This window comes from Hoplias malabaricus, chromosome 4, assembly GCF_029633855.1.
Source record: "Hoplias malabaricus isolate fHopMal1 chromosome 4, fHopMal1.hap1, whole genome shotgun sequence".
NCBI classification, from domain to species: Eukaryota; Metazoa; Chordata; class Actinopteri; order Characiformes; family Erythrinidae; genus Hoplias; species Hoplias malabaricus.
Window position 1 is genome coordinate 45,005,259 of NC_089803.1, and position 144,179 is coordinate 45,149,437.

General features: G+C 40.9%; 4 protein-coding genes across 8 annotated transcripts; 2 read left to right on the forward strand and 2 right to left on the reverse strand.

Moving 5' to 3' along the window:
- Nucleotides 1-24,087: 24,087 nt before the first annotated feature.
- On the forward strand, nucleotides 24,088-25,218 carry LOC136695034 (uncharacterized). Its single transcript, XM_066668852.1, has one exon. The coding sequence runs from the start codon at nucleotides 24,088-24,090 to the stop codon at nucleotides 25,216-25,218; it is 1,131 nt and encodes a 376-aa protein (XP_066524949.1).
- A 19,816-nt stretch (nucleotides 25,219-45,034) lies between these two features.
- Nucleotides 45,035-103,302, forward strand: tulp3 (TUB like protein 3). Of its 3 annotated transcripts, none has more exons than XM_066668464.1 (12): nucleotides 45,035-45,172; nucleotides 66,197-66,238; nucleotides 73,961-74,012; nucleotides 88,568-88,763; nucleotides 93,152-93,337; nucleotides 95,040-95,161; nucleotides 95,470-95,661; nucleotides 95,757-95,869; nucleotides 97,157-97,274; nucleotides 97,391-97,489; nucleotides 98,775-98,946; nucleotides 99,642-103,302. In XM_066668464.1, the coding sequence occupies exons 1-12, from the start codon at nucleotides 45,156-45,158 to the stop codon at nucleotides 99,773-99,775; spliced, it is 1,443 nt and encodes a 480-aa protein (XP_066524561.1). In that variant the 5' UTR covers nucleotides 45,035-45,155; the 3' UTR covers nucleotides 99,776-103,302. The 3 variants fall into 3 exon arrangements, with proteins under 3 accessions (XP_066524561.1, XP_066524562.1, XP_066524563.1); XM_066668465.1 differs by having other exon boundaries at nucleotides 88,568-88,730; nucleotides 93,149-93,337; XM_066668466.1 differs by having other exon boundaries at nucleotides 88,568-88,730.
- Nucleotides 57,040-63,563, reverse strand: LOC136695238 (sterile alpha motif domain-containing protein 3-like). 3 transcript variants are annotated; one of them, XM_066669176.1, is made up of 7 exons: nucleotides 63,393-63,563; nucleotides 61,239-61,315; nucleotides 59,858-60,026; nucleotides 58,652-59,635; nucleotides 58,254-58,406; nucleotides 58,056-58,148; nucleotides 57,040-57,645 (listed from the first exon to the last, which is right to left on the reverse strand). In XM_066669176.1, the coding sequence occupies exons 3-7, from the start codon at nucleotides 59,969-59,971 to the stop codon at nucleotides 57,328-57,330; spliced, it is 1,662 nt and encodes a 553-aa protein (XP_066525273.1). In that variant the 5' UTR covers nucleotides 59,972-60,026; nucleotides 61,239-61,315; nucleotides 63,393-63,563; the 3' UTR covers nucleotides 57,040-57,327. The 3 variants fall into 3 exon arrangements, with proteins under 3 accessions (XP_066525273.1, XP_066525274.1, XP_066525272.1); XM_066669177.1 differs by lacking the exon at nucleotides 59,858-60,026; XM_066669175.1 differs by having other exon boundaries at nucleotides 59,858-61,315.
- A 2,103-nt stretch (nucleotides 103,303-105,405) lies between the features above and the next one.
- LOC136694838 (nuclear factor 7, brain-like) lies at nucleotides 105,406-115,435 on the reverse strand. Its single transcript, XM_066668686.1, has 6 exons — nucleotides 114,411-115,435; nucleotides 109,208-109,303; nucleotides 108,875-109,105; nucleotides 108,659-108,681; nucleotides 107,703-107,818; nucleotides 105,406-107,085 (listed from the first exon to the last, which is right to left on the reverse strand). The coding sequence occupies exons 1-6, from the start codon at nucleotides 114,798-114,800 to the stop codon at nucleotides 106,577-106,579; spliced, it is 1,365 nt and encodes a 454-aa protein (XP_066524783.1). The 5' UTR covers nucleotides 114,801-115,435; the 3' UTR covers nucleotides 105,406-106,576.
- Nucleotides 115,436-144,179: the final 28,744 nt, after the last annotated feature.

Sequence of the window (144,179 nt, forward strand, 5' to 3'; positions counted from 1 at the left end):
GGGCCGTTCACCCTTTCACCTCCGCTCCCCACAATCAACAACGGCCGCAACAGATCCCCGGTCCGACGCGCACACACACCAGGCCCCGACCTCCTCCTCTCTCCTGTCTCAACCTGGAAACCTAACCCTCTCAAAACGCACTCGCGACCCGGAAGTCCCATCTCAGAGGTTGCTCCCCCCCTTAAATGTGTCTAACCCCACCCCTATTCTTCATCATTCTTACACTACCCCCCCTTTTCAATGGGACGTGCCCTCACGTCCTTCACAATTTCACAACATAGTCCCTATGCCACACTGGGGCTCTTGAGATTCTAGTGCGTCCAGGTAAAGGTAACTGAGAAATATCCACTCCTCCATCGCTGGATCCTTGTTGTCCATCTGGAATCCGTACATGATCTTCCGCATCGGGCAATAGTTCAATTGGGTCCAAGCCCCTTGTTGGTAGCTGGGGCTCATCCACTGTCCCTGCTAACCTCTCTGCCCGAGAGGCTAAATTGGACACTCCGTCGTCCCCGCTGTACCCCTGGAAGAGAAGGAACCGTGCAAAGCTTAAGGCGATTATAATGAGCAACAAAGTCTAATCCTTCCTGGGAAGACAATTTAAAGAGCTCCTCAGACAACTTTTTCTTAATTGTGTATGGCCCTGTATAATGTCTCTGAAACTTGGGGCATCTCCCCCTTCTTCTTGACTTATCTCGGAGCCATACTCTATCCCCCACCACATATTGGGGACCACGTACCCTTAAATCATAAAAATGTTTTTGTCCCTGTGAAGCTTTTTGTTGATGTCTACCTATAGCCTCCCAAACAGACTGTAATCTCCCCTCTAACTCTTTAACATAAACTCCCACTGAAACATAAGGTTTTATTACATCAACATTAAACAATAAATCAGAAGGCATAACCATTTCTCGACCAAAAAGAGCACAGTAAGGGGAGAACTTTGTACTGGCCTGCACGCTACTCCTATATGCCATCATTACATATGGGAGAAGCTCATCCCAATTTCTCTGATTAGAATGTACAAACATTGAGAGCATGGTTGTGACAGTGCGGTTTAACCGCTCCACCAACCCATCTGACTGAGGGTGGTAAGGGGTAATTCTAGTTTTTTGAATCTCCAACAAGTCACATATTTCTCTAAACAAAGCCGATTCAAAGTTCTTCCCTTGATCTGTATGAATACTCTTAGGTGTACCCCATCTAAGGATAAACTGTTCAACCATAGCCCTAGCTACGGTATCAGCCTCTTGATTCTTCAAGGGAAATGCTTCACACCATTTACTAAAGTAATCTGCAATCACCAAAATGTACCTATTCTCCCGAGAAGTAGTAGGCAAAGGACCCACAATATCCATGCCTACCTTCTCGAAAGGATAGGTAGCTTGAATAAAATGAAGAGGGGCACGTGGCTCAGGCCCACTGGACTTATAAACAGCACAGAGTTCACATTCCTTACACCACTCTGTGATATCATGACTCCACCCTGGCCAAAAGAACCTAGTTCTTACTTTGTCCCTTAATTTATTAGGGCCCAAATGACCCCCCGTTTTCGTGTTGTGCAGATATCTCAACAAATCCGGAACTAACACTCTTGGGACCACTACTCGTTCACATGGACCAACACCATGGAGACCCCGTTGGGAGCTCTTCAAAATGCCCCCCTTCACAATAAGGGTACTCCACATATTCCAATACCCTCGCAACTGAGGATCTTGCTTCATCTCCAAAGGCAGCTTATTTTGCTCGATCAATACTTTCACTCTTTGCAGGGTCTCGTCTTTGTCCTGTTCCACTTTCCAGTCCCAATTTGTAACCTCACATTCATCACTCTGGTGGACATAGTCCACTTCAATGGCTTGGTCCCTCTCTGCGACTAGCTCACTTCTCAGAACCCTGGAGAGAGCATCCGCATTACAGTGGGAAGTTCCAGGACAGTGGACAATATCATAATCGAAAGACGCCAGCTGCTCCAACCACCTTGCAATTTGACCCTCGGGACATTCAAAACTGTGGAGCCACCACAGGAAACTGTGATCCGTTCTCAAAATTAAGTTTTTCCCCATCAAATAGTGCCTGAACTGTTTCATAAAAGTTACAACAGCAAGGAGCTCCTTCTTTGTAGTAGCATAATTCCTTTCCGTCCGGCTCAAAGAACGGCTTGCATATGCTATGACACATTCCTTCCCCTCTACTTTCTGCGACAAGACTCCTCCGATGCCTACATCACTCGCATCTGTATCCAGTATGAAAGTTTTCTCAGGATCTGGAAAAGCCAAAATAGGTGCCGTTGTCAGCCGTCTCTTAAGTTCATCAAAAGCCTCTTGACATTCATCTGTCCACCTCATCTTGGCTCCTTTTTCAGTAAGTCTGTGTAAGGGCCTCGCCACTTTAGCAAAGTCCTTAACAAAGCGCCTATAATAAGAAGCCAAATCCAAAAAGCTCCTAACCTCAGTCTGGCTCTGTGGAACTGCCCACTCTTGAACAGCAACCACTTTCTCTGGATTAGTCTGAACACCATCCTTAGAGATCAGATGTCCCAGGTACTTAACCTGCCTGTCAAACAACTGACACTTACTGGGTTTGACCTTAAGATTGGCTTGGTTCAACTTCCCCAAGACAACCTGTAGACGATGGTGTTCCTCAAAAGACCTGCCAAAAACTATGATATCGTCCAGATAAATAAGACAGGAAGTCCACTGTAAGTCAGCTAAAACAAGCTCCATGAGCCGCTGGAAAGTACTGGGTGCATTTGTCAAACCAAAGGGAAGAACATAAAATTGGTATAGTCCTGTTCTCGTCACAAATGCAGTCTTTTCTTTATCCTTCTCCTCCACTTCCATCTGCCAATAGCCACTGGCCAGATCTAAAGTGGAAAACCACTGAGCAGAAGTAAGTGAGTCTAGAGCACCATCTATCCGTGGTAAAGGATAAGCATCTTTAACAGTAACTTCATTCAACTTCCTGTAATCCACACAGAAGCGCAGGGACCCATCCTTCTTTTTCACCAGAACAACCGGTGCTGCCCAGGGACTATAAGAGGGACTAATAACACCACTTGCGAGCATATTTTGAACTTCTCTGCTCATCTCTTCTTGAAAGTGGATTGGCACTCTCCTGCTTGGCATTTTAATTGGTGGGGCCTCCCCAGTGTTGATCCGATGCAGACAAAGACGGGTTCTCCCAAGATCATGGGGACCCATACTAAAAACAGACAGGTTTGCCCTTACAAGTGCTTTAACTGCCTCTAATTCCTCCCTGTTTAATCCTTTATTTAACAACCCCAACTGACCACATATGTCATCTAGTTGGTTATCTGGAAACGCAACAGAATCATCAACTAACTGACAAAGCTCAACATCAGAGGTAAAAACCCCCAAGGACATAGCGGCTCTCAACTCAATTGGTTCTATAGATACATTCATTACTCTAACTGGGACTTCCCCTTGAATAACCTGCCCCACAGAACGAGCAATGAGAAGATCATGTCTCTCTACAAGCACCTCACTGGGTTCCACCAGTCCACAAACCTCACCCCTCGGAATCCCTGGGACCAAACCCGACACCACCACCTCAGAACGGGGGGGAAGGACTACATTTTCTTTCACTACCACCTTCCTAACACCTCCTTTTTCAAATACCCCGGTCATAGGTAAACACTTGCCTAAAAGTGAACAAGTATGATTTTTCAAATCAATAACAGCCCCAAATTTAGACAAGAGATCAGTGCCCAACAAAACAGCCTGACTAATGTTTCTACAAACCAAAAAAAACATGTTTAACCCGCAAATCATCAAACTCACAGGAACCTTCCCAAGTCTCAAGAATGTCCAACAATGCCTCGTTTGCAACCCGCACATTTCCCCGATAAACTTGCAATTCCACGGCGGCATCAACCCGTAAGTGGAACAAAAAAGCACTACTTATAAGAGATACTTGTGCTCCTGTGTCTATAAGGCATCTAGCCGGCTGTTCTAATATCCTCCCATGGATATAAAATCCCATACCAGCACTTTCTAAACATAACAGGGGCTGACTGGATAAGCCCCGGCGGGTGGATGAGCAGCCCACAACACCCACCCGTTCTAGTTTTCCGACACCCTTGCTGTAACACAATCTCTGCTTATATGACCAAGCTCACCACAACGCCAACACCGCCGACGAGAAGGATCCAGGTCACCCCTAGACCTAAATCCCCCACTCTCTCCTTGAAAGCCCGATGAGTGTGCCCTATCTTCCTTTAACTTTTGAACTTCCTGAGTCAAGTGATCAATAGCTTGCAAAACCTTGTTAAGAATGGCTGCATCTTCCTTCTCAGAAGCGGCTTGTATGCCTCGTACCTTAAGATCTCTAGATGCGGAATCCTCCCTTTCCAAATCCCGTAACACTTCCAACTCGGTGGCCAAACTGATAGCTTCTTCTAAGCTCTTCGGTTTGGCTACTCTCAGCTGCACCCTTATATCACCCTGGGCCACCTGATTAATAAAGTGGTCCTTAGCCAACATATCTACAACCTTTACTTCTACTCCAGGGTAAGCCTTCTGCGCTAGCCTCCTTATTTTATTTCCAAATTCGCAAGCCTACTCCTGACTCCCACGCCTACAACTCTGAAAATTTAGCCTCTCAACCTCCTCATTAGCAGGGGGAGTCAAATATTTCTCTAAATGCACCTTCAACTGCAGTCTCAAAAGATAGATCCCACCGCTGCCGCCAAAATGTAGGGACTCTCTTTGTTAGGAGTAGCCGCTGCCACCACCTTTGATAAGCCAGGAAGGTCTGGACACAAAATTTGATTATAACCCCAACAATAACGCACAAACAGACGAGGTCCGATTAATATGAAACAATCTTTTATTTTTGCACAACACCATAAAATATCTCCCTATATTTGACCTAATCCTCCTCTACAGCTACTCCTGGAAGTCATCAAAAGTGGACCAAAACTACACTCCGTCTAGTGATCACCACAACTGTAATCCACCCCAAAAGTGATATCAATCCACACACATCGTTGTAAACCCTTCCTTTCTATAAAAGAAAACTACACACAGCAAGGATAAATAGTTTAGACCGGCCACTTCACTTGACTCCCTCCCCTTCAACAGCTTTAAAGAGTTAAGTCAAAATACTACCACTAGTTATATAAGGAAGTAACGAGTATCAGGTTATAAAAAGGGAAATCCCACGCCAAACATTAAAGAACACTATAAAACTACACTCTTATGTAATAATTAAAAGTACGTAAGAAGTTGTGAAAATCTGAGAGTCAGTATGAATAATTAGTCCCCTAAACACACCACAAAACGGGCAACACACAGTTTATCATCATCAGCATGGACTCAATAAAAATAGTCTGACCAGGAACGGACTGACCCGGCTCAATTTGGAAGGTCCCCAGACAAAGCCTGCGTAGGTTCCACTCCGAGCAGCGCCCGATGAACTCCTCCACGGCCGACGCTCCGTGCCCGATGAACTCCTTCACGCCCGACGCTCCGCGCCCGATGAACTCCTTCACGCCCGACGCTCCGCGCCCGATGAACTCCTTCACGCCCGACGCTGCAGTGCCCACCGAAAGATAAGACAGTCCAGGGCCGTTCACCCTTTCACCTCCGCTCCCCACAATCAACAACGGCCGCAACAGATCCCCGGTCCGACGCACTGGAGTCAAGCTATCCGCACTTTGGAAACTGACGGTCAAGCCATCCGCGCTTCAAATCCGAATGCACGTATAGGCGCGTCATTACGGTTTTTCATTGCGGAGAACACCACGTCCGCTTTGGGACAGATAGAGAGTCTGAAACCCGCGTTTGAGCAGCGATGTCTCTGTTACTAAATAAATGCACGCAATGCTAAAATGGACTAAATGGGCTAAAATTAACAAGCCATTTGGAATATATTTCGTTTTAAATCACTTTAAAGAGGCAAAACACGCTTTGATTTTATTATTTCATACATTTACGTATTTTTTTTTACTTTTCTATAAACACTTAACTGGCTTTGAATAGTAATCCTGGTGGACATGTAGAAATATAGATTACATTTTACTGTCATTAAACAGAGGTAGCTCACTGTATAATATTCTCATGGATTTATACTGAATACCTACCAATATGAATTTCTCAAAAACTACCCATAATGCCTAAACCATTCCACTGTCATTAAACAGAGGGGCCTCGAGACTATTACCTGTATGATTTTGGTAGAATTTCACTGTGTACTTTTCTCATAAACTCATACTGAATATTACCAATATGGATTTCTCAAAAAACTTTTGCCACATTTCAGGATTCAAACAAATATATGAAATTTTAATTTTTCTGTGAAGAATCAACAACAAGTGGGACACAATCGGGAATAAAATAAAATATGCAATATTATTAAGAGGGCCGAATAATATTGCATGCCCCACTTTTCAGTTTTTTATTTGATATTTTATTTTATTCAAAACAGCTGTGCAGTCTGCCTTCCAAGCATCACAGAAAAACAACTGTAACTCAAATGCTTTTGCCATATGATATGAAAATGCACAAGGTCCTTTCCCATGGGCTTCAGAAAATATCTTTCTTATCTATGCGAAGCATATACAGTGAAATTCTGTAAAAATCATACAGCTGATAGCCAAGAGGTCACTCTGTTTAATAAGAGTAGAATGGTTTAGGCATTATGGGTAATTCTTGAGAAATCCATATCGGTATATATTGAGAATGACTTTATGAGAAAAGTATACAGTGAAATCTTAACAAAATCATACAGTTGGTAGACAAGATGCCCCTCTGTTTAATGACAGTAGAATGGTTTAGGCATTATGGGTAATTTTTGAGAAATCCATATCAGTAAGTATGTAATATGACTTTATGAGAAAAGTACGCAGTGAAATTCTACCAAAATCATACAGCTGATAGCCAAGAGGCCCCTCTGTTTAATGACAGTAGAATGGTTTAGGCATTATGGGTAATTTTTGAGAAATCCATATTGGAATGTATTCAATATGATTTTATGAGAAAAGTACACAGTGAAATTTTACCAAAATCATACAGCTAATAACCAAGAGGTCCCTCTGTTTAATGACAGTACAGTGGTTTAGGCATTATGGGTAATTTTTGAGAAATCCATATTGGTAATATTCAGTATGAGTTTATGAGAAAAGTACACAGTGAAATTCTACCAAAATCATACAGGTAATAGCCTCGAGGTCCCTCTGTTTAATGACAGTACAATGGTTTAGGCATTATGGGTAATCTTTGAGAAATCCATGTTGGTAATATTCAGTATGAGTTTATGAGAAAAGTACACAGTGAAATTCTACCAAAATCATACAGGTAATAGCCTCGAGGTCCCTCTGTTTAATGACAGTACAATGGTTTAGGCATTATGGGTAATGTTTGAGAAATCCATATTGGTAATATTCAGTATGAGTTTATGAGAAAAGTACACAGTGAAATTCTACCAAAATCATACAGGTAATAGCCTCGAGGTCCCTCTGTTTAATGACAGTACAATGGTTTAGGCATTATGGGTAATCTTTGAGAAATCCATGTTGGTAATATTCAGTATGAGTTTATGAGAAAAGTACACAGTGAAATTCTACCAAAATCATACAGGTAATAGCCTCGAGGTCCCTCTGTTTAATGACAGTACAATGGTTTAGGCATTATGGGTAATGTTTGAGAAATCCATATTGGTAATATTCAGTATGTGTTTATGAGAAAAGTACACAGTGAAATTCTACCAAAATCATACAGCTGATAGCCAAGAGGCCCCTCTGTTTAATGACAGTACAGTGGTTTAGGCATTATGGGTAATTTTTGAGAAATCCATATTGGTAATATTCAGTATGAGTTTATGAGAAAAGTACACAGTGAAATTCTACCAAAATCATACAGGTAATAGCCTCGAGGTCCCTCTGTTTAATGACAGTACAATGGTTTAGGCATTATGGGTAATCTTTGAGAAATCCATGTTGGTAATATTCAGTATGAGTTTATGAGAAAAGTACACAGTGAAATTCTACCAAAATCATACAGGTAATAGCCTCGAGGTCCCTCTGTTTAATGACAGTACAATGGTTTAGGCATTATGGGTAATGTTTGAGAAATCCATATTGGTAATATTCAGTATGTGTTTATGAGAAAAGTACACAGTGAAATTCTACCAAAATCATACAGCTGATAGCCAAGAGGCCCCTCTGTTTAATGACAGTGGAATGGTTTAGGCATTATGGGTAATTTTTGAGAAATCTATATTGGAATGTATTCAGTATGAGTTTATGAGAAAAGTATACAGTGAAATTTTGCCAAAATCATACAGCTGATAGCCAAGAGGCCCCTCTGTTTAATGACAGTACAATGGTTTAGGCATTATGGGTAATTTTTGAGAAATCCATGTTGGTAATATTCAGTATGAGTTTATGAGAAAAGTACACAGTGAAATTCTACCAAAATCATACAGCTAATAACCAAGAGGTACCCCTGTTTAATGACAGTACAATGGTTTAGGCATTATGGGTAACTTTTGAGAAATCCATATTGGTAATATTCAGTATGATTTTATGAGAAAAGTACACAGTGAAATTCTACCAAAATCATACAGGTAATAGCCTCGAGGTCCCTCTGTTTAATGACAGTACAATGGTTTAGGCATTATGGGTAATGTTTGAGAAATCCATATTGGTAATATTCAGTATGTGTTTATGAGAAAAGTACACAGTGAAATTCTACCAAAATCATACAGCTGATAGCCAAGAGGCCCCTCTGTTTAATGACAGTGGAATGGTTTAGGCATTATGGGTAATTTTTGAGAAATCCATATTGGAATGTATTCAGTATGAGTTTATGAGAAAAGGACACAGTGAAATTTTGCCAAAATCATACAGGTAATAGCCAAGAGGTCCCTCTGTTTAATGGCAGTGGAATGGTTTAGGCATTATGGGTAATTTTTGAGAAATCCATATTGGTAATATTCAGTATGAGTTTATGAGAAAAGTACACAGTGAAATTCTACCAAAATCATACAGGTAATAGTCTCGAGGCCCCTCTGTTTAATGACAGTGGAATGGTTTAGGCATTATGGGTAGTTTTTGAGAAATTCATATTGGTAGGTATTCAGTATAAATCCATGAGAATATTATACAGTGAGCTACCTCTGTTTAATGACAGTAAAATGTAATCTATATTTCTACATGTCCACCAGGATTACTATTCAAAGCCAGTTAAGTGTTTATAGAAAAGTAAAAAAAAATACGTAAATGTATGAAATAATAAAATCAAAGCGTGTTTTGCCTCTTTAAAGTGATTTAAAACGAAATATATTCCAAATGGCTTGTTAATTTTAGCCCATTTAGTCCATTTTAGCATTGCGTGCATTTATTTAGTAACAGAGACATCGCTGCTCAAACGCGGGTTTCAGACTCTCTATCTGTCCCAAAGCGGACGTGGTGTTCTCCGCAATGAAAAACCGTAATGACGCGCCTATACGTGCATTCGGATTTGAAGCGCGGATGGCTTGACCGTCAGTTTCCAAAGTGCGGATAGCTTGACTCCAGTTCCGACGCGCACACACACCAGGCCCGGACCTCCTCCTCTCTCCTGTCTCAACCTGGAAACCTCTCAAAAAGCACTCGCGACCCGGAAGTCCCATCTCAGAGGTCGCTCCCCCCCTTAAATGTGTCTAACCCCACCCCTTTTCTTCATCATTCTTACATGGGTTACATAACTTAAAGACAGAATATTACAAGTAAAATCTTTTCTTGACTTACCTGGTTTTTCCACTTGTCGAAACAAATCCCCACTCAATCGTCCTTTGTCCATATTCCAATGTTTTTTCCCCTCTGGTGACATTGCACAGTTCTCTTAAAGTAAGAATCTGATGGACAGATATGAAATAATCCACGTAATAAACATTTAGACCAAGCAAATAACAGCGCAGCGATAGAAACAATAAACAGTGGGACTTTACAAACCTAACGGCTGAGAGGTGGGCTCAGTTCCCATTGAATTAAAAAATAAAAAGAATATGTATTTTTGCAAGATGTTATATTTCGTGGCTTTATCAAATGCTGCATCTTAAAAGCAATTTCATACATCAATAAGGCCTCATATGGTATTAAGGTATTTGGTACCATATTACATATGTAAGAATGATGAAGAAAAGGGGTGGGGTTAGACACATTTAAGGGGGGGAGCGACCTCTGAGGGGGGACTTCCGGGTCGCGATCGCGTTTTGAGAGGCTTCCAGGTTGAGACAGGAGAGAGGAGGAGGTCGGGGCCTGGTGTGTGTGCGCGTCGGACGGTGGACCTGTTGCGGCCGTTGTTGATTGTGGGGAGCGGCGGTGAAAGGGTGAACGGCCCTGGACTGTGATATCTTCCGGTGGGCAGAGGAGCGTCGGGTGTGGAGGAGTTAATCGGGCGCGGAGCGTCGGACTTGGAGGAGTTAATCGGGCGCGGAGCGTTGGGCGTGGAGGAGTTCATCGGGCGCTGCTCGGAGTGGAACCTACGCAGGCTTTGTCTGGGGACCTTCCAAATTGAGCCGGGTCAGTCCGTTCCTGGTCAGACTATTTTTATTGAGTCCATGCTGATGATGACAAACTCTGTGTTGCCCGTTTTGTGGTGTGTTTAGGGGATTAATTATTCATACTGACTCTCATATTTTCACAACTTCTTACGTACTTTTAATTAATACATAAGAGTGTAGTTTTATAGTGTTCTTTAATGTTTGGCGTGGGATTTCCCTTTTTATAATCTGAATACTCGCTACTTCCTTATATAACTATCTTGACTTAACTCTTTAAAGCTGTTGAAGGGGAGGGAGTCAAGTGAAGTGGGCAGTCTAAACTATTTATCTTTGCTGTGTGTAGTATTCTTTTCTTTTATAGAAACGTAGGGTTTACAAGGATGTGTGTGGATTGATATCACTTTTGGGGTGGATTATAGTTGTGATGATCACTAGACAAGAGTGTAGTTTTGGTCCACTTTTGATGACTTCCTGGAGTAGCTGTAGAGGAGGATTAGGTCAAATATAGGGAGGTATTTTATGGTGTTGTGCAAAATAAAAGATTGCTTCATATTAATCGGACCTCGTCTGGTTGTGCGTCATTGTTGGGGTTATAATTAAATTGTGTCCAGACCTTCCTGGCTTATCAAAGGTGGTGGCAGCGGCTACTCCTAACAAAGAGAGTCCCTACATTTTGGCGGCAGCGGTGGGATCTATCTTTTGAGACTTTTTAGAAGTTTACCCTCCCCCGTAGACAAGATGGAGCCTTCTAGGAATTCTAGTATGGCGGTTTCTAGGCCTGCGTTTATGCCAGATGCTTTTGATGGTGTCTCCTGTGCATGGCTTGATTGGCTGGGACAGTTTGAATTGGCTTCTGAATTAAATGCTTGGGATGATAATTTAAGGGTGAAATTTATGACTTTGTTATTGAAAGGAAAGGCTCGGGAAGTTTTTTTGGGCTTGCCAGCTGAGGCTAGAACTGGGTATACGCAGTTGAAGGTGCATTTAGAGAAATATTTGACTCCCCCTGCTAATGAGGAGGTTGAGAGGCTAAATTTTCAGAGTTGTAGGCGTGGGAGTCAGGAGTCAGCTTGCGAATTTGGAAATAAAATAAGGAGGCTAGCGCAGAAGGCTTACCCTGGAGTAGAAGTAAAGGTTGTAGATATGTTGGCTAAGGACCACTTTATTAATCAGGTGGCCCAGGGTGATATAAGGGTGCAGCTGAGAGCAGCCAAACCGAAGAGCTTAGAAGAAGCTATCACTTTGGCCACCGAGTTGGAAGTGTTACGGGATTTGGAAAGGGAGGATTCCGTATCTAGAGATCTTAAGGTACGAGGCATACAAGCCGCTTGTGAGAAGGAAGATGCAGCTGTTCTTAACAAGGTTTTGCAAGCTATTGATCACTTGACTCAGGAAGTTCAAAAGTTAAAGGAAGATAGGGCACACTCATCGGGCTTTCGAGGAGAGAGTGGGGGATTTAGGTCTAGGGGTGACCCGGATCCTTCTCGTCGGCGGTGTTGGCGTTGTGGTGAGCTTGGTCATATAAGCAGAGATTGTGTTACAGCAAGGGTGTCGGAAAACTAGAACGGGTGGGTGTTGTGGGCTGCTCATCCACCCGCCTGGGCTTATCCAGTCAGCCCCTGTTATGTTTAGAAAGTGCTGGTATGGGATTTTATATCCATGGGAGGATATTAGAACAGCCGGCTAGATGCCTTATAGACACAGGAGCACAAGTATCTCTTATAAGTAGTGCTTTTTTGTTCAACTTACGGGTTGATGCCGCCGTGGAATTGCAAGTTTATCGGGGAAATGTGCGGGCTGCAAACGGGGCATTGCTGGACATTCTTGGGACTTGGGAAGCTTCCTGTGGGTTTGATGATTTGCGGGTTAAACATGTTTTTTTGGTTTGTAGAGACATTAGTCAGGCTGTTTTGTTGGGCACTGATTTCTTGTCTAAATTTGGGGCTGTTATTGATTTGAAAAATCATACTTGTTCACTTTTAGGCAAGTGTTTACCTATGACCGGGGTATTTGAAAAAGGAGGTGTTAGGAAGGTGGTAGTGAAAGAAAATGTAGTCCTTCCCCCCCGTTCTGAGGTGGTGGTGTCGGGTTTGGTCCCAGGGATTCCGAGGGGTGAGGTTTGTGGACTGGTGGAACCCAGTGAGGTGCTTGTAGAGAGACATGATCTTCTCATTGCTCGTTCTGTGGGGCAGGTTATTCAAGGGGAAGTCCCAGTTAGAGTAATGAATGTATCTATAGAACCGATTGAGTTGAGAGCCGCTATGTCCTTGGGGGTTTTTACCTCTGATGTTGAGCTTTGTCAGTTAGTTGATGATTCTGTTGCGCTTCCAGATAACCAACTAGATGACATATGTGGTCAGTTGGGGTTGTTAAATAAAGGATTAAATAGGGAGGAATTAGAGGCAGTTAAAGCACTTGTAAGGGCAAATCTGTCTGTTTTTAGTATGGGTCCCCATGATCTTGGGAGAACCCATCTTTGTCCACATCGGATCAACACCGGGGAGGCCCCACCAATTAAAATGCCACCCAGGAGAGTGCCAATCCACTTCCAAGAAGAGATGAGCAGAGAAGTTCAAAATATGCTCGCAAGTGGTGTCATTAGTCCCTCTTATAGTCCCTGGGCAGCACCGGTTGTTCTGGTGAAAAAGAAGGATGGGTCTCTGCGCTTCTGTGTGGATTACAGGAAGTTGAATGAAGTTACTGTTAAAGATGCTTATCCTTTACCACGGATAGACGATGCTCTAGACTCCCTTACTTCTGCTCAGTGGTTTTCCACTTTAGATCTGGCCAGTGGCTATTGGCAGATGGAAGTGGAGGAGAAGGATAAAGAAAAGACTGCATTTGTGACGAGAACAGGACTATACCAATTTAATGTTCTTCCTTTTGGTTTGACAAATGCACCCAGTACTTTCCAGCGGCTCATGGAGCTTGTTTTAGCTGACTTACAGTGGACTTCCTGTCTTATTTATCTGGACGATATCATAGTTTTTGGCAGGTCTTTTGAGGAACACCTTCATCGTCTACAGGTTGTCTTGGGGAAGTTGAACCAAGCCAATCTTAAGGTCAAACCCAGTAAGTGTCAGTTGTTTGACAGGCAGGTTAAGTACCTGGGACATCTGATCTCTAAGGATGGTGTTCAGACCGATCCAGAGAAAGTGGTTGCGGTTCAAGAGTGGGCAGTTCCACAGAGCCAGACTGAGGTTAGGAGCTTTTTGGGTTTGGCTTCTTATTACAGGCGCTTTGTTAAGGACTTTGCTAAAGTGGCGAGGCCCTTACATAGACTTACTGAAAAAGGAGCCAAGATGAGGTGGACGGATGAATGTCAAGAGGCTTTTGATGAGCTTAAGAGACGGCTGACAACGGCACCTATTTTGGCTTTTCCAGATCCTGAGAAAACTTTCATACTGGATACCGATGCGAGTAATGTAGGCATCGGAGGAGTCTTGTCGCAGAAAGTAGAGGGGAAGGAATGTGTCATAGCATATGCAAGCCGTTCTTTGAGCCGGACGGAAAGGAATTATGCTACTACAAAGAAGGAGCTCCTTGCTGTTGTAACTTTTATGAAACAGTTCAGGCACTATTTGATGGGGAAAAACTTTAATTTTGAGAACAGATCACAGTTCCCTGCGGTGGCTCCACAGTTTTGAATGTCCCGAGGGTCAAATTGCAAGGTGGTTAGAGCAGCTGGCGTCTTTCGATTATGATATTGTCCACCGTCCTGGAACTTCCCACTGTAATGCGGATGCTCTCTCCAGGGTTCCGAGAAGTGAGCTAGTCGCAGAGGGGGACCAAGCCATTGAAGTGGACTATGTCCACCAGAGTGATGAATGTGAGGTTATAAATTGGGACTGGAAAGTGGAACAGGACAAAGACGAGACCCTGCAAAGAGTGAAAGTATTGATCGAGCAAAATAAGCCGCCTTTGGAGATGAAGCAAGATCCTCAGTTGCGAGGGTATTGGAATATGTGGAGTACCCTTATTGTGAAGGGGGGCATTTTGAAGAGCTCCCAACGGGGTCTCCATGGTGTTGGTCCATGTGAACGAGTAGTGGTCCCAAGAGTGTTAGTTCCGGATTTGTTGAGATATCTGCATAACACGAAAACGGGGGGTCATTTGGGCCCTAATAAATTAAGGGAGAAAGTAAGAACTAGGTTCTTTTGGCCAGGGTGGAGTCATGATATCACAGAGTGGTGTAAGGAATGTGAACTCTGTGCTGTTTATAAGTCCAGTGGGCCTGAGCCACGTGCCCCTCTTCATTTTATTCAAGCTACCTATCCTTTTGAGAAGGTAGGCATGGATATTGTGGGTCCTTTGCCTACTACTTCTCGGGAGAATAGGTACATTTTGGTGATTGCAGATTACTTTAGTAAATGGTGTGAAGCATTTCCCTTGAAGAATCAAGAGGCTGATACCATAGCTAGGGCTATGGTTGAACAGTTTATCCTTAGATGGGGTACACCTAAGAGTATTCATACAGATCAAGGGAAGAACTTTGAATCGGCTTTGTTCAGAGAAATATGTGACTTGTTGGAGATTCAAAAAACTAGAACTACCCCTTACCACCCTCAGTCAGATGGGTTGGTGGAGCGGTTAAACCGCACCGTCACAACTATGCTCTCAATGTTTGTACATTCTAATCAGAGAAATTGGGATGAGCTTCTCCCATATGTAATGATGGCATATAGGAGTAGCGTGCAAGCCAGTACAAAGTTCTCCCCTTATTGTGCTCTTTTTGGTCGGGAAATGGTTATGCCTTCAGATTTATTGTTTAATGTTGATGTAATAAAGCCTTACGTTTCAGTGGGAGGTTATGTTAAAGAGTTAGAGGGGAGATTACAGTCTGTTTGGGAGGCTATAGGTAGACATCAACAAAAAGCTTCACAGGGACAAAAACATTTTTATGATTTAAGGGTGCGTGGTCCCCAATATGTGGTGGGGGATAGAGTATGGCTCCGAGATAAGTCAAGAAGAAGGGGGAGATGCCCCAAGTTTCAGAGACATTATACAGGGCCATACACAATTAAGAAAAAGTTGTCTGAGGAGCTCTTTAAATTGTCTTCCCAGGAAGGATTAGACTTTGTTGCTCATTATAATCGCCTTAAGCTTTGCACGGTTCCTTCTCTTCCAGGGGTACAGCGACGCGTTCCCAGAGAACTGCCTGTTGGAATATCTGGGGAGAGACCAGATCCGGGCCGGAGAATGCAGGTTTTAAAAGGAAATCCTGGCGCTTCTGCATGGGGAACCTGGTACAGCCGCAGAGAAAATATAGCCCTCCAGGGGGACACTGGGGACGACAGGGTGTCCAATTTAGCCTCTCCGGGAGAGAGGTTAGCAGGGACAGTGGATGAGCCCGTTCTGCCAGCTACCAACAAGGGGCTTGGACCCAATTGAACCATTGCCCGATGCGGAAGATCGTGTACGGATTCCAGATGGACAACAAGGATCCAGCGATGGAGGAGTGAATATTTCTCAGTTACCTTTACCTGGACGCACTAGAATCTCAAGGGCCCCAGTGTGGCATAGGGACTATGTTGTGAAATTGTGAAGGACGTGAGGGCACGTCCCAGTGAAAAGGGGGGGTAGTGTAAGAATGATGAAGAAAAGGGGTGGGGTTAGACACATTTAAGGGGGGGAGCGACCTCTGAGGGGGGACTTCCGGGTCGCGATCGCGTTTTGAGAGGCTTCCAGGTTGAGACAGGAGAGAGGAGGAGGTCGGGGCCTGGTGTGTGTGCGCGTCGGACGGTGGACCTGTTGCGGCCGTTGTTGATTGTGGGGAGCGGCGGTGAAAGGGTGAACGGCCCTGGACTGTGATATCTTCCGGTGGGCAGAGGAGCGTCGGGTGTGGAGGAGTTAATCGGGCGCGGAGCGTCGGACTTGGAGGAGTTAATCGGGCGCGGAGCGTTGGGCGTGGAGGAGTTCATCGGGCGCTGCTCGGAGTGGAACCTACGCAGGCTTTGTCTGGGGACCTTCCAAATTGAGCCGGGTCAGTCCGTTCCTGGTCAGACTATTTTTATTGAGTCCATGCTGATGATGACAAACTCTGTGTTGCCCGTTTTGTGGTGTGTTTAGGGGATTAATTATTCATACTGACTCTCATATTTTCACAACTTCTTACGTACTTTTAATTAATACATAAGAGTGTAGTTTTATAGTGTTCTTTAATGTTTGGCGTGGGATTTCCCTTTTTATAATCTGAATACTCGCTACTTCCTTATATAACTATCTTGACTTAACTCTTTAAAGCTGTTGAAGGGGAGGGAGTCAAGTGAAGTGGGCAGTCTAAACTATTTATCTTTGCTGTGTGTAGTATTCTTTTCTTTTATAGAAACGTAGGGTTTACAAGGATGTGTGTGGATTGATATCACTTTTGGGGTGGATTATAGTTGTGATGATCACTAGACAAGAGTGTAGTTTTGGTCCACTTTTGATGACTTCCTGGAGTAGCTGTAGAGGAGGATTAGGTCAAATATAGGGAGGTATTTTATGGTGTTGTGCAAAATAAAAGATTGCTTCATATTAATCGGACCTCGTCTGGTTGTGCGTCATTGTTGGGGTTATAATTAAATTGTGTCCAGACCTTCCTGGCTTATCAAAGGTGGTGGCAGCGGCTACTCCTAACAAAGAGAGTCCCTACACATATGATAACACACGACCTCGAGTGTTCTATTGCTTTTATACAACAGTTCGGGTAACAAATCTTGAAATATATAAACGAAAGTGGTGTCAGAATGTTTATGAAATTAGTAAATCCTTCCGCCAAATTATACTATAGCTTCTTGAGCATTACAGTAACGAACTCTACTGCAGCGTTTCTCATAGTGTGGGGCGTGTAGGTAGTGCAGGTTGGGCGCAACGAATCTGGAGAAATGCGCATTTATTTAATAATAAGCCTGTCCCCAGCTAGCAAAATTGTATCGGCCCACACTCGGGCCGAATCACGCACGCCGGAACAAAAACACTCGGGCATTGTCTCGGCCGTGATGTACGGCCGTAGAGTGGACCTATAGTTCTGGCCCGAGTCTGGGAAACTCTCGGCCCAGACTCGGCCGAGTGTTGTGGCTGAGGCGCGGCTCAAATGACTCGGTCCTAGTCCGGCAAGCCATAACTAAATCGCGATAACCGGACCATGGCCGAGTTTGAGCCAGAAGCACGACATTAGTGACAGACTCGGCCCAGATCTGGCTCATTATTGGTTTTAATAGTTTTTCTCTATACGCCTTACGCACGCACGCACACACACACCCCTCCCTTCCCTTCCCTCAGAAAAGGGTACAATGAGGTTTATGGTGAAATTATTGCTTTATTAAATTACTTACACTCTCAGAAAAAAGAAAAAGTACATTATTGGTCACTGAAAGGTACAAGTGTTTAAAAGTCCAGTTTTGTTACTTAAAGGTACATTGCATTCTCTTCTCCGGTGGAAGACACGTTTGTAGAATTTCATTATGGAAATCTCATATAACAAAAAAACATAATAAAATAATAATAAAAGATGAAACAGGGTGTATGAAATCAACACATTTTAAAATCTACAATTATAATATAATCCATCCATCCATTATCTGTAACCGCTTATCCAATTTAGGGTCGCGGGGGGTCCAAACCTACCTGGAATCATCGGGCGCAAGGCAGGAATACACCCTGGAGGGGACGCCAGTCCTTCACAGGGCAACACAGACACACACATTCACACCTACGGACACTTTCGAATCGCCAATCCACCTGCAACGTGTGTTTTTTTTTTTGTACTGTGGGAGGAAACTGAAACCCACGCGGACAACACACCAACTTCTCACAGACAGTCACCCGGAGCGGGAATCGAACCCACAACCTTCAGGTCCCTGGAGCTGTGTGACTGCGACACTACCTGCTGCGCCACCGTGCCACCCTATAATATAATCATGTTCCCTAATTTAATGTACATATATGTACAATTGAGGGTACCACCACAATGACAACATATGAAAACCTTTAAACAATGGAAACATACAGCAATTGCAATGTATACAAATAGTACATAAAATCAATACATAGAAAATATATTTGTAACTGGCATTGAAATTTGAAATCGGCAGTGTCATGATTTCCTAAATTCAATTAAAAATCAAATACCGTTTAAAAAAAAACAAACAAAAAAAACCAATTGGTTTTACACCCTAAGAACTGCCATTTAAATTCAGACCTTTCTTTAAAAATATACTATCCTAAGGCCATATAACAATAGTACAGATTTGACACTTATTCCTGGCACACATCAGTTTGATCAACAGTTTGCAAGCCTCTGCTGTGTTGTCACGCTTTGTCAATACCTCACTGACCTCAACAATGATGGAAATATCAGCCATATCCTCATCTCTGGCAGCCTGGAGAACAGGGATCTTCAGGACGTGCAGTGTAGTGAAAGAACACTCAAGTGTAGTCACCTCAGTTGTACTCCTTGTTGAATTCCAGCTCTATAATTAAACAGATAGAGATTGTTCTGTTCTCTTCAATATATTTTCTATAAAAATATTGAATGAAAAACTAAACTGTTTATGCATGCAAATTCATTAACTACAGAACTTCAAATGTAAAAGATTATCAGGTTATAGTACAAATGGTTTTACAAACGATTCTGCTACAACTGATGCTAAAGATCTCATCTAAATAAATTAATTTAACCTCCTATCTGCTTTTTTCCCTGCCCACCTGCATTATTCACTGCCCCAGTAGTTTTCTTACTGCAGTCCATCTTTACGTAATTACATAAAGAAAATGAATTAGTTCATGTTCATAGTTAATTTTGAAAAATTTAACTAACTTCACAGCTCCAAAAATAAACTACTTCACATGCTTTTGTTTATTTTTTTTCTCTCAGTAAATAGGCTTCTACCGTTTTCAATATAACCGATGTCTAAAAGGGGAAAAAAATGGCAATCATTTAAAAAAAAAAGTGGCTTAGAAATACTGTACAATAATTTTGAATGCAATAAATTTGAAGGCAAAATTGAATAATTCTACAACACTATACAGCCTTCACACTATGACCTGTAGTCTATTCAGCCTCCAATCCCTATGCCACAATCATATTGAAATGCAGTAGCAACAAATGTGCTTAAAATAAGCAACAAACCTTTTCATCTAGATTATCAAGAATGGCCTGGACATCTCCTCCAAAGGCTGCCCTTCTATTCCTGTACAGTTTAAGGAGTTTTGGCACGTGTCCAATGCACCATGCAACTGACTCTTCAGGTTGATGGCAGTTATTCTACGAAACTCACTGCATATCTAGAGAGAGAGAGAGAGAGAGAGAGAAGAGTAAACAATAGAGAATACAGATTATCAGTCATTATGTACAGAGCCTGTACATTTCTAGCCAAACACTGGTTCAGTTGATAATAGTTAAGCAGGGATCCAGACTAAAACCATCCCGTCATCCCAAGGCCAAAAATATAGCCCTCTTTTGGGACGCTTTCATGACAAGTGTTGTGTGCGATAAAACTTGTTGCCTTTAAATAACATTACTGTGGTTGGACAATGCTGTACGCTTCTTGGTTAATAAGTAAATAAGTAAAAAAAAAAAAAAAGTAAATAAATAAATAATCCAAACAGCTGATGACTTCGCATTATAAGAATTTTAGAACTGTTTGGGGAAAAAAAGTATCATTTTAGACAAGTAAACTAGATTGGTTCACACTAGGTTTTGCAGTGTGAAACAATCCTACAAAAACTATAAAAAGAAAAATATGCTGTAAAATATGAGTCACAAGTACAGCAAACAAACACACTACTCACCTGACTCTCCAAGAACAGTGCTGGCCATCATTCTCGAACCAGACCAACCAAAGGTTCCTGCTTAACAACCTCCTTCCGCCGTAAAAAAAAGGTTCACTCCAACTCATGTTTGGACCCTTTTTATCCATCTCAGCCCTCATTGCCTTTCTCTCTTCATCCAAGGAATCCTCACTCAGCCCTGCAGGGTTATATCGCAAACATCTTTGTAATCACAAAGCTCACATTTGAAGGTAGAACTTTGGTTCAGGATGTTAACACACAAAGTGCTATGTCAGTCGATTCGTCAGCACGATTGGTTTGTGACAATCGATCTGTCAGATGCTTATTTTCACATAGATATTTACGCCGCACACAGAAAATATCTCAGGTTTGCATTCGAAGGCAAGGCCTACGAATATCAAACGGTCCCGTTCGGGCTGTGTTTGGCGCCACGGGTATTCAGCAAATGTGTGGAAGCAGCACTTGCCCCGTTAAGAAACAAAGGGATTAGGATTTTTTCTTATATAGACGATTACCTCGTTTGCTCCTGAACGAGGGATCAAGCGCTCAGAGATTCCAATACAGTGTTGAGTCACTTAGAGAATCTGGGGTTCAAAATAAACCTGACCAGTCGTCTAGACCCCTCACAGTGCACAGATTACTTAGGCCTGACTATAAACTCCCTCTCCTATCGAGTTCGGCTGTCGGAGAGGAGAGTAACGTCATTCGAACAATGTCTTTCCCGTTTTCGATTGGGGAAGGTGGCCTCGTTACGGCTTTGTCTACGCATGCTGGGACTCATGGCTTCAGTTGTTTCAGTGGTGCAGTGGGGACTTCTCATGATGAGAGATTTTCAACGGTGGGTAGCGTCACTGCGGTTATGCACCCGCAGTCATCTCTACCGTCCTGTCAAAGTGACAGCAGCTTGTGTGACGGCTCTCCGTCAATGGAGAAACTCCGTTGTCTTAACAACGGGGATTCCCCTTGGGGGCGTGTCCATGAGGATAACCCTAATGACGGATGTGTCTTTGCTAGGCTGGGGAGCAACTCTAATGGGCAGAGCTGTGAATGGGTTGTGGCCCCCCTAGCTCAGTCTGGCTCACATAAATTATCTGGAGCTTCTCGCAGTGGTCTTGGCACTGAGACACTTCGAGAATTTTCTCCAAGGTCAGCATGTTTTGTTGAAAACGGACAACTCTACTGTGGTAGCTTATATAAACCGCCAGGGTGGGACACGCTCACTACAGCTACACAAGCTGGCTCGGAGGCTTCTCCTGTGGAGCACCACCCGGTTTTTGTCCATTCGCGCGACACATGTACCGGGGATACTTAACAGAGGGGCGGATCTTCTGTCAAGGGGAAATCCTCTGTATGGAGATTGGAGACCCGCAAGTGGTGACTCAGTTGTGGCAGAGATACAGACAGGCAACCGTAGATCTCTTCGCCTCGCAGGAAAACGCACAATGTCTTCTGTATTTTTCCCTGTGGGACGAAAATGCACCTCTGGGTGTGGATGCTCTAGCCCACCCATGGCCAAACGTCCTTCTTTACGCGTTTCCTCCCTTAAGCTTCATTTCTCCCACACTGACGCGGGTGAGGGAACAGGGCCTGTCTCTTATTCTAATAGCTCCACACTGGCCGTCGAAGCATTGGGTGGCGGAGATCGTTCAAATGCTTGCGGGCCAGCCTTGGCCACTCCCATTGAGGAGGGACCTATTGTCACAGGTGTAGTGGAGTATAGACCAAATACCAGATCGAAATGAAGAAATGAAAAGTTTTGAATTAAACTTTTCCAGTCTGAATAGGACCTTTCGTCTGTGACAACATCCAACATTCCACAGGATTGTTTGTGCCCGCGGGGTTGCAAAGCCCCACACACACGCACACACATAAGCTAAAACATCAAAGAACCCTTTAAAGTAACACATGGCCCCAACACCCCCCTTCTCTCTTTTAACTAACAGGAACTGTCGAGATAACCAATTTTTATAATGCTTTTAAGAGACAGGGACCTCAAACAAAAGGAAGGGTTATAATCCCGCTTGGGACAAAGTGGCACCTCAATGTCTCGTTATCTTCCACGGGAATCAACAGATGTTCAGAAGGGGTGACCTCGAATTGAACCCCATTGACTCATCTAAGCGACAACCTACACATGGATCAACAGCGACCCCAAATGGACACTGGCGAAACTACGCCTCGCTCGGAGTCGCCGAAACCATAGCGGAAAATAGTCGAACTCTGAATTATTCGTGTATAAATAAATGTATTAATGTCACTTTCTGTACCCTCAGATGAATGCCTATCTCCTAATGAAATGTTGTATATTGTGGATTGTTTCTATCATGAAGAGAAATCCTACCTCTGAATAGGAGAAAACGAATTAATATTCTTTCCCAGCTTAGCATCATAAATGGGACGTAAAGATGGAACCTTATGTAAGCGTTTGATATTAATAGTCCAGTGTACCCATTGTTATATGTTGATAACAGGTATAAGAATTTCGATACGCAAAATTCATATTCTTTCTCTGTGAACCAATGACTCAAACCCCCTTCTACTCTCTCCCCCTCGCGAGAGTCACGTGAGACTGAATTTGTGTCCAATCACAAAGAGGACACCTCCCGGTAAGGCGTGACCGCGCCAGCCTTGAAAAAGCAGAGGTTCAGACAGAGTATCCAGAAGTTCAGTTCAGTTCTGCAGCCAAGAAGAGAAGAGTTCAGCCGACGAGAAGAAACAGTTCACGGAGAAGAAAAGACAACAATAACGGCGAGAACATCTGAGAAACTTTGAAACTACAAAGAAACGCTTTTCTACAACGACAACGAAACAAAGGAAAACCTCAGAGACTTCATTGAAAGCTTACGAGAGACGTCTCGAAATTAGCTAAGAGTATGAAGTTTTACTAATACGTCGAGTAATTTGAATATCTTCTTTTCTTTTAATCTTGTTTATGTTTTATTACCCATCGAAGTGTGATCTCACGAGTGATCAAAGCGGGTGAAACTTATTTGTGGCCAGAATAAGATATCAACCTTTTGATTAGTCGATAGCAGATATATTAACGTTATAAGCTGATTCCTGAAGACATTACTCCTGGAAAACTGAACAACGAGACTAGCTAATACTCTGAAAAAGCCGCTCCATTCCGGTGGAAACCAGCCACGCCTGTGAAAATCCAAAGAAGGGAAATCTCGATCGACACAGCTCAGCTTGGGATCGAAAGTTTTCAACTCAACCGGAAAGAGATCCTCCATAAGCGGGCCTGTCTCTCACCACGTGGGAACGACGAGAACACCCCAGGACACGGAGATTAAACAGCAGGACGCGACGGCTCGGTGAAACGGCGAATGAGTAAGCTAGCGTATTTAACACCTTTTCCAGGAGCTAATGTCTAAATAAACCCTCTTTATAATTTACCATTTATTAACCTTAGTTAGCAACAATTTAACCACAAGACAGTAGTGCCTAGTCCACCTTAAGGTCAAAATCGGTTTGCCCTGCTGTGATACCGTGAGATTATAAGGCTACGCTATGTTAATTAAATAATAAAAAAAAAATCTTCTCTTTATTAATAAAACTCTCATTATTTGAAATCACAGTGTTTGCGATTTGTTCATTATTTTCCTGAAAATCCTGAAGTACTCATTTAGCATGATTATTATTCATCCTTAACTAATTATTAATGTTTTAATTGCTTAAGCCAATTATAAATTTTAATTAATTTCATTAAGTCAAATATCAGAGATTGGAGGAGTTTGAATAAGGTCAAGGCTATAAAACAAATTATAAAATATATATATATTCCCAGAGGTATCACGGTGTATGACCAACATACACTACACAGGCGAACGGGGAAATATATCATCCCCACCCAGACAAGATTGCTCTTTGGGCCTGGCCTGTGAGAGGTGGAATCTGAATGCGATAGGTCTGCCACCTGTTTTCATTGATACAATTCAAAGCGCCTGGGCTATTTCTACGCGCACATTATATGAGCATAAATGGCGAGTTTTTGAAAACTGGTGTGTACTAAGAAATGTCACTCCTTTTCAGTGCTCGGTATCAGAGCTTCTCTGTTTTTTACAAGAGTTGTTGGATAAAGGGAAAGCTTTTTCAACAATTAAGGTATATTTAGCAGCCATTTCAGCTTGTCATGTGGGTTTTGGGGATAAGCCTGCAGGACAGCACGCTCTGGTCTCTCAGTTTATGAAAGGGGCACGTCGTAAATGGCCTGTCTGCAGACCTTTGGTTCCGCCGTGGGACTTGTCCTTGGTACTTGATGGACTCTGTTGTCACCCTTTTGAACCTTTAGAGGGAGTGGGGCTGAAGTTTCTTTCCATTAAAACAGCTTTGCTCTGGGCACTGACCACAGCAAAGCGAGTTGGTGAATTACAGGCATTAGCCATCCGCCCTTCATGTTTGCAGTTTGACCCAGGCTACACTAAGGTGCACCTGCATACTAATCCTGTATTCGTGCCAAAAGTGATAGGCTCGGCTTACAGATGCCCGACAGTAGAACTGGCGGCTTTTCACCCCCCACCTTTTAACACTGTGGAGGATCAGAAACTTAACTGCTTGTGCCCTGTAAGGGCCTTGCGTCAGTATATAGATAGAACAGCTGGTTTTAGGAGACATGATCAGCTATTTGTATCATGGGCCACTCCTCATAAAGGAAAACCCTTGTCTCGTCAACGGTTGTCACATTGGATTGTAGAGGCTATAGCAGTGGTATATAGATGTAAGGGCTCACAACCACCAGAGGGTCTACGAGCCCATTCCACTAGAGGTATGGCAACATCCTGGGCATTGTTTAAGGGTGTGTCAGTACTGGACTTATGCACAGCTGTGAGCTGGGCCTCAGGGAACACGTTTGCACGGTTCTACCGGCTAGATGTTTCAGGTCCATCTTTAGCACATGCAGTACTGGAGGCTGGTATGTCTGATTCATTCTGATGGGACATTTATCCAGAACCTTCTTTCTATTGTCTGGAGAGTGCAGTCCGGGAGGTGACTATATCTACTATAGTGAAACACCGAGCAAAGTTAGAAATAGAACGTTGGGTTACTTGACGTAATCCCTGGTTCTTTGATAACAGAGTGAGGTGTTTCACCAACTTTTCCCTCCCTGCACTGGGACGGGAGGAAATCTCTCTAGAATAACCCTTTCAGGGAGGCCGACTGTGGCTAAGGGGCAGAGGCGGAGCCTCATTACAAGTCGACCTGTCTCTCATGGACAGACGTGATGCAATTGGAGCTTCTGTAGTTGGTCACGCCCAAGGCGATTCCCATAGTGAAACACCTCACTCTGTTATCAAAGAACCACGGATTATGTCAAGTAACCCAACGATAGGCGACCAGAAAAATGTAGCTTGCCTGGAATACTGTTATTCGCAAACTTTTATTTTGAAAATGCTCCACAGAGATTAACGTGTTATGGCAGATAGTCTGAGAAGGGTCTGGTTTTAAACTGCGGTCACGCCATCTGCACTTCGCGAAAATGCAGTCATTAAAAATCAATTAAAAATCTAATTGTTACCAGAAAATCTCACTGTTGTATTGAAAAACATGTCCTCAGGTACACAGGGTATATTATTTATGTGTATTTACTGTAAGAATTAGGCTTGAAAAAAAACTTCAAAAAAACTCTGTGGATATTAAATTCTATAAAATGGTCAAATCAAACTGCTACCAGATCACTCCACTGCAGTCTTGAAGAGCATGTTCTCAGGTACCCAGAGAATAATTTTTATACATTTTTACTGTAGTAATTTGGAGTAATAGCATTTCAAAATTCAGTAAAAATTGTTTAATTTTCCAATATTGCAAAATTCTGGGAGCTATTAAAGGGTTAAATAAAACTGTTACCAAACCATTCCACTGCAGCCTTGAAGGACATGTTCTCAGGTACCCAGATTATAATGTTCATACATCTTTACTGTAAGAATGTGAAGCAACAGCATTGCAAACTTCATAAGAATAACGACACAATTTAATAAATTGAAGAATTCTGAAGGCCATAAAATGGTTAAATCAAACTCTTACCAGACCACTTCACTGTAGCTTTGAGGGACATGTTCTGAGGTACCCAGGGAATAATTTTCATACATTTTTACTGTAGGAATTTGGAGTAATATTATTTCAAATCTCATAAAAAAATTATGTTGAATTTACATATATGGCAAATTTTGAGTGCTATTAAAGGGTTAAATCAAACTGTTACCAAACCATTCCACTGCAGCCTTGAAGAACTTGTTTCAAGGTACCCAGAGAATAATTGTCGTACATTTTTACTGTAGGAATTTTGAGTAATATTATTTCAAATCTCATAAAAAATTTGTTTAATTTGCATATATGGCAAAATTTTGAGTCCTATTAAAGGGTTAAATCAAACTGTTACCAGACCACTCCACTGCAGCCTTAAAGAATATGTTCTCAGGTACTCAGAGAATAATTTTTAATACATTTTTACTGTATGAATTTGGAGTAAGAGCATTTCAAATTTCAGTAAAAAATTTTTAATTTGCCAATATTGCAAATTTGTGAGAGCTATCAAAGGGTTAAATCAAACTGTTACCAAACCATTCCACTGCAGCTTTGAAGAACATGTTTGAAGGTACCCAGAGAATAATTGTCGTACATTTTTACTGTAGGAATTTGGAGTAAGAGCATTTTAAAGTCAGTTTTATGGCCTTCAGCATTCTGCAATTTCTGGAAGTGTGTTGTTATTCTTATGAAGTTTGTAATGCTATTACTCCAAATTACTACAGTAAAAATGTATAAAAAATTATTCTCTGAGTATAATAATGAGTATAAGCCTGACACTGTGCTGGACTGTGAAAATTATATATTAATCTAATTTATAAAGAATAACAACAACCTAATGAACGAACAATTTGTAAATTGGACTGTGAATGGAAAAATGTGAAAATGTGGCATTTTGTCTAAAATTCTGTTTAATCACACCAGTGGACCTCCAACTTTGCCTTCAGTGGGCCAACCATTGTCCACAGTCTCCTTGCTATCAGGGAAGTCAATGGTAATTTCAGCAAGACAATGCCAGGCTTCAGTATACATGTTTTTAGAAAACACAATGTGTATGTGCTTGACTGGCTTTCCTGTAATCTAAATCTGTGTCCTGTGGTGCATCGTGAACAGGAGAATCAGACAATGGTGACCACAATCTGTTGTGCAACTGAAGTCTAGTGTCAAGCCAGAATGGGCAAAAACAAATTCCACTAGGTGGCTGCCCACCAGGTGGTTGTTGGCAATGGAAACCACTTTTAGGGCAGCCCAGGATGTTACAACACTCCTAAAAGAGTGAGCTGAAACCAATGCAGGCATGGTACTGTTAGTATCCTCGTAAGCCATCCTGATGACCTCCACATTGGGTGAGCCACTGCTTAGAAAGCGACAAGCCTAGCTTAGCCTCAGAGAAACACACGAACAGCTGTTCTTGTCTTGCGTATCTCTGCCGTAGCACTAATGTAGTTGTCTCAGTGCTCGAACGGGACACAGACTATGTCTTCTGGGATCAGACTGCTCAGTAATTGCTACCAAATTAAAAGACTAATTGATAAATTCTGGAGACAACACCTTGGGCAGCAAGGCTGGGTTAGTCTACAGTGTCACAGAGGAGTCATCCAAACCCCATTGGAGACAAATGGGGCTGACAGAAAGTGTGTGAAGTTCACAGACACGCCTCACTGTAGACAAAGCAAGGAGGAGTCTTTAAGGACAACCATCTCAGATGGCTTCTTCTGCTGGTTCAAGGGAGGACCACAAAGAATCTCTAACACCAACAGAAGATCCCATGGTGGTGATCTCAGTGCTCGAGGCAGATGCTGCCTCTTTGCCCCTTTTAAGAAGGCCACAATTAGCTTATGAGAACCCAGGGAGGAGCCACCATCTAAGGACAAGTAGCTAGCTAAGGCAGCCACATAAATATGTAGCCATTGAAAGAGACTTCCCTGCTTCCAGTAGTGATTGAAGAAAGGAAAGAACTGATTCTATGGTGCACAAAATAAGAGCAGTCTGCTGATTTATATATCAGTCCTCAAATAACTTCCATCCACCAGCATACAAAGCCCAAGTGGATGAAGCTCACGCATTCAAAATTGTGGACCTAACCGGAGTACACTGATTTAACTCAGAAACGGCTTTAAGGGCCACACCCACAGCTGGAGAAATTCTGCCCGAGGGTGCCAAACTTGTTCCTTTAACTGGGAGAGAATGTTTCTCCCATAGGGAAGCTCCCATGGAGGGCCTTGTAACAGGGATATAAAAAGAGGAAACCAAGGCCGATATGGCCACCGCGGGGCCACCAACAAGACTCTGCATCTCTCCTTCCAGACATCATGTTGTACACACCAGGTAGGTAAGCAGCTCTCAGAGAAAGAAACCTGGGGTAAGCCCACTCTCAGAGATCCTGCGACAGCGGCAAAAGCGCCCAGCACAGTGATTCACTTGGTACACAGTGGACAAATTGTCTGACCGCACAAGAACATTCCAATTTGCAGGACAGGCAGGAAATGCATCAGTGCTAATTGTACTGCTTTCAACTTGAGGAGGTTGATATGCTCTAGGGCTATACGTGTTGGCCATACACCTTGTACCCATCTGTGGCACCAAACTACCCCCCCAACCCCATTGTGGAAGCATCCTTGGTCACCACCTCTATGTGTGAGGGAATTCGGCCCATGGCCACCCTGGAGCCAAGGACCATCCTGGATCTCCATGGTCGAAGGGCTGAAAGAAACTCCTAGCTCCTAATCTTTGAATTAGCCCCAGGGTGGCTTGTGCCCGATCCGAGGGCAGGGAGGCCATTATTGACTCAGAGTCTAAAATGCCTATAAACTGTATTGTCTGGGAAGGAGACAGCTGACTCTTTTCCTGTTGGATTGTTAGGCCCAGCATCTGGGGCGTGGTGTAGTAATGTGCACGTATTACTGGTGGCCTGCTCCACTGAGGAAGCAAAATCCAGCCAGCCGTCTAGGTATGGCAAGATTTTCAAGAGAGAGAGCTGCCTGCATGTAGCGTATAAATGTTCTTGGGGCCAGAGGAAGGCATTCTTCAACATGATATGGCTGTCCACAAATAATGTCTGCCTCACTCACGGCCTACAATACAGCACACAGGAACAGCTTGAGGAAACAGCTCCCTTAAGGGGGTTTTATTTATTATTATTTATTTATGTTATTTATTTCAGTTTAAAAAAACAAACAAACAAGAAAATCTTGTATTTATTTAAAACTTCAGAATAACTTCAGTTTATACTTTTGTGATGTTTTATTTATTTATTTTAATGTAACCAGCAGTTGTAGCACTGAAATAATTCTCATTCAACAATGTATGAACTTGTATTTTAATTATAGATCCATCCATCCATTATCTGTAACCGCTTATCCAATTTAGGGTCGCGGGGGGTCCAGAGCCTACCTGGAATCATCGGGCGCAAGGCGGGAATACACCCTGGAGGGGACGCCAGTCCTTCACAGGGCAACACAGACACATTCACTCACACCTACGGACACTTTCGAGTCGCCAATCCACCTGCAACGTGTGTTTTTGGACTGTGGGAGGAAACCGGAGCACCCGGAGGAAACCCACGCGGACACGGGGAGAACACACCAACCAATCGAACCCACAACCTCCAGGCCCCTGGAGCTGTGTGACTGTGACACTACCTGCTGCGCCACCGTGCCGCCCTTAATTATAGATGTAATTAGTTAATTTGATTACAAAATACAGACATCACTTTACAGGGGAGAAGTTTAAGTATTTCATTTAGCCTTCATATTGGGTGCTCACATATGTGAGACCTAATGATAACTTTAGTCATTTTCTTTTCTTGGTAAAAGCTCTGGGCTTACTTTGAATAAGGCCTACAGTTTATCACTGTCAAAGATAATTGCCTTCAGCGTCTTTAACTCAAATGAACTTAAAATGCAATTTCAACCAGTTTTTGAAGTCTGTCCATTTTTACAAAGTATAAAATTATTTTTTTCTTAATTAACTTTGATGGTAAACACTGATCAACAGTTGCATTAAAGGAGCAATCTGTAATACTGATACCAATTGTTTAAAATCGGAACTATTATACAATTTTAAAAGAGTGGAGAGAGCTGTCTGCCTCCTCCCCTTCCTCCCCAGACATGAAGTTTGACCAGGTTGCAAGTTGAGGAAAACTGAACAAACAAGAGACAAGTTTAAGAACTTGGGCCATAGCTAAACTAAAATATTTACCTACGCAGAAAAGTGAACATGCGGCCGCCAGTTCCCTGAATTTACAAGCCTTGACTGTCCAAATCCACCTTAAATATTTAAAGGGTGGTGTTACTTATCAATTTTCCCTTCAACCATAAATATCATTTTAGGAGACAGATACTTGCTTCTTAGTTGCAATTTTCGTATTCAAGCATTTAATTCCACCTTAAATCGGTCCGTTTAAGAGTCTTATTTGCGTTATTCTCCAACTACTTATTGAATACTCTTTTCCACTTTAACAACTATGCAAAGCTAAAGCTAGGGCTGGGTTTTATAAACAAAACTCATTTTGAAACACTTATTTCCCATTTTATCCATTTAAAACACACAACCAAGTGTACATCATGTCACTAAAGCATCTACCTACTAGTGAAATGCTTATATTTATATTGGTGTACTACCAAGCTTGATATCTTTGTTCCAAATACGCCACAGAAAAACATTCATTCATTCATTCATTATCTGTAACCGCTTGTCCAATTCAGGGTCGCGGTGGGTCCAGAGCCGACCTGGAATCATTGGGCGCAAGGCGGGACTACACCCTGGAGGGGGCGCCAGTCCTTCACAGGGCAACACACACACACACACACGGACACTCTTTGAGTCGCCAATCCACTGGCAACGTGTGTTTTTGGACTGTGGGAGGAAACCGGAGCACCCAGAGGAAACCCACGCAGACACGGGGAGAACACACCAACTCCTCACAGGCAGTCACCCGGGAATTGAAACCCACAACCTCCAGGCCCCTGGAGCTGTGTGACTGTGACACTACCTGCTGCGCCACCGTGCCGCCCCACAGAAAAACTATTTATTTAAAACAAACAAACAGTGTTATTTACACTTTTCAATCATGTTGTTATTCACCTTCTTCATATAAAACACTCAAAACACAGTCCTAACACCTTTCAAACATCGCTATGCATCACATTCTTTATATAAAACACAAAAACTATGCCATTTACTTCTTTTAGTATATACATAGGCATCTGTACTTCTGTATGTTTTTCAGAAATTATTTGCTGTTGCTGTTTGCTCATATTAGAGACTGTGCAAGACTCTAAGCTATTTTTCAAAGAAACTTGTATGTCACTTAAAGTCAAGTTTGCTAATGAAATGAGTCCATTATAATAATGTTAATAGCAATGCTAGGCTTTGGCGCACAACATACAGCAGGCTAAAATCGTCTGTAGCTATGAATAACATGGTTTGGAAATTAACTACACAACAAACTGCCAAATTCTTTGTCTGTCATTAGTTTAATATTAATTTAACATATAATTCTTTAATTTAATTATACATTTTTATTCTGAATAATTTAAAAGCATATAGAATTGCATATGTGGTATATCAGTCATTTACAAAAAAACAACAAAATAACAAAAAACAAAAAACAAACAAACAAAAAAAACAAACAAACAAAAAAAAAACTGGCAATTGTGAATTGTGGGTGGGGGTAGATTTCTAGATCCCCACCAATGACAAGATAAATCTATGCCCTTGGACTTGAGTAACCTAATTAAAGTGGATTTCCATTTTGCCAGTGGAGTATCAGCCAAAAAGTTTGCAGATAAAATTGAAAGTAAGGATTGGAAGGGGAACTACAAGGGGTCAGGGGTGTTTTGCTCGGATGTTCACATACCACAGAAGTGTAGAATGAGGAGCGCTTCTCCATAACAAAAGCCTCATTAACAACAGCCTCTTCAACCATCTGTGTAATTGGAAGTCACACACATAGGCATGTGAACTTCATTAAGGGTTGCACATGCTCCAAAAGCTAAAAAATATTAAATAGTCACTCTGCAGAGGTACCCATGCACCAGTAGGGATGTAAAGTCTTTAAAAACTTTTTTAATGATCAGTTATAATTTCTTCACTAGCAGCCTTAGAATTTGCACCCTGTTTTCAATACAGTCATTAAACACTAAACCTCTATTGATGCATTTAGTATTGATAAAATGTTTGCAGTGCTACAAATAAATTACTTTCTATGTGTCACGCCCTCGTCCTGTCATGTCTGTTTTCCCGGCCATGTGCTCGCTCTCAACACATGGTTCTGTTTGTTGTTGCCCTAGTCCCGCCTTTGTTCCGCCTCCTCGTCTGTGTCTCATTTGTTACCCTGCCCCTCGTTATCTATCTCAGGTGCGTCTCGTCTGTGTTTTGTATTTAAGTCCCCTTCCCTCTCTTCCTCTGGTCGGACGTTTCACCTTGGTTGTGTCTCATACCCTGTTGTTTAATTTCGTTGTTTAAAGTCGTATCGCTCCCGTCAGTTTGTCTGTTCCTCGTTTTGTCTCGTCCGTGCCTCGCTTCATTTCCTGTCATTGTTTTGTTACCCTGTTGTCACTTAGTTTCGAGTCTGTCTGTTTCCGCTTTCCCATGTTTTGGTTTTTGCCCTAGTTTCTGTCTCTGTTTTGTTATTCCTTTTTGTAAATAAAGTATATCTGTGTTTTAGCGTATGCGTCCGCCTCCGTCAGTCCGCCCTCCGTGACTCCCTGACACTATGGTTTTAAATGTTGCAATGTAACAACAAAAAAAAAGAGCAACAAAAAAATCCAAGAAAATACTGCAGACATTAGATATCTTTAAGAACCATTTTCCAATGTTCTGAAATATTTAATCTCTACAAAAAGAAAGCTTTCTAGCTGATATGTTCTTAAGAAGCTTAAAATAACAACTTGAAATTTACCCTCTTAGGAAATAAACCTGCTGAAATTCTGTCTTAGCAGAAAATCTGCTTCTTGCCAATCAGGAAGGTGAGGAAGACGTTAATGAGTGCAATATTATTAAAATATGAAAACCTTTTTATAAAATTCCAAGGATGTTTCCTCAGCATTTGCTAGGCTCCAGTTTGTTTGAACTTTGGAAAAGATCCTGTGTTTGTACACATCCCTGGCTCTGTAATTGGGGGAAAACTCAGCCCAAATTGGCTCAGGTGTTCACTCTCTGTATCAATGGCTGTGCTACAAGAAATGGCATCTGGAGGCAATTGGATGGTGGAGAGAAGTCCAGCAATGAAAAGCATGAAAAGTGTTAAGGATTTTGCTGTGTTTATGCTCCATAGATGAGAAAATGACTTATTTTTGCTGTTACAGATTGCTTATGGTGAAACTGAATCTAAATTTGGGAGACAGCTGACTCCAGGAAATTAAACACATATCACTACAACATGTGCAGAAAGCCCCAAGGGAACATTGCTGTTGCAACAGTGGCAGAAAAAACTCAAACAAAGAACAAACTCAAAAGGTTATCCTCCTCTGGTTGACACTGGAGCAAAACTATGAATGAGGAATTTATAGTCAGTCTGCCTTAGTTTATGACATCATTATATGAGTCAATTAAGTTATCCAGTATGCTTCCTTGTTTTCTTTATTGCCATTTTGAACGTTGACACTTCCAGCATCTGGTCGGACAGGATGGGCAGTTTTTCAGCTCTACAGAGAAACAGACAGATATTTAGTGCTGATATTGATGGCAACAATAAGAATGATTAATTTTAAATTGAATGTGTTTACATTCAGAATCTCCACAATCTCAAAACAAAGGGAAATCGGAGGGGGAAAAATGACTGTTTTGTACATTGCTGAAGTTGAACATGTCTGTAAGTTTTTATTACAGACAGGATCAATTCCCTGCTTGAGAAGAAACACCACATAAAACCAGTAAAAGTCCTTGGGCAAGGCTTCTAACATAGCATTCACAAACCTCTATGATTCAAACACCAAGTTAGGCTAAGCCTGCCAAATGCAGCAAATGTAAACACAGAATGTAGATTTGTTTGGCAGTTTTTAGATGCATTAAATGCAACGGACATCTGGTTCCTACATTTGATTCACCAGTGTATACAACCCTGATACAGTGTTATTTCCAGTCCTTCACAGGGCAACACACACACACACACACACACGGACACGTTTGAGTCACCAATCCACCTACCAACGTGTGTTTTTGGACTGTGGGAGGAAACTGGAGCACCCGGAGGAAACCCACGCAGACACGGGGAGAACACACCAACTCCTCACAGACAGTCACCTGGAGCGGGAATCAAACCCACAACCTCCAGGCCCCTGGAGCTGTGTGACTGCGCCACCGTGCCGCCCATATATATATATATATATATATATATATATATATATATAGTCTCCTCTAACAATGGAGTGGGTAATGGATTGTTATGCTGAATTGTAATCCTCTAGCTGTGATGAAAAGCAGCATGTCCAGTATAAATGAGAGTGGACAGTAAAAACAGGAACCCACTGGTTTCTGCACAGCAGGAATTCAGTCAGCCACATTCCATACTGTCCATCAAAACATGCATCAAACAGTGTCCACTCCAGCTGCAGTCTGAGCAAAACATCTCTAAGAATGATAACTACTTAACTTTCAGTGTTATTCCAAGTAATTTTGGAGCATTTTGATTGGTCCATTCATCATGAAGTTTTCACATAGTGTGAAGGACAGTGTTCAAATGATTTAATAAATGAAAAATGGAGATACATGTTTTTAATTGGAAAGTGACTTGTAGAGCACTTTTTACAACATGTTGTCAAAAAGCAGCTTTACAGTATTCCAGGTCCTTCCCCCAAGGAAACATGGCTGATACAACAGTGGCAGGAAAAACTCCCTCAAATCATAAGAAACCTTGAGATGTACAACAACTGAAAAATCCTCCTCCTCTTGCTAACATTGGACAGATATACTGAACAGAAAATTACAGAAGCCTAAAACACTATTCTTTCATTTGGTGTGCTCTAGAGTCTCTTTGACGCTTCCATGCTTGCAGCTTTAAAATGGTTTGGTATTCAGTGGTAGCTGATGTTATGTTCCCATTCAAATAGACACTTACATTCACACAACTTCAACCCACCCCACCCAGACACAAACACGTCTGAAGCTGGACCCCAAAAATTACAGGAATGCTAGTCATTAAGTACTACAGAATAGACAGGTTGAGGTATTCTGATCAAGGGGTTTGGTTGTCCTGGATCATTGGTAGGTGTATGAAAGGGGTTAGTGAGTCCACAAATTAACTGTCTTTAATAAACTGCATGACCAAGCACCATGTGAGATGTTTGAGGAATAGTATTAGGTTGAGTAAATTGAATGTCTTTTCCTGATTATGATGACAGACATTCTGGCATGATGGAGAATGGCATGACTGGTAATTTGAGGACTCAAAGTGACGTAGTGATAAAGGGGTAGTGGTTGCACAATGCGATAGAGTCAGAGTTGTACTTTAGATGGCCAAGATGATCACGCCAGCAGAAAGTGGATTAGTAGGGGCTGTGAAAGACTATTACTACAGATGAGCAGCATTAATGAATTGAGATGTCCTTAGTTGGCAGGTGTGCTGTGATGGTGCATTTCCAGGGGCATAGAGGGAATTGACAAATGGAAGGGAGATCTAGAGGGATGACAGATGAGGCAAAATAAGAAGCCCCAAAAGGGCAGCTGGCAGTCAGCACCACAGGAACAGTGAAACAGAAAGAAGGCAGCTCGTTGCTCAGGGGGAAACAAGGAGCTAGGGCTGGGAGCAGCATAGCTGAGAGAAGAGAGTCAGGATGTAAGATCCTGCAGTAAAGAGTGTGAGCCGTACATTTGATGCAGGACGCTGCTTGTATGGGAGGGAAAGGGCATGGGGCGAAGTCGGAGGCAAGGGTGCGGTGCGGCTGCAAATTGAAGGGAAGAGGATGTGCTGGAAAGTCAGAGACTGGGAGTAGCGGAGCAGCAAAAGTGGGATGAAGGTCCACCCCAGCACCTGAAAAGACAGACTGAGGTAGGAAGCTGAAGAGTGTGAGCACCACAGCAGCAGAAGGGAGGGTCCAGGACAATGGTGCACTGCAGCACCTGAAAAGAGAGAGCATGAACTGGATGGTGGGAGAGGCGCAGCAGGAGAGGGGTGAGGACGATGGTCTGCATCTGCACCTGAAAAAAGTGAGAGTTTTAATGTTAGAGCGAAGGGGTTGGGATGAATGTCCACAGGCTGCCTAGTTGGAGGGTGGGTTATAAGATGAAGGTGAATCTACAATGGAGAAGCCGTGCATAGAGGACACTGTGTTGAGAGCCCAGAGTGCTGGGCAGGAGGCAGGGACGTGGAGGTGATGCAAGCTAGAAGGTTTGAGGCATGGAGTGGTGACTGCCACAGGGGGAGAGGATGGGATGATAAAAAGAGGGGGTTGGGATGATAAAGTTAGGGGATTGGGTAATTAAAGAGTAATTTTCTGTTTTCCATTACATCTTCTACTTGGACACTCTCTCCTGTATGTTTGTTTTCTGGAGAAGGCTTTTTGTAGGAGGAGCTCATTTACAGAACCAGGAAACCTCAGCGAATAGCATTCGACATGTGCCTAATGAGTCCTCTGATTTGTCAGAAGGGTTCACTGATCTCTGAACAGTGCCTGCCCCTGGCCCTACAGATGCACAAATTAGTTTTGCACCACACTGACTGAGATATTTGGTGCAAAAGTGAGACCGCAGGGAAGTTGTGTGAGCATGACAAAAACAGAATTTGAGACTTATAGTCGCAGATTCGAGCAGTTGTAATCATTGACTTGTGTTTGTGCAGAAAACACAAGTGTGTAACTCACACTGCACAGATTCACATATTGGCCAGTTGAATGTGGTTTGTCCACATATTGACAGTGGGCAGGCAAAGTTTTATTCAAAGCAAAATAAGACCTGAGAGAAAACATAGTATTTCTAGTTGAGGGACGTGGTTTTTGGAGTTTTGCTAACTGCAAAGAGTACTGATTTCATTTTTTTCTATATTTTGAAGAAGTAAGCTGTTTTGGAATGGCTCTTCAGAGTCAACAGATCTTTGTCTATATCTGTCATGTGATTTTCGTTTTCCAAAATCGGTCACAATCAACACTGATCTGTGTGAGCATGAGCAGAATACACTGCTGTACTTTTCCACCAAGAGAAGAGCAAGTACTCTTGGGCACTGTTCCAAACAGATTAGTTACAGAAAGGTGTCCCTCAGCACCTCTCTTCTTGTAAGGGCCCAGACACACCAAGCAGATGAGGAAACACTCACACCAAACTGTATTTTTGTTAACTGGTGTAGCTATGTTAGTTGACATAGATTCACACTCAGGAAAAAAAAATCAGGGTACAGGTCCATAATTGTAACTAAAGGTTCAAACAGTGTAAATTACCTTTAAAGGGTGGTTTTAAAGTCCACTTGTAAAACAAAACAAAAATATAGTCCCGTTGATGAAATGGGGAGTGTGAAATCAACACAAAATGAAATCTACAAATAATATAGAATATAGCACAGTTATATTCCCTAACTAAAAGTACTGAATATTTACCCTTTAAGGGACTACCACACTACCAAAACAGCAAAAGGGATGGCCACAGTGAGGTTTTTGTTTTTTGGAAAGTGTATAATGAATGCGTGAGTATGTAAAAATAGGAGCGAGTATGTAAAAAAAAAACATGTAATCCAACCAGAACTGTCAAAATGGGTCACGTGATTTGAAAACGACATAATTAGAAAACTAATCCTATACAAATTGCATCTGCAGAAAAAATTCACTTGTGCTCACATACTGAACAAAGCCTAAGATCCCATCCACATTTAGCTAAAATTTCTAATTGGTCTTGGGCACAATGAGACCAGTGAATCACTTACTAGATTCTGTAGTTTCTAATTTTGTAAAGCTAACTAGCAATATTAGGTTATCATTTATGTACAGTGTCTATTTACAGTGTTCTCACCACTGATCCTCTATTTGTTTGTCCAGAACTTCAGACTGCTCCACTGAGAAAAAAAAACAACACAAACAAACCCCAGAGTGACTGTATGTGTAGCATCTGTGTTTTTTTTTTGTTTAAAACAATGTCATCTTCCTCTTATGGCTCTAAGTCTTCTCTCACTCTTCTGACCCTGTTGTCCTTCAGGCGGATGAGTAGAGATGGACACTGTGGTACAAATTTCCTGGAGTTGGACATCTTCACATACAGCACTGATATGTGGTAGTGTACACAGCTGCTTGACCACAGAAAGGCTGTTTTCACAAAACATGTTGTACACAAAGTTGTTTTCCGGAACTGGGTCTGCAGCTGCTGATAGGAACATCCATACCACACGTTACATAAAGGTTAAAGGTCTAGAACTAGCCACCAAATTGTATGCCAGTGATCTTGCTGACAAATATGATATGGAGCATGTTTCGGTTGTATGTGTAGACTTAAGGCCAAATAACTAATATAAATATATTAAACACATAAGGTTTGAGAAGTTATGTTGGTTTAACCCATTCCTGTGCTTTATAGGAAAATTTTTTATTTTTTTTGCCCCTTCTAAATTTGCAGAGTGTAATTAAATTTTACAGCACTGTTCCGAAATCAAGTTTGAGGGGGGAGGAGGGCAGGGAGGGTGTATTTATACCTTCCTCCAAAGTTATATAGTGCAGTTTCTGCAGTGCTGAGCCCAGAATAGCCATGTTCAGGGTCACGGGGCGTCCGGAGCCTACCCTGAATCACTGGGAACAAGGCAGGAACACACAGGCCAGTCCTTAACAGGGCAACACACATACACACACACACAGACATCCACTTTGAGAAACATTTGGAAACCGGAGCAGATACAGGAGAACACACCAAACTTTTCACAGACAGTCACCCGGAGCGGGACTTGAATCCAAAACCTCCAGATCCCTGGAGCTGTGTGATTGCGATACTACCTGCTGCACCCTCATGTCGCCCCCCTATGTTATAGTAAAACAATGAAATACATCTAATAATATGTGACTTCATCCAAAGATAGTGTTGGCCATTTTTTGTCACTCTGTTAATAATTAACGTAATTTATGAGTAAAAATCACACATTCTTGTTTATTTATTTATTTATTTACATTGCAATGGGCACAAGGGAAAAGGAAGCAAGGAAACAAGCAGTAATTTGAACTTGATTTATGGTGGAACTTGCAGAGTCCTTATTCATCATCCCTAGAAACCTCCTGAATGTGAATAATGCTCTTCCCCTTTAAAAATATGCACTCAACTACCATTACTTAATTTTGAACTGCTGCCAACATAATGTCATTGAACACTTCACCTCATGTTTGGAGGAGAACACTAACTGCCCTATTTTGTTACATTAGCTAAAAGACTTCGAGGGCCATTCTATCCTCCTGAGAATAATTACACTGTCTTGGATTTCACCATGGAGGCAGTAGTATCACTCATGATCTCTCATTGAGAGGTCAATATTTATTTATTTATTTATTTATTTATTTATTGTCATTTTCAGATGAGAAATACTTCTTGGAACTGGCTTGTGTTGCTCACTCACTTACAGTTAAGAACTACACCACAAGAGGCGCATTATCACTAACATATTGTGCTTTGAATCTTTGACATTTGTGTTCTTTTCATCATGTTCTTTGTAAACTCTGGTTACACTTTGCATTGTGTTCAGGTTTCATAAGCCCCAACATTACAAAATGCTTGGTATATTTAATAATTATTATGAGATATTTTCAAGAAACAATGTTTTGTTCTATTAGAAATTTGCCTAATAAAACTTTTGAGATTCAAAATATCAGATTTGGAAATAATGTGTTCACCATTTCATGAGATCCCTGATTACAGTAATATAACTTTATTTGAACCTAAACCATCCTCTAAATTCACAGTTTCACTGAGGTCCTTGAAATATGCTCCATGACTTTTGCACTACTTTCTATTTCTACTTTAGGGCCACTGAGTGAGGTTTCAAGTTCATATGTATAAGAAATTCCTCATGAAATATCTGTTGATAGCATTCTCATTATAGACCATTCTATAATTAGTGAACCTTGTGTAACAGTAACTTTACAGGAGAATGAAACAAAAAACCTAACTTAGTGGAAGATAATGGGACAATTCCTTTCCAAATTATTTTACATATATCTTTGGGAAAGTCTGGAAGTTTGGACACTTGAAAGAAATAATAATAATAATTTTAAAAACATCCAAATTTGACATACAAGTTTCAGTTGTGACAGCTGTGTTGTTTGGAATCACTGCTATTTACATTGTTATAACACACACACACACATACCTGAGTGAGGTCATCTTTGTTCAGTGTGGTCTTTACTGGTTCAGTCTGGAGGGAGCTGGAATATGCTTTAAATAGTCTGAGCAGGTCTCTGTCTTAGACACTTAGGCCTAGATATACGGAAGCCTGTCAGTCTCAAATTTAAAATAAAAACATAACATGCAAAATATTATTTCAATACAGGATTTGTATTTTAAATTATATTTCATATGTACACTTTTGTTCTCATCATTTCAACATCCATTTTGACTTATGATACAATTTTTTGCATAGTTATTTAGTCTTGAAATTGAAAATTCACACTGGAACGCTTTCTCATTTCAATGGTTCCCTGTCAATCAATACATCAGATCACTGTCTATTCATACATGACACCAAGAGAAATTTGAATGGACCATACGGAAATGTTTTAGCAGTATTTTCAGTCTAGGGGTTGATAACAAACTGAGAACCAAACAAACTGGGGCTAAGAAGTTTAGAACAAGTATTTGAAGTTCAATTCATTTTACTGAACCTGTTCTTTCAAATAATTTCTTTGAATCAACTGAATGTCTAAAATCATGTTTTGGAGTGAAAAAGCTCAGTCGCATCCATCTGAAAAAGTCTGATGTGACTCCAATAATTAGAATCTCCAGTAATAGAGACAGGGTTTTACTTTGGAACACTTAATTAATGAAATGACAGGAATGTCCTTTGTTTCATGTTCACTTGCTTCTGCCTGACTGCTTTTATGATAACAGAATTGAAAATGGATGAGCATTGTAGTGGCTTAATCAACTTCTGTCAAGCCACTTGCAAAAAAACTAAAATAATACAGTTTTGACTCATAGCTATTTTGTTCCGTTCATGTAGTAAGCTCGTGATAAGAAATGATTTGCTGACAGTAGGAATGCTGTCTTTTTTTTTAAGTGTTTTACTCAATCCAAAGCAATTTCTCAAAACAATGGCATAATTTAAATTAGTCAGCTATATCTCTCTTTTTTTTCAAACTTATTCTAAATGTCAGTGCCCTTCATCCCAGAGTCTACCGGCCAATGAAAAGCTACAATATATGCATACAATTTAATATCTAGCACAATTTAAACAAAGAAGTATGTAAAAAAGCAGTATGTACTAATAAGCTCAGCTTGAAACTTTTACAAGGATACATGAACACCACCACAATGTGGCATTTGGTTTTGAATCTCATTGTTTCCTGAGCAAAAGGCAGTTGAATCATATAATGTCATATAATTACAGACCGATAGTCTCATTACACAGGTATAAATTCTCCACATGAGCTTTGAAGCATCTATTTGAGTCATGTATGAACACACAGTGAGCATCAGGAATGGATGTACTGCATTGCTACTAGTGTAAAAACATCTGTAAACTTTTCAGTTACATGTTCCTGAGATGTTTTTGAGCTGAAGCCCCATCCTGATGAGTTTACCATAATAATGAAAGTGCAATCTGGAATGTACCAGATTTCTATTTAACATTCCTTGTCTTCTAATAGCAAAAGCTAAAAAGATTTTATTACTGAGTTTTTGTTGTTTTTATTCATTGCACTACAGTATCCGTCAAAACGGACAGTTTTGTTTATAGTTCTCTGACCAGATGGTGGTGAGATGGGTAATAAGATCTGAATATGAATTTTTTTTTTTATTAATTTTTCATTGAACTGCACAAAACCTGTAAGCTGGACTGAGCCGCTGTATACTGCTGTATACCAGGTTAACCCATTTGAAAATTGAAGTAAAACCAGGCTCCTATATAGTGTTTTTCAAATGCACGAGCCTGAACCATGCACCATGAGCTCTTTTGACCTATTGCTCTGCAACTCTGTTGTTGGCATGAGTGTAGGACTAACGTGCTGCTCCATTCGGTATAGGACCTTCACTGAACACACGGAGCTCAATACTTCCCCCTGCTGGAGATGGGGAACATATAAAAATTTTCCATCAGTTCACTGGCAGTTATACAGACAGGATTCAAGCAAATTGCAGCTTGGGAGCAAAGTACATCTACACTGACCTATAACCTGTTCATCCAACGTTTCTTCTGAAAATGAGGGTATTAAAAGGTACTTCTACTCTTCTGGGAAAGCTTTGCACTAGAGGTGGGAACATTGCTGGGCAGATTTTTTTGGCGTTCACTAGAGAATTAGTGAGATACTAACATTGATGATTAGTTGGGTCACAAAAATCTCTCCAACACAATCCAAATTTACTGAACAGAGCTCTGCTGCTTTACAGAACGCAGATCCCCAGCCACACTGTGTTAATGCTGCAGGGATTAATACCCCTCTAGTGGACACACAGAAGTAAGTGGTACGGTACCTTTAAGCTCATAGCCATCATCCATCCATCCACTTCTCATATCCATATCCAGATCATACCCTGTCATGAAATGCTTTTCTGGTTTGAATTGGAGCTTTGGGCACAACTGAATGTTTGTGTCTATTTTGGGTACATTCTTAACATTTTAGTTTATTCCCAGGAAGACATGGTTCATTTTGGGTTAATACCTGTGGGTGAAATGTTATATCAGTATTAGTTTCTTTGCCAAGGTAAAGAAAGTATTGTAAGCTGTGCAATGTGCACCAGGTCACATTATACTTCAGCTTTGTCTTTCAACACAAAGTTATTTTAATCATCTACTTCCATTCTGAGAATATATATTTTTATCATGTGTCCATTAATTAATTTTAACAATTTTGTGGTGTATTATTTTAACCTGCAGGTGATCAACTGCATACACTGAACATTAAGAAAGACTCATTTTGCATCCATAACCTTCATATTACATTTTCCATCATTTTCAACAGGTATCACATAGTACTGTAGAAAGACCAGAATCATTTTAATGTATTAGGTAAATTACTTGAGGATTTATTTAATTTAATATTCCCTGTCAGTCCACTTCTGGCCAGCAGGGGTCTGTAGAGTAACCTAAAAGTAACCCAAGCAAAATAATGCAAATTCAATGACTTAGTAGCCCCAAGCCCTGACTATGTAAATATCCTTTTTTTTAAAATTAGGTTTACACAGTGAATGGAAACATAGTCTTCTTCAGTACTGCTCTACTTATCACACAAAAATACCAGTGTACAGCCTCAGACTACACTACCTCAGACAAAATAAATCATACTCATTTAAATATAAATCTAAATTGTGGGTGAAATCTAAGGAAAGGGGGGCAATGGGGCCACCCCCCTCCCCCAACACACACACAATAAATAAATAAATAAATAACTCCCCCAGAACAGGAATGGACCACGGAAGGTACCAGGACCTAAAAGGTGGGATTTCCTCCTGTGGTCGACTTTGGAGCAAAACAATAAAACAAGTGCAGTGTGAAGTAAGAAAACACCAACAGACATAAGAAGAACACACCAAACTCCACACAGAAAGTGACTCAAGGTGAGGACCAAACTCTGGAACCACAGGCCCTTGAGCTTTCCTGTAGCAACCTCAAACTGATGTTACTATGATGCCTTCAATGAAATAAGTGACTACTACTGGAAAATCAGTACAGAGAGGATTAGGAAAAAGTCCACAGAAAACAAATTCTGTTAGGTCTCAGAAGTCATGTTATGTGTGTTTGATGAGAGTTTATGTAAAGAAATGTAATAGTGTGAAGCAGGCAACAAATGAACAGTTCTAGTAATAGTAAACACTCAGTCATCAGCATTGAACATTGGAACATCGCTGTGAGGATACAATAAGAATATTGCTATAGTTACATGACTAGTTTTGGATAATAAATTCAACTCCACCTCACCTCTAACTAACTTTACCGTGGTCTCACTAACGTATTGAACAACACTAAACGGTTCAAGTGTAACTGCTCCTTAGTGTCCCATTTAATTTCACATTTTTTTAAATTGAGATTACACAAGTTGTGTGTGTATGACTAAATGTCTGTGTACTCAGTGGGTCAGCATCTCATAGTATTGGCTCGGTCCAATAAGCTAGTTATCGCTCTTTTGCTCATGGCAAAGGCATCTGCAGTATTTTTATTAGTCAAGGGAAAGAGCTCCGGAACTGCAGAGATACTGGGGCTTTGTAAATAATTTAGACCGGTTTTATGGAACTTCACCTTTAGGTTTTATTACATCAGAAACTCTGGCTGTGAGTTTGCCCATTTATTTATTTATGTTTCTGGAACACTGCATTTTAAAGGTGGTCAGACTTGCTTCATTAATGCTTAATGCCCTATAAAAACAAGTCACTGACATGTTATCAAAGTACAAAATTTGACTTTAATATCATGCGATTACTAAAATCACGTAGTATCCAATGTTGTTGTTTGAATAGACAAAGAAAACAAGAATTACATGAACGTTCTGAATTATTTTTGTGGATCTGGCAACACATTCCCTTACAGCTTGGATTTTACTTGGAGTTTGCGGCCAATCGGAGGTGGTGTTATAGAGAAGTGTGTGTGTGTGTGTGTGTGTGTGTTTGTGTTAGAGAGAGTGACAGAGAGAGAGAGAGAGAGAGAGAGAGCGCTGTTTGTGCTCTATGAGCGAAATAACTGTTGCTAATCTCGCGGGGAGGGAGAAGCCAACAGCTGGGAGCCATAGCAACCGCGCATAAACATGAGTTATTATATCAGGTAAAGACTCACACATTCATTTACCGTAACGCCTTCTCTGCACCCTACGAAACTCATTTTAATAAGCGACGGTCCCGGGTTTTGTGTCGCTCACTAACAGCTGGGAATTTCTTAACTTTTCTCCCTCCGTTTAAAGCGAGTCCTGTTGCATGTAAAGACGAACGGCGGCGTGTCGAGCTAACGATAAAAACTAGCGTGTAGCTAACTACACCCTTAAACATATAAACGAAATGTTCCCAGACCTATTACTGATAGATATTCAAAATTAATGATTGATACAGTAGTACTGAACCTATACTGTGTGTTACAGCGATATGGAACATTGTGGAAAAAGACATAAGGGCAAAGCTAGCAAACGAACCTGGTTCAGTGTTTTTCCACGAGTAACCGAGCCACAGCTGAACGTTTTCCAACCCAGTTATCTGACCATCTAACTTCACTAGGTGATTGAGTGTTCAGCCAGAATAATGACCTGGATTCGTCAAAACGGCATACAAAATAGACACAGAACCGCATTAATGCCACACCGTCATGATTGTGTTATTACGTGTTTTTCTGTTTAATGTACTTCTAACGTTACTACAATGATCATTCTTTGGTAATGTAATGTGAGCCCTCTAGCCTTGTATAATGCTATACTTTTTACTTTTTAAATGTAAGCATATGTCTTTAACATATATATATATATACACATACACACACACACATACATGGGCATCTTGGTCCTTGGGGTCTTTGAGGAGTTTGCTGTGTTCTCTTTCTGTTTTTGTGGGTTTCCTCCTCATGTTGATAATTGGATTGGTTCATTGAAATTGGTCCATAAGTGTGTGAGTGAACAGTGCATAGTGCCTTGTGATTGACTGGTACCCTGGGTTTTTCAGATTCAGATTCCAGGCAGGCTCCAGAAGATGAATAAATGAATAATATCTAATTTCTGTTTTCAAATCTCATCTGAACTAACTTAGAGAAATATTAATTCATTATCTGTAACACACACACACACAGTCACTTTTGAGTCGCCAATCCACCTACCAACGTGTGTTTTTGGACCGTGGGAGGAACCTGGAGCACACGGAGGAAACCCACACGGACACAGGGAGAACACATCAAACTCCTCACAGACAGTCACCAGGAGCGGGACTTGAACCCACAGATGTGTGACTGCGAAACTACCTGCTGTGCCACTGTGCCGCCCCCTATTCACAATTTATTCACCCACAATTACTGGTGTTGTTTAATTCACAATTTGAATGCAGTGAATGTTTGGCATAGCTTCTGTGCAGTTCATGCGGTGATCATGAAGGGATTCATATTTGGGTGTTAGTCAATTAATCCCTGTGAGAGACTTTAGTCAGAGAAGGTGGTGAGAATTTGGATCTGTGTCCTTCATCCTTAAGCAACATTCTCCCCAGCTGTGAATGTTTAGAGATGAACACTAACTTTGCATTCCTTATAATACTCCGCTTACTGTTGAATTACAGAGAGGTCTAAAACAACAGGCGCTCAGTGTGTGTTTATGTCTTGGAATCTCAAGTGATTTTTGATCAGAGGTTGAGAAAGACATGGTTTAATTAGCCCTAAACAGGAGGTGAGCACGGCATTTCTTGTCACAAAAATTAGATTTTTGACTTATTTACTCAATCACTTTTGCTCACCTCAACATTTGTTTATTAACATAAAATTGAACATCACCAATATTTTAGCTAGTCGTGCTATTCAGTTCTATTATTTTCATTCTCATTCTCACAACCCATAATGTTGTTTGTTTAAAAGGAGTAGATATATTTCCTTTATTAATTTATTAATTTATACATTATACATTAAATATATGTATATTTATATAGCTTGTTTTAGACGACGCATGGGATCCACATGGAGAGCAGGAGGTGAAAATCTGAATAGAAGAGACTGTACTCTGTAGAAGAGAGGAGCTTGTACTCTTAAAAATAATGGTGCTACAAAATGTTCTTTGAGCAATGCCATAGAAGAACCTCTTTTGGTTCCATAAAGAACCATTTTTCTAATGATGTTTAAATGTGTAAAGAAACCTAAAGACAGAAACTTAAAGAAATGTTGTTTTATGTTCAGAAGCACTACATTTTTATTTTATTTTATTTATTTAACCTTTAATTTAACCAGGAAAGTCATTAAGAACATATTCTTATTTACAATAACAGCCTGGCAAATAGCAGAAGCTTGCTTTTAAGGTGGAAATGTATATTTGAAGAGGGGATAAACAACTTTTGTTTTTACATGGCTGAAATTGGACGTGTCTGTAAGTTTTTTTCACTGTTTAAATTACCACAGAATCTCATTTGTAAATTGTGTTTTTTTTTAGTTTTTTAATTTTTAATTTACAGCAAAAATAAGGCAATATTACCAACTTTTGAACAACATATTTCACAACATAAAGCTTTAAACTGAGATTTGATAAGTGAGAACTGACACACTACAGCAGCAACACAGTACAGCCACTTTGGAACTACTGTGAAAACCTGAGATTAACATTGTTTTTAGTCAGTGTTTCACAATTTGCACAGTACTTTAGCCTGTTACTGAGAATCTAAGCTGCACAATGAGACACAGCATAATCTGGATTTAAATAAATTCTCATGCTAATAACAGTGTAATGTGACTATCATCACATTTCACATCCCTTTATGAAAGTGCCTTGAGGGGGGTTATGCGTTATTTTGCTGAACACCATTTATCTTCATACTCACTGGTGCTCTATGTCCAGATAGGCACATCTGCCTGGGCAGAGGAATTCCTGCTGTTTTATCCTCTTAACTGCCCTCAGTGTAATGTTTCATACTGGTATGTTGACTCACCATTGCGGCAGTGTCTTCACATTTTTCAAGAGAGAACATGAGGTAGCAGTAAGCCAGACTTAGAATCAGAGCAGGATCCATCAGTGATAATCAGTCTAGATTCTGGGAGATTGCGTAGAAAATAGTAAAAAGAAAATTAGTAGCAGTTTTAATGAATCAGCCAGAATTAAAATCAAGCTGTCGTTTATAAATGTACATGTATGGGTGGTTCATGATGGTATTGTTATCAAAATAGATTATGACACACTGGCTCTCCTAGGATGTCTTTGCTACTTGACTAACACAGACAGAATACAAGTTTCATTACAAGAGAATGTGAATGTGAACCACAATGAATGATGTAACATTTTCTGATGTTGCACCCCCTTCATTGAAAGGCTTTAATTTAAGATGTTAATATGTCTTTGGGTGATTTTTAATAATATTGAAGATGTATGACGAGTAAGAAAGCAGCCAACGCCATTGCTAAGCATTTTTGAACACTAGTCGGTGAGGTATCACAATGATTTTTTGGCTATAATTTTAAGGTAAAATACTACCCAGTGTTTTTTTTAAATCATGGAATGTTTCATAAACACAGATTCATCCAGCTAGGATTTCTTATGTCATAAACTTAAAAAACTTCCCCCTCAAACGTCCCCTCAACTAGCAGTTTGGGGCTTTTCATGTAAGCTTGTTATGCATTATTTGCTTTAACTAATACTAAATTTAGGCAAAAGGTGTTGTGTTATATTAGCCATTAAGGGATTGCTTTCTCCTCTTGGAAATAAGTTCTAAGTATATAGTTCTCATGAGTTTAGTTTTCAGAGAAACCAAAAAATACTCTGGTTAGAATTTTTAAATGTGTCTGTTTAACATTAGGGCGGCACGGTGGCGCAGCAGGTAGTGTCGCAGTCACACAGCTCCAGAGACCTGGAGGTTGTGGGTTCGATTCCCGCTCCGGGTGACTGTGAGGAGTTGGTGTGTTCTCCCCGTGTTCGCGTGGGTTTCCTCCGGGTGCTCCGGTTTCCTCCCACAGTCCAAAAACACACGTTGCAGGTGGATTGGCGACTCGAAAGTGTCCGTAGGTGTGAGTGAATGTGTGTGTGTGTCTGTGTTGCCCTGTGAAGGACTGGCGTCCCCTCCAGGGTGTATTCCTGCCTTGCGCCCGATGATTCCAGGTGGGCTCTGGACCCCCCGCGACCCTAAATTGGATAAGCGGTTACAGATAATGGATGGATGGATGGATGTTTAACATTACATCTCTTATAATTTGTTGTGGCCTATTTTTTAAGGCTGTCTCAACTTTAAAAACTTAAAAATGGATGGTGGGACTGTGTATGACGATAAAGCCTGCAAATATCATGATGTAATTTTGTCATATATCCCACTTGTATTTTACTAAGTCTGTGATTAGAGGCACTAACCCAAATTCTGTAAAGACCTGAAATTCCAAGCTTCAGTATTTAGAGAGAAAGACTGAATGGAGGAAATGGCTGTATCTTACTGTAGCCGATAGGCTGTAATTATGCTGTAATAGCTGGCCACTTTGTTGCTAGATGGCTAGATGGATTTTGGCTGTTAGATCTGATTAAGCTGCTGTTACGAGAGATGCGGTACATAATAGACCTGACCTCAGTAACCTGCAGCCAGTAGGCAAATATCACATTTTTGTTAAAAGCTTCTGTGGTAATGAATGAAATGTAAGGTGTTATATTTAAGCCAAAACATCAGCTCCTGAATGTAAATTTATTCCGTATAATTTTGTTTTCTGATGTGCAGATTTGCATTTCACCTATATTTAGTACTATTCATTCATTGAGACCAACTTGTAAACATTTGCTTTCAGTTTCCTCTGTGCATCATGCATACTTTTGGAGATAATTATAAAAAAATCTCAAGTGATTTCACAGGATTATTAATTAATTAATTAAAAATATAGGAAAAACCTGTGCATTTTTTCCTCCCTCATGTTCTTTCAGGGGACATGTATCATGGTAACATGCGGTATGATTTATATTTATTTATTTATTTTTGTAAAATCTCTGAACTGTAGATGTATTTCAGGTTGTGAACATGAAAAGAACTAGTTAGATTTGAACTTTGATCACACTGTATGTAATTCGTTCACTCGGATTAGGTTTGTGTCTCATTTTCTTGTGTGTGAACGTTTGACAAGTTGTGAGACTTATAACCAAGAGACGCACAGACTTGTGTGGCCAAGAGAAGTGTATGAAGCTGGCAAAAAAATAAAAAGCTGGGACAGAGACATGTTTACCACTGGGTCATGTCCACGTTTTTAAAAAAATAATTTGGGGTTTGATGGTATTAATTGTTGTTGAAATTTTGCCCATTCTTGGTGTAAACAAGACTTGAGCTGCTCAACACTGTGTGGGGGCCATGGTCTGATTCTCCTCTTCATGAAAACATACATTTTCAATAGGAGACAGATCTGGCCACAGGCATCCAGTCAAGTACACACACTTTGTGCCTACGAAGCTACACTGTTGGAATGCTGGCATTGTCCTGCTGAAACAGACATGGAGTTTTTATTTTCCAGAATACCAATATAAATCTCCACATTATTGGTACCTTCTAATATCTGCCGAGAACCCATGATGTGGGCACTGATGCCCCCCATTACATTACAGATGCTGGGTTTTGCACTTTTCATTGGTAGTCTGGATGGTTTTTGTTTTCTTTGGCAGAATCCACGTTTGTTAGGTAACCCTCACCCTAAAAACAGGCTGAAGCGTGGACTCATCTGAACACATACGTTTTCACAGTTTTTCTGTCCATCTCAGAAGACTTCAGGCACAGAAAAAGTCGCTTATGTGCAAAAAATCCTATATGGCTTCCTCTTTGTAAAAATCCAGTTTCATGTTGCATTTCTTGATGCAGCAGCAGACTGTGTTTAGTGACAATGATTTTTCCAACGTATTCCTGAGCCCTTTTATGGCTGTGTTCGTATGATTTTCCCTTCATCTCTTCATGATATTATGAATTGTAGGTGGTGAAAGACCAAATTTTTTGTAATCTTGCACTGTTCTTTTTGACAACTGTCACAAATTTTGCTGTAAATTGATGAGCAACAAATTTTTCTTGCACAGCCTTGAGCCTTTGGTGAATGCTCCTTTTACGTCTGTCATATTCACCTGCTTATAGTGCAATTCTTCAAAATAGTGTGACATTTTCTATAAAGGTTTAGGTCTTGTATTGTAGATTTGTTTATGTTTAAAAAACAATCAAAAAGGTTACTGAGAATATTAGAAACCTTTTCTTGGTACCTTTGTTCTGTAAATAAAGGTTCAAGAGAATTACCAATGACAATATTTTTGTGGCTTATTAGTAAATAGAGATTTTAATGCCTCATGTTACCACATCTGCACATGTTTGCACATAGCAAAGTGAAATGCAAACTTGTACAAGTGGATCTGAATGAATGAAAAATACAGAATGTAGACAGAATGCAAATATGCACAACAGAAATTAGATTTAAATGTATTAAAACTCCAAACATTTATCTTACTCTTTGCACTGTAATACATTCAGTACCTGATGTACACATTTAAATCACAGTTCATGAATACAGTGGTTTTATTTATTTTCATTTTAACCTATAATTTAACCAGGCAAGCCATTAGGAAAATGTTCTTATTTACAATGAGTGCCTGGCATGCAGCAAGGGCTACTTGAGAAAAGGGGGGGGGTATAAGTGGATATATATATATAAAGAGGAAAAAAAGAAATATAAAATATAAACATTTGATTATATATACAGCTATAAGAGATTAACGGACACAATTTACAAATACAAATTGTAGAAAAATAGATACATGTATAATTAATGAGAAAATTATATATAATATTTCTGTAATTCTTAAAAGCTAGCATAAGCTTCACATAAAGGTCTTTAAAGGGCCAATTAACCATAAAATAAGACGGAGGGTTCTGTATAGGGATGTCCCAATCCAATCTCAAACTGACATCGGGGATGATCACAGTAGGGATGTGCGGTATCCACATTTTTCATACCATAATACCTTCTCAAAATAATATCTCGGTATACAGTATTACCGTGGGGAGGGGGTGCTCTTTCAAGCTGTGCTGAGCCTTATATCTTGTAGCACAAAGTCAAGTGAATTTAGCTAAACACAGCCTGACAGTGCACACTGACACGTGTTGACAATAAAAACCCGTTTTTGGGAGAGAACATTTCAGCAACTGGTACTGAAGGAACAGTGGCTCTCTTAAATGCACATCATCATTTTAGCCAACTTTTAGAGACACAGAACCAAAATTTGACACACCACACACACGTCATAAATACAGCTCACTTTTTAAGATACCGTCCATGTTAAATACCGTGGCATAGGGTATTATCGTTATACCGCCCAACCCTAGATCACAGTATTATTTTACTGATCTTTATTGGATTTATTGAGCTCAATTTTAAGTGCAATCGTGATTCCTCTAGGTGGCAAGCTTCCACTCCCTCCTCCTCCTTCTCGTGTGTGTGTGTGTGTGTGTGTGTGTGTGTGTGTGTGTGTGTTTTTATCATTAAAAAGCCCAGAGATCCAGTCATGACTGATGTGAATACTCCCTCCAGCGCAGGCATTTCTAAACATTTTCATCATGTCTCCACATCCTGTTAACCCCCTGGAGTCTTGAAAAAGTATTTTTCAGTGTTTTGTCATATCCTCAAGAATATAATTATTGCCAAAATATACTGAAATATTGTGATATTATTTTAGTTGCATATCACCCACCCATAATTGGGACATTATTAGTTCTAAACGAGGCATTTGTAACATAATGAAGAGCAGAATGGTACAGAGTATGAAGCTTCTGAAGATAAATTTTGCGCACCAATCTATAAACAGTATCACTGTAATGAAACAGAGGGAGCATAGTCATTTGCACTCACTTTGACATTTTGGCTTAAGTATAAGTCCTAATAAATGTGAGTATAGTAAACCGAATGTTGTTTCAGTTCACTGGACATTGTGAATTGTGAGTCAAACTTGAACAGTAACTTAAGCGCAGTAGGTAACCAAACAGGGAAGCCTTCATGTAGTCTGTATGAACTGTACAAGAAACTTCTCTTTTTGGCAGTTTCTGCCATATTTCATTGTTTCCCTTCTCAGGATCTGATGTGAAGGCTGCAGTGAAGAGTGCATGGGCAGACTCACGAGTTCTGCTGGAACTATTTAGCCTTTGGTCTTGTTTTGTTATGACAGAAGTCGCTAATTACTCCCGAAGGGCGCTGTCTGTAGCTGTCACAGAAAAGTGACCCTCATACACTTAGGGATATGCCCAAAGGTCTGTGTCTCCCAGCAACATTTTTAGGCTCCCTCTGGTAGTTTCTTTGTATGGAAGCCTTCTGTCCTGTGGGTGTGACCCTGGGCACTTGGTAAGACAACATGAATGGAATTAATGCTATTAAAACGTTTGACTAATGACAACACAAACTAGCTCATGATTACAGCGACAACAAAAACAGTCTGGAGCCTATCTGAGAATCTTTTGTTGTTCTGTTTGGCTTTATGCAGCTGGTGTAAGGTTGTGTTTTGCCTCATTGAGTGATACTGAGATGCATTTAAAATGTGCTTAAAAGTTCAAAAAGGGATGATACACAAACTGAAATAATTCCAGCAAAAACAAATAGAATTAGGAGCACTATGTACTCAATTAAATAAAGTTAAACAAAAATAGACCTAAATGAACGATAAACTCTTAAATAAACTTTTTAAAAATTTTATTTTGCCTCATGTAAAGCTTTTTTAACCTAATGTTATGGTTGGTGGCAGCATGTTACTGGTTATTTTAGAAAGAATCTCAGAACTACACCATTTATGGTGGGTGGACAGGGGTGGACATCACTCGAATATAATTACAGCGCCATTTAAGATTGAACGCAGCATGGCACAATTTATGATGGAACAGGTGGCGAGTAATTCTGGCTGGAATGTGTTCTTTTTTGGCATGACAGGACTTGTTTATTGTTAAAAAATGAAACCAAAGCTCTAACTACATTTCTGTAGCCATGCATGTGTTTGCAAGATCATCAATGTCAGTTAGCCCATTAGCTTACTCAGTCTTTAGACTTTACAGTAGATAGTGGAACATTTCTTTAAGGATATGATTTTGGTGTGATTAGTTATGGATCACAAAATCCACTGTGACTAAACCCATAAGAATCGGATGATACTCCATTAGTCCTAAGCCCAGTGGTCGTCTTATACCCCTCTAGCTGACACTTAGTTTGAGCTAATGTGAACCTGCTCCAGATTATCCCTTTCAAAATCTTATGCTGCTGTGCACAATTAAACACCTCTATCCACAATAGTTGCAGATTTAAATAGCTGAATTCGCAAAGAGTGTTTAAAAACATTTGTCAAAATCAGGAAAAATTATGAACCCTAAAGAACATCTATGATCTGGAAGGAAAGGCTTGTCAACAGAAGTGTGTTTTGGTCTGAACAGGCTGAGTGAATGTCTTTACACTTAAATTTTTTTTCAGACAAAAGGCTTTTTTGCACAGCAGTGGGCCGGATGTTCAAAAGGTGTTTGAGAGGTAATGCTGCCATAGCAACAATCAGTGCTCAGGGCTCAAGAGAGGAGGTGGATCGAAACCTCAATATAGGTGGAGCTACCTCACCCAGTCTCTCACACGCACACACACACACACCCACACCCACATCCACGCTCACACGCCATGGACTCTGTGAAGACTCCCTCACAGCCCGTCTACAGTCGCTGGTCATACAGGTACATGATGACTATACAATAGTCCTGTAGTTAAGCCTGATGATGCAGGGAGTGAAATGTGTTCAGCAGTCACTGCTATGGTATGGGACCTGTCTATACATTATGGGTTATTTGAGTGCATAGATGGTGAATGGAGGACTTTGGCTCTTAGCTGTTTGGAACTTGCAACTGTTTGCTGTAACTAGGTGTCATATGTCTAGTGTTGTCCTGTCTCTAATTGCATGAGTTTGGTGATTTAGTTGCTATAGATTGCACCCCAGTATTATGTATGTTTTTACTGTAAAATGCATATGGACACAGTGGAAGATTCTAAAAATCGTCCTATAGCATAGCATGGGAAAAATGGCAATATTTATTTTTATTGTGATAACTCAAAGTAATGCAAATTTCTTAAGTGCATATATATATATATATATATATATATATATATGCACTTAAGAAATTTGCATTACTTTGAGTATATATATATATATATATATATATATATATATATATATATATATATATATATATATAAATAAATAAAAATAATATATATGATGCATATAATATGTATTAGAAAAAATAAAAACCTTAATGTACATATAACATTATCTTAAATATATCATATTATATATGTTTTAATATATAATATATAACATTTCTTTAATCTAGTTTGTATTATATATATTAATTTAAAAAAAACCAAAACATTGTAAGACTGTAATTGTAATCTCACTGATTTTAAAATGCATCCTCTGCTGTATTAATAAAACAAATACAAAATATTTAATCAAATAAGGAAATAATTTATTTAAACAAAGACTCCTTTTATGTCCTGAAGGGAAGAATCAAGATAGCTAGGGATTGTCAAGGACACAATCATATCTAAGCCTGCAAATATTAGTTTGCAAACTTACAGAAATATTTTTTTATAGGATATAAGATAAGAAAATAATATAACCTTTTATTATCCCTGAGGAAATTTGCATTGTTACAGCAGCAGAGTAAATAAAGAGTACAAAAAAAAAAAAAACGTACATTAACGTCAGCATTGGCATTCATTCCTATATACAACATATCCTACAGTTCTTAAATGGTATGTTTAAAAGTAGAAGAAATTAGTGTTCTACCCTATGTTTGTGTCTAAAATTATTAGATCACACATTACTGAATAAACAGTAAATGTTTTAGGTTTACTAATGTAATGTAATGTACTGACCTTGAAGTAGTCATTACATTTATCATAATAGTTTGGCATAGCACCAATTGTGTGCTCTCTACACTGTAAACCCGAATTAGTTGAGTTTACTAGAAAATTGCGTGGAAACTCGTTGCCTTAAATTAATTAAGTTTTTACACAAGGTGAAACTAAAAAAGTTAAGTTGTATTAACTTAACATTTTAATTTGATGAAGCACATGAACAAAGTTTACATTAGTAGCATTTACTTGAAATATTTAGTTTACATAAATATTGTCTTCATTTTATGTTGTATAAAGTAATTATTTTTAAGTTTAACCTACAAAAAAGTATTAATTATTTCTACTTAAAATTATTAGTTTATATAATTGTTTTGTTGTAATTTAAAGACTTATTTAATAGAGATATCATGAATTACACATTGGTTATCAAAACTAAAAAAAGGAAGAAATTAAACGATACATTTCAATATTGTATTTTAATGTAAAAACCCTTCGAAGTAACATTTCAAAAGTTTTACTGCAGCAATAACAAACAAGTCAACCAAATGACAAGTCAAAAACAGACATTTAAACTGCTTTCTTGACAAGTCTAACTTTGAGAATGAATATTTTCAAAAAATTCTGCTGTATGCTTGTAAAACATTGGACACAAATGTTTTAAAACTTGATACAAGCATTTAAAATTTCAAATTGACTGATGAACTCCATGTTATTATCTGAACACAACTGAGCACTGTCATGCGGATACACTTCTAAATCTACAAAAATGGTTCTTCACGAATTCTTTAGGAAATGGTTCTATATAGAAGTATTCTACCATTTATATAGAGTGATGAAATTATTTTTCAGCATGATGGCATATGTGCTGTAGATATATAAACATTTATAGCGCTCTATAGCACTAAAGATGGTTCTGGTATTGTTATAATAACAGCTTATAATAAAGACCTTATATATATATATATATATATATATATATATATAATATAAAAAATATTATAGAACCATTTTCTTTCAAGAACCCTTGAAAAATCTGTAGAATACAATGGCTAGACAGCCATTTTTTATGAAATATTTTGTGACATAATTCAAAATAAGCCATATGTATTGTAAATATAAAACAAGGAAAATTTTGGAATGGCTACTTATAGTCAAATAGAACACAATAATATGATGAATACACACATTTTTTTGGGTAGGGCAAAAAATTTTTTTTTTAAATAAAATAAATAAATAAATAAAAAGAGGGGACATGCTTTCTCTGTAAAATAAACCGCATTTCTCAGGGTTTGTAATCTAGGTTTCCACAAACAAGCAAATTTTTGGAAGGGCTACTGGGGTCTATGTATTCATCATATGGTGTATTATATGGTTAAATTAACAGCATTTCTTCAGAGTGTAAGCTGGTTTTTCAGTGTTTGTAATCGGGCTTTCAGTTCACTGTGACCCAATGTTAGAAAAACCTGTTGAATGAAGTGAAATGTGTTCTTCATAGACTTGGGATAGTTGAGATGAAGTGCGTAAGTAAGTCCAAAAAGAATGCACACAGCTTTAGGGAGATCCTGGATGTTGTCCATAACAACTTCTCCTTCAATGACGATCTTCAGTGAGGCTGGACTGAGATGGAGGGAAGATGAGAGCACAGCACCTTCTTGTTCAACAAGCAGGATCCCAATGTCAAGTTGATGGAATGATTCGTCAGAGTCATCCTAAAAGCATAAGAGCAAAATAATTAATTAACTATCATATGTTAAGCAAAAAGTCTACTCTCAGGAGAGTCAGATACATGAGGGAAATGGACATTACTGCCGGAGTACATTACACAAGCAGATTACACATAAGTGGTCAGAAAAAAGTGTTTCAATGAAGTAAAAGTGTCTGTTTTTAATGGTTTGAGCTCACAAAAGAACACTTATCCAACCTCAGTGTAATTGGATGCTGGAAGATCGGGAGACTTGAAACCTTGCAAAATCCTACATAAACTAACTGGATGGACAGATTGAAATTACATCTTATTCTTTGATTATATTAAACTATGCTTTCAGTTTTTATCAAACAAAAATAATGGTGAATATTCAAAATTATGCCGTTATGGTCCTTTTTAATAGAGGTTACTTACAAAGCATGCTTTATAGAAGTCTGTGGGGTGGTCACCAAGGATAATAGGAAGCCCTCTAAGCACCAGAGTCCGAATATCAGTTGGCTCTTTAGTCTTTTGGAGAGAAAAATGACAATGACAAGAATTTAACTGTCTATAAGAAAGCTGAATCAATCAAGCATGATTTTGATTGTATAAGTATAATGGATATGGAACAACCTTGGTCTGTTGTGATAGGTGCGTCAACAGCTGCCCGATGTTCCCTCTCTTAGATTGAAATATCTCAATAAGACGAAGACTGTGCCGATCAATGCTTTCGTAGAAGTCCTGCTTAAGGTTCCTGCCTACAATCCTATTGAACTCCATGTATACCTGAAAAATAGAGAAAACAATTATACTTTTCAAGTCTAAACAATACTGAGGCTAGTGGTACCAATGTCTTGTTCCATTCAAAACCAACTACACCTGTTCACCATAAAGACTCACATTGTCCTTGAATTATAAATGAGCAAAACAATAATTGAAGATGACAAAGGTGTATCCAGAGGCATCATAATTATCATCAAATTATAACAGAAAGATAGACTAAAACATTGGCATATCCCTCTTGAACATACCTGATCTTCTGTGAAGAGAGCGGGCCAACGTTCCACCATCTTGCTTATGGCGGGTTTGGATTCAACAACCTCTTTCCTCCTCAATGCAAATGTCACATCCATCTTCTGTTTTACAAGTGGTCCATCTGGTGTTCTCTTTTGAATTTCATCAACTAAGTATTTGCGGGCACCCTCGAGGACTGACTGATCAAGCCCCTCTGGAAAGTTAGGCAAGTAGTTGAGCTCACCTTTCTTGGCCTTCTTGATATTTTTGTTAGCTGGTTCTCCTTCTGCTGAATGCAATCCCCGTTTACCTGCATTTACTGTAACGTCAAGGCATCCTGATCTTCTACGCTTTGTTCTGTAATTAGCCATTTTATATTTCAGACTGTTTTTCCAACCACTACAGCGACTTGACGAGCCTCGTTCTTGGAGACAGGGGTGCTTGCTTATTAGTGCTGCTGCGACACTTTCAAATTGAGCATTATTTGGGTATGCTGTGTGACTATACATGCTCTCTGCCAGTCTTTCCAGAATCTCATGCTTTAGCTCTTTTGATACTTTTAAGTGTGTTCCATCCCTAATGTATATTAGACTTGCCTGCCTAAGTCTATACTCTACATCAACAGAAAATGTTGGGATTTCAAAAACTTCTGGCCAAGGTGTCTGTCGCTCAAGAGGTGAGAGTGAGAGGACCTCTGTATCTGCTGGACTGTGTGTGTCACTCAAGATTTCATCAGACGTTGAGACAGGTACCAGTTCAAGTACAGGGATGACTTTGATTGTTGGTTTTTCAGGAAGATCTCCAATATCTGTCAGATTGCATAGCTCGTAATTAAATTCAGGATCCTTGTACTGAAGGCTGTAGTTGTAATTAAGTCCAAGTGATTCTTTCAGTGTACATATCAAATCCTCCACTGTAGCAGGCCTCGCACTGAGGGTGACCTTTCTTATATCTGCCTCTGTGAGAATGACCCTCAAGGTCATCTTCTGGTGTGCTGTCATCTTGGAAATAAAAGCAATAATCATCAATTAGCTTTTTAGAAATATGGGTAATATTTTAACTTAGGTTCCTGTTCATAAGGCTACATGTTACCTACATAAGCTTGTCATCACAATTGACATAATCCTACATAAGGTCTATTGTAATGAAAATGTATATACATTTATGTAGGGGTTATACACAGATTAATCATAACATAATGACCACCAAGTTTCTACACTCACAGTCTTTTTTCTTAGCTCCACTGTTGATTCCATCACTGGATAGGGTATCACCAGGCTTCTAACAGGATTAACAAGTTGGTTGCTTAATTGATGAAAGCTGCTAAATGTGACCATTAAACCTATTTATAAAATCCTGTGTTGCTTGGATTGCAGCAATCAATCTTGTGACCTTTTAACACAGAATGTAACGTCTGAGTGTCACTATTAAATTGTCTCCAAATCTGTATGCTGGAAGAGGGAAAACATCATTCAACTCTTTCAATTGTACTACACACAGGGAGGGGTTAATGCCTTCACAGAGTTCAAAAGATCTGAGATGCTCATGGTACCATACAGTCATCACCTTGCAGACAAACAGGACCTCTGTGTTAATAGCCACAATCTGTTTGATTTGCTTAAAATTTGGAAGTCCAGAGCATGAACCAACAGAGAGAATCATGCCTGGGCAATATTTTATTCCATCTACAGAGACAGATGATGCGACAAAGACTGCTGTATGTTGAGGCACTCTCTGGCAGAATATTTGTTGGACATTCTCAGGGTAAGACGTGATCAATGCTGTAGTAACCTTGTTCATTTCAACTGAGGGTTTGAAAAATGAACTTGCGTCTAAATGGTAAGCCATCATTTTCTGATGCTTTACAGCTAGTGTATGAGCTACATTTCTAAAGTTGCAAGCATTACGAATTACTTGTTTGAAAAATTTATGCTTTCCCTCGAAGCGCATTGTCCAGACATCTGAAAGTGGACCAAATGCCTTAATCATCTCAGGATAATGCTCAATGAAATGGTGTTTTGGACGTAATTTGAAATCAGGAAACGTACTTTGCAACAATTGTCTATGTTCTGATATTTTGCAATCAAGAAAATTTATGGACTCTTTAGTGTGTCTTGTTGCCACAGCCAACTCAACTATGTCTTTCAGGAGCAACAAAATATCCCATGCATTGTCTCCTTCAGGTACTTTATGGCCAATGAGAAGTGGCAGCAATCTAATTAGAGCCCAGTTCTCATGGCCATTTCCACCTATTGTTCCTTTGGTAGAAAAGCCTTGAGCAATAGTTTGAGGCTGGTCAGTTCTGTCATTAAACTCATATGGAAACGTTTTGATAGCATGGTTTAGGGCCTCTAAAGTGAAATATTTTTTGGAAATCATGTCTGATAGGCAGAGTGATAACTCAACAGGAACAATACCTTCAAAAAGGTCATGCAGTATATCAGGGGGGTAACCATGAACAACATGAAAGTGCTGCAGACTGTCGGTCAATACACAGCCTCCTTTCACACCATACTCTTTAGACATAATAGGATCCTGCCGTACCTCCTGCACATGCCGGTTGTGAGTGTCTTTAATTCGGGGTTCAAAGACGCCTGAACATACCTCCTTGTCTTGAATCTTGCTCCTTGTTGCCATGCAGAACCTGCAGAACCTGTCCACTGCAAAGCTCTCGAAAAATCCTGCAAGTGAATGAGCAGCCAAGTTATCAGCAGCCACATATAACACTGTGCCTTTGATAGATGCTCCTAACTTCTCAACATATAGACCATGTTGCTCCAAATAGACTAGATCTTGAATGAGAGGATGGAAAATTTTAGCATAGCCATGCTCTTTTACATCAGATGCTTTACATAAAAGAGCAAGCTGAATCGAGTGGAGTGTGGACCTATATTTTGATGGCACATTTGCTATCACCCAATACACTGCACTCATTTTGTGTTTCTTTTTTGATGTTCCTAAAGGGTTGGACACTTCAAAGTCATCTGTGTAAAGTCCAATAGAGATTTTGAACTCCTCCCCTTTAAGGAGGGAATTTTCTTTACAGTATGAACCATCTCTATATGTATTGTACTCATGCGGCACATGGTTTTGTACTGGAAGAGCTTTGTCCAAAATGTCTGCCCTGTTTAACATGCTCTGTAGCATTGCATTTAGAGGAACGTATACAGCTGTACATTTTTTTCCTCTATCTATAACATACTCCACCGGTGTAACCACTGTAAAATTTCTGCTCACATATGCTGCTCTCCTTTTAATAGTTGATAAAGAGCCATCCTTGCCACAAAATCTTGTTATGACATTGTTCTCCGAGACAACTCGAACTAACTGTCTTAGAGTTGAATCATCTACACTTGTGTGATGTTTCAGAATGTCCTTGACTGAATTATGCAGCAATGGCTGGGAGAGTTCACATATCTGTAAAAGCTGTTGTACGATTTCTTGTACAGACCTTTCTGGAATATGAAGGATCGTTTGCATCTTTAAAAAAAGAGCTGCTAGGTTGTGCTCCAGCTGTTTCTTTAGATCATGAGGCTCTTCACTGCTGGAATCCTCACTGTCCACTAAATCAGGGGTGTCATTTGAAACCATATGTTCATCTTGGGCTGTTTCCTTAGTTAAATTAGCAATGACTATTTCCGGTTTGAACATCCTCCAGTTGTCTGTTCTGTGCTCTTTACTTATATGTGCATTAAATGTGGAGTACACAGTAGTATTAAAGTTACATCCTTTATATGGACATGGGACTTTGTGATTAACTTTTAAATGTGTGCTGCGCAAGTGACTGAAAAAATCTGCTTCTGTGCAGGGTGAAGAAAAATCACATAACTGACAGTGAGCTACTTGAGCTGTTTCACACAGTTGTGCATCCGGTCCTTTCTTGTGAATTTTAGACAAGTGGACCTTAAGTGCATTGATGGAATTAAATGTACACAAACATTCTTGGTGTAAGCAAGGAAAAGGCACAGTTCTACTGTAGGCCCCATGTTTTAATCTATAATGCTTTAAAAGGTAACCCCTTTTCTCACATATAAATTCACAATACTTACACTTCCACTGCATCTTCAAATGAACCTCAAAAACAGAATGAGAACACTTAAACAATTACAATTATACTAAACCCATTGCATAAAATTAACCAAACTCCGCTAATGATTACAACTGTAAAGATAAAAGCATTAAAGTTATAATGCGGCCGGCCAAAACATGAGGCTCAGCGGCTCCGAAACACGAGGCTCGGGCGGGAACGCGGCGCGTCGCGTCAGCCCCGAGACACGGCCAAGAGCGGCGGTGGGGGCTTTCGCGATAAAATGCGGGGATAAATTTCTCTTACCGTGACAGCACAATTAATGACTGTCTAATTAAGCATACATTTGAAAAGAAAATCGCGAATTTACTGATTTAATTAAACATATCACTCGTGTGTAAACTCAATCCCAATTTTTAATCAGAACGGTAGGCATTAGCCAGCACATGCAGACACATATGCTAAAATTTTGAGCCGAAAAAAACAACCTTTGTATATTAGCTAACTAACGTTATACCTAGTTAATGCGTAAAAATAAAGTAAAATGAATGCTAGCTAGATTATTGCTAAATTGTTAACCGAGAGAACACAAACAAAACAGGATCTTAACCTTAGCTTGTTGAAACAAAGCTAGCTATCGCTAGATAACTTCAAATCTTAGCTAACTTGTTGTGACTTCTTGTGGTCTTAGGGGCAATGAATTTTATCAGACAATATATTTGCATACAAACCTTTTCAATTGAAGTAATGTTGCTTTCACAAGCCCACAGCTTTCAGTCACAGCAATGAGCAGCTCTTTTTAAAGAAAAGACAGTAACGGCTCTTCACAGAACTTTCTGTTGCCTGGAGAAAAAAAAAATGGAACAAGCCCCGCCCCTTGCTCACAAAACTTAACATACTAAGTAATCTCTACTTATCTTGATCATTGCACTGCATTATTTCAACTAAATAATTCAAACAACTAATTTGATTTAGTAATGGCAAATGTTTTGAGCAAAACTTGAAATAATAATTAAAGACTACTCAAAAAGTTAATTTAAACCAAATTTGGGTTTACAGTGTACTGTTTTTGTTAATACTGTTTTAATTTAGCAAAAATGGAGCAAACCATTAGTTCTCCAAACAGAATAAAAGAAGAAACTGTACTGAGTGTATCAGAGAAACTATTCTTTCAAAAGCAGAATTACTTGATTGCTCTCTTTGTTTAGCAATTGACTGTAGACAGTTTGAAGCTATGTGTTTTCCCACTGTGGAGGAGCTTTCAAAAGCTGTCTGGAATCCCTCCATTTTACAGTCCCCATTTCACAAGCTTTTATTTTATTTTATTAATGTTTACATATTAGCCTCCTCACATCTCTTGTACTTTCCTCCCCTCTCCATCACTCTCCTCTTCCTATTATAATAAGTCCTAAAACACATTTGTCCTTTTAATAGAAACAGTTCCTGGATTAGATAGTATTGTTATGCTTATCACCTCTGCTCAGAGGAAGAGAAGTAGTTTTGTTCAGAGAGAATACAATTTTTTTGGAGTACAATTGAGTGTGTGCAGATGTGATGGTGGAACATAAAAGGGGGTATATCAGGTAAAACTGATTTTTTTTCCCTCCCTAGAATTCCTGTGCATGTAGAACAATAACATTTTAAATTATAGAACTATCACTTAAATGTCTCTCTCTTTCTCTCTCTTCTGAGCACTTTTCATTTACTATCTTTTGTGTATAAACCACTGCAAGTGATTAAAGCCAGGCATATGGCTTCATCCTGAAAGAGTAAAATGGCAGAGTGGGTTGGGGCAAATGCTATAGACATACTATAGTCAGTACTCTAGTTTAAAATCTGTATGTTGTGAAAACCTTTCAGTTTTGCCTACAGCTGCTTAGACATGTCCATTGATACTGATATTGTAAAAAGTCATTTACACATGCAGTTTTATGCAAACCCTTGAGCAGCTCTAGCAAATGATCATGTTTTATCAATCTTCTAACTGAAAAAAATAAACATTCTCTACAGAGAATGTGAAATGAAATATGTCTGGTGCAAAGGTTTTGGGGCATTTTATAATCATGTATTTTTTTTTATGTTTGTTCCCTTATTTTCACTCCAAAAATAAATGCCTTTTGGTCTTTTGGTATTCAAACTAAACAGGCTTCTTAATTGTAAGAGTATAAAAAGAGGCTTGGAACAATATTTTAAAATGTGTTTTTGGTCATTCAAACATTATAAGTGAACCTCAATGAGAAAAAAACCTAGAAAAATATTAGGGCTACAAATGATTTTTTAAAGCATCTTCATGTAACAAATATCTTTTTTTCAAAACTCAAACATTCACATACTCATTTATCATATTATGGTAACTGCTGCATAGTATTAAAAATGTATTCAACATAAAATAAACTATGTTCACAATTGCTGACGTTGAAATTACATTCTTTCCAAAGAGTCTAAACCAAAACTCACACGTACTTTTGGATACAGTATTATTTGCAGCAGTTTTTCTTGATGGAACTCATTATAAATGCAGTGAAGAGTAAATTCTTCATGCTTGCTATTTTCAGACTACTTAATTTTCAGGTTATTTTTTGTTGAATATAATGACATTTGTCATTTTTAATACTATGTAACAGTTAAGGACAGAAAAGTGGTAGTATGTTTTTATTTTGAATGACATGTTCCACAATAAAGATTTGAAATGTATTTGTACACTTAATATATGCCCTTTAAAGGTGCTATATCTGATATTATGCCATGTGATGTTGTATGTAGTTTGTTTTATTGCAAGAAGCTTTGGAAATGGAAATGTTAATGAACCTAATGTGGGTTGAATCATTCACATGGGGGTTTGATTGCAACTGTAAATCATAAACTTAAAGAACTGATCCTGTCAGTTTGGATTGTAGGGCTTTCGAGCTGCAGCCAGGCATCAGATGTTTAGGTTGAGGTAGAGATGGGGACTGTTGGCATATTCTTATCTCCTCACATACCTCAATGAAGTCAGTAGGTGTAGAGTTCCATCTAAGCTACTTTCAAGACATTAGGAACTTTATGAGTTTATAGAGGTTTAATGTATGACCAGAGGGGGACTTAAGTCATAAGTGGTAAAGGCCATACTTTCAGAGTCTGTCATTGATTATTCTTGGTGAGTGGGCGAATGTAGAAGTTCTGTTGTATCTGCTTTGTGTTTGTGTGAGGATAGAGGCTGGTGTGTTGACGTAGGTATCCTTGGTTACGGAGTAGGTGTTACAGGTGACAAGGTGACAGGAGACACAGCCTTGCCTGTGTCAGACACAATCCATGAAACATTTATAGAGCGTGGATGTAAGTTAGGACTGGTTTGTTGTGTTGTTTTAAAGCAGAATGAATTGCAGTACCAAGAGCAGCATGTTGTACTCTTTGCAGAAGTCAGAAAGGTAAAGGAGTATTTCAGTTCTGCTGCATCATTGATGTGAGATACACACCACAGCATCCCTATAACTAACTAACATCCTGTATTTTTGTGTTTCTCTATTTTATGTGTTTTGTCAACTTGGAAACAAAGACCTTCCAGTTCGGCCAGCTTCTCCTCCACCGCCACTGCCAGGTAAAACAGACTCATTTTTCACTACGTCCACCACACCTGTACACACATGTTGTATTATTGTACATTATTGTATTGTTGTATGGAGTAGAGTTTGAATATGAATCCCACATCACACCTAGGAGGGGGGTTTTGCCTAGGTGTAGGGTTATCTCAATATTTATTGGAAAGAGGTTATATACCCCTTGAAACAGAGATTTTTTCAGAGGCACACTTCAAACAGAGTCTATTTAATGCCCTGAGAATCACAGACATGATGGCTGCACAAGCTGTTGCCTGTGAATTGAATATTTATTTCTTTACCATAAGCCATCTCCAAAGGTGTTTCAGAGAATTTGGCAGTACAGCCATCCGCCCCCACAACTGCAGACCACCCCAGAACCTCTACATCCAGCATCTTTATCTTTAATGTTGTCTGAGACTAGCCACCTGGAGAGCTGCTGCAACAATCAGTTTGCATATCCAAAGAATTTCTGCTCAAACTGTCAGAAACCATCTCAGGGATGCTCATCTGCATGCTCGTCGACCTCATTGACCGGACTGCAGTTTGTTGTTGTAACAGACTTGAATGGGCAAATGCTCACATTCGATTGCATATGGCATGTTGGAGAGAGGTTCTCTTCACGGATGAATCCCTGTTTTCACTGTACAGGGCAGAGGGCAGACTGGGTGTATGGGGTTGTGTGCGTGCGCGGTTTGCTGATGTCAACATTTTGAATCAAGTGGCCCATGGTGGCGGTGGCGTTATGGTATGGGTAGGCATATGTTATGGGGAGCAAACACAGGTGCATTCTATTGATTGCATTTTGAATGCACAGAGATACCGTGACGAGATCCTGAGGCCCATTGTTATGCCATTCATTCACGACCATCACCTCATGTGGCAGCATAATCTTCGCACAGCCATTGAACAGGAATGGACCATTCCACAGATACTGACTGTTTTTTTGACCCCCCAATACAGTTAAAGAAAACTATAGAGTGGCCTTTAGAGAAATATTTAATTCACAGGCAACAGCTCTGTTGGACATTCCTGCAGTCAGCATGCCAATTGCACGCTGCCTCAAAACTTACGACATCTGTGGCATTATGCTGTGTGATAAAACTGCTAATTTTATAATGGCCTTCCTGTGGCCAGCCTAAGGCACTGTAGCGTATGTTGGTCATACACCGCGATACCTCTGTGAATATATATTTGAAATATATATTTATATATTGTGTTTATAGCGTTGACCTTATCCAAACTCTTATGATCTCTGATATTTGACTTAATGATATTAATTAAAGTTTATAATTAGCTTAAGCAATTAAAACGTTAATAATTAGTTTGAGAATGGATAATAGTCAAGCTAAGTGAGTACTTCAGGATTTTCAGGAATTTTAATGAACAAACTGTACACACTGTAATTTCAAATAATGAAAGTTTTATTAACAAAGAGAAGGATATTTAATTAACATAGCGTGATCTTGAAATCTCACGGCATCAACGCAGGGGAAGCCGATTCGACTTTAAAGATAAGCTAGGCACTCTGGCTTGTGACTAAAGTGTTGCTAACTGAGGTTTAATTAATATAAAATTTATCAAGAGACTTGATTCAATTTTCAGCTCTGGGAATGCGTAAGTTTAGCTTACTTTTTCGTTGATTCTCACCACTCGTTGAATACAGAGGCTCTCTGAGGTCCTGGGAGTGAAGGCGCCTCACTTAGTTTCGCGGTTCTCCCGCGGAAGTTTCCAGGCTGAGTCAGCGTGGAGGTCTTTCTTCGTCAGTTGAGTCGCCTCGGGCGTACTCGGAGCGTGATGACGCAGGCGGCAGGATCCTCTCTTTGGCTTACTGTCTTGAGCAGGAGTGTCCAACCATATGGACATTTTGGACGAAAAGTTTCGCTAGTTACTGCAGATCCAGAACTGAAAATCGATTCAATAAACTTACTTATTCTACGACTTCTTTTTCTCTGCGGTGTTTCTTACTCTGGCCACGAATAAGTTCACCTGCTTTGATCAGTCGTGAGATTAAACTTAGATTGGGCGATAAAACTTAAACACGATTAAAAGAAAAGAAGATATTCAAATCACTCGACGTATTAGTAAGGCGTCATACTCTAGCTAATTCAAGACATCTCTTGTGAGCTTTGGTGAAGTCTTTAAGGTTCTTCTTTGTTTCGTTCGTCGACGTGAAGAAGAAAGCGTCTCGCTTTGGAGAGGTTTGGAGCTTGAAGAGATGAACAAAGAGAACGCGTGCAGGCGTTCAGGGCGGAAGTGAAGTTAAGAGTTGAGCTTCTGATCTTCTGAGCTGCGGTTGAGCTGAGTCGAACTTCCGATTTTCTTGGCTGAACGGGCGAACTTCTTTCTGTTGCGAACTATGTTGTTCTCTGTTGTTCTCTCAACTCTTTGATGTGTCGAAGTTAACTGAACTGTGTGCCGAGCTGAACTGTTTTTCAAAGCCAGCGCGGTCATGCCCTAATGGGATGTGTCTTCTCTTTGATTGGGTGCGAGTTCGAGGCTCACGTGACTCTCACAAGAGAGAGAGGAGGGGGAGTTTGAATCAGCGATTCACAGAAAGAGTGGAAATTTTGCGTATCGAAATTTCTTATACATGTTAGTAACATATAACAATGAATATCCTGGATTATTAATATCAAACATTTACATAAGATTTCATCCTGGGTACGTTGTGTTTACGTCCCATTTACAATGATACGTTAGAAGTATTAATTCTAGTGTTAATTCATTTTTCTAATCAGAGACAGAACTTCTTTTCATGATAGAAACAGCAATACACATCATTTCATTAGAGGGTGGACGTTCATCTGAGGACAACAGAAAGTGACGTTAATACATACTGTTTATGCACATTAATCAGACTTTGATTTCATTTCCGTTATTGTTTGGGCGACCCCGAGCGAGGCGTAGTTTCACCAGTGTCCATTTGGGGTCACTGTTGGTCCATGCCTTTGGTCCGGTGCGGATGGTCAACGAGAGGTTAAACCGAGTTCACCCCTGCTAACCATTTGTTGATCCCTGCAAGCGATAATGACGAGACCCTTAGGCGCCACGTCATAAAGAGGGGGCAGAAAAATTCCCCACTCTGTTTGAAGTCTCTGTTTCTTTGAATCATCATGAAAACTTGTTATCTTTAGTTCCTGAGGGGAGGAGGGGTGTCGGGGGCCATGTGTCGCTGGAAAGTGTCCCGTTCCCGTCTTTGATGTTAGATCTTCATGTGCGTGCATGTGTGTGGGGGGCTGCAGGGTCTTTGCACCCCTGCGGTTTGTGGAATGTGACTTGGTCGCAGACGGAAGGTCCTCTTCAGAATGGAAAAGTTTTAATTCAAAACTTTTCATTTCTTCATTTTGATCTCGTTATCCGGTCTATACTCCACTACATTCCCCCCTTTCTTTTCAGTTTTATGGTTCGGCAGGGAGCATGGAGCTGAAAAGAACTTTTGCTGTGGAGGAAGGTGAGATCAGCAAGCATATTCAAACACATTTCCAGAGCTGATGTTTTCCTATCAGTGTATGGGTGCATATGGAGTGTTGATGTCTGCATGCTGAAGGGATTCTAATTATTTAGGGGTAGGTCTTGTTCAAACGCAACCTCGAGAGCTGATTCTTTGACATGGCCTTCGGCTTCATATCTAAAACTTGGGGGTTCACCTCTCTGGGCTCTTTTATGCCTAACGAATTTGACCATTTTATTAGACCAAGTTTCTAACCTGCTCTGGAGGGCTCGAGTGCGTTTGAAATAGAACCAGGCTATACCAAAAGTCAAAAGATATCCTAATCCTACCAGGGTAACTAGTAAGGTGTCCGGAGTGGACCATGCATAGGTGACAGGCTGAACTGGCCATAGGGGTTGAGACGACAGCTCTCTATAAGTGTTATCTATGGGGGTTAGATCAATGACTTGGGTTCCCTCATATTCTAGGCGAGTTAGTGTTTTAGTATTTAGCTCGATGGTGTGTTTGGAGAAGAACTCTGAGATTTCTATGTCGCTCTCATATTGGTCAGGGTTTAGGTGATACAGGGCCAGGTCTCCTACATGTAGGATTGCGTTTACGGGGACGTCCACCCAGAAGGTTTGGCTAGGAAGGAGTACCCTTTCTGAGGTGTCATGTTGATCATAGGTTAGTAGAGCCTCTCTAAAGGGGGTGTTAACCAACCAACGATTTCCAACAATTTCAGCTTGGGTACTGGTTACCAAACATCGGGGTGTGACGACTACCTGGCATTGAGTATTACTCATCATAGGCTTGAGGCCACAGATCCCATTTGCGCTGTCACGAATGAAAGGTTTGCTAGGGCACAAGTAGTGAATGTCTTTAGTGAGTGTGCACATAAGCAAATTGGGTACCAGATATAGGTCAGGGTTATCGTCTTGGTATGCTACAAGAGATGTTGTCTTTACACGAACGTAGGCAGAATCTTGCCAGAAGCCAACGTTGACAACATCTTTTAAACGGTATATGTTTTCAGGTGCCATTATGGGAAGGTTAATGATGAATGCTAATGAGGATTAACATAAATTGGGATGGCGCTACCTAAGGTATAGGCTAGGTGGGCCTGGAGATCAGTACTACTTCTCGAGTTGCTGTAGACAAAATCTCCTGTACTAAGGATAGGGGCACCAGGTAGGGAGGAATTCTCCCCATGGCTAGGCTATCCACAGAGGAGCTGATTTCTTGTAGCATATCAGACAATAACATATTCATAAGCTGGATGTGGGCAAGGTCAAGTTGCACTACTGAAAGCATAGAGTTAACCGTCTGAAGCGTTTTGTTCAAAGCGACACTGTGCGCGTTGAGGACTACGACGGTGCCACGTAGGGTTTGCCCAATTGTTTGCAGGTGCTGCTGCTGTTTGTCTAATTGGGTCTTAATGTTTGGAATTTCAGCTTGTAATTCCCCTACTTGACGTTTGACAGTGGCTACATTGACGGTATTGACGGCGGACGTTCCGAGACTCAGTAGTGATCCCACAGTTGCAGCTGCCATTAGCAATCCGCCTATGAAGCGTTTAGGTCGTTTGTTAAAACCATTTAGTTCTGATTGCGTCACGGTAAACTTTTGTAGCTGCCGGAGCATGTGAGTTACGTCGGCTTCACCATGGCTGATAGCTTCTTCAGTCCATCTAACTCCATTCCGGCCAGTCTGCAGAGTGGTTATCGGTAGGTTTTTGCTACATGCTTCGGCGGGATTCAGCCATACGAATACTCTCTGGGTATGGAGGCGGCAATTAGTGATTAGCAGTCCCGGCTGGTCTTTCAGTATTATTCCTGAGTCAGGACCCGGTTCAATCACTTCAGCGAGCACGGCGGTTCCTAGGGAGCCGACGATCAGGAGAATGAGCAGCGGGGCCATCCTACCGGAAGAGATGCTCATGGTTAGACTTAGGGTATTTACGACGAGTCGTTTAGACAAATTATAAAAATTTTCACGATACCCCCCTTTTGATAAATGTTTCCTAGGGTAAACACTCTACAATAATTGACGATGAGGGACTAGGGTCTTGCACCCTGAGTGTCCTCAGTCTGGTTAGAAGCTCGTTGCCTGCTAAAGAGTGAGAGAAAAAGGGAAAAGGGATAGGAGAACTAAGGTGTGAGTAGAAGGTTGTAGTTGTTTGTTAACCAACACCCTTCCTGCCTTTGGTTCTATCGTTTATCATCTAACACTTGTATCCCCTACAAGTCCCATGGGGGTTGTGTGTGAGGAAGTACTTGTTACCTCTTACTGTTCGAGTGAGTGGTCCAACCCAGTCTATCTGGAGGTTTGACCAAGGGAAGGATAATCCCTTCTTTTGCAAGGGGGGTCTATGAAGAGGGTTCGAGGGTTGAAATTGGCAACATACCAGACAGCCTTTAATGTAGTCAGCCACATCTTTTACCATGTGGGGCCAACATGCTTTTACCATGTGGGGCCAATGTGTGTTGCTTTGACCCCTTTGTGTCCCGCAGATGGGGAGTCATGGGCGTGCATCAGCATCACCCCCCTGTGGCACTGAGGAACCACGAACGTAGGTGAAGTGTGCGAGTCAGTGGCATGAACTAGCAAGCCTTTGACGACTTGGAGGGACGCTCTGGCGCCGTATAGGTCTTTAAGGCCTGGTATTGTGTCAAGATCTTGGGCTGAGATGGGATATGTAGATGGGTCAGAGACATGGCTAAGCATTTTAGAAATGGATGAAACTTCTTTTCATGATAGAAACAGCAATACACATCATTTCATTAGAGGGTGGACGTTCATCTGAGGACAACAGAAAGTGACGTTAATACATATTGTGTATGCACATTAATCAGACTTTGATTTCATTTCCGTTATTGTTTGGGCGACCCCGAGCGAGGCGTAGTTTCACTAGTGTCCATTTGGGGTCACTGTTGGTCCATGCCGTTGGTCCGGTGCGGATGGTCAACGAGAGGTTAAACCGAGTTCACCCCTGCTAACCATTTGTTGATCCCTGCAAGCGATAATGACGAGACCCTTAGGCGCCACGTCATAAAGAGGGGGCAGAAAAATTCCCCACTCTGTTTGAAGTCTCTGTTTCTTAGAATCATCATGAAAACTTGTTATCTTTAGTTCCTGAGGGGAGGAGGGGTGTCGGGGGCCATGTGTCGCTGGAAAGTGTCCCGCTCCCGTCTTTGATGTTAGATCTTCATGTGCGTGCATGTGTGTGGGGGGCTGCAGGGTCTTTGCACCCCTGCGGTTTGTGGAATGTGACTTGGTCGCAGACGGAAGGTCCTCTTCAGAATGGAAAAGTTTTAATTCAAAACTTTTCATTTCTTCATTTTGATCTCGTTATCCGGTCTATACTCCACTACAGCACGCCTGTGCAATAATCATGCTGTCTAATCAGCATCTTCATATGCCACACCTGGCAAAGTAGAAGTTCTTACTAACAGAGATTTAGACAAGCTTGTGAACAATATTTGAGAGAAAAAGCCCTTTTGAAGAAAAAGTCTTAGACCTTTGAGGTCAGCTCATGAAAAATGGGAGCAAAAGCAAAAGTGTTGTGTTTATATTCTTGTTCAGTATAAAAGAATTAAACAGTGCTAGTAGTTTGCTAATGTCTTGGGATTTATATTGTTAATTTCCAATTCCACATTAAATGGTCAAACAAAGTTTAACGTGGAACCAGAAGCTGCATTTAGATTCATGTCACAGAAGAGTTATCACAGCGAGTGGGTGATAATATAGGATGGTTGAATGTTTCTGAAGGCATGTGATGCCCTAAATTTAAATGTAGTATAGCAGCTACATTTTTAACCACTACATTATGTAATTCAGTTCTAAGGGGAATATACAGCTCCCCATTTAACAGAAAGAATCATTTAGGCAAATAGATTTATATGGTTTGTAATTTTTGCTTTGTTCAAAAGCAAAAGTTCACATTGTTTGGACATAACATGTATAATTTGTGTATGCAATCCAGGCTTTGTAAAGATACACTTTTGACTAACTGACTGTGAGAAGGAAGTTCGCTATTTTTGACAGTGGTAGCTACAATAATTGTTGTAGCATACAAGAATATATCAAAAGTTACTGTAAGATATTCTGGGAACATTTGTTTTATCTTAAAAGTTTCCTTTGATATGCTTAGCCTTAACAAACATAGATGTTTAATAACCAAAGTGTGAATGAGGCTTTTTCACAAGTAATGGTCTTTATATATGCCATTACCCCTGATTGTGGATTTTAATGGTTGAATGAGCGATTTATGGTGATTTTGTATTTGCAGTTCCCTGGATGATGACAGCAATAGCCTCAGACAGCAGAAGCTGGAGAAGCAGGTGAGTGAGACACATCAGAAACGTCACAGCCGTGCATAGTATACATACTTATTTATTCAGCTATGTGAACATTTGATTTCTGTACAAAAACAGGTTGATATTTAAATGTTGTTTCTGAGTAGATTGCTAGTTTTCTTTACGTTTCAGTATCATATATAGTTTGTGATGCCAGAAATCATTGCTTGCCCAATTTTTCTGTGTAAAAAGTTTATATCAGGACTTTGGAGAAGCGAGCAGTGCAGAGGATGAGGACGCATTGAGCAAATCTGTGGTATTGCTTAGGGATGTACTGATACCACTTTTTCTCTTCCGATACCGATATTTCATGTTCGAGTGTCTGCCGATACTGAGTACCGATACCAACTCTATCTATCTTAACTACTAGACAAATGCCTATAAACCTAGATATCTATATTACTATACTTACAGATTTTTATTTTGTTATAGCAGTGTTCTGTATCGCTAATAAGATAGAATAAGCTTGAATGAACAACATTTACTTCTTTATTAACTGCACATTAAAAAAAATTTACGTTTCAGAGCCATGAAAAAAACCCCACAATATTTCCACAATGCCGTATCAAGTACAAATAGGAAGACATGGTCTAGCCTGACTGAAAAGCTTTTTACATTGTCATGAGGATATTTGTTACGACTGTGAAATGCACTTTCTAAGGATTGCTGCTGACCGGTGTTAGTGTGCTTCTTTGTGGTTGCATGCCTTAAGCTGGGGTTACACTAGCCCACTTTAGCCCACTTTTAAATATTTTTACCTTGAAATCGCTTTTCAGACCAGTCGTAGCATATCAAATGTTTGATTTCTTCAACCCAAATTTGGACGTAGTGTACGTGTAAACTCTCCATCAACTCTAGATTGAACGAGTCCCTTCAACAGCCAATGAGAACAGAGAACAGAAAGTAAACACAGGTACGTGCAGTGGAGCATGGTAACTATGAAACGGTAAAACTATGAAAAACTACAATATATTACATAGTACACATGTCCCCCAAATAATGAGTATTACCTATGGAGAACATGGTGCACCACACAACACACTGTTACAGCCTTTCCATCCATCCATTATCTGTAACCGCTTATCCAATTTAGGGTCGCGGGGGTCCAGAGCCTACCTGGAATCATCGGGCGCAAGGCGGGAATACACCCTGGAGGGGACGCCAGTCCTTCACAGGGCAACACAGACACACACACCTACGGACACTTTTCGAGTCGCCAATCCACCTGCAACGTGTGTTTTTGGACTGTGGGAGGAAACCGGAGCACCCGGAGGAAACCCACGCGGACACGGGGAGAACACACCAACTCCTCACAGACAGTCACCCAGAGCTGGAATCGAACCCACAACCTCCAGACCCCTGGAGCTGTGTGACTGCGACACTACCTGCTAACAGGTAGTGGCACCCGCCACCGTGCCGCCCCTGTTACAGCCTTTATTCCAACTGAATTCTATTTTCCACCATAAACGATGCAACACTGGCGCACAGTATTGGTGCAACACTAGTATTGCTTTTGATACTGAATACATAGTAGTAACAAATTCATTTCCATTATTAATATTATCATCCATTTATGGAATTTTTGTTATTTTGGAGCAAATTGCAGAAAAAAGCTGCATTTGTCCTTATCAACAAAAAGCATTGCTGTTTATCGTTACTATTTTCTTTTTATTTTTTCTATTTAAAAATATCATTGTGTTGTTTTTTTCTATAAAGCTACAACATTAGGCTAGAGCTGTTAAACACTGATATATATAACTATTTCTTCTGGTAAATGCATATACTGTATGTCTTTAAATAGAGCTAATTGTATTTGTCAGTTAATGATATTGTTTTAATTAGCTACCACTGGTCAGCAGAGGAAAGCTTCATTTTGTCTACACTTTTTTCAACAGTTTTTGAATAAAAACAGGTTTGAATCAGAATTTGAAACAAAAATTAAGTCAATATTTCCCACCTATGGGGCAGGAATAGAGCCATGTTCTCATCTCATCATTTTCATGCTTTTCAACATTTGGAGGTCTCTTTGCCATCTAAATACCTCCAGATGCTGTTTCTTGGTCGTGGTTCAGTGAGCAAAGCAGAGAGAAAAAGCCTGAGCATATCGGACCAAGACGCTTTGTCCCCTCTGTCCCCCCCATTTACTGACACAGGGCTTCGTTAACACATCAGACCTTTTTCCAACACACAGTCAAACAGGAGAGCTTGCAAATGGTGAAGAAAAACTCTGAATTTGATAAAAAAACATTGTGTTCAAAACTGATAAAGTACACACTACTATTGCACAGCAAGTGCATTAGCAGTAGACACTACCATTATTCATTTGCAAATCATGAGCAGAATTATTGATGAGCTCTGTTTCTTATTACAATTTCTTATTTATTGCCTTGAGCCAGTATCATATATTTTCTTGAACATGATGGTAATTGAGTTGTATTCTGTGATTTATTTTATTTTTTAAAAGCTTAAGCATATTTTAAATTTAGCTCAGTGGCAGCAAGCAGCCCACGCCTTCCAAGAAACTCAACCCTAAACAGACTTTTCTCCCTTGCATATCTTATAGTTAGTATATGTTTATACTATCTTTAGTTTATTATTTGAGATGATGTTGGTACACCATCACCACTGACTTTAGTGGCCCTAAGTAAACCACATATATTTGTTTTGTGTTTGAGATATAGAATTCTCTTTCGTCACACTTTAATATGGATTAGTTCAGTGTAGTCTCTTTTGACTAATAACTTGGGCACAGTGATATGATGTAGTATAAAACATTTGCTATCCATTCTGGCATACTTGTAGACTCTTTTGAACAGTCTTTTTGTGAGTGGGTGGGCTGCATTTCTTGGGAGAGCCTGCTCTTGGTAGAGCCCTTTAAGCGCTTTAGGAACAGTAAGTAAGATGATTATTTTATAAATGTATTTACTTAATTTATATCAGACTTGACCAAGGTTACACTGTTTATGTTTTTTTGTTTTTGTAAATACCAACTCTTTTTGATTTTAGTCATTTGCCATCAGTTCAGTAAGTAATAAAACTAGCTGTATCCAGTGTTCTAGCTTTCCAGTCTGTCTCAATAAATATATATATTATTTTATTTTAGTTGAGGAATTAGTAAAGGTTTACATCCAGAGCTTTTCTGTTTTGACCCTATAGATTTATTTTGAGGCTCTGCATCATTTTCCACTTTCAAAAAGATTCCTTGCTGTGTGTATTGCAAGTTAAACATCAGTCATGCACAAACAACTGTCGTTTTTCTCCTCAAACATGTTGTTCCACCTTAAAAGATGACGTTGCCTTTAGGTTCACTGAAAATCACTGAAAAACGGTTCTTTGTCCTTTTGTTTGTTAAATAAATGTTCAAGGGGCTTATTTCAGATTTCAGCTTTAATTGCAGTTTTAGTAAGTACCCCATCTCTTCTGGATTGTACACCTACACACATACGCACAAAAACACACACACACACGGCCCATTTAAAGGAATATGTATTGAATATTCCCGCTCTCATTTGATTGCGTATTGGAGGTATATACAAAATTTCCTTAGTAGTACTCCCCGGCATGTGCTGAATCGTACCGCCCATCTCCCTCGTACGCTTTCATTCTCACTCTTTCTCTTACCCTCTGCCGTTCTCTTCTCTTTTTGGGTCTGTTTTTGTCTGACCTCTGCTCAGTTCCTTTATTTTAAAAGTTCTCCTTTATTCTATGCATCACAATTATTTCTACTTACCAGCAGTAGTTACTCACATGTCACACACACTCACATATTCAGGCACTTACTCCCTCTTCCTGAGAGTGTGGAAGGTCACAGCTGATAATTATTTGGAATAGAAGGACATAATGTGGAGTGAGGTGGACATAATGAAAGATTGCTGTAAGCTTATGACCCTCTGCTGCCTGGATCCAACAGATTGTCAGTTGTGAAGGTGTCAGCTCCTTTAGTGCATGCTTGTCTGGGTGAAAACATATCCTATGTCTGAAATGGCTCCCCATTCACTAGTCCCTATATAGTGTACTATATTAGGGGGTTAGTTAACAATTTCAGACACTACACTGTCAAAACTGTCACTGTGGTGGTATACTGTACCTTTAATTAGGGAACATAATTATACCTTATTTTACAATAATTGCACATTTTAAAATTGTGTTTATTTCATACACTCCAGTTTATTTCCAGTGCTTATTTTATGGGTTTTTTTCTACACAGTTCAATAACAAATTTTGGTCGACACCGGAGACACAACAGAGAACAGAACAGAAGTAAAATTGAAATGATGACAGATGAAGGGGTTATAGTAATGTGAATGTAGTATATTAGTGATGTATGAGTCTGAGGAAGGAGGAGGGGATCAGTGATTCTGTGTGAGTTAAAAGTAGGTGCAGAGTTAATTTGAGATAAATCAGCATGGCCAAGCATGATAGTGTAGATGAGACAAGGCCAGGATCTTGTACAGGATACACAGGGGCTGGATCAGGGCAACATCTGGAGAGCAGCAGGACATCTCAAAGCATGAGAGAGACAGGAGAAAGAAAACCAGACAAAGGGAACAAATAAAAATACAGAGGTTAGTAGGGTCATGGGAAAGAACGGGCAAAATTGTCCTGTGAAAAAAGCTTCCACGGGTCAGACAAGAAAACCCAGCGACAGACAGAGTGTTGGCGGTTACTAAAAAGCTAACTAAAAAAGCTGTAGCTATGGTAGTATGACAGGGTTAATACAGAACAGTGATAATACGAAAACCAGCTCTAACACCAATAGAGAAGAAGTAACCTGAAAGTGAGTGATTAACCAAAAGCTTGTTGAGGAGCTTTGTGAGAAAAGGCTCTTCCTCCTGCAGTGTTTTTCTTAAAGCGAGGAACAAAGAGTAGATGGGCATCCTGTGAACGAAGTGTACGTGACGGGTGATAAGGTATGAGAAGTTCAGTAAGATACTGCGGGCCTAAACCATTTAGAGATTTATAAGCTAAGAGGAGTATTTTATAGTCAATGCAAAATTTTACAGGTAGCCAGTGTAGGGACGAGAGAACTGGGGTGATCTGGTCGAATTTTCTAGCTCTGGTAAGCACACTGGCTGCTGCATTTTGAACTAACTGAAGCTTGTGTAACGCTTTGCACGAGCTCCCTGCCAGGAGCGCATTGCAGTAGTCTAGACGTGTTTAGAAGTTATAAAAGCATGCACTAGTTTCTCTGCATCTTTTAAGGATAAAATATGCCGAATTTTGGCAATATTGCATAGGTGGAAGAAGGCGGTTTTGACTGTATTGGATATGTGGGTATCAAATGTGAGAGTCGAATCAAAGGCTACCCCTAAGTTTTTGATGACGGTATTGTGTCTTACTGTTGAATTATCAAGATTAATAGCAGCATTTCTGAGTGAATGTATCTTGAGTATCTGTACCTAGTAACAAGACTTCAGTTTTATCAGAATTTAACATGAGAAAATTTTGCATCATCCAGTCTTTAATTTCAGTTAGACATTCTGTTATTTTTACGTAGACAAGCAACATCATTAGGTTTGGCTGATATATACAGTTGTGTGTCATCAGCGTAACAGTGGAATTAAATACCATGCTTACGGATTAGTCTACCCAGTGGCAGCATGTAGAGTGTGAACAATACAGGGCCAAGCACTGATCCTTGTGGAACACCATATTTAACTAAAGTATGATTAGAGGATTTATTATTCAGATAAACAAATTGATAACGGTCAGATAAATAGGATCTGAACCAAGAGAGGGCAGATCCTTTTATTCCTACCAGATTTTCCAGCCTATCAAGAAGCATCACATGATCTATGGTATCAAACGCTGCACTAAGGTCAAGCAGCACCAGAATAGAGATATAGCCCTTATCATGTGAAAGGAGTAAGTGATTAGTTACTCTTGTTAGAGCTGTTTCTGTGCTGTGATTTGGTCTAAATCCAGACTGAAATATGTCATGAATGTCATTGTTTTAGCGTTAATCAGAGTGGGTGATATAGACATGCTCCTCATCATACTAGCAGTAGAGAGATGGTCAGGAGGAACATTAGGTATTTTAATATTACTTACCTGCTCGCTATCCATTCCATCTACCTGACTGATGTGACTGGGAATGACCAGTCAGTTCCGGCGCAGAACCACCTCAATGTTCTCAGAGAGAGCTATGGATCCTAGATGGCTCGGATGAAGCCCATCCCAACGATACAGGGCCGGATGTTCGCGAAAGCATTCCCAGTTGTCGACGTAGTCCACGCCGACAGTGCCGCACCAATCCAGGAGCCAGGAGTGGAGCCCGAAGAGCCTGCTAAACGCCTCGGATCCTCGACAGTAGGTGGACACGGGGCCAGAGACGATGATCCTAGCATCCGTCTTCTTCCTAGTGGTATCCAGAAGCGAATGGTAGTGCTCCTTCAGGACCTCGCTGCGGCGGGCGGAGATGTCGTTCGTTCCCACATGGAGAACGATGGTGCCGAAGTCCTCACACTGCCGAAGCGCTAAGGGAAGCTGCCTGGCAACATCCAGGACACGTGCGCCTGGGAGACAAGACACGGTTGCATTACTCTTTATGCCCAGCACTTTTAAATGTCTAACTATAGATTCTCCAATAATAAGAACACCGTCCTGTTTAGTCTTCGGTGCTGGGTGGAGGGGGGGGGCGGCCTCAGCTTCCCACGCCCATGCTGGCGCTCCCGTCCCGGTGCAGGCGTGTAGATAGGAACCGCCGCGGAGAGGCGATGGCCACTTTGGAGGCGTCGTGGGCTGCCTCGAGTCTCGTCTTCTTCGGCTGGAGCTCCGTCTGCTTCTCCAAGAGAAGCTAAATCCGGCGACCCAGCTGCTCGAGCTCCGCGCCAAGCTCAGAAAGGGCTCGTTCCTCGGCAGGAGCCATGAAGAGAAAAAAATAAACAATGAGAAATAATATGTACGAAAAAAAAAAAAAAATGAAGTTAAGAAGCACGGTGGGTTAGGAACGATGAAGACAGCACACTAGGATAAGCAATGCCAAAAAATATGCAATAGAGATTGTAAATAAACATCTAAAGGACTAAAACAGCGACAAACAGCAAACAATTTCAAATCGAGCATGCGAGCATTCAGCCGGAAGTGACGTACCTGTGACGTGAAATCCAAATGGGACCCTTTGGATTTGTATCACCAACTGCACTACCAACTCATTCCAAAATTTCTGAGTAAAGCTTGGGCGATTTCATTTCACTTTAAGCTTTCCCAAGCTGGGACTATACAGGCTACATGGTAAAAAAATCATCAGAAAAAAGGAGAATGTACTGGCAATTTCATTACCTGGATAAGTCATTAAAGACTTGAATGAATGAATGAATGTTGATGATTAATTCATTGTTAATGTCCACATGCGTTAAAGGAATACAATGTAAGAATTGGCTGTCCTGAGCACCGCTACCTGCTGCTGAGTGTAATTCACATTTACAGAACTGTCGTGTAATGAAGTCTTACACATCTCTCTTTCCCTTGCTTGCTTGCACACTCACTTAAACAAGACCAGGTTACTCACTTAATCACAACTGGCACACACTCTCCCTGTCTGTCTGTCTCTCTCTCTCTCTCGCTCTCTCTCTCTCACAGACAAACACACACACTCTTTTTTACTCACTTACTCATCGAGTGATGTTTACAAAAGTAGCAAACGGCACTCTGGGCTCCGCCGGGGGAATATTTGTAATCTAATAAAATTATGTTGACTACATGATAAAACCCATATATCGCTTATAATACACACTGGACCATGTTAATATAACCATAAAGTGTAACTTTGGTGGTACACTAGCCGTTGTAACCACAGCAACTGACATTAAAGCACGTTACCAGAATCGATGTCCAATGCTAATCCAGTTAAAGTAAGCAGGCCCTACCACTCGCCCTCATTCATCATTAACTCTCAAAACCGGATTATAACACTGTCCTCAACAAAGCTTGGGATCCACAGACACAATGTGTAACTTCAGTCATTTAATCCACAAAATTTAATCTGACAAAAAGCACTTATTACCAAAATGGATGTCTAACATCGGCATCGGCATCGGCATAGGCCCAACAGAGGCTGTATTCTCCCTTTTACATGTCCGTAGAACATTACAATCATTTAGAAGCTGTAATTTTACAGCTTATGTAGAAATACTACATAGTGTTCCTTTAAGTCTTTCATTAGAGCACATAGAGGGCATTCGATTCAGTTCTTAGATAGAGTCCGGGCGTGGTCCGTCTCCCAAACTTTAGTTATTTCATAACTCCATTTTGCGAAGTGCGGACCACACCTGATGTAAGCATGGCAAGGAAGGGGGATTCAGATGGAGTTCTGGGTAGCTTCTCCTAGTGAAGATTGAAGCTTGACCCCAACAGCTGCTGATGATTTGGGAACGGATGTAGCTGGTATTCCTGAGAGGACCAGCGGCCGAGGAGCTGAATGGTGTGATCTGGAAGTCCCTGAGAGGAGGCTGTAAAAGCTGCACGGATTCTGAATGAATGTCCCTGAGAAATGTCTGATAACTGCTGAAAAAGAGAACGTGACTGAGATGGATGTTTAAAAAGATAGAGATGGGTGTTTTTGCCAAGTAGATCCATTTTAATCCATTTGACATTAAGGATTTGCATATTAGAATCAAGGATGGTGAGGTCTCACATAAGGGAATAAATAAATGAATTGGGTGAGACCGAAAGGGTCGTGAATTCCGAAATTCAGAGAAAGCCAAAGAAGACTAGGAGAAAAAAGGCTCCAAAAGTAGGGGCAATAGTAGTGTGTTCAGGCAGCATAATAAAATGTCTGTCAAGGGATTGGTGATCTCTGAGGTGGAAGATGGGGTTCAGCCTTTCAGATTCCTTTGAGGAGAAGGGTAATCTGAGGGTGGTTGGAGGAAGAATGGGGTGGAACCAGTTATGAGTTTTGTTAAGAAATTTATTGTGGTCAAATATGCTCTTAGGTTTGAGGAATGGATGGAGTGTTGCATATTGGCTGATGTAAGGAAGGCAGCAGTTATGGAGAGGTTGTTTGAGGGAAATATGATGTTGTGCAAGTTATGGAAATACTGGAAGGGTTTCCATCCTGACCAGTAGGTGGAAAGTGTTTGCGAAGAAATGGCTGAAAATATTATTTTCAGAGCTTGAGAGATCAGAACAAAGACAATGGAAGGAGCGGCATATGTAAAAAGTGGACATCAGGGGGTTGGAAATAGCATCGTCGTTTAAAACATCATTAGCGTCGTTGTTGTTCTAGTGTCAAAGAGAGGTGAGCCAGAACTTAAGCTCAGAAAGTAAAAGTCATCCAAGGTGAGAATGGTGCAGTAAGCAGACTGACGAGGCAAGATGAAGGAGATGGGAGATGAATGAACAACCCTGGTGGATAATTCGATTGCCATAGTTGAGTTGGCCCAAAAGAGAGAGGAGCTGCTGTTTGGTCAGATGGGAGAATTGATAAAAGCAGAGAGACCATGAGTGATACGGTTGAGTTCGACCTGGGTAAGGGAAGCTTGGAAGAAGGCGGCGAAAGGTGCTGAATAGGGCAGTGCCGCCGCAAACTGGAGATCAAGAAGGGGGACTGGTGACAGGAAAATCATCAAGAAGGTAGAGAAAGAAAAAGGCAGTTTTTGTAAGTTGAGCAGGATCCAACAGAGGGCTTCTGCGGGGTCAAATATGTTTGAACTGCTTTTGCAGCCAAAAGTGAGACGGACAGCAAAGTAGTATTTATTGTTCCAGTAGACCCCAAAAAGACGCCAGAAATCCAGGTGGAGAGGCAGAACTTAGAAGGCAACCCTAACCCTAATCCTTGAAGGCCTTAGCCAGCCAGGCACCATGACCGGCAATCTTGGTTAAGGTAATGGCATGATCCACAGTTGTGTAGCACAGTGAGAATTCAGAACTGGGAAGTTTATGGATGATTCGGAGTAGCCATAAGCAGAAAGGTCAATAAAGATCTGCTTCTTGCCTGAAAAATCTCGGGTAGTGACACAGATGGGGTTGATCCTGTATAAGGAGAAGGGAGGAGAAGGGAAAGGCACAGCCATGAAACCATTGGAAACCTCTTTAGCCAAAAGGGATGAAATTATGTCAGGTTCAGACAATGCAGAGAGAAGGTTGCAACAGATGAAGGAGGAAGTTGGCAGCGTTACGAGGCCCGGAGAAAAAATGAAAATGGGGCATGCCCAGCTAGATCAGCAGCCAGAGAAGGCACATTAACTGGGGTAGAGAAAAACCAGAGCAGAAAAAAGTCTGATTGTCGTAAAACAGTTTTGCTAAAGCAAACAGCTAGATCCAGAATGATGGCCAGATAATCGTCCAATTCCTGGCAACGAGAAGGGAAGACGGAGCACATGATATCATTTTAGATGGAAAAGGCCAGAGCAAATTTGGGGACTGTATGGGTCTTGGAAAACTGTGGCTCAGAGAGTAAAGGAAACATCACCAGCATCTATGGTGCGGGGAGCAGAAGGGATGGAAGAAGAGAGCAAAGAGGAGAGAGCAATATCTTTATCTTGGATAATGCGTTGCCACAATGAAGGGGAGACGAAAGGTAGTTTGAAGTTGCTGGCGTTACTGGGTGGAGCAGCAACAGGAGCAGTGGAGAGGGGGAACAGTGTATCAGTGGAAACAGTCTGGGGTGGAGCAGGAAACATGGCAGCAGGGGACCAGGAAGCGAGACAAAGGGAAGGGATTGGGATGATTGAGGGAAGGGGTCACAGGATAATTGAGGGAGGTGGGTATGGATGACTGAGGGAGGCGGATGGTAAGGATGATTGAGGAAAGGGAGCTTGGCATGATCTAAAGAAGATGTGGGGAAGAGAGTGGCCAGAAAAGACACTAAATCCAGGCAGTAGGCCAGAAGAGGCAGGCACAGCACGTGCTGGAGTGGCAGTGGAGGTAGATTCAGGCCACGCCAGCACAGAAGCAAAACCTGGAAGGAGCCCAGTGGGCTGGGTGGCACCAGAGCATGCAGCAGGCGTTACGTCGTCGGGTTATGCGATTGGATCTGTGGTGCACCCAGGTTGTTTACCTACAAGGACCAGATACAAGGAAAAAAGCTTCACAGTGCAAGCAAAGGGAATACAGCGTTCTCTCAAAACCTCTTAGAGTCTAGCGACAGGCCAATCCGGCCAGGCGAGAGGTTGGGAAGAATGTCTCATTGGAGGGACCGGCCGTGAGAAGCCGGGGAAGCAGGCGATAATCGGTGAGAGCACTGAGAACCAGAGTGTATCTGGGCAGAGCTCTGTGTCCGAATCAGTGATATCAAGATCCATAGCAAAAGGGAGAGAGGAAACGCAGCTGAACAGGAACGGAAACTGTGCAAATTTCATCACGAGAAAGTGAGGGGTGAGGAGGGGTTTTAAATGATGCGTAATAGTGAAGGGGAGGAGTCTGGGCGTGGGTCTTCTCCCAGACTTCTCCCAGACTAGTTATTTCGTAACTCTATTTAGAAAATCTTGGATGTGTTCTAGTTCTAAGTACAAAGATGACAAAATGAATGGTCGTTGACATGCTTTGTTGTAAGTGTGCTGTTTTAGAGGTTAGGCTTCGTTCATACAAAGACATTAGTGCTGATGAGCCCAAATATGGGTGGAGAGGAATGGTTCTGTGAATAGATCTGTTTTAACGCTAAAAACCCTGAAAGCAGGTGGTGTGAGGATTTCCTTTTATTGTTAGCCTACATTCAGCCAAGAACATCAAAATTAAAACCCAAATACCTTCCTGTAGTGTATGTTGTGTATACACTGTAATATATATATAAATATATATATATTTATATATTATGTTTGTAGCGTTTGACCTTATTCAAACTCTTCTGATTACTGGCGTTTTGACTAATGATAATAATTGTTATGATTGACTTAAATGACAAAAACATTAACAAGTAGTTAGAGAGTGAATACTGTCATCGCTACATGAGTTCTTCAGGATTTTCAGACTTTTAATGAACAGACTCCACACACTGTTATTTCAAATAATGGAAATATTTTATTAAAAGAAAAAAAGAATATTTACTTAACATAGCATAATCTCAAAATCTCACGGCATCAATGCAGGTGAAGCCGATTCGAATTTAAAGATAAGCTAGGCGATATGACTTGTGACTAATGTGTTGCTAACTGAGATTTAATTAACGTATAAATTTATCAAGAGACTTAATTCAATTTTCAGCTCTGGAAGTTTGTAGTTTTAGCTTACTTTTCGGTCGATCTCAACCACTCGATGGGTACAGAGGCTCTTTGAGGTTATGGAAGAGAGGAGTTCCGCTTAGTTCCCGCAGTTCTTCCGTGGAAGTTTTCAGGCTGGGTCAGCGTGGATTTAGTCACCCGCGAGTCAAGCCGCCTCGGGCGTACTCAGAGCGTGGTGACGTAGACGAAAGGATTTCCTCTGGCTCACTGTCCTGAGTGGGAGGTTCCAACCATATGAAGCTTTGGACGAGAAGTCTCGCTGGTCTCCAGAACTGAAAATCGAATCAATAGGCTTATACTTATTTTACGATTTTCTTCTATCTCTGCGGTGTTTCTTACTCTGGCCACGAATAAGTTTCACCTGCTTTGATCAGTCATGAGATTAAACTTAGATTGGGCGATAAAACATAAACACGATTACACAAAGATTACTTAGAGTTACTCAACATTACGTTGTAGTTTCTGTATCACACTGCTAACTGGCACAAGGCGTCCCTTGGAGCTGAGTGAGGTCCGTTTTAGAGTCTTTGATGAGTCGTTTCGTCAGTGTAAAGAAGAATGAAGAGCGCCACACTTGAAGAGTGAGCGCAACGTGAGAAGGTCGCTGGAGAGTGGGGAAAGAGCTCTGAGAATCTAGAGGCTCTAGAGGTCAATCCTGTTAGCCATCTGTTGATCTTGCATACAATAAGGTTTGCCATCTTGACACCGCTCGTCATAAAACTGGATTGTTAATCCTAGTCTTCACCACTTTGTTTGATTTTCTTTTTGCCTAAAAGCATCATAAACTGGGTGTGTTATCTTTAGAGGAGGGGGTCATAGCCAGGTGTCCTTTGATGCAGACCTTAGGTGTGTGCGTGTGTGTGTGTGGGGAGGGGAGCAGAGTCTGTATGCACACACACAATTCTGTGGAATGTGGGGTTCTGTTCCAAAAAAAAATCTTTATTAGAGTGGAGAGTCTTTCATTCAGAACTTTTCATTTCTTTATTCGATCCATACTCCACTACATTCCCAATGAATGAGTATCCAAATAGCCTAATATTCAGGTCCACAGTGGGGGCAACTTAAATTTGAATGGCTCAAATAATTGGAAACTATCATGTAAAAAGGCTGGACAACCTCTTGTGTTCCTGAGCACTGTAATGCTATGTGTGTTTTGTGTGACAAATAATATTTGTATTGTTTTTGTGTATGTTCTATTGTACTGTGAATAAGATCACAATATACAGTTTTGAGAATTCTGTGGATACTTTAGCTTTGTAAAAAAATGAAAAACATTGTTAATTATAAAACATTGTAATTATTTAGATTGTGTGGGATTACTGTTTGCTTTTTTCTCTATTTTAACTTTTAAACTCTGAGAAAACCTACATATTTTTTATGTGAACATGATTTAAATATAACTATATCATATTGTCTTCACATCACCCACTCTTGGTTTGTAATCTGAGATAGATATTTCTTTGCATTTGCGCGTTCTTTCGATGGCCAAATAAGCTTTCACCAGAAAGATGGTGGGTGAGACAAAGAGAGGTTCTTATGAAAAAAAAAAGTATTTGAAGGACAGGGGCCTCTTATCATGTTCTGTTTCCATAGGAACCAGTGCTTTATTTCATCCAGCTATGATGGGTAGTGTACAAACAGTGTGTGAGGTTTCTCATTTTTCTTTTGTTTAATTTTCAGCCAGTTGGTCCTGCAATCCTGCATGAGAGGTTTTTTTTTTTGGCTTTTTGTTTACTGTGGATTAGTTACTCAGGTATTGCACACACAACCTTTTGGAAACACAGTATGTGGTCTGTAAATGCACATCTGGTGGCAAAATATGATCACTTGGCATGTGTGTTTCAAAGTATATTGATGAAGTAATTCTAGATGGAAAAGGTGGGATATTTTTTAAAGTGTATATTGTAAAATGTGGAATAGGACAAGTTTGAATTTATTTAGGGAACAAAAAAAATTAACTCAGCACAGATAAACTACCTGTTGATCCTTTTTGTGGAAAACAGCAAGGACAGTGCCCTTGCCCTTTTTATGCTTCTTTCTCACATGAACTCAGAAGAATTTCTAGAAAAACTCTGGAGTGTTGGGTCTGGAGATGTCCTGGTTGATCACACATGCAGAGCAAAGCAGGAAATGTTCTGTGTCAGATGCACACTTGCAGCGAGAAATGGAACACATGCTTTAGGCAGGTGAAACTCCGGGACATTTCCCACACCGTTCTCACATGCACTGACTTCACACATACAGCTCTGTTGGGTAAACTCCTGTACATTTCTGGATTACCATGTATATGTAAAAGGGGCACTAGACTCAGCAACCAGCAGCTCAGTCCCATTCACTCACTGTCACAACTTGTTAGAAATGTTTCTGTTCTCCGGTTTTTAGAGGGCGCTGTTGGAGCAAAAGCAGCGGCGGAAACGACAGGAGCCCCTGATGGTGCAACCTAATCCAGAGGCGCGTCCACGCCGCACTCGACCCCGCCGCAGTGAGGAGCAGGCCCCACTTGTTGAGTCTCGGCTCAGCATCACTAGTGATGTCATCATGGATGGTGAGGAAAAGGGGAAGGGGCCTGATACAGCAGGTGGTGTTGTGGCGTGAACATTTTTTCCACAGTACTGTTATTATATCTGTTTCCTATTTGCTTTAATAGACACACTGACTGCTCATTATTTTTTTGCACAATTCTCCAGGCCTTTCTCACACTAGGTAATCCGTACCGTGTCTGGGCATAGTATGTGAGAAAGCTAAGAGTCACTGCAAACAAAACGACTCCAAATGAGCCATAAAATATAATCCTCCACTGTGCTGTGCAAAAAGAGCCTTTTTTTATTTGTCAAAATAAAAGCCACTGTCCAATGACGTAAGTGTGCTTGGATTCAGAACATTAAAACGCATTGTGAGTGCAGGCAAGTTGGGGTGTAGGGATGGGAAATTGTACTTGTAAGTCATTGTCATTGTAAGTGTGAGTACATCCTTATTCTGTGGTCAATTTTTAACCCCAGGACCTTTATACCAGATTAGATATTTTTGTTTTGGAATGTACAGATGGAGAAATAAAAAAGAATATAAAGAGAAAGGAAGGATTGGGCTGGATAGAAGGTGTGAGGGAAACACTGATTTATTTTCCTATAGGACAAATAGGATTGGTTCAGTCAGAGAGCAAATTGCATGTGTCCCATTACAGCACTATGTGGCTTCTGTTTTGAGGCCCCTGGTGTTTCAACTGTAGCTCTGTAACTGCACCTGCATTATTTAAGGTGGTCTAGAAAATCAAAATAAAGCTGCTTTTACACAGAAGATAAAATATTTATTCCTGTGCGATGAAACACATGGATCACAATCTGAGTGCATATAAAGTTTAGATCAACTCTTCTTAGCTTTCTTATCACTCAATAATAATTGTTCCGTCCAGTTTGACTCAAAAATCCTTAGCTGTGCAATGCTGTCCTCACAAACCCCACACACTAAATGAAATGAAAATAGATTGTGATGGTGCAGCCAAACAATAGTAATCCAGAATCTTATTCTGTTCTTATGTTGGAAGCAGGATGGGCAAGCATACAGATCTGAATGATTCTGACAGAAGCCAAATTGTGAAAGTTATAGTTATATATATATTTTAGTCAGAACTTGTTTTATGGAGTGTGCGACAGGGTGAATCAGCGACAGGGTCATTGGTGCCTTATGCCCATTGAGAGCAAATGCTAGTCTGAACGCTTTGATCCCACAGAAGAGCTACTGTTCCACCAGTTGAAACACACTGTGTTTATAGTGAAAAAAAACATTGATAACCTTTATGAAGTTTTCTCTAGAGCACTGATCTTTTGACATGGGTGTTGGCTACACACTGATGTTTACAGCTTTCTAATATTTTAATTAGTTTTTCTTCTATTTTGTTGTGAATCTGATGTGACACTGTTTTTCTTCATATCTGTGGCTCAGACATTAACTATTCATGAAATAGGTGTGAAACACAGGTGAGAAATGCCCTCCCCACTGTCAAAAATATGGGTGGTCCATCAAGGGTCTCGGCATCAGAGAGAGACGTGCCTCTTGTTACTTATGTTTCTATAACAACGAGGTAAAAATACCAACCTCCATATATTTGAAAAGTAGACCCTGTAAGGTTTCTGGGGGTATGTTTATTATGTTTCTAGGACAAAAAATGTGCTCAGTTGCATAAGAGTTTTGACGTAAGTTTTGATTTATCCTGCCAACGGGATTGCTGACTCCACAGGCTTAAAGTCGAATTCAACAGATTTTAACGGCACTACTCTCCCCAAAGCACACATTTTTATAGTTTTCATGAAGGGGTGTGGGTAGTAAGGGACAAGGACAGCTGAGGCAGAGATGTTTATTTAATACTGAAATCAGCCTGTTTTTATTAATGACTTTCTGTTTTGCCTATAAAGCTTACTCAGTAAAAAGCACCCACTCACAATGGATTCATTAATAGCCCTTAAACATAATGAAAGAACATTAGATAGAAGACCAGAAAAATGTAGCTTGCCTGGAACCAAAATATACTTTTATTCGCAAACTTGTTTTTTGAAAATGCACCACAGAGATTACCACGTTTTGCCAGCAAGGAAGACTTCTTTAAGCCTTCATTAAGGCACCTGTTCAAATATAAAAGTGCTCTAATCATCAGCTTTACTGGCCTCAGATTCACCATCAGAGTCTGATTTATAAAGTTAATTTTTACCAGCTCTGGGCTTGAGGTCAGTAACAAGAGCACAACAGTTATCAATGACGGCTAATTACAGTTATGAAAATGGCTTGTGGGTAACAGAGGAGGATCTGAGAGTTAGTGAATGTTAATATTAGCTGTGTTCAGGTTGTGAGAAAGTACTCTAAACGTGCAGCAAGTTAATGCTAGTCTCTGGCCATGTCCCAAACTGCACACTGCTGCACTGAATACCACCCTTAGTAGTCTTTATGTAGCGAAGCCTGTAAAGTTCCATAGTGTGTTGTTTGGGACACAGTCTCACGCTCTAACATTAATGTTAATAAAATACTGTTTCACATCATTATAAGTGCAGTATTGTACTGCCTTGTGTACATAGGAATCAAGTGTATAGCTATCTAATATTTTGGGTATGGGATGGGCTTTGACTCAGCAAATAGGTCTCCCACCAGTATTGAACTCACTCCTATGCCCATGTACCCACATTTGCTCATTTCTACACAGATCGAAAGTTAGAAACAGATTGAAAGTTAGTTTTGAATTTTCTTTGTTTTTGAACATTGATGTTAATGTTGTATCTGGTGTTATAATGTTGAGCTACGGATTTAGAGAGGGAACCACTGAACTAGGAAAACCACTAATAAGGAACTGAGGAGACAGAAAGAGATTGCAATCATATATCTGAGAGTAACAATGAAAAAAGAAGAAACAAAGGAGAAACCTCAAAATCATGGAATTATAGAAATTCTACAAAAACAAATGGCTGACAGAACAAAACAAGTACAAGTCACATGACACAAATGAGATGGTGTGACAAGGGATCACATGACTGAACAGAAGCACATGGCTAAGTAAACAAAACACAACAGCTAGAATCAAAATCAGGAAAACAACACTATGACTATGACAAGAGGGGCGGAAACCTGACAATAGCAAACATACATAATAGCTCCAGGGACCTGGAGGTTGTGGGTTCGATTCCTACTTCGGGCGACCGTCTGTGAGGAGTTGGTGTGTTCTCCCCGTGTCCGCTTGGGTTTCCTCCAGGTGCTCCAGTGTGTGTGTGTTGCCCTGTGAAGGACTGGCGTCCCCTCCAGGGTGTATTCCCGCCTTGCGCCCAATGATTCTGTACATCCTTCAGTACATAATGCATCATCTACACAATGTTACTTTGTTTACATGTTTTATATTTCAATATGTATATATGGTTACAACTTTCATAATCACAATGTTATATCACAACTGCACTTTATGTAAATTATGTAAATAATTATGTATGTTATGTAAATAATGTTATATTACATAATAATGTTATATTATGTAAATATTGTTATATATTACTTCTGGTTAGATGCTACTTCATTTCATTGGCCCTGTACTTGTACTCTGCACAATGACAATAAAGTTGAATCTAATCTAATCTAATCTAATCTAGGCTCTGAACCCACCGTGACCCTGAATTGGATTATTACAGATAATGGATGGATGGATATTTTAAATGTTAATATTGATCTTGTGGCTGATCTGTGTTTTATTTGAACAATATCCCATTTCCCTTTTGAACAAATATTTCATGTTGTTGTGGTCATCTCAATGATTGATTCTTTCAATTTGCAAAGACGCCTTTTTAATTACATTTCTTTGTTATAATACAAATTTCCTTTTGAGCCTATGTGAAATTTTATGTATTCCCATTGCTTATTTAATTACTTATTTGAATACCCTATTAGGGGTTGGCACGGTGGCACAGTAGGTAGTGTCACACAGCTCCAGGGACCTGGAGGTTGTGGGTTCGATTCCCGCTCCGGGTGACTGTCTGTGAGGAGTTGGTGTGTTCTCCCTTTGTCCGCGTGGTCCGGTTTCCTCCCACAGTCCAAAAACACACTTTGGTAGGTGGATTGGCAACTCAAAGTGTCCGTGTGTCTGTGTTGACTGGCGCCCCCTCCAGGGTGTATTCCCGCCTTGCTCCCAATGATTCCAGGTAGGCTCTGGACCCACCGTGACCATTTGTTACAGATAATGAATGAATACCCTATTAGTTAAACATGACTTATTAAGCATTAGTTATGACAGCCATATTTCATTCAATTTCTGTAACCACTTCATTTGTTTAGGGTCAAGATTGGTTTCAGAGCCTCCCTAGGATCATTGGGCATAAAGCAAGAATGCCCTGTAGAGGGTGCCAATCTTTCACAGGGCTATATTCATATTTGAATTATTTATTCTCCCAGCATCCCTGAGAGGCCAGGTGGTGGTGTTAAAATCGTCCGATCTTTCAGCAGGTATTGATGGGCCAGCAGCTTTCCTAAGTTTAGAGGCTCCTGATCTTGGTACAAAGATCCAGGTGTTGTCAGTCAGCCAGCCACAGAAGCCTTCCCCTCCTGCTGCTGAGGAGCCAGAGAGAGACGGAGACACAGACACGCTGCTAGAACCCAAAACTGACATCCACACACTGCTACAGAGACGTGGTGAGGACACACACGCACAAAATACATGTCAAGCCTTTCCACAGGCATAATGATAAATTATGCTAATTAACACTACATCTAACCCTAAACTTAAACCCTGAATAACCAAAAGGAAAACATTTGACACTCTTACTTTTTGTAATAGAAATATCATATTTGGAATACAACCATTTATTAATTATTAAGAAACGTCTTTAACCATAAATTCTAATTTTTTATCATTTATTATTTCCTTAATTTTGACTATACATTTTGTTCTTTTAGTTGTAATTTGTTTGATTAATTTATTTTAATGTTTTGTCAGTCACTTGTAAACCATTTCAAACTTCAGTTTGATTTGTTTGAAAAGTACTATGCAAATAAATTTTGATTGATTGTTAAAAACATTTAGAAAGGTCAGGCCATGCTTGTTGTCCTAACATTGCACCAAACTGAAATATGAGGGTGTTTTCTGGAAACTTTGTCCTCACATGTCACATAACACACACACACACAATCCCGTGGAGCCAGACACACAGACAGACATTAACAATAACTCCTACAGTCTCACAGTAGTTTACATAGGAACCCAATGGGTCCTGCACTGCCTCCACTCCAGTGTTTGCTGTAGGGTGAGTAGAGTGAGTCAGGAAGCTTTGCTTGCTGTCATTTACTCAACTGTCCTCAGGTCACTGTTAGCAGCTGAAACTTAAAATACTTCACATAACACTACATTGCACTGAACACGGCATAATTTGATGTTTCTGCTCTAAACAAAGAACACTATTTATACATCATTTATTTATAAATTCTATTTATACATGTTATTTTTAGCATTCTCCTCCAAACATTTCTCTGTAACTCATCTCTGGAATCCTTACTTTCTGTAAGAATAAATGGATTTAGGGTTTGTCTGATATTTGCTAAACAGTGTTGTTTTAGGATTTATGTTTTGTTTCATGTATAAATAGATATAATAGAAATCAAGAGTCTGTATATATGGGTGATGCATGTGAAGGTTTATTGGAGTTGGATTTTTTGGGGAGTCACACTTTGGCAACTCATATTGTGTAAAATGATTAACTGCAACATTCTTAATAATGTGCAATTATTTCTCATTGTATAACATAAAACGAAATGCGTCTTCCACATTTAACCCATCTGTGGCAGTGAACAGACACAAACTTGTCCAGAGCATTTGTAATGTGACTCCCAAAGTATTCCATGCATTCCTGACAGCAATAAAGGACCACCTTAATCAGTTCTTTCCTCACAGCAGAGAATAAACTGATGGATAGCTTCTATCTTTATTGTAACAGCCTGTAAACAAACAATGACATTTTTGCTGACAGGCAAGAAGACACTGACATAGGAAATGTGAGCATTTTCTTCTCCAGTCACAAATCTGCTCATAAGTGGACACTGGAGACAAAATTGAGACACAGAGATATGCCAGATTTAAACAACTATACATCTCATTGTCCTCTTATGTTGTGAAACATTTCAAACCTCTACATATTAGTTGTAAAATGAATCCCATCTGGAGTAAAGCTGTTCTCCAATTGTGGATTGGGTAGGGTGATGCTGCAATTTATGAGAGAGAAACTGCCTCCCTCCTCCCCCCTGGGTAGGCTCTGGACCCACCATGACCCTGAACCGGATAAGCGTTTACAGACAATAAATTGAATGATTGTTAACACAGAATGTGTTGTATAATTTTCAGGACTCTCAGGCAGCATGAACTATGATGAAGTTAGTGACAATGACGATGATGAAGCAGAAGATAGAGCTCGCTCACTTTCTCCAAATACAGAGTCCACACGTCCAGCCTCTGCCTCTAGCACGGTGAGATCAATCATTGTGGACATATTCAGCATTAGGCAAAAAGCTTGAACAGTCCTGGTCAGGTTACATGTTTTTTTTTTTTTTTACATTTGTTGAGGTAATTCCTTGTCAATTTTATCTATTTGTTGTTCTACAATTACAGACGTTAGTGCATCATTTGCTCTGCATACTTTCACCATTTTTTGAGTGGTAAAATGGGGCTAGCAAGATCAGAGCAACAGATGGACTTCAGTCTAAATGTAGGAGGTGGTAATTATAATGTTTTGGCTGATGGGTGTAATTTGGTTTATTTACTTTGTCCTCATCAGGAGTGTGTAACAGTGGGGTCACCCATGGCAGAGGGACCCTCCATTGAGGTGGATAACCCAGAAGAGTTTGTGCTGCGCCCGGCGCCTAGAGGCATTACAGTTAAGTGCCGTATCACACGTGATAAGAAGGGCATGGACCGCGGGCTTTATCCTACATATTTCATGCACCTGGAGAGAGAGGACGGCAAGAAGGTCAGGAGAGTTTAAACATGCTTAACTCTGTATTTTTTTCCCCTCTCCAATAGCCAACATAATTATCATTCTTTGTACTTTTTTTTCTCCCTCAGCTATTTCTGTTGGCTGGGAGGAAGAGAAAAAAGAGCAAGACTTCAAACTATCTCATCTCAGTGGATGCCACCGACCTATCTCGAGAGGGCGAAAGTTTTGTGGGGAAACTGAGGTTTGTACACAAAGAATACAGTGATCAAACCGTGGGTAGACTGTAGAAACATGGACAGAATGCCTCCATTCCCTTCCTATAGAAATAAAGCCAGAACTGTCTGCCATGCTCTCAAATTTAATACCAGAGTCTGTGCAGTAGAGACCTTCGGCTGAGACAGACAAGCCTCCTAATTTGAATAGACCTGCTCCCTTCTCACAGAATCTTAGAGAATCACGTGTTCACTGCACATGGACAGCATGGATTTTTAGAGACTACAAACAACATTAATTTCTCATTATTTTCATTTTCTCATACTACATCTGCAAAATTTCTCAGTATTTAAAATGGAATGGAAAATTATATCAGGGCCAGATTCTGCTACAACTGATCAATCTGCAGGCAAAGGAACACAATTCTTGCACCATTTAAGGTGGAGAAGAAAATTGCTGCCTTGTTTACTCTGGAATGGAAAGTTGGTAAATGGCAGTAACTGCTGCATCTTTTAAGGTGGAAAGGACTGTTAAGAAATTAACTTCACTCACAGTGTCTGAAGCTGAGATGTGCATGAACATGTTACAGAGTTTCTATTAGTGCAGCCAACGTTAGCACAGGGAATACTGAAAACCAACCAAACCATGGGAAGAATGCTCCAAGTTCATGAACTTTTCAGATTGTTCAGAACTTTTCTGGACTGATTCAGACCAGAACAGACGTGAGGTCCCAAGATCTAAAAATAAAAAAATAATTGTGACGCAAAGGAACCGAATGCAATTAAAATAAAAACAATGCAATGGTCTTCTGTCTGTAGTGGACCCTCTTTGCTTTGGGCAGTGGAGGAATAGTGCATTAAAAACAAACAGTGAGCCGAGGACAGACCTCCTAACGTCTTTTCTCTGTACTGGAGCTTCTATAGTTTGTGCAGTGGAGGAAATTCTGGAGCTGTTTTGACTCCTTTATCCTGTTTACAACCTCTTTCTGTGTTTCCAGTTCATAAAATAACCTCCAGATCAGCACACACAACCCTAATCCCAGCTGATGACTGGCTCACAACATATGTGCGTCATGTGTCACTTTTTATTTATTTATTTACACTTACTTTGTAATGTATCATTTTCTTGTTTGGTCCAGACCCATACATGTCTAACTAATAAACAAAGGACTCATATGTAGGATCAGATGTGTCAGAGTAGAGAAAAAGACAAGTCTCCTTGTGCAGGCACCAGGACTGTGTTCAGGAACCACTGGAAGACTCCCCCGCTCAGCATGGGTGCATCACATAGTTTTGTGGTTTTCTCTTTGCTGTAGGTCAAATATAATGGGCACTAAGTTCACAGTGTACGATAATGGGACAAACCCCAGCAAAAACCCTGGAGCTCTGCTAGAGGAGTGCAGTACCCGGCAGGAACTGGCAGCTATCTGCTATGTAAGTTCATATACACATTCACATATTTTTATTTAGTATTGCCTACTGGCACATGTGAGTGAGCAAAATATTATTTTATTTCTATTCTATATTCTATATTTTTGTTCTAATTATAGGAGACCAACGTGCTGGGGTTTAAAGGACCTCGCAAAATGACTGTCATCATCCCTGGGATGAATATGAATTTTGAGCGGGTTCCTGTGCGGCCTACTAATGTAAGTTTTTTCATGGAAAATAAGGCTTAATTTCTGCAAGTCTACTCCTCACTGCTGAGGATTACAAACCCTATCCCAGTTCCCAGTTTTCTTATATGCCATTTGACATTTGGTAATGGAAGCCCAGGTTGCTTTGATAGTGACCTTCAGTTTGTCTGCTTTGCTGGGTCTGGTGTCTCTCATCTTCCTCTTGTCAAGATCAGGTGAGTTTTTTTTTGGCCAATCAAGCACAGTGATACTGTGGTTATTAATCCAGTTACTGGTACCTTTGGCAGTGTGGACAGGTGCCCAGTCCTGCTGGAAAAACAAATCTGCATCTCCATAAAGCTTGTCAGCAGAGGGAAGCAGGAAGTGCTCTAAAATATCCTGGTAGATGGCTACGTTGACTTTGGGCTTGATATAACACAGTAGACCAACTCCAACAGATGACATGGCTCCCCAAACCATCACTGATTGTGGAGACTTCACACTAGACTCAAGCAACTTGGATTGCGTGCCTCTCCACTCATTCTCCAGACTCTGGGACCTTGATTTCCAAATGAAATGCAAAATTTACTTTCATCTGAAAACAAGACTTTGGAGACTGTCCAACTGTCTCCATTTTCTCCTTGGCCAAGGTAAGACACTTCTGGTGTTGTCTCTGGGTCATGAGTGGCTTGACACACGGAATGCAACAGTTGTAGCCCATGCCCTGGACACGTCTGTGTGTGGTGGCTTGAAGCACTGACTCCAGCAGCAGTCCACACCTTGTGAATCTCCTCCAAATATTTAAATGGCCTTTTCTTGACAATCGTTTCAAGGCTGCGGTTATCCCTGTTGTTTGTGCACCTTTTTCCTAACACACTTTTTCCTTCCACTCAGACTTTTATTAATATATTTGCATACAACATTAATGTGTCAGTGATTGCCTTCTCACAGTGACCCTGAACTGGATAACCGGTTACACATAATGAACGAATCAATGAATGATTGCCTTCTGAACATCTGTCAACAGTCTTCCCCATGATTGTGTAGCCTACTGAACCAGACTAAGGGTCCATTTTAAAGGCTTAGTTTTGTGTTGATTATTATAATTTACTGAGATAATGACTTTTGGGGTTTCATTGGCTGTAAGCCATATTCATCAACATTAAAGTAAAAAAAACTCTCTGTAATCTATACACTATATGAGTATGTTTCACTTTTTGAATTGAACTGCTGAGATAAATTACATTTTTGATGATATCCTGATTTACTGAGATGCACCTGTATGTTTGTTTGTTTGGCATTCATATGCTGTTAACAGGACCAGGAGACCTTATTGAGTAAATGGCAGAATCGGGCTTTGGACAATCTGATTGAGTTACATAACAAAGCACCAGTTTGGAATGATGACACTCAATCATATGTGCTCAACTTCCATGGAAGGGTCACGCAGGCTTCTGTCAAAAATTTCCAGATCGTCCACGACAATGATCGTGAGTTCTCTCTCACATACACTTTTCCAGTGTGACCAAGTTACTGGCTTTTTCTCAGGTGCTAGAATTTATTTTGTATCAGTGTTTAAAATATTAAAGAATAAGATTTATTGAGCCCTGTGAAGGACTGGCACCCCTCCAGGGTGTATTCCTGCCTTGGGTGGCGCAGCGGTAGTGTAGCAGTCACACAGCTCCAGGGACCTGGAGGTTGTGGGTTCGATTCTCGCTCCAGGTGACTGTCTGTGAGGAGTTGGTGTGTTCTCCCCTTGTCTGTCTCCGCCTTGCGCCCAATGATTCCAGGTAGGCTCTGGACCCACCGTGACCCTGAACAGAATAAGGAGTTACAGACAATGAATGAATGAATGAAAAGATTTAAATTTATTTTAAGAAGTTGACTTTTTCTTTTAACATGAATTCTGTGCCTGCACTATTTTCTATTATTTTAGTTACAAATAAAAAGCAATTCAGTGCAGTTTTTGTGTTTGTTATATTTTGTTTTACAAAGCTAGTAATGTTTAAATCCTTCCTGATGCCTTAAGTCTCTGCCACATAGTAAGGTAAGCAGATTACAAATTCAACTATTGTATCGGGTATTGGCCAATATGCAAAATTTATGTATATTATCAGAATGGGAAAAAGTCAGATCGGTGTATTCCTGGTTTTGTTGACTCATGTCCCTGCTTGTCTCTCCCCAGCGGACTACATTGTGATGCAGTTTGGCCGCGTGGCTGAGGACGTGTTCACATTGGACTATAATTACCCCATGTGTGCCCTGCAAGCCTTTGCCATTGGCCTCTCCAGCTTCGACAGCAAACTGGCTTGCGAGTGACTTCACCACCCAGTTCCACTCAAACATGCCATCCCCACTCACATTTTACCAAGACACTGATATTACTCTCACTACACTCCTATACTGACACCATTTGAACACTTGCTCATCTTCCCTAGCTGGAAATTTCATCCTCCGGATCATCTCTCATATTTGGTGCAGCAGAGCTCACTTCTTTCTTCTTAATGAGCTCCTTCATCTCGGCTCCTTCGTATCAAATCATGACTTTTTCTGCAGCACGCTGTGTAGTGAAGAAAGACAAGGAGGCATCTGCTGTACCTATTAAAAAACTCATTTTACCTCAGCTGCAATGTTACAATAAAGGGGAAAAATATCACCTTCAGATTCAGTTTTGAAGATTACTTATTTTATTTTTATTTTTTTTTACTTTAGCCAGATTTTTCAAATCCCTGGAAGGCAAAAAAATACATAATGCATATGGAAATAGGTAGTTTTTTTTAAAGCTACTTTCTGAAGAGGAGGACGGAACCTCTTTTATAAGGGAAGTCCATCAAAGCATCTTTCTTCCTATAGTTGCTGTTGTAAAATACATAAAAATGTGACAATTTCTTTGTGTTGACACATTGTGATATGTGGTGACCTCAGTTTTACTCCAGCATTTTCTGCAAAATGGGGCTTAGCTTACAATTTGAGTAATGCAAAAGGGACAATAACATTCCAGTTGATCAGGGAGAATGATGCTGCTCTTGGGTAAGTGGCAAAAAGGGACAATAGCAGTGGGACGTGTTTTGTTTTTATTGCAGATTTGTGTTGTATAGTTGTTGAGTTACATTTGTTTTTAAATGTACTCCACTTCTAAACCTGGATTTTGTGTTGATGACAGATATTTTTACATCAACTGTGGTCTTGCATGTTTTAAATTTTGTAGGAGTGCTGGAGCTGTTTTGAGTTTTGCAGTCTGAGGAACTCTTAAGTGTACGAAGTCACGACTGTGTTCCCTCCTTTGGCCTTCCATGACAGTTTTTTTTTTGTTTCCCCTAAATATATTTATTTAATTTCCATGCATATTTTAAACTGTGAAGCCCCCTCATTTTGTAGAGTGAATTTGTGCTTTATCATTTAAAACATTTGTGTGGCCTTGATGTTTTTAAAATGCTCAAATCCAGTGGAAAATCCTTTCCCTTGTGAAATATAAACACACCAGAAAACTATTTTGGTAATAATGGTGGGGAGTCTTTAAATTGCCTTAATATGTGGATGTATAGTGTAAAGAGTCCTAAATAAAAAGGGGAACAAAGGCACATTTCTCCCCGTGTTTTTAGAGAACTTCTGTAATCCTGGCTTGTACATGTGTTTACATAATGCACTGTGTGTGATTCATCAGCCAACAGTTTACTGGAAATAAAAAGGTAAGAGTATTTTTCCCCAATTTAAATTATCCAGAGTGAAATAAGATTTACCAAAATTATATTTTATGACTGAAAGGGCCCTGATTCAGTTTGAGGTCTGTGTTTTCTGACATGATTTTATTAACTGATTTAAAAATATGTAAATAAAAATGTCTGTCAAGGGTCTGTCTACATATTTTACTTGAAATATGTAATTTAACTCTTGTACAGCATTAACAGATATTTGTGTTGAACCAAAAATACAGAAAGCACACTTTTGGGCTTATTACATATTTTAATTAGGTCTCCCTCTATAAAAACAATGGCATGAATCTGTCAACAGGGCAACACTAGGAGAAGAGCACTAAGAGTCAGTACTTGGTGTAGCAGTTAGCAGATAACACACCGACTAGCTCCTGTAACCTGCTATTTTCTGTTTTTGCAGTGCATAAACAAAATAAATATGTTGCACCGGAGATTAGTTGGCCCATCATTTTCAAGAGTGTAACATCATCCTTGACTCAACTCTTTCACTTGGTGCCCACATCAGTTCTATAATCAAAAAAACGTTTTATTTTCATCTGCGTAATATTGCCAAAATCAGGCCATCTCTTTCCAAATTGGCTGCTGAAATCCTTATTCATACCTTCATCTCCAACCGTTTGAGCTGATAGTCTAAACCAGGGGTGTCAAACCAAATCCACGGAGGGCCGTGTGGGTGCAGGTTTTCTTTCCAACCATGCAGAAGCCACACCTCATTCCACCTGTTTTTAATCATTGGATATAATCAATAGATCTTGACTTTCAGTAGTGTGGGGCTTTTGCGTGGTTGAAAAGAACACCTGCACCCACACGGCCCTCCGTGGATTTGGTTTGACACCCCTGGTTTTGACTATCAGCTCTTCCTCTGTCCACAGACTTCAGATTGTTCAGAATTCTCACTCGCACTTGCTCTCACCAACACATCACCCCTGTTCTCCAACATCTTCACTGGCTTCCCATAGAGTACTGTATTAAACTCATAAATGTTCTATGTATTAACTATTGTACGCGTCTTTGAGTTCTTGAAAAGTGCTATATAAATACAATGTATTATTATTATTATTATGTTGATCAGAATGTATTAGACTGGTTCTCTGTTTAACAGTTCAACTTCCCAAAACATCCAGGCACTAGTCCATTGCCAATGTCAGTACACTCATTCATGAGCTGTGAGGCATATTTTATACACTTCAGTTGGACATTTTTGGTAAACATCTGCTAAACTGATGATTAGCTTTCATGTGAATCGTGACTTTCATTGGTAAAAGGGGAGTGTTTAAGCTTTGGATCAATCAATGATCCATTTGTTCTCCAAAATAGCTCAGAGGTGCATGAACCTTCAATTGCCAAACATATATAGACAGAGCACAACACAGTGTTACAATTTCTGGCAATGGAAGAACAAGGAAACAACCAGGGTGAACAGGCCAAAGTGGGTAAAGAGCAAGCCACATACTCAGATGACCCTTCTGGCTGCTATGAATGCAGCTAATGCCGGTAGAGGTTGGATAAGACATTCAAAAAGATTCTTTCCACACTGCATTGCTAGGGAAGATATCTGATGTGATGTCGATATGTGGCCGGACAGGAGCATCAGGAGGTCTAGAAAGAGTCCATTGTAATTCCCCATGCAGCCCTATATGTACATCTCTACCTTAAGGGTGTTTCTCATGTTTATATTTTTGATTTGTCAGATTTTACCCTTTGTACAATTTACATTTTGTCTTGCCTTTCTGTTCTGTATCATAACATGGTCTGTCATTGACCTACAGTACAAACAGTAAACAGCATGAATATTAATCTTATCTATTCTCTTTCAATCAGTCACCCACATGCAGTAATGTATAACTTTGTAGTTTTTATATGCACCTCACTTTAAAACTGCTGCCTTGTGCATTTTCAATGTCATCAAAACATTCAGAAAACATTTAGAGGTACTGATAAACATTTTGACTGTCCTGTTCAATCAATGAACTAAGGTCTTGACATTCTGATGACACTGAGATGTTAATTTACATAAAAACATTCCTGGACATGAACTAAGCATTTTGAGCAAGTTACAGGCATTTGCTTGGAATCCACCATGTGGCGCTGTTTGTAGGAAATGTTTTGAGAAATTCTCAAAATGTTATGCAAATATATATGTGCCGTTACTTGTGCATGTCTGATGCAAAGGCTATTTAACACCTTTATCATATCACAACTCCGGAGACCGAAGACCGTTGTCAGCAGGTTTAATGACATTCAAAAGGGTGAAACCTAAAACGAGAGAAACGATACAATAAAACATGAATATGTGCAGCACATAATGCACTTTATACCCAATTTCCACTGAGTTACATCATTAGATACTTCCATATGTATAAACTAACGCTACCGACACCATCTTGGCCAACATCGCAAATCGCGGGTAATTTGCACAACAAAAATACTCATTTTACAGTAAAATAATACGTAAGTAAGCTATATCTAACACAAAGAAATAATTTATTTGGTACATACCGGCAATGCAACATTAAACAAAGAGGTGTGCAGTACTTTATTCCAACCGGACTTCATGAACTGAGAGGCGAAGCCATTACTGTTTTGCTGGACTGCTACTGCTGTTCAATAAAGTTTTTTCAATGAAATAAAATTGATAATTGCAATACTTGAAAACAACACCCGAGGGCGGGCTTTCTGCCTTTAATCCAATATGGATAAATCAGCTTCTCACAGCATAATATTAGAAACTTCATAACAGAACAATATATAATGATTCGAGATATGCTCCAAAGAGGAAAAACTGCAGTAGAAGGAGGCACAGTGTTTAAGGACTCAAATTGGCCACGTTGATGTACTTCAGTTAAGCGTACTCTCTTTTTATGCCTCTAGATTTGGTCCTTGTGGGTTTAGGATTATTTCGCTGGGTTGGTCTCGAATTGTTTTGCTCTTTTTATAATAGTCCAAATTGCTCATATCTGTCTCTAACCTTTGCATACATTCAGTAAGAAGCTGAAACTGGGCTTTTTTTTTTTACATGGATTTCATAAAATACTGGGAGATTGCTTTCACTCCCTGGTGAAAAAAGCAGGGGAACGCTGCTCAGCCCTTCCTTACAGACTAAACTACTGTTTACTCTAGTGATGTGTCGGTCGCGAACGAACCGATTCAAAGAGACGGCTCTTGTAAGTGAACGATGAGAGCCGGTTCCCGTCTAAGACCGAGCCATTTTTTTCTAAGGCTTGTCATTCAACCAATCAGAGAACAACAAGCAAGCTCCAACCCTCCAAGCTGAGACACTTGGTTTTCCTGAATGCCAATCTGCCTTCCAAAAAATAGTTGAGGAAAATGTTAAATCAGTTAAATGTTTGTTGACAGTTGTGGTTATTTTAATCACTACCATTGAATGCTGCTGTTTTGCACTTTGCAGAGTATTTGCTTATTTTATTATCCAGAAATGGATGATTATTTAATTTAATAAGCTATTTTGTAATACCTAACTTTTGGGTTCAATTGGCTATATTTCAGAGTTTACAAGTGATTTTTTATTAAGGTGATTTTACAAGTGATTTTTTTTATATAAAAAAAGGTAAAATGGTCAAATAAAATGTTAAAATATATTGCATGCAAAAGTATTTTTGAATTATTAAAAAAACTATTTAAAACAGTTTTGTTGTTTTTCTAAGCTGACTCTTTATTAATTTTACAATTTGTTTTGAGACAACTGTCATAATATTTGTCATTTTATAACTTACAGGCTAGATTGACTGCATACAACATCAGAATGTATTTATTAGATGTACAAGCGTTTTAAAGCTTTTTTTGTGTAATATATCATTGTAATTCAAAACACAAACATTCTCCTGCTCTTTCATAATTTTGTTAAAAGTTTAATTTAAAACTAAGTAGCTTGAAAATCGCGAGTGAAGTTTTTATTGGTCACTGAATTCATTATGAGTTCCATCAGGAAAAAGCGCCGCAGAAGCATTTGATATGTTTGCTCTGTTCTTGGGGATACTGTATCCAAAAGTATGAGTTTTTGTTTAGACAATTTAAAAACACTGATTTCAATATTAGCAATCAAAAAACAGTCAATCAATAAATCAAAATAAACTTTTAATTGAAGCTGTATGTAGCTCGCGCTCTCTCTCTCATATATATATATATATATATATATATATATATATATATATATATATATATATATATATATAAAATCACAAAAACAATATAAATTGCAAAAATAAATACAGCGCTATTTGTGTCTTTTTGTTATTTTCTGCACGACTGACTTAAGCAGAGCGTTATTGTGGTGTTGCAAGTGTATAGTGCTTGTATTAGCCACTCTGAACTGCATGATTTTCTTACAGAGCTTACAAATAGTTTGTGTCTTTTTCTGTCATTCTTATCGTTTATTGTTTCCACTGGGAACCCAAAATGCAGCCAGATATACGACTTAAAAGTAGCGGGAGCATCTTCTACTCGAATTTCCTCCAACTCCGATATTACACTGGCTGCTACTAGCAAATATTCTCTGTAACTGACAAGATGCACTAGCTATGACTCTTCTGCTGAGAGCTGCTATGACTGATGAGGTATCCAACTTCTCGCCATTTCTACTGTGTTGCCATATCCGTCTGTTGTTACCTGATTTGCATTGTTGCCTGATTCAGATGCTGCATGCGCAGAACATGCTGGCGTACACTTTACTGATAGCTCCAATATTTTACTAATTTCTTCTTTGAGTATAATTGTGAGGAGACACTGCCCTTTTTGGTTGAACATCATGTGTGTCACACATCGTTATTCGTCATGTTTTGTTTCAACAGAAGACTACCTCAACACGGATATTGCCAGTTGAAAATAAACACACTTTACCAGTTCTCCAGTTGTTTAAAACTATAAAGAACAGTGAGATTGAAATATGGGATGCACCAATACCACTTTTTTCCCCTTCTGATACTGATATTTCATGTTCAAATATCTGCCTTGAAATCACATTTCAGACCAGTCGCAGCATATCAGATGTTTGAATTATTCCGGAATACATAAGTCAGATTGCTCCAAAAAGCACAAGCAACCCGAGTGGGTATAGGTGAAGTGTGAAGTTTCGTGGCTGTAGCTTGAAAACCCTAGGTGTAGCAGCGTTCTAAAAATCGGGTGAGAATAATAATATTCTTATGAAGAACAGTACTTTGGCTTTGACAACCAAATTAACTAAGTACACTCCTGGGAGCCACAGGAGAAAAAAAAGAAAACAAAAAAGCCCAAAATTGTACCTACTGTTCCTTTAACATGTTAAAGTGGTTATTTTAAAGCAGGGAAAACATTTCAATGTGCAAAACAGTACGCCTCCCAGAGTGGAGAAACACTGCCATCTTGTGCTAATTCCAAAAAGTACAACATTAAGAGAAATCATCCATTGTAGTTATGAGATATTTAAGGGACAGACAGTGCTTGCAGTATTGAAGTAAGGGAATAAAGCTTCTTCAAATGTATCAGTAAACGTGAAGAGAGCCAAGCCTTTAGACGGGTCAGAGAACGAGATGGTACCCTTTTCGTAGTGCAGCTGCACTCTGACCACACACGGTTTTTCTGGCAGCTTAAGTTCCTTTCGATGCTTTGCCCCCACCCGATATTTCCCATTGACTAAACGGATGCTCCATAGTCCACTGGAGGGCTCCATCTTCAGAAGCTTCTTTCTCTCCACGGATTGCTTGACCATGCCTATGGTCCAGTTGTCATTGTCGCCTACCTCCACGTCCCAGCAGCGCAGGCCTGACATGAAGCCATGCGAGCCCAGCACTCCTAGGAGCATTCTCTCCAGATTATCATCTACATCCAACTTCTGCTCCACATAATACACACTGCTCAGGTCTTCTGATACCACCAGCCGATTGGAGGCTGTATTTGGGTCCAGAGTCACAGATTTAGGAGCTGAAGAGAGAGCACATGAATTATTCTCCATGGAAAATACTGTTCTATAACACATGCAGCAGGGTAGAATCCAAAATATATGGAGCTTAGGGTCAAATGTTTTATTCATTTGGAAGAAGAAGAAAAAAAAAAACCTGAGACTGAAAGTTCAAATCTTGAGAAAAATTCTACAATGTATTCAAAATTAAAATAAATGCAGGAAGAGTTTTTTCAGTTTAAATAGAATTTTGATTCAATTATGGAATTTTTTTTGAATAAATTATTTATTTTACATCTTTCACTTTCCTATATATTTTGATATTTGAAGTCTTATATTTTTCAGTTGCAGATTTTATGTTTTCAGATTTAGACCTTATTTTCACTTTCATTTTCCCCTACTTTCTGATCCTTGTTTTTCAGTTTCAAACTTCTGGCCCTGTTTTCACGTGGGAGGCCGGACATCAGCGGAGAGTGCTTGGTATAATGGCTGACAGCACAGCAATGAATTTTGAATACATTGTAGAATTTTTAAAGGTTCAATCTCAAGATTTGAACTTTCAGTTTCAGGTTTTTTTCCCCAAATGAACAAAACATTTGACCCTAATTTAGCTCCACAGAAATGCAGAGCTGACACTTACAGTCATGGAGCAGTTCACACATCTTTGATCGCAAATTGATATTCAGTATTCTCAAATGTTTTGCTGCATCTATTCCTGAGATCACGTTGGGATCAGGGAGAAAGTTCTTGGATGGACTGAAACACAAAGTAAGTAAAAGAAAAGTACAGAATCCTCTGAAATATGAGTGAAATTCTCATATGTGAATCATGAATATACATATATAATTATATGTCTTGATGAGCCTGAAATTAACAGGTTTTGAGACCCACACTGACCAACTGGACTACTAACTCGTCAGTATTTAAATCTTAAACAAATTTAGTTTTTAAAGCACCCAGTGTGACTGGTGGACTAAGAATAGTCCACCAACCAGGATGAAGTACTAGAGGACGACCAACAGGCTGAATAGTGTGTTATATATAAACAGCAATATTATTATTTACTTACAACAGAAATCAGAGAAAACAGTGCAGATATAAACACAGAGGCTGTCCTTTTGTTTATATGCTACATTAAAGTTACATCCACTATGACTTTACATTAGTTTCCAAGTAAATTACCAGTTCTACCATGAAGAGTCCAAATTTGGCTGAGCTGTATACCTGTCAGGTACAATATACACATTGTGCAAATAGCGGTGAAAGCCAATCAAACCAATATTTTTTAAAAGCTGATGACCCAGAAGTAAAAATACATATGTAATTTTAAAAAGTAATGAGTTTCAAATAAATACCAATTGAAAAAAAAAGAGGACAATGGTTATATCTTTGCTTTCTACATTGGAGAAAGACCATAAAGCATAAATAAATGCAATGATTTTAGTTCAAAATAACATGAAAACACATTAATAAAAAGGAAATCACCATATTAAATCATCCTATGATAACTTTTGAAATGATGCAAAAGCTGATTTTCAGGAATATCCGTGTTAAGATTTACCCTTAAAAAACAAACCAGGTGATAAACTTACTCACCTATAGAGGCCGTTAGCGTAGTTCTGTAAAAAAAAAAAAAAATTTTATATATATATTATTTTACAGTATAACAAGTGATATTAAAACCAATTTTTTTTGTTAATCACAATCTGAGGTTGCTAAATACGACTTAAAAGGGAACATCTATTCTGCTGTTCTCTGGTTTGTTTAGGTTCAGAAGCTTCACATCTTTTAACTAGACTTGGACGCTCATACCTGGAGGAATGTGATCTCGTCCATCTCCATCTCCTGGTTAATCACTTTTAGGGTCATGGATAGATTTGAGATTTCATATGACAGTTTTTCTATCTTCTTTGTGGCTTTCTTGTATTTCTTCAGCTCCTCCTCTCTCAGGGCAGCAAGCCTGGCCTCCTCTTCCTCTCTGAAGAACTGATGAAGACTGTCAAACTCCTGTCTGAGCATTTTCTCCACACTCTGCCTCTCATCCTGAAAGCACAATTTACTGCTCAACTTGCTCTGATTGTTTTAAGCTTGTGTATGCATCTGTTTAGGTACATATGAATAAAATAAATGTTTGGGCTCATTTACCTTTATGGTGTCTGCCAGGATTTGATAATCTGCCTTAGACTTGTTCAGAATTTGCAGGTTCTGCAGCATACTGGAGACCCCTGACTTCACTTCTGCCTGAAATATAATACATGAATGTTAATATGAAATGTAAGATAAATCACCATCAATATTGTTTAATCATAAACAGTGTTATGAGACACTGCAGATGACCAAAATTTAGCAGATGACAATACATTCATACATTGTACTTTTATAGTAATATAATCTTCCAGTTCCACTCAGGATGTGTCTGATCCCAACATCTAGTTCTCGGTATTTGCTACCCATCTGTTAGTTGTCTTAACGTACAGTTACTTGTCAGCAAGTAACTGCAGAACACAGGCACAACTCAGATCTTCACAACAATATATTTTTAATATATTAAAAATAAATAAATAAATATATATAATACATTTATAGGCTTTGCCTGTTTCAAATGGGCAATCCAAGAAATTAGAAAATGCCATACACGTGAGGAAATAGGACAAAGCCACACAGAGAGACAGCTTACTTTGTCTGCCCCAGGTATGATTTTGTTTTCAGAACTGCAGTGACACTGGTGTGGTGGTGACATGGTAACCTGCGTTTCATTATCAGTGCTGCAGTGATTGATGTGTGCTGTGATGCTACAAGTGGATCAGACACAGCAGTGCTGCTGGAGTTTTTAAACAGTGTCCACTCACTGTCTGCTCGCTCTGTTAGACACACCAACCCCGCTGGTCCACTTGGTTTATGTCAAGTCAGAGACAGTAGATCATTTGTTGCTCCACATTTTATGTTGGTCATCCTCTAGTCCTTCATCAGTGGACACTGGATGCTGACTGGATGTTTTTGGGTGAGGGGTTAAAAACTCCAGTCTGATCCAATTGTAGCAGCACAACACACATCAATCACTTCAGCACTGAGAATTAGCTACCATGAAAATGATAACTGCTCTGTGGTGGTCCTATGGGCCGAGTTCTAACCATTGCAGAGACAGATGGAACAGATGGACTACAGTTTGTAACTGTACAACTACAAAGTGCTCATGTGAGGTCAGGGGAAATAAGAGAATGGACAGTGAGTGTAGAAACAAGGAGGGGGTCTTCTCTAACATTCCTTCTTTGGGTATCTAAAGGCCTGCATGATCAGCCACCTTCATACCTTTCTGCCCACTTACTTTCTGTTCCTGCTTCTGGGCTCTACACTATGGGAGAAAAGGCTTTTAGTATATGAAGTCCTCATCTCTGGAACACTATAAACTCTTCACACTTTCAAAAAACAGCTGAAAACCAATCACTTTCAGCATACAAACCGGATTCCAAAAGTTGGGACACTAAACAAATTGTGAATAAAAACTGAATGCAATCATGTGGAGGTGCCAACATCTAATATTTTATTCAGAATAGAACACAAATCACAGATCAAACGTTTAAACTGAGAGAATGTATCATTTAAGGGAAAAAATATGTTGTTTCAAAATATCATGGCATCAACAAATCCCAAAAAAGTTGGGACGAGGCCATTTTTTACCACTGTGTGGCATCCCCCCTTCTTCTTACAACACTAAACAGACGTCTGGGGACAGAGGAGACCAGTTTCTCAAGTTTAGAAATAGGAATGCTCTCCAATTCATGTCTAATACAGGTCTCTAACTGTTCAATCGTCTTGGGCCTTCTTTGTCGCACCTTCCTCTTTATGATGCGCCAAATGTTCTCTATAGGTGAAAGATCTGGACTGCAGGCTGGCCATTTCAGTACCCGGATCCTTCTCCTACGTAGCCATGATGTTGTGATTGCTGCAGAATGTGGTCTGGCATTATCTTGTTGAAAAATGCAGTGTCTTCCCTAAAAGAGATGACGTCTCGATGGGAGCATATGTAGTTCTAGAACCTGAACATAGTTCTCCACATTAATGGTGCCTTTCCAGACATGCAAGCTGTCCATGCCACAATCACTCATGCAACCCCATACCATCAGTGATGGAGGCTTCTGAACTGAGCGTTGATAACAACTTGGGTTATCATTGTCCTCTCTGGTCCGGATGACATGGCGTCCCAGTGTTCCATAAACAACTTCAAATCGCGACTCATCTGACCACAGAACAGTCTTCCATTTTGCCACACTCCATTTTAAAAGACCCCTGGCCCAGTGCAAATGTCTGAGCTTGTGGAGCTTGCTTATAAATGGCTTCCTCTTTGCACTGTAGAGTTTCAGCTGGCAACGGCACATGGCAAGGTGGATTGTGTTCACTGACAATGCTTTCTGGAAGTATTGAGGCCATTCTGTTATTTCCTTGACAGTGGCATTTCTGTTTGAGGTGCAGTGACGTTTAAGGGCGCGGAGATCACGAGCATCCAGTATAGTTTTACAGCCTTGACCCTTATGCACAGCAATTGTTCCAGATTCTCTGAATCTTTTGATGATGTTATGCACGGTTGATGATGATAACTTAAAAGTCTTTGCTATTTTACACTGGGTAACACCATTCTGGTATTGCTGCACTATCTTTCTGCGCAACAATGGTGGAATTGGTGATCCTCTTACCATCTTGGCTTCAGAGAGACACTGACACTCTGAGAAGCTCTTTTTATACCCAATCATGTTGTCAATTGACCTAATTAGTGTTAATTGGTCTTCCAGCTGTTCGTTATAAGCTCAATTTCCTTTTTCCGGCCACTTATTGCTACTTGTCCCAAATTTTTGGATTTATTGACACTGTGAAATTTTGAATCAACATTTTTTCCTTTAAAATGTTAAATTTACTCAGATTAAACTTTTGATCTGTCATCTATGTTCTATTACAAATAAAATATTGACATTTGCCATCTCCACATCATTGCATTCAGTTTTTATTCACAATTTGTTTAGTGTCCCAACTTTTTTGGAATCCGGTTTGTAAAATTTCAAATATTATAGCAACACTGTGATTATTTAATAGCCCCATATTTTACCTTAATATTATCATTATCGCCACTCATTTACTAAACTGAACTCAAAATCTTGAAAAGTCCTTAAAAATAAATTATATTTTCTTTTAAGCTGTTATGACATGCCAAAAGAAAAGCAACACCATCAGTAAATCCCATTTCATTTAGCCAATTACTTACAGTTGTGTCATAGCATTTCTTCTTCATTTGCCTTGTTGTGCATTTTCTATTTACATGGCATATTTTTCTTCCAAGTTTTCTGTACTGGTGTTTTGACATATTCTTAGGTCTATACCTGTATGGTTTCATTTTATAACTTTCCTTTCTTTTTAATAGTTTCACCAATTTTAAACAAAACTGAATTGGTACGACCAACAGTTTTGCCACCTTCTGTGATGGATTTCCATCCTATTGACTCGATAGAAAATTCTCTTGTTGGAATTAGCCAAGTTCAACAGCTTGTTAAGGTGTGTAAGCACAACTTTTTACCTGCAGTCTAATTTTACTTATGCTGGTATTTGTTTTAGAAATGCTTATTACTATGTGATTCCACAGCTTAGTCCTCTTACATTGAGTAAACCTCTACTTGAGCTGAGAAAACAATGCCAAATAATTTGAAGCAACAATAGGTAGCATTTTTATTTTAAAATTACTCCTTTAATAACCATGTCCACACAAATATGTGTATTTTTAAAAAGTGTTTTGTCTGTGGTTTCATGTGGTCCACATGAAAATGGCATTTCAGGTCACAGAAAACAGAGGTTTTTGAAAATGCTCCATAAGGTGTATATTTTTGAAAGTCTCATTGTCACTTTTCTCGTGTGGAAGAGGAAAATGGAGCTTGTTGGAAACTCTGGCATCACACAGCGTACCTGTCTCCGGCTGAAATTAAATAGTTACTCATTTCATATACAGTTAATTACAAAGTAAAAAAAATAATAATTGCAGTACAGTAAAATTAAAGTTTAAAAAAAACCTACAATATAAACATGCAGATATCACTTTATTTTAGCTTCCCACCTATGAATATAGTTCATGCCGTATTAGATTCATGATTCAATAATTTCATGATTTGCCCTGTGAAGGACTGACGCCCCCTCCAGGGTGTGTTCCCGCTTTGCGCCTAGTGATTCCAGGTAGGCTCTTGACCCACTGCAACCCTGAACTGGATAAGTGGTTACAGACAATGAATGAATGAATGTATTTCATGATTTGCTCTGATAATTTAGATGATAACTTAGATGCATTTCATGATAACTGATAATTTAGTGGGCACTTTTTTGGGAAAGGGTCTAAATTTCATAACACTCGAAGTGCACTACATATAGCTATTGGAAACTCAGCCAGAGAGTGAGTAAATTCATAAAATCCGGATTTTCGGTTTCCTGGTGCAGTAATTGCATTCTATCCTTATATATAGTCCTTATTGTCAACAGGTCTTAACAATCTGAAAGTCAGTTTGCAGAAATATAAAATATGATAAAAATCCTGAAAATAAACAAATTTTACTCTGGTAATTTTATGTAATGGCCCTATAAACAGATCATGGCATATGACAGAATATGTGGGGAAATTGCATATTTGGTTTCTTTCTTAGGGTAGTATATCCTCATTGTCTGAAAAATCTGAAAGACTCATTGAAGACACAATATAACAGACTATCAACTTTCTGAAGCTGAAGAAATTTTATTTTGGAGTTTCAGATAAATTGAAACAAATCCAAATACAACCACATGTAATAACTATTACGTTTATTATATTGGTTAGAGCTTAAGAAATTAAAGCTTTAATTTAACTAATTAAATTATGTACTGATCAAACTAAATCAATTGGTGAAATTTGAAAGTAGCAGTGTTTGACCCATGCATTCATGGAAAAATTATGTTCCTAGCTGACATGCAAGCTGAATTACATAAAATAGAAATAGGGGAGTCTGATCCGGGAAGCCTGACAACACCAACCAAGGAACCTTCATAATTACTATATGGTATCATCAACAAATAAAAGGTAGGAGTGTCACTCAGACACACCCTTTAATATTTTCCCTCAATACATTTATTCTAGTAATATTAATATATTTTAAAACCATTCTAGCATAGTTAATATGATTTTAGGAAATGTATACATTAGAAATGAGTCTAACCTTGCTCAGATGTTCTTAGGTTGCCATCTAGTTGCGACATGCAATTATTGCATCATTTAAGGTGGAACAGAAAATACGAATAAGAAGCCTTCAGCGACGTACAATGAGCAGCTCATTAACTCCATTCCTACCTTCAGCTCCTCCACTGCTTCCACAATAGGGGCACAGTTATGATTTTTATGCTTCTTTGAGGTGTAGCAGACCACGCAGATGGGCTGTTTATCTTCGAAGCAGAAGAGCTTGAGTTTCTCTTCGTGCTCGCGGCACCAGTCCTCTCTGACCGACTTTCTGGTTTTAAAGTTGTGGCAGAGGCTGGAGAAGGCCAGGCTCATGGTGGGCTCGTCCTGGACACACTGTTTTCTACAAACTGGACACAGCAGCAGCTCCTGGAGGCTCCAGTACTGTTGCAGACACTGTCCACAGAAACTGTGACTGCACTTCAGAGTAACGGGGGAAGTGAACACTTCACAACAGATCGGACAACTAATGTTATCTTCGGAATCGGACACACTAGCAGCCATTTCAAACTTTTACCTTAACCTTAAGAGCTTCAATTCCCAAACTAAATATATATATATATATATAGACTCCTTCTCAAGCCTCTCTCCAAAAAAGGGACTTTTTACAGGACTCCCCCCAACATGCGTTTCCTTGTTTACTCTCCCCTCTCCCTTGGCTCCTCCTTTTCAGGGGCCGAGTTTCGTTTCTTTCAAAGTCCACAAACTTTATGCTGCCATGCCAAGGGTGTGTTCTACAATGCTGGATTTCTCAGTTAATCAGATAACTTGAGGCAAGGGTGGACTAGAGGACATTGAGAGTCTCTCAATTCTTTTATTAGTGGGCAGTGTTGGCTTATGTTATGTTATGGCTAAATTGAGAAATACGGCTTTGTGGAAGTGAAAAACCACGTATGTATATTAAATACCTGTTAAATAATTTTGGAACATACTACACACTTTCACATATTGGACTTTTTTATTTCATGTAAAAGGCCACATGCATATATTCTATACAGGGTGTGAATTATACAATGACAACTATTTTTCTTCAGGTCATAATAGGAAACCAGTAAATGCTTCAGTAAACTGAAGTTTTACAATCCTTACAGTCTTGCTTGTTTACTGTAATATCTACAGTACATTAAGGATAAATCCATTACCCCAGCTAATGTGTTATAAACCACCCAACCTTTGTGGTCACCAACAATATATTATAAAGCAAAGTCAAACAGTACCATTGGTTACTACCATACAAAATTTATTCCTGTACTTAACTAATATTAAAGGCATATAAGACCCAAAAATCAAAATCTGTGAGCTGTTTTCTTGCCCTGAAAATTAAATTTATATTATACAGCAGTGTTTCTCAAAGTGTGGGAAGCAAGGAGTCGGAAGAAGTCAGAGTCTGGTTTAAAAAGTTGGCTTTTACCAGCTGTGGGCTTGAAGTCAGTAGTGAGAGCACAACAAATAACAATGACTGATAATTACAGTTATGGAAGCGGCTTGTATATAACTTTTAGGGAAACAGAGGAGGATCTGCGAGATATTTAATGTTAATATTAGCAGTGTTCAGGTTGTGAGAAAGGGCTCTAAACATACAGCAAGTTAATGTTAGTCTCTGTCTGTGTCCCACAGGATTTACACCACCCTTAGCAGTCTTTCTGTAGTGTGGTATGTAAAGTTCCATAGTGTGTTGTTTGGGACACAGTCTCACTTTCTAACGTTAACGTTAATTAAATGCTGCTCCAAATCATTCTAAATGCAGTATTTTACTGCCTTATCCACATAGGAATCAGTTTATAGATCATATTTTGTGTATGGGTTGGGAATCAATTCAAATCAAATCAAATTTATTTGTATAGCGCTTTTTACAACTGATGTTGTCACAAAGCAGCTTCACAGAATTCCAGTAAGACAAAGATTTGACATGAAATGTAAAAATTTTTTTAAAACCCTCAAGTGAGCAAGCCAGGGGTGACAGTGGCAAGGAAAAACTCCCTCAGCAGATGAAGAAACCTTGGGAGGAACCAAGGCTCACAAGGGGTGACCTATCCTCATCTGGTCAATCTACTGATAATAATAGTTAGTAGTCGGTGAGAACTTCAGTGTAGGGGCAGCTTCAAGGCACTTGGTGGTTGCTGGAGTGTGGGCAGCTGGTCTGAAGCGTGTCCAAACAGACGTCGTTTACTCGGAAAAATGTAAAGGGATGGAATTAGTTTTGAACTGTTTTGTGTTTGTAAAGTAGAAAATATGAAAATTTCCAGAGTGTGGCTAATGACTCCGGCAGATCTGACTATGACAGCTTTAACTAAAAGGAGAGGCACACAGACACCTGAACATCCTGAGCATCCTGAAACACTGGCATCCCTCCGCTCCACCGTCAACAAACCTGAGTGATCACGTGAAGCGGCGGGACGACAGCACCAGCGTCTCAGTTTACTATAATTCCCTGTGTCCATGGACACCCCGGATCTGCCGCCTTTATCTATGGGGGAGCATTAACTACCAAAAGATAAACTAAACAAATTAGTTTTTAGCCTAGATTTGAAGATTGCGACTGTGTCTGAGTCCCGAACATTTTCTGGAAGATCATTCCAGAGTTGGGGGGCTTTATAAGAAAAGGCTCTTCCCCCAGCTGAGGCCTTCTGAATTCTGGGAACAATTAAAAACCCAGTGTTCTGTGATCTGAGTAAACGTGGAGGCTCATAATAGGAAATTGTATCTTGAAGGTATTCAGGAGCAAGCCCATGTAGAGCTTTATATGTTAATAACAGAATTTTGTAGTCGATGCGGAATTTTACAGGCAGCCAATGAAGTGATGATAGAACTGGGCTAATATGTTCAAATTTTCTAGTTTTAGTGAGGACCCTGGCTGCAGCATTTTGAACTAGTTGAAGTTTTCTTAAATTGCTGCTGGTGCATCCTGACAGTAGTGCGTTACAGTAGTCAAGCCTTGAAGTAATAAAGGCATCTACTAATATTTCTGCGTCCTGCAGGGATAAGGCATTTCTAATCTTAGCAATATTGCGAAGATGTAAAAAAGCTGTCCTAGTGATACTGCCTGTGTGTTGATCAAATTATAAATCCGGGTCAATTATGACACCAAGAATTTTTGTTGCTGAACCAGGTGTAACTGGAAAGTCAGCGAGATTTAAAATGAAATCTGATCATTTATTTCTTGCCACCTTTGGACCCAAAAGCAGGACCTCTGTTTTGTTGCTGTTTAGAAGGAGGAAGTTACACAACATCCAACCTTTCACGTCTTTTACACAGTCCTCTATTTTCTTTAATCTGTGTTTGTCATCGGGCTTGGCTAAAATATACAATTGCGTGTCGTCTGCGTAACAGTGAAAGTTAATGTCATGGTTTCTTATAACTTTGCCTAGCGGTAACATGTATAATATAAATAACAATGGTCCTAAAATAGAGCCTTGTGGAATTCCAAATCTTGAATTTAGATTGTTTACTTTTACGAATTGGTAACGTTCCCTTAAGTAAGATTTGAACCATAATAGGGCTGTCCCTGTAATTCCAACCATGTTTTCTAACCTTTCTAGGAGAATATTGTGGTCTATTGTATCGAAGGCTGCGCTGAGGTCAAGAAGCACCAACAGGGATATGTGGCCTTTATCAGAGGCAAGAAGAACATCATTTGTTATCTTGACTAGAGCTGTCTCTGTACTATGATGTGGCCTGAATCCAGATTGGAATTTTTTCATATATATATATGATTCGTATGTAGATATGAACTAAGTTGTTGGGCCACGGCTTTTTCTAAGATCTTGGACAGAAATGGCAGATTTGAAATAGGCCTGTAATTAGACAGTGTACTAGCATCAAGATTTGGTTTCTTGATCATAGGTTTAATAACTGCTAGTTTAAAAGCTTTGGGTACATGGCCCAGGCTAAGGGATGAGTTTACTATAGTTAAAAGAGGATTGATAATAGCTGGTAGTACTTCTTTGAGTAATTTTGTGGGAATTGTGTAGTATATGTAGCGTTTGACCTTATTCGAACTCGTTCTGATTAATGACATTTTGACTAATGATAATAATCGTTATTGTTATGATTGACTTAAATGACAAAAACATTAACAAGTAGTTAGAGAGTGAATACTGTCATCGCTACGCGAGTTCTTCAGGATTTTCAGACTCTTAATGAACAGACTCCACACACTGTTATTTCAAATAATGGAAATATTTTATTAAGAGAAAAGAGAATATTTACTAAACATAGCACGATCTTAGAAATTCTCACTGGATCAACGCAGGTCAAGCCGGTTCGAATTTAAAGATAGGCTAGGCGATATGACTTGACTAATGTGTTGCTAAATGAGATTTAATTAATGTGTAAATTTATCAAGAGACTTAATTAGGCATCAGCTTCTGAAAATTTTGCTTGCTTACTCATGTCGCCCTTATTGCCAAGCCGTTGGGTCCAACAGATTCAATCTCCGTTCTCCGGGTCTTTGCTTCTTGTCCTCCCCGTGTCACTGAAGGTCGGCCCGTTAGGGAGGGAATTCCTTCCAGGGTGAGTCAGACACTCTTGGCCTTAGACGGTGTGACGTCAGTCGGGGGATTCCCTTCACGGAGAACTGCTGGCCTGGCTGGATTGTCCCCGGAGTGAGGAGGGCGTCGAAGAGTCGTTCGCTCGTTACTCAAGTCCTCAGAAGCGATGCCCTCAGAAGTCAGAGTATAACGCTAACATATCCGCTATCAACTAATCTCAGGGGTGGTATCTTATTCTGGCCAAAATAAGTTTCACCTGCTTTGATCAGTTGTGAGATTAAACTTGGATTGGGCAACAAAACATGAACACAAATAAGCAAAGAAAAGTTTACTGAGAATCACTCGACATTACTCTGTAGTTTCTGTATCATACTGCTAACTAGCACAAGGTGTCCCTTGGAAGTTGAGTGAGGTCCTTCGTTAGAGTCTTTTTGAAGAGTAGTTTCGTCGGCATAAGGAAGAAGGAAGAGCGTCGCAAGTGAAGTGAAGAGCGACGTGAGGAGCGTAAGAGTATAAAAAGAGGGTAGCAGAAGAACAACAAGAGAAGAGAGTGAACAGAGTTGGGCACTCCCTTTTCAGATGTGGCGCGGTCACGCCCATTTGGGAGGTCTCGTTTCTTTGATTGCATCCTGGGTCTGAGGCTCACGTGACTTGTTTCACGTTTCAGAGAGAGAAAGGAGTCACATATACTGAACAATATAGAATAATGACTAGGGTAAAATACATTATACATACTTGGGGTACAGCATAATGTGTGTCCTGGATTATTAATATCAAATATCTATGTATATGTATCTTGGGTATTTTACGATTACATCCCACTACAATATTATGCTAGAAGTTAGAAACTAATTCGTTTTCCTAATCAGAGACAGAGATTTTCCTTCATGATTGAAACAGTAATACACATCCCTTCATTAGTTAGTAGACATTCAATTGAGAATAACAGAGAGTAACATTCATACATATTGCATAAACATATTTATAAATACTCGATGCGTCCATTGTGGACTTAAAAGGCAGCAGGGCGAAACATGATTTCGCAAACGTCCACTTGGGGGCACTGTTGGTCCATGCTATTAGTTTGGTTTGAGCCGGCTTTGGGAGTTCACCGCAAGGTCAACTCTGTGGGCCATCTGTGTGATTTTGCGTACGATAAGGAGTGCCATCTTGATGCCGAGGGCCATTAACTAGGTTTGTTAATTCTGGTCTTCACCACTTTGTTTAATCTTCTTCTTGCCTAAAAGCGTCATAAACTGGGCCTGTTATCTTTCCATTTCTGAAGACGAGGAGGGGGTCATGGACAAGCGTCCTGGTCAGTCTTTGATGTAGACATTAGGTGTGTGCGTGAGTGTGTGTGTGTGTGGGGGGGAGTGCAGAGTCTTTCGCACACATGCAGTCTGTGGAATGTAGGGTTCTGTCTGAAGAAATTCTTATTCAGAGTGGAAAGTCTTTCATTCAGAACTTTTCATTTCTTTATTTGATCCATACTCCACTACATTCCCCCCTTTTTTCAGTTGTATGGTCTGGCAGGGAGCATGGAGCTGAAAAGAACATTTGCTGTGGAGGAAGGTGAGATCAGCAAGCATATTCACACACATTTCCAGAGCTGATGTCTTCCTATCTGTGTATGGGTGCACATGGAGTGCTGATGTTTGCATGCTGAAGGGATTCTAATTACTTAGTCTTGTTCAAACGCAACCTCGAGAGCTGGTTCTTCGACATGGCCTTCGGCCTAATATCTAAAACTTGGGGGTTCAACTCTCTGGGCTCTCTTATGTCTAACGAATTTAACCATTTTATTAGACCAAGTCTCCTCCTCCTTGGATCACCACCTTAACGTGATGGAGGGGTTTGCGTGCCTGCGTGAGCCTAGGAGCTATGTTGTCGGGGGCAATAGCCCCTGGTAGGGTCTCCCAAGGCAAATTGGTCCTAGGTGATGGGCCAGACAAAGAGTGATCCATAAAGACACGAATGAAAAATATAATAACGAGGACACAGCCTCCCTTGCCCAGAGCAGTGTTACCGGGGCCTCACCCTGGAGCCAGGCCTGGGGGGAGGGGCTCCTTGGCGAGCGCCTGGTGGCCGGACTTTCACCTATGGAGTCCGGCCGGGCTTAGCCCGAAGGGGATACATGGGTCCACTCTCCCATGGGCCCACCACCTGTGGGAGAGGTAGTAATCCGGGTCTGGTGCATTGTGGATCGGGTGGTGGTCGGGGTCGGGGGCCCTGGCGTTCCGATCCTCGGTTACTGAAACTGGCTTTTGGAACATGGAACGTAACCTCTCTGGTGGGAAAAGAGCCTGAGCTGGTGCGCGAGGTTGAGAGGTACCGACTAGATATAGTTGGGCTCACCTCGACACACAGTATGGGCTCTGGAACCAATTTCCTCGAGAGGGGCTGGATGCTCTTTCACTCTGGAGTTGCCCAGGGTGAGAGGCGTAAGGCAGGTTTGGGCTTACTCATAGCCCCCCGGCTTAGCGCCTGTACATTGGGGTTTACCCCAGTGGACGAGAGGGTAATTTCCCTGCGCCTTCGGGTTGGGGAAAGGGCTCTGACTGTTGTTTGTGCTTATGCACCGAACAGCAGTTCAAAGTACCATGCCTTCTTGGGGACCCTAGAGGGAGTGTTGGAGAACACTCATTCTGGGGACTCCATTGTTCTGCGGGGGGAATTCAACACTCACGTGGGTAATGACAGTGAGACCTGGAGGGGCGTGATTGGGAGGAACGGCCCTGCTGATCTGAACCCGAGTGGTGTTCAGTTATTGGATTTCTGTGCTCGTCACAGTTTGTCCATTACGAACACCATGTTCGAACATAAGGGTGTCCACAAGTACACCTGGCATCAGGACACCCTAGGCCGCATTTCGATGATCGATTTTATAGTCGTATCATCTGACCTGCGGCCATATGTTCTGGACACTCGGGTGAAGAGAGGCGCTGAGCTGTCAACTGATCACCACCTTGTGGTGTGTTGGATCAGATGGCGGGGGAGGATGCCGGACAGACCTGGCAGGCCCAAACGTGTGCTGAGGGTTTGCTGGGAATGTTTGGCAGAGGAACCTGTCAGAAAGATCTTCAACTCCCACATCCGGCAGAGCTTCGACTCGGGTGTGGGAGGAGTTGGGTGAGAACATGGAAAACGACTTTTCGCTTGTTGGGAGTTTGCTCAACCAGTCTACATGTGTTTTGTGGATCTGGAGAAGGCATTCGACCGTGTCCCTCGGGGTATTCTGTGGGGGGTGCTCAGGGAGTATGGGGTACTGGGCTCTTTGTTACGAGCTATCCAGTCCCTGTACAAACAGAGCAGGAGTCTGGTTCGTATGGCTGGCAGTAAGTCCGACTGGTTTCCAGTTGGAGTTGGACTCCGTCAGGGCTGCCCGTTGTCACCGGTTCTGTTCACAATTTTTATGGACAGAATTTCTCGGCGTAGCCAAGTGGCAGAGGGTGTCCGGTTTGGTGGTCTCAGGATCCCATGTCTGCTTTTTGCAGATGATGTGGTCTTGTTGGCTTCATCGAGCCAGGACCTCCAGCTCTTGCTGGACCAGTTTGCAGCCGAGTGTGAAGCGGTAGGGATGAGGATCAGTTCCTCCAAGTCCGAGTCCATGGTATTCAGTCGGAAAAGGGTGGAGTGCTCTCTCCAGGTTGGAAGTGAGATCCTGCCTCAAGTGGAGGAGTTTAAATACCTTGGGGTCTTGTTCACGAGTGAGGGAAAAATGGAGCATGAGATTGACAGGCGGATCGGTGCACCGTCAGCAGTAATGCGGGCTCTGTACCGGTCCGTTGTGGTGAAGAAAGAGCTGAGCAGAAAAGCAAAGCTCTCGATTTACCGTTCAATCTACGTCCCAACCCTCACGTATGGTCACGAGCTTTGGGTAGTGACCGAAAGAACGAGATCGCGGGTACAAGCGGCTGAAATTAGTTTTCTCCGCAGGATGTCTGGACTCTCCCTTAGAGACTCGGAGTGGAGCCGCTGCTCCTCCACGTCGAGAGGAGCCAGTTGAGGTGGTTCGGACATCTGGTTCGGATGCCTCCTGGACGCCTTCCTGGAGAGGTGTTCCGGGCATGTCCAACGGGGAGGAGGCCCCGGGGCAGACCAAGAACACGCTGGAGAGACTATATGTCTCGACTGGCCTGGGAACGCCTCGGTATACCCCCGGAGGAGCTGGCGTCGGTGGCTGGGGAGAGGGAGGTCTGGGTTTCTTTGCTCCGACTGCTTCCCCCGCGACCCGGACCCGGATAAGCGGTGGATAATGGATGGATGGATGGATTAGACCAAGTTTCTAACCTGCTCTGTAGGGCTTGAGTGTGTTTGAAATAGAACCAAGCTATACCAAAGGTCAAAAGATATCCTAATCCTTACAGGGTAACTAGTAAGGTGTAAGTGGACCATGCATAGGTGACAGGCTGAACTGGCCATAGGGGTTGAGACGACAGCTCTCTAAGGGTGTTATCAATAGAGGTTTGGTCAATGACTTGGGTTCCCTCATATTCTAGGCAAGTTAGTGTTTTAGTATCTAGCTCGATGGTGTGTTTGGAGAAGAACTCTGAGATTTCTATGTTGCTCTCATATTGGTCAGGGTTCAGGTGATACAGGGCCAGGTCTCCTACATGTAGGATTGCGTTTATGGGGACGTCTACCCAGAAAGTCTGGCTAGGAAGGGGTACCCTTTCTGAGGTGTCATGTTGATCATAGGTTAGTAGGGCCTCTCTAAAGGGGGTGTTAACCAACAAACAGTTTCCAACAATCTCAGCTTGGGTACTGGTTACCAAACGTCGGGGTGTGACGACCACCGGGCATTGAGTATTACTCATCATAGGCTTAAGGCCACAAATCCCATTTGCGCTGTCACGAATAAAAGGTTTGCTAGGGCACAAGTAGTGGATGTCTTTAGTGAGTGTGCACATAAGCAAGTTGGGTACCAGATATAGGTCAGGGTTATCGTCTTGGTATGCTACAAGAGATGTTGTCTTTACATGAACATAGGCAGAATCTTGCCAGAAGCCAACGTTGACAACATTTTTCAAATGGTAGATGTTTTCAGGCACCATTATGAGAAGGTTAATGATGAATGCTAATTCTCTGTCTTGAGGATTGACATAAATTGGGATGGCGCTACCTAAGGTATAGGCTAGGTGGGCCTGGATATCAGTAACTACTTCTCGAGTTGCTGTAGACAAAATCTCCTGTACTAAGGATAGAGGCACCAGATAGGGAGGAATTCTCTCCATGGCTAGGCTATCCACAGAGGAGCTGATTTCTTGTAGCATATCAGACAATAGCATATTCACAAGCTGGATGTGGGCAAGGTCAAGTTGCCCTAATGAAAGCATAGAGTTAACCGTCTGGAGTGTTTTGTTCAAAGCGACACTGTGAGCGTTGAGCACTACGACGGTGCCACTTAGGGTTTGCCCAATTGTTTGCAGGTGTTGCTGCTGCTTGTTTAATTGGGTTTTAATGTTTGGAATTTCAGCCTGCAATTCTCCTACTTGATGTTTGACAGTGGCTACATTGACGGCGTTGACGGCAGACGTTCCGAGACTCAGTAGCGATCCCACAGTTGCAGCTGCCATTAGCAATCCGCCTATGAAACCTTTAGACCGTTTGTTAAAACAATTAAGTTCTGATTGCGTTACGGTAAACTTTTGTAGCTGGTGGAGCATATGAGTTACATCAGCTTCGGCATGGCTGATAGCTTCCTCAGTCCATCTAACTCCATTCCGGCCAGTCTGCAAGGTGGTTATCGGTAGGTTTTTACTACACGCTTCGGCAGGATTCAACCGTATGAATACTCTCTGGGTATGGAGGCGGCAATTAGTGATAGAGGGAGCACGGCGGTTCCTAGGGAGCCGACAATAAGGAGAATGAGCAGCAGGGCCATCCTACCGGGAGAGATGCTCATGGTTAGATTTAGGGTATTTACGGTGAGTCGTTTTAGACAAGTTATAACATTTTTCACTATACCCCCCTTTTGATAAAAATTTTTCTAGGGTAAACACTCTACAATAATTGACGATGAGGGACTAGGGTCTTGCACCCTGAGTGTCCTCAGTCTGGTTAGAATCTTGTTGCCTGCTGAAGAGTGAGAGGAAAAGGGGAAAAAGGGATAGAAGAACTAAGGTGTGAGTAGAAGGCTGTAGTTGTCTGTTAACCAACACCCTTCTTGCCTTCTATTGTTTATGACATAACACAAGCATTAGTATCCCCTACAAGTCCCATGGGGGTTGTGTGTCTGATTTGGTTGCGGTGGACCCACTTGAGCTCAGTACTGCCCCGAACATTGTTTATCTTGATCCTGTAAACAACGGGGGACAGTTTGTCTGTGATCTTATAGGGACCGGACCATCGGGGTAGGAATTCCAGATTCCCCCCCGTTTTTCGCGACCTTCCAACAGGTTGGACAAAGATGTAGTACCACACCTTGTCCCCTATTTGGAGTTCGTCGTGGGATGCCTTGTGATCATAGTACGCTTTGCGACCTTCTGCACTTTTTTCCAGTTTCTGCTGGGCAAATGCAAAAGTGGATTTGAGGTGTTTCTGCAGATCCTCCATATACTGATGAGTGGTGTAGGCTACTGCTATGCTAGCTTCACCTGGCTGATATAACAGATGTAGAGGCAGAGTCATCTGTCTCCCTGTCATCAACTCAAAGGGTGAGACCCCGACCGCATCATGTGGGGTCGCCCGTATGGCCATCAGTACAAGGGATAGCTTGACATCCCAATCTCGCTGGTTTGCTGCTACTGTAATGTAATGTAATGTACTTTTTCAGTATGCTAACAACAGTTTAGTTGGCTCGATCTACCTGACCTGAGCTTTGAGGATGGTAGCTAATGTGAAGGCTGGCTTTTACTCCTAAGAGTTGCCAGAGCTGCTGCATGACCTCAGCTGTGAAATGTGTCCCTCTGTCAGACTCGACACGGCTGGGTAGGCCAAACCGTGACATGGTTCATCAGTAAGTATGCAGTGGTTAGCGCTGTGCAGGGAGCGCTGTCATTCGGTGCAGGGAGGCATTCTACCCATTTAGTGAATGCACACGTGACTGTGAGGAAGTACTTGTTACCTCTTACTGTTCGAGTGAGTGGTCCAACCCAGTCTATCTATACCTTTCGTTTGCAAGGGGGCTCTTAGAAGAGGATTTGAGGGTTCAAATTGGCAACATACCAGACAGCCTTTAATGTAATCAGCCACATCTTTTACCATGTGGGGCCAATATGCCACCTGCCGGAGCGCATGGTGTGTTGCTTTGACCCCTTTGTGTCCCGCAGATGGGGAGTCATGGGCGTGCATCAGCATCACCCCCCTGTGGCACTGAGGAACCACGAATGCAGGTGAAGTGTGCGAGTCAGTGGCATGAACAAGCAAGCCTTTGACGACTTGGAGGGACGCTCTGGCGCCGTATAGGTCTTTAAGGCCTGGTATGGTGTCAAGATCTTGGGCTGAGATGGGACATGTAGATGGGTCAGAGACATGGCTAAGCATTTTAGAAATAGAAGGGTCTCGAGCTTGGAGAGTAACTAAGTCAATGTCAGAAAAAGCAGGGTTAATAGAGACAATGGTAGTTTTAGCATTGTCAGGCGACGCCGTCACTACAGTTCGAGACTGTGTAATAGCTAGGACTTCGATGTTAAGCAGGTTTGGATAAAGGGAGGGATCGAATGTCCATGATGTGCCTTCGCGGGCCTCTTGTTTGGCTAAGCTATCTACCTGGTCATTGAATTCTTTGTCATCTCCCGGGACAAAGTGACCCCTCACTTTCTTCCAGTAGATCTGTAGGTCATGTGTGTCTACCAAGTGTTCACAAGCTGCGAAAAGCTCTTTGTGTTTGACTGGCTTTTTGTTTGATGTGGTGTAGTTGTCGGTTTTCCACAGTTTCAAGTGGCATGTGAAGCTTAGACGCGCGTAGTTGGAGTCTGTGCAGATCACCAACGTTTTTACGCTTTTCTGGACCGCAGACTGAATTGTGATGAGAATTCCTGCTATTTCAGCATATTGGGAGGACTGAGCACCCAATTTGAACATTAGGGGTTCATGAGGCCACCCGTTTATTCCGACAATACCCACCCGTTCGTCGTGGGATGCCTTGTGATCATAGTACGCTTTGCGACCTTCTGCACTTTTTTCCAGTTTCTGCTGGGCAAATGCAAAAGTGGATTTGAGGTGTTTCTGCAGATCCTCCATATACTGATGAGTGGTGTAGGCTACTGCTATGCTAGCTTCACCTGGCTGATATAACAGATGTAGAGGCAGAGTCATCTGTCTCCCTGTCATCAACTCAAAGGGTGAGACCCCGACCGCATCATGTGGGGTCGCCCGTATGGCCATCAGTACAAGGGATAGCTTGACATCCCAATCTCGCTGGTTTGCTGCTACTGTAATGTAATGTAATGTACTTTTTCAGTATGCTAACAACAGTTTAGTTGGCTCGATCTACCTGACCTGAGCTTTGAGGATGGTAGCTAATGTGAAGGCTGGCTTTTACTCCTAAGAGTTGCCAGAGCTGCTGCATGACCTCAGCTGTGAAATGTGTCCCTCTGTCAGACTCGACACGGCTGGGTAGGCCAAACCGTGACATGGTTCATCAGTAAGTATGCAGTGGTTAGCGCTGTGCAGGGAGCGCTGTCATTCGGTGCAGGGAGGCATTCTACCCATTTAGTGAATGCACACGTGACTGTGAGGAAGTACTTGTTACCTCTTACTGTTCGAGTGAGTGGTCCAACCCAGTCTATCTATACCTTTCGTTTGCAAGGGGGCTCTATGAAGAGGATTTGAGGGTTCAAATTGGCAACATACCAGACAGCCTTTAATGTAATCAGCCACATCTTTTACCATGTGGGGCCAATATGCCACCTGCCGGAGCGCATGGTGTGTTGCTTTGACCCCTTTGTGTCCCGCAGATGGGGAGTCATGGGCGTGCATCAGCATCACCCCCCTGTGGCACTGAGGAACCACGAATGCAGGTGAAGTGTGCGAGTCAGTGGCATGAACAAGCAAGCCTTTGACGACTTGGAGGGACGCTCTGGCGCCGTATAGGTCTTTAAGGCCTGGTATGGTGTCAAGATCTTGGGCTGAGATGGGACATGTAGATGGGTCAGAGACATGGCTAAGCATTTTAGAAATAGAAGGGTCTCGAGCTTGGAGAGTAACTAAGTCAATGTCAGAAAAAGCAGGGTTAATAGAGACAATGGTAGTTTTAGCATTGTCAGGCGACGCCGTCACTACAGTTCGAGACTGTGTAATAGCTAGGACTTCGATGTTAAGCAGGTTTGGATAAAGGGAGGGATCGAATGTCCATGATGTGCCTTCGCGGGCCTCTTGTTTGGCTAAGCTATCTACCTGGTCATTGAATTCTTTGTCATCTCCCGGGACAAAGTGACCCCTCACTTTCTTCCAGTAGATCTGTAGGTCATGTGTGTCTACCAAGTGTTCACAAGCTGCGAAAAGCTCTTTGTGTTTGACTGGCTTTTTGTTTGATGTGGTGTAGTTGTCGGTTTTCCACAGTTTCAAGTGGCATGTGAAGCTTAGACGCGCGTAGTTGGAGTCTGTGCAGATCACCAACGTTTTTACGCTTTTCTGGACCGCAGACTGAATTGTGATGAGAATTCCTGCTATTTCAGCATATTGGGAGGACTGAGCACCCAATTTGAACATTAGGGGTTCATGAGGCCACCCGTTTATTCCGACAATACCCACCCGTTCGTCGTGGGATGCCTTGTGATCATAGTACGCTTTGCGACCTTCTGCACTTTTTTCCAGTTTCTGCTGGGCAAATGCAAAAGTGGATTTGAGGTGTTTCTGCAGATCCTCCATATACTGATGAGTGGTGTAGGCTACTGCTATGCTAGCTTCACCTGGCTGATATAACAGATGTAGAGGCAGAGTCATCTGTCTCCCTGTCATCAACTCAAAGGGTGAGACCCCGACCGCATCATGTGGGGTCGCCCGTATGGCCATCAGTACAAGGGATAGCTTGACATCCCAATCTCGCTGGTTTGCTGCTACTGTAATGTAATGTAATGTACTTTTTCAGTATGCTAACAACAGTTTAGTTGGCTCGATCTACCTGACCTGAGCTTTGAGGATGGTAGCTAATGTGAAGGCTGGCTTTTACTCCTAAGAGTTGCCAGAGCTGCTGCATGACCTCAGCTGTGAAATGTGTCCCTCTGTCAGACTCGACACGGCTGGGTAGGCCAAACCGTGACATGGTTCATCAGTAAGTATGCAGTGGTTAGCGCTGTGCAGGGAGCGCTGTCATTCGGTGCAGGGAGGCATTCTACCCATTTAGTGAATGCACACGTGACTGTGAGGAAGTACTTGTTACCTCTTACTGTTCGAGTGAGTGGTCCAACCCAGTCTATCTATACCTTTCGTTTGCAAGGGGGCTCTTAGAAGAGGATTTGAGGGTTCAAATTGGCAACATACCAGACAGCCTTTAATGTAATCAGCCACATCTTTTACCATGTGGGGCCAATATGCCACCTGCCGGAGCGCATGGTGTGTTGCTTTGACCCCTTTGTGTCCCGCAGATGGGGAGTCATGGGCGTGCATCAGCATCACCCCCCTGTGGCACTGAGGAACCACGAATGCAGGTGAAGTGTGCGAGTCAGTGGCATGAACAAGCAAGCCTTTGACGACTTGGAGGGACGCTCTGGCGCCGTATAGGTCTTTAAGGCCTGGTATGGTGTCAAGATCTTGGGCTGAGATGGGACATGTAGATGGGTCAGAGACATGGCTAAGCATTTTAGAAATAGAAGGGTCTCGAGCTTGGAGAGTAACTAAGTCAATGTCAGAAAAAGCAGGGTTAATAGAGACAATGGTAGTTTTAGCATTGTCAGGCGACGCCGTCACTACAGTTCGAGACTGTGTAATAGCTAGGACTTCGATGTTAGGCAGGTTTGGATAAAGGGAGGGATCGAATGTCCATGATGTGCCTTCGCGGGCCTCTTGTTTGGCTAAGCTATCTACCTGGTCATTGAATTCTTTGTCATCTCCCGGGACAAAGTGACCCCTCACTTTCTTCCAGTAGATCTGTAGGTCATGTGTGTCTACCAAGTGTTCACAAGCTGCGAAAAGCTCTTTGTGTTTGACTGGCTTTTTGTTTGATGTGGTGTAGTTGTCGGTTTTCCACAGTTTCAAGTGGCATGTGAAGCTTAGACGCGCGTAGTTGGAGTCTGTGCAGATCACCAACGTTTTTACGCTTTTCTGGACCGCAGACTGAATTGTGATGAGAATTCCTGCTATTTCAGCATATTGGGAGGACTGAGCACCCAATTTGAACATTAGGGGTTCATGAGGCCACCCGTTTATTCCGACAATACCCACCCCTGCCATTAGGGTGTGTTCTCGGCAGAACGAACAACGATCTACATATGCAGTGACAAGGTCTTTGCATGTGTTAGGGTCAAAATAGTGGTGGTTAGCCACGGTAGGTAAGAGGGTTTCTGGAGCCTGTGGCACTTGGGAAGGAATGTCTCCTTCACATCGCCTGCAGGAAGCAAGGCCTGTGCCTAGGGGGCTCTTGTAGTTTTGTGCGTACCGTACCTCCAAATCAAAGCTTGGAGAGCCATTAGACAGGAGGCTACTCGGGCGTTAGTTACTACACCCTCTCGAATTCTTTGGCTGTTCAGGGAGGTGACCGGCTGATGATGAGTTTCAACAATCACCTTCTGACCACCTAGGTAGTTGGATAAATGTTTGACTGCCCACACTGTTGCTAGTAGTGCTTTTTCGCAGTCACTATATTTGTTTTCAGCAGCCAGCATAGTTTTACTAGCGTAGGCTATGACACATTTGTCTCTGTCATGTAATTGATACAGACCGGAGCTGAGACAGTGGTCGGAGAACCCTACTTCTAGGTAGAATTCTTTGCTACTGTCAGGGTAGGTAAGGCATGGGGCCGTGCACAGTTTCCATTTCAGATCCTGTATGGCTTGTTCCTGGGCTTCGCCCCAGGTGAATGGAGTATACTTTTTCAGTAGGTCATACAGTGGATGAGCTAGATCCACATAGTTTTCTATGAACTGGCGTGAGTAGTTGCATACTCCTAAGAAACTGCGGAGTTCCTTAAGATTGGTGGGTGCTGCGAGGTCTGTTACCCCTTGCACTCGACTCACTTGTGGTTTGACACCATCAGTGCTTACGAGCAGACCGACATAATTCACCTTTGTTCTGCACCACTGACATTTGGAGAGTGATATTTTCGCACATGCTGTTGTGAGTTGGTCAAGAACATGATCACTCGCGGGCATCAGGGCATGCTTTGTTCAAGAAAATGTTGAACTCCGCTGGAGAGTTGGCATACCGAAAGGGGCACCGAGTGAATGTGTACTGTCGGTTTGCAAAGGTGAAAGCTAGCTTGTGTTGGTCTTCTGCTTGCACCGGGATGGTCCAGAAGATGGTGGAAAAGTATTTAGTGTTTTGGACTGAGGGAAGTTCTTGCTCTAATTGTGTCATCGGCCACCGAGACAAGGGAACCTGTTGATTTAGTTTCCGATAGTCGATGGTCAGGCGCCATTTACCATTGGGCTTTATGACAGGCCATAATGGTGCCGAGTACGTGCTGTTGCAGGGTTGAATTATGCCCTTTTCCAGCAAGTCATCAATGATTTCTTGTACCGGTTCATAGGATGCCAAACGGAATTTTGTATTGGCGGACAAATGTAGGTGGTGCTCCTGGACGAGAGGGAATGTGCACTGAATTAATGTCAGTGAGACCACAGTCCGTTGAATCTTGGGCAAAAGATTTTTGGTATTTAAGAAGCACTTCACAGAGTTTCTCGCGTTCTTCTTCACTTTGGAGGGCATCGGCCTCCTTTAGAACTTGTTCGACTTGAATCCTAAATTCAGAGTAAGATAGTTCTTTCGAATTGTGTGAATTTAAAGTGTCTTCTCCCGTTTCGGGGAGAAGAGATGGTTCCCAGGAGGATTCCAGGGATGAATCTAAAGAAAGAACCATGACCGTCATTTGATCAACGTCAGCGAGATCTATCCTGCAAATGGCGTCTTTACCCATGTCCAGAGCCAAGAAGAGAGCAACAGCTCGTGTCGGATGAGTATAGAACACCTTTGATTCTGGATGATCAAGAAGCAGGGATTCAGGCATTGGTCCTATAATCGGGATTCGCAACTCGAAGTCATGGAATTTCATACTGACCAACCAACCCAGAGGAGATGAATGAGGAATTGTCAAGGGTTGAGTGGTTTCATTTCGTACGAACAGATAGGTGGATCTTGCTCGTGTTTCCACCAAAGGTGTGGCTTCGAGGGTGAGACCTAGTTCAAAGAACTGAGGTGACAGTTGGAAAAGCGCATGAGCGTGGCTTAAGTGTTGGCCAGGTCGCATGACCAAGCGGATGGGTACATTTGTGGTGTTCGCAGGTACCACAAGTGAACCTTGGTTAGTAACCTGACATACCTCAGGAATAGTTTGTCCTGAGCCTAGGTTGCTGGGATCTGAGGACCAGGTTTCCGTTGAAACATCAGTCAAGGACCACAGCACACTATTGAGGGTGTCTACGTGGACATCAAGGTGCACCAAGAAGTCACTTCCAATGTAGGTATCATGCAGCAAGTTAGGGACGACCAAGAAATAATGGGTGAGTACCCTTTTGTTCCACTGGATGGTTAGAGCACAAATTCCATCAGTGGGTGACATTACTTTTGATGTCGGGTCGAGAGGAAAGCGACAAGGACTGCTCACCAAAGGAATATTTGGTTGAGTGAGGTGCAGGGTCTCAAAGAGAGTTTGGCTTATGGCGAACTTGTCAGTCCACAGAGCCAGAACGACATTGTCAACATGATGGTCCTGCATTGTGAGACCATTCACGATGGGAAGGCCGGGAGTGTCTGTTGTGGAAGGCTTAGTGAAAGTGCACAGAAATGTGTTCCGCTGTTCTAACATGACATTAGGGGGCCAGGAAGAGACTGCAGTCTCTAGTGTGGCCACCATAGGCTCGGTTTCTTCTTCCTCAAAGTGAGGGATCTGACTTGGTGGATCTCCTATTGATTCAGGTCGGATTTCAAGACGGCAACACTGAGCTTCCCGGTGGTGTGGGGTGCAGATGGGCAAAGGCTCACGCAATTGTGCCCAGATTTTTGACCTTTTGAAGTCAATTAGTGGTTCGAAGTGATTAAGAAGATCTTTGCCGATGAGGAAGGGAATTGTTTCAAGGGGAGACACATGAACTGGATGCACTAAAGTCATTGGTCCAATGGCTAAGTGTATTAGTGCCATAGATCGGATCGTGAGGCCTGCATGTGAATACGGCTGAATTTTAAGAGAACAGTTTTGGAGCTGTATCTCGCGAATTTCACGCCGCGCAATGGCTCGAACCTGGTGGAACAAGGCGGAAGACATGAGGGTGACATCTGATGCAGTGTCCAGCAGGGCCTCATGTGCTAGCCTTCTCTCCACAATGGTGGACAAATAGAATTTGCGTGCAACCCCTTTCTCAGTTAAGTGTCCCATGAATCGTTGGACAGGTGTGTCGCCTTCAATGACTGAAGGGTCGTCTGGCGTTAAATCTTCCTTACCGTCTAACTGAACAACCAAGACAGCACTGGAGGGTGTTTGTGAGTCACCCCCCTGTACCATTTGGTCCTCAGCGCTTGCCTGGGTCACGAGGAGATTGCACGGTACGCTAGAAGACGGAGCTTCACTTGTCACATCTCCTACATAACTCTCTAAAGTTTCTGGGGTGTTAGAGGATGGTTCTGGGTCAGACCGCACAGAGGTGATAGAAAGAACGTCAGGTTTTTTCTTTTTCTCTTTGCAAATCATTGCAAGCATTTGGCGGATGTCCTCTAACTCCTTAGAGTTAAATTCCTTGCCTTTAAACTGCTCTTTGGCGTGATTTTCTTTATTTTGATACCAGTATTTTTCTTTCTTTTCTTTATTAAAATCAGAAAGCTGGTTCTGAGCTGTTCGCTCATATCCCTTATGGGGATGTGCTGGTTTTCTGCAGGGTAGTAGTCACGACCATACCCAGTCCTGTCCCGAGGGTTCCAGAAATCTTTGCCGTGATTTCTGTCTGGCCTGCGAGGAGGGTAGCGCTTGTAGTGGTGTGAGGGCGGAGGAGATTTCGGGCCCTCACTGGCCCACGGAGTGGGGGAAGGGTCCCGGCAGATCTTTGTGGATCGGCCTGGGTGGCACCTTCCAACTCTAAATGTGGGGAGTTGGAGTCGACATTAAAGACTTGGGGTGTTTCGGACCTTCTGTTGGGATTTTGTTGTGTTTTTAGGAAACCTCTGAGTGCTAAATCACATAGCTGTCTGCTAGACAGGGTGCGAGGGCAAGCTGAGACTCCCAGCTGATGACTAGTGTGGGGATGGAGGTTTTGGATAAATAATGATTTAAAATTAAACTCTTCCTCCATTCCGGAATCATTTCTATGTTAGAAATACGCCTGTCTGAGTCGGTTATAATACTGCTGAGGGGATTCCTGGCATTGCTGTTTTACGTTCAAAGCAGCGGCAGTCCTGTCTGTGACAGGTAATTGTAGAATTCTTCCTCCAATGCTTGGCACAGCACATCATATCGCGCTTTCACATAGTCTGGCTGACGTTCAATGAAGTTACTGACGTCTCGGTTGGAGGTCAATTTAATCACATATAGTTTGTCATCTACTGTGATTCCGGGGAACCGTTGGAGGTAGAAATCAATATCTTTCAGGTAAGAAAATATATCATTAGAGCCATCAGGTTTGGGATCAAAGCGGGTTATATTGTGCGCGATTTTGTCTAGGTCCTTGTATGAGGGACCGGTAGAGGTTGAGGGGGCCAGGCACTGGGTTGCAGTGCTCTGGGTCTAGCGGGGCGTTGTAAGGTACGGCTGACAGGAGACACAGGGTAAGGCGAAATACCTGTTGATACCCGAGGAGGTGCTGCAGCAGCTCTAAAGGTTATGGGCCCTGAGTCTGGTTCCTGATCCTCACTATCTTCCTGCTGGTCTTGTCTTTCTGTAGCGGTACTAGGTGGCACATCAGGAGTTACCTGGTGCAGTGTGTTCCCTTCAGCCATTTCATGCAGGAGCTGATTTAATTCTCACTCCACCTTTGCCCGCTGTCGCAGTGATACATCAAGTTCACGTTCACTGGCCCTGAGCTGTACTACAGCAAAGATGGCTATTTGACCGAATGCCTCAGTTAGGGACTGGCCCTTGAGCGTGTAGGTTAAGTGGTTCTCTATCCACTCGGCCACCATGTGGTCACGACTGGCCTGTGAGGCTTTCTGCACTGTTTCTGCGAATCCGGGCATCACATCACTGGTGAGGCTGGTCAGAACAGCGAATGCCTCGTTCCACAAGCTATCTACATATACTTCCGGGGGAGAAGTCCCTTCTGCCATGTTAGCTGTGTCTAACTGCAAGGTGTACCTTAATTCTATTTAATTAGGATTAATTCCGTTAATCCTTTTTAAACTAAACTGAGCTAAAATTCACCTGTACCGAGTGCTCTAAGAGTGACTGCTAGTCTGTATGGTGTTGGAGTTCACTTGTGAATCTCTAAAGGAAGTTTGTTAGTAGTAGAGTGTGGAGTGAGAGTTGCTATACGCAAGTGAGCGGGAACAAATTAATTTTTTTCTTTTCAATAATTAAAGAATTATTAAAAATAAAAATAAAAATTTTGAATTAAAGAATTTATTAAAAATAATGAAAATAGAAAAAGACTTTCCCCTTTTAACTGCGTTTCCAACCTGGTATCAAGTTAAAGTGTCAATCTCTAATTACTGCACATTGTTTACTATAGCTGTATCAGCTTACTATGTTTCCAAGCCTTTAATCGTTGTTATTCAGATATGCAGAGCTTAGAGACAGCCACTAGAACTGTAATACCAGATCTTGTTAGTGGGAACTGGTCAAACAATTTCAATTGCGATAGCAAGTTTCTCCACTAGAGGGTACTTAAAGTAAATCTGAATGGCAACAGCAAGCTTCTGTATTAGAGTTGAACTGAAATTGTAATACCAGACCGGGGCACCAGAGGGCGACAAGCAAGTTTATAAAGCAATAGCAACAATGAACACCAGTCGGCGCTGGTGGGAATTCTAATAAGCACGGTACGAGCAGACACAATGTAACACAAATGGGAATTTCCACTGTAGCGGGAAGTTTTAACACTAGAGGGCGTTATCAAAATTGAAATCTAAAATGGGAACAAAGATTTCAACACTAAGGTACGTTAAAAGAATTTCATTTGTAATGACAGCTTTTAAGCACCAGAGGGCTGCTAAACACTTAAGGTTGCCTCGGCGGACAACCTCCCAACCACTAGAGGGTGTACGGGAATCAAACGTCAAGGGTAGCACCACACTTGACCACAAGGAGGAGCACGGGAGGACACGCTTCAATAGACGCTAGTTATGAAGTGATTTCCCTGCAATCACGCACTTTAACCACAAGAAGGAATTAGTCTTCCTCTGTTTTGGGGCCGTTTTGAATTTCCCTCCTTAATTTTAGCTCCGCCCCTTCAAAGGGGTCGTTCCTTTCCTGAATTCACGTTCAGTTCGCCAGGAAGAGCTGAGCAGAGCAGACCGCTCTCTACACAAGCCGTATTTTCGGCTGTTATTAATTCTATTATTAATCTCCAATCGCCTAGCGCGCGAGTTCGTTATTAACACTGGTAGCGACCCAGTTTTAAAACGAGCGGAGGAATTCGGTTCGGTGGTCCTTCGCACAATGGCCCACCGCGGAATACGCACAATGGGGGTGCCGAGGCCTTAGTTTAATGCATGCAAAATGGTGCAGAGCCGCGCACTTCAAACAGCGACAAGCTTATTTTTCAACAGTATATACCACAGAACAGATTTTCAACAGTAACATACACAACACGAAATTGCCCACATCAAGCTTTGAATCTCAATCGTTATTCAGCAACATAAAGAGCGGAAAGCATTTATATAAACCCAAGCTGAGATTATTTATCAGTGTTTACAGTTTGTTCATTAAAAAGACCTTCTCCTGCCTCACGTGGGCGCCAATAAATATATATGTAGTATATGTAGCGTATGACCTTATTCAAACTCGTTCTGATTAATGATGTTTTGACTAATGATAATAATTGTTATTGTTATGATTGACTTAAATGACAAAAACATTAACAAGTAGTTAGAGATTGAATACTGTCATCGCTACGTGAGTTCTTCTGGATTTTCAGACTTTTAATGAACAGACTCCACACACTGTTATTTCAAATAATGGAAATATTTTATTAAAAGAAAAAAAGAATATTTACTTAACATAGCATAATCTCAAAATCTCACGGCATCAATGCAGGTGAAGCCGATTCGAATTTAAAGATAAGCTAGGCGATATGACTTGTGACTAATGTATTGCTAACTGAGATTTAATTAACGTATAAATTTATCAAGAGACTTAATTAGGCATCAGCTTCTGAAAATTTTGCTTGCTTACTCTTGTCGCCGTTATCGCCAAGCTGTTGGGTCCAACAGATTCAATCTCCATTCTCCGGGTCTTTGCTTCTTGTCCTCCCCGTGTCACTGAAGGTAGGCCCGTTAGGGAGGGAATTCCTTCCAGGGTGACTCAGACACTCTTGGCCTTAGACGGTGTGACGTCAGTTGGGGGATTCCCTTCACGGAGAACTGCTGGCCTGGCTGGATTGTCCCCAGAGTGAGGGGGGCATCGAAGAGTCGTTCGCTCGTTACTCAAGTCCTCAGAAGCGATGCCCTCAGAAGTCAGAGTATAACGCTAACATATCCGCTATCAACTAATCTCAGGGGTGGTATCTTATTCTGGCCAAAATAAGTTTCGCCTGCTTTGATCAGTCGTGAGATTAAACTTGGATTGGCGACAAAACATGAACACAAATAAGCAAAGAAAAGATTACTGAGAATTACTCGACGTTACTCTGTAGTTTCTGTATCACACTGCTAACTAGCACAAGGCGTCCCTTGGAAGTTGAAGTGAGGTCCTTCGTTAGAGTCTTTTTGAAGAGTAGTTTCGTCGGTGTAAGGAAGAAGGAAGAGCATCGCAAGCGAAGTGAAGAGCGACGTGAGGAGCGTAAGAGTATGAAAAGAGGGTAGCAGAAGAACAACAAGAGAAGAGAGTGAACAGAGTTGGGCACTCCCTTTTCAGATGTGGCGCGGTCACGCCCATTTGGGAGGTCTCGTTTCTTTGATTGCATCCTGGGTCTGAGGCTCACGTGACTTGTTTCATGTTTCAGAGAGAGAAAGGAGTCACATATACTGAACAATACAGAATAATGATTACGGTAAAATACATTATACATACTTGGGGTACAGCATAATGTGTGTCCTCGATTATTAATATTAAATATCTATGTATATATGTCTTGGGTATTTTATGATTACATCCCACTACAATATTATGCTAGAAGTTAGAAACTAATTCGTTTTCCTAATCAGAGACAGAAATTTTCCTTCATGATTGAAACAGTAATGCACATCCCTTCATTAGTTAGTAGACATTCCATTTGATAATAACCGAGAGTAACATTCATACATATTGCATAAACATATTTATAAATACTCGATGCGTCCGTTATGGACTTAAAAGGCAGCAGGGCGAAACGTGATTTCGCAAACGTCCACTTGGGGGCACTGTTGGTCCATGTTATTAGTTTGGTTTGAGCCGGCTATGGGAGTTCACCGCAAGGTCAACTCTATGGGCCACCTGTATGATTTTGCATATGATAAGGAGTGCCATCTTGACGCCGAGGGCCATAAACTAGGTTCGTTAATTCTGGTCTTCACAACTTTGTTTGATCTTCTTCTTGCCTAAAAGCGTCATAAACTGGGCCTGTTATCTTTCCATTTCTGAAGACGAGGAGGGGGTCATGGACAAGCGTCCTGGTCAGTCTTTGATGTTGACATTAGGTGTGTGCGTGAGTGTGTGTGGGCGGGAGTGCAGAGTCTTTCACACACACGCAGTCTGTGGAATGTTCTGTCCCAAGAAATCCTTATTCAGAGTGGAGAGTCTTTCATTCAGGACTTTTCATTTCTTTATTCAATCCATACTCCACTACAATTGCATCAAGTGTGCAAGTTGTACAGTTTGCGGAGGTGATAATATTCTCTACTTCTAACTGTGGGAGTGGGTAAAAGGGTTCAAGTCTTTCTTTTACAATTACATTATGTTTTATATCATTCACATCGGGTGGCAGCCAGGTCGGATTTAATCCTGTGGCTTGAGTTTGTTGTCTAATATTCTCAATTTTATTATTTAAAAAGTCCATAAAATCTTTACTGGTGAGAGTTGCTGGAATTAGTTGTTCAGAACCTGCTTGATTTTTTGTAGTTCTGGAAAACACACTAAAGAGTACTCTCGAATTATTTTTATTATTGGAAATCAGTGAGGCCAGATATGCTGAGCGAGCTTTAGTGAGGGCGTTTCTATACTCTATAAGGCTGTCTTTCCAGGCAGAATGGAACACTTCCAGCTTAGTTGATCGCCATTTCCGCTCTAGTTTCCGTGATGTTTGTTTTAAAGTACGGGTTTTATCATTATACCATGGTGTGAGCTTTTTATGTCTTACATTTTATGTTTAAGTGGTGCTACCTTTTCTAAAGTACATCGACAGGTATTTTCTAAGTAGTCAGTTAATACATCTAGGTCCATTGGGTCTGATGGAGTGGAAACTGGTGTTGATATTTCTGGTAGGTTTTCTATAAATTGTAGAGCGGTAGATGGTTTTATTATACGCTTTGTAGAATAGCAAGGGGTCTTACATATATTATAGCTCATATGAAATTAGGTAATGGTCGGAGATTGCTGAGGATTGTGGTAAGATATTAATTTTGTCAATGTTAAGACCTAGTGTCAGAACTAAGTCTAAAGTGTGACTGCTTCAGTGTGTAGGCCCTGTTACATTTTGAGTAATACCAATAGAGTCTAAGATTGAGGTACATGCCTTTTTTAGTGGGTCACTTTCCTTCTCAAAATGGATATTGAAACCTCCTACAATTAAAACTTTATGATTGCAAACCGCTAGGTTTGCAGCAAAATGGCTGAATTCTTTCAGAAATTCTAAGTAAGACCCTGGTGGTCTGTAAATGTTGCATAATAAAAATACGTCCTTTTTTGTGACCGGATTTGTAATAATGGTGGAGAGAACCTCAAAAGAAGTGAAAGTGTCACATTGTTTAAGACTAATTTCTAGGGTATTTTGGTAAATTACACATACTCCACCTCCTTTGCCTGATAATTTTGGGCTATGTACATAATTATAGCCTAGGGGGGTGGCTTCATTTAGTGCTGAATATTAATTTGGTCTAACCCACGTTTCCGTGAGACAGAAAACATTGAATTTATGATCACTTATGATACCATTTACAATGCTTGCTTTTGAGTTTAGTGATCTTATGTTGAGTAACCCAAATTTTAGTTCTGAGGTGTTGCCGCTATCATATGTGTATGATTTAATATTGATTAGGTTGCTGAAACAGGCTGATTTTGTTTTTCTACGGTTTAGCCTGTCTGTCTGCGGCCTGATCCCGGCTCTGGACAGCTGTCTACACTACTCTACTGACTAACTAAAAGACTGTGCTATACTGCAAGAAAGTAAGACAGCACCCTCCCACGTGGAGTGGATACCATCCCTACCTATAAGACCAGGCTTGCCCTCGAAACGTAACCAATTGTCTATAAAGCCCACTTGATTTTCAGAACATCACTTGGACATCCAGCAGTTTAACGCCGAAAGTCTGCTGTAGGCTTCAGCGCCATGTCGCATTGGTATGGGACCAGAGCAGATTACGGCATCGGACATCGTCTGGGGCAGTTTAATCACCTCTCTAATATTACCCTTAGTTACCTCAGACTGCCGCAGACGAATATCATTGGCCCCTACATGAATGACTATCCTCGAAAATCTCCTAATAACAGTCTAAGGTTGCCACTAATATCCGGCGCTCTGGCTCCCGATAAACAGCTAACTGTTACTGCCGGCGCCCCTAAAGGAATAGCTAATTTCATGTGTCGAACAATAGAGTCTCCTATAACCAGAGCACTCTTAACAGGCTCCTCAGCGGGTGCTTCGCTGAGTGGGACAAACCTGTTTGACACGCAAATCGGAGGAGCGTGGTGTCCCGGTGGGCTAGCTTTGGCCTCAGCGTTAGCATTAGCCTTAGCTTTCCGGCTATGTCGCCGAGATGTCACCCATTCACCCCGCTGTGAGGGTTCTAACGCCGGAGTCGAGGGGGTGCTAACTCTTCCTAAGGCACCCGGAGTTGCTAGCACTGAATCTCGCTGTTTATCCCTTGACAATAATAAGCTCCGGATGCGCACTTCTAGCTGGTCCACTTTATCCACCAGAGAGCTAACTAGCTGACACTGAATCAGCAAATATGCCCCCCACCACTATATCAGACTCAATCCTACGCCTATTGTCCTATCTCATCCTTCCATACTGGGACCAATACAGCATCTAAAGTGTGAAATTCTAAGGGGAGAGTAGTGGAATGCCTTTATATAGAAGCTTGGCTATTGTTAGTATACAAAGTAAACTCTCTTTTAGTGAATTACGTTAAGTGAAACAAGATTTTTTTTCTGCACAACCCAAGTTATGGTCTCAAACACATTAAGAAGGCGAGCAGTTCTACAAATTAACTTTTTGTTTGGTGAATATATATTTGTTATGATTTTTTCACACATAACACACACACACACACAAAAGAAAAAGAAACAAAGATGTAAAGATGCACATGTAAAGGAGAAAGCAAAAGGGGAAAAAAGAGTGAAAGAATGTAACACACTACATACAATTTCACAAATCCACCAACATGTCTTTTAACAAAAGCAATAGCTTTTGCAATACCAACAAAACTACTTAAAGAAGTATTACCAGTCATAATCAATCCCATTTTAACAATCATAAATTCGTCCCTTAGACTAGGTCACATACCCAAAGCATTTAAACTAGCAGTTATTAAACCCCTGATCAAAAAACCGAATCTTGATCCTAGTGTACTATCCAATTACAGACCCATCTCTAACCTTCCCTTCATATCTAAGATCTTAGAAAAAGTTGTGGCCCAACAACTTAGGTCATACTTGCATAAGAATAACATATATGAAAAATTTCAATCTGGTTTTAGGCCACACCATAGCACCGAAACAGCTTTAGTTAAGATAACAAACGACCTTCTTCTCGCCTCTGATTGAGGCTGCGTATCCATGCTAGTTCTAATAGACCTCAGTGCAGCTTTCGATACAATTGATCATACTATTCTGCTAGAAAGATTAAAAAACATGGTTGGAATAACAGGAACAGCCCTATCATGGTTTAAGTCTTACCTCACAGATCGCTATCAGTTTGTAAACGTAAATAATGTTTCTTCTACTCATACAAAAATGAGATTTGGAGTTCCCCAAGGCTCCATTTTAGGACCTTTACTATTCATATTATACATGCTGCCACTGGGCAGAGTTATTAGCAGGCATGGCATTACCTTCCACAGTTATGCAGATGACACACAGTTATACATATCAGCCAAACCAGATGACAAACCTACACTAAAGAAAATGGAGGACTGTGTTAAAGAAGTGAAGCATTGGATGTCATACAATTTCCTTCTGCTAAACAGCGACAAAACAGAAGTTCTCCTTCTAGGTCCAAAACCTGCTATAAATAAGGTATCAGACTTAATACATAATTTTGACTTCCCTGTTCTCCCAAGCTCATCAGCTAAAAATCTGGGTGTTATAATTGATTCAGATCTATCATTTTATCAGCATATAGGTAACATTACAAGAAGAGCTTTCCTACATCTTCGGAACATCGCTAAGTTAAGAAACTCCTTATCCCTCCCAGATGCGAAAAAATTAGTTCACGCTTTTATTACATCAAGATTAGATAATTGCAATGCACTTTTATCAGGATGCTCCAGCAGAAACTTGAGTAAACTCCAGTTAATTCAAAATGCTGCAGCCAGGGTCCTCACTACAACTAGAAAATTTGATCATATCAGCCCAGTATTATCGGCCCTTCACTGGCTTCCAGTTAAATTCCGTATTGATTACAAAATTCTTTTACTCACGTATAAATCCTTACATTGTCTCGCCCCTGAATACTTGCAAGACCTCATCACACACTATGAACCACCAAGATTACTCAGATCTCAGGGCGCCGGCCTCTTACTAGTACCCAGAATTCATAAGACTTCAGCGGGGGGGAAAGCCTTCTCCTACAAAGCCCCTCAGCTCTGGAACAATCTTCCAGCTAGTGTTCGGGACGCAGACACAGTCACTATGTTTAAGTTTAGGCTCAAAACACATTTGTTCAGTTTTGCCTTTGGCAACTAACCTCTGTCTAGTTTAAGGATGTCATTTCAGGAACTCATGGACATGGAGAATCAGGGTAAACCTGGATGATGTGCTCACAATTTCTCTTGCTTGGAACGAAAGGATGTCTTTGCCTGAGCTCCTTCTGGTTTCCCTACTCCCAGTCTGTTACAGTCAGATCTGTCACTACACTAAAGAAAATATTCACATGCTCTTATTCTCTGCTGCACTCAACTAAACTAACTGCTTCCCTTTACTGTTTTACTGTTTTCTGAGAGAATGGTGGCCCACTGATGGAAGATTGTTTGCTGGATTTTCCTGCAGACCAGACCAGACCAGCTGCTCACCTTATTATTATTATTATTATGTAGCATAATGACACTTCATTGGTGATCATTTAAAATTCAATCTATAGTTTGATCAGAGGAGGATGGGTCCCCTTTGTGAGTCTTGGTTCCTCCCAAGGTTTCTTCCTCCAGCCTCGAGGGAGTTTTTCCTTGCCACTGTCGCCTTCGGCTTGCTTGCATTGGGCTTTGATTTAAATGTTCTGTTTTGAAACTGTGAAGCTGCTTTGTGACAACGTCAGTTGTAAAAGGCGCTATACAAATAAATTTGATTTGATTTGATTTAGCTTCGGACCATCTCTCAACCGTAGCAGCCTTAGCAAGGTGTAGCCTAGCAGTGGCTCGCTCCAATAAAAGTACATCCAAATAGTAATGCAAAAACACAGTTTAAACATACCACAGACTTAAAGTGAAATTTAAGAATAGTTTTCTTGACCGCAGTAGAGGCAGCCATAAATATTTTCTTTTCACAAAACTTATATTAAGAGTGGAATCATCTCCACGCAGAAACAACGCTGGAGAACTGGGAAAACCTTGACCTAGCAGGGAAGATAACTGTCAGGATTCACGGAGCGGACTGACGGAGGCGGACGCATTTGCTAAAACACGGTATTTTAATTATAATGAAAGGAATAACAAAACAACGACAGGAAACAATAGTCACAACACAACACGAAATGAAACTAAACTAACACTTAGATAGACTATACTGGGGAGCGAAACGACGAAGAGAGAAACTACAGAGACAGACAGATAACATGACTGACATGACAAAAGAGAATGTGAACGA

Bases quoted from the DNA above. Each gene is read 5' to 3' on its own strand.
- LOC136695034 (XM_066668852.1), top strand. From the start codon at position 24,088: ATGACCAACATACACTACACAGGCGAACGGGGAAATATATCATCCCCA.
- tulp3 (XM_066668464.1), top strand. The intron at 95,162-95,469 runs GTGAGATCAATC...TGTCCTCATCAG, and splicing joins CAGCCTCTGCCTCTAGCACG to GAGTGTGTAACAGTGGGGTC. The intron at 98,947-99,641 runs GTGAGTTCTCTC...GTCTCTCCCCAG, and splicing joins GATCGTCCACGACAATGATC to CGGACTACATTGTGATGCAG.
- LOC136695238 (XM_066669176.1), bottom strand. From the start codon at position 59,971: ATGGTCACATTTAGCAGCTTTCATCAATTAAGCAACCAACTTGTTAAT. The intron at 59,636-59,857 runs GTGAGTGTAGAA...TTTATTTCCAAG, and splicing joins TGGAGCTAAGAAAAAAGACT to ATGACAGCACACCAGAAGAT. The intron at 57,646-58,055 runs GTAAGTAACCTC...TTATGCTTTTAG, and splicing joins ACTTCTATAAAGCATGCTTT to GATGACTCTGACGAATCATT.
- LOC136694838 (XM_066668686.1), bottom strand. From the start codon at position 114,800: ATGGCTGCTAGTGTGTCCGATTCCGAAGATAACATTAGTTGTCCGATC. The intron at 109,304-114,410 runs GTAGGAATGGAG...ATTATATTTCAG, and splicing joins AAGCAGTGGAGGAGCTGAAG to GCAGAAGTGAAGTCAGGGGT. The intron at 109,106-109,207 runs GTAAATGAGCCC...TTGTGCTTTCAG, and splicing joins TCCTGGCAGACACCATAAAG to GATGAGAGGCAGAGTGTGGA.